This window comes from Salmo trutta, chromosome 32, assembly GCF_901001165.1.
Source record: "Salmo trutta chromosome 32, fSalTru1.1, whole genome shotgun sequence".
Lineage (NCBI taxonomy): Eukaryota > Metazoa > Chordata > Actinopteri > Salmoniformes > Salmonidae > Salmo > Salmo trutta.
The window spans coordinates 31,626,668-31,770,502 of NC_042988.1; the positions used below are offsets into that span (position 1 = coordinate 31,626,668).

The following is a 143,835-nucleotide window of genomic DNA, read 5'->3' on the forward strand; positions in this document are numbered from 1 at the left end:
GGTGCTTATATTTGTCCTATTTCACACATATACAAGTGTGTAATAATACGCGTGTGTGAATTAACCCAGGCAGTTAACCCACTGTTCTTAGGCCTTCACTGGAAATAAGAATTTGTTCTTAACTGATTTGCCTATTTAAATAAAGGTAAAATAAAATGTGTTTTTTGCATATCCAACTCTCCCTGAGACACCCTCGGAGAGTAGGGTCACAGCCAGGGTCTGGCTCCCTGAGACACCCTCGGAGAGTGGGGTCACAGCCAGGGTCTGGCTCCCTAAGACACCCTCGGAGAGTGGGGTCACAGCCAGGATCTGGCTCCCTAAGACACCCTCGGAGAGTGGGGTCACAGCCAGGGTCTGGCTCCCTAAGACACCCTCGGAGAGTGGGGTCACAGCCAGGATCTGGCTCCCTAAGACACCCTCGGAGAGTGGGGTCACAGCCAGGATCTGGCTCCCTGAGACACCCTCGGAGAGTAGGGTCACAGCCAGGGTCTGGCTCCCTGAGACACCCTCGGAGAGTGGGGTCACAGCCAGGGTCTGGCTCCCTGAGACACCCTCGGAGAGTGGGGTCACAGCCAGGGTCTGGCTCCCTAAGACACCCTCGGAGAGTGGGGTCACAGCCAGGGTCTGGCTCCCTGAGACACCCTCGGAGAGTGGGGTCACAGCCAGGATCTGCCATTATCAACAGTGACCCTGGAGCAATTAGGGTTAAGTGCCTTGCTCAAGGGCACATCAGGATTTTCTTGTAGGATCAGGGATTAGGGCTAGCAACAGTTCAATAGTTTCAGTTTCTCTCCCCCCCCTCTCTCCCCCCCCATCAAAGCACCACAAGAGACCCCGAGGCATTTCGTTACAAAATTGTATTTTTATTTACATATCCAGGAATAAACCAATGAGCAAAGAAGTAGAAAGCCAGGGAAGGAAAGAATATGTTGATTAAGAAACATAATAACACTACATGTTGAGATGTGGTTGTGATGATTTAACAGTCACACCACAGACTGACCCAACACACTGGGAAGGAATCATCAGTCCAGTGTCCCTCAGTCAGTCATTTACAATGATACACCATTACAAACTAGCATGTCCTGGGATAAACAACAAAAGCATGCTAAAGAACCAAAACGGGTTTTACAGTCTTCTGAAAACAACAACTGTGGTTCTGGAACAGGGTTGTACACATACACACAACTCTTTCACTCTCTCTTTTTAACATATGGGTCCTGTTCAAAAGGAGCACACGTTTTAAAAACGTTTTGCAACGGAAAACAAAAATTACAGTTTCTTATTGGACAAGAACAACCCATTTTCTTCCATTTGGGGCCTAATGAACAGGACCCAGAGGCCTGACTACAGGAGGGTGTGGCAGCCTCGCTACAGGCCTTCTTTTGAAGAAGAGATAATATTAACAAGAGTATATTAAATCATGAGATCTAGAAATACTAGATGAGACTCATTTGTAAGCTATTGGTCTTGAACGGAGTGACTTTGGGGAGGGGGGGGGGGGTCACCACGATAGAAATATAATTACTAGAATGGACATTCCCATTAAAGTCAATGTTCTGTTATGGGTAGCCCGGCTGCTCAACCCTAGACTGGAGCCTATCGCTCGAGGACTCAACACCTCCAACTCTTTCTGATATCATCATAATGGCAGCACACACCTTGCGCAATAGTGCAAACGCTCACATGAGTCTGATGACAATATTGAATGGTCTTTGACCCTCCTTTGCCACAAAAGCACATGGACACTGTCCCCTTTTTTGATACACTTAACCTATGTTTGTTGCCATAGTTGGTAAGTAACACATACCAAATGGCACCCTATTCCCTTTTGTGGTGCACTACTTTTGACTAGGGTCCATAGGAAGTAGTGCACTATATAGAGAATAGGGTGCCATTTGGGACGCATCCATACTCCCCATTGGACCCCAAGCCTCTGCCTATGCTACACAATGAGGGTGGAAAGTAATAATGATCACCCGGACAATGGAAATACTGATCAACAGAACAAATCTCAGACAGATTATAAATACACTGTAAAATATATACACAGCAACAAAGAAAATAATATGAAAAGGAAAAGCCACAATATTACAGAACTCCTCAAATACAGCCCCTCTGGGCCAGTGCAGATTAAAAGATGTGACAGAGATGCAACATTTCAGACCATCGCAGATAGAAACAATGTATAGATCTGTCATGGTCCTCTTTTCAACATGATAGAGAAACCCGTCTGCTCTACACGATATATTTCTATTTTTTTCTGAAATGTTGTGCTCCTCAAAAAGACCAGTCTGTCCCAACGCAGTTTGCTCCTCCCACCGCAGCCAATCAGAGACAGCCACTCTCTAAACACACCAATCACAAGAGTGCTTCGCTTTGTAAGGTGCATCGTCCAATCAAAACATGGGGCTAGTAGTGTATAACTGCAGGTAAAAACCTTTCCCCTTCTCTCGCACACACACACACACACACTCCCAGCCATCACACCTTCACAGTCCTGCAGACGGCGCCAGAACCCCACCCAGTGGACACACTCCGCCACTACAGTGCATTTCATGCAGGGGAATAGAAAAGAAACAGAAATGTGAACCTATATATCCTGGTGGATGATGACTAGCTTACATGACAGATCATGTCAACAATGTCAATAGCAACACCTTACTGGGGTGAAGTCCTCCCCTGCTAAACTGTCACTCTGAGAGCTGTCTACTGACAGGTGATTTGAAACTAATGGCAGGTAACTGTCAGGTGTGTTTATTCGTCTGTCTGTACGCCTGATATGATTCTCAATGTCTAGTTAGACTGTCTGTATGTCTGTTCGTCAGCTGCAGGCCAAATGCCAAAAACCTCCTTCATCCATGTGTGTGTGTGGGGGGGGGGCTGGTCTCTCTGCCTCGCTCTGTATAGTCTAGGCAGAGGTGACAGTGGTGCCGCTGCCCAGCTTAATGATCATCTGCTGGCAGTCATGGAGGGTGCGCTTGTCCCCCAGCTTCTCCAATGTCCGGGCTGCATCCGCCAGCATGCCCACCCGCTGGCCCGGTGCCGACAGGAAGGAGGGGGGCAGGTAGCGACACGCCAACATCACCGCCTCAGCCTGCTCCCTCTGGCCAGGACGCATCTCACACTCCTCTGTAGAATCACACACACACGCACGCACACACACGCACACACGCACGCACGCACGCACACACACAAACGTGAGTTGTGGGGGACACAGAGAGGGATACTACACAGATAACAACACTCATATCGCATCCGTGTCCCTTTCTGCCTCATTATTAAAGGCTTGAAAAAGGGCACACAAAACCCACAGAACTTCCAACCTTTCTCACACACGCAAACTACAAAAAAACCCTCTCTGCAGTTACCCGTCTTGGCTCCGGGGGTGGCTCTGCGTCTGAGCGAACGGTCCAGGAGCTGATGTGTTCGCGTGGGACTGGCCCCAGCCATCAGCCTGGCGGTTGCCTCATGAAGAAACAACTGAGGGAGAGAGTGAGGAGAGGAGAGAGAAAAGTGTTTGATGAGTGATAAGTCAGAAATCTACCTCTATCTACCTGTGTCCATATACATGTATGTGCCCGTGTCTACATGTGTATGTCTTCCTGCACGTCCTACCCTGCGCATGGCGGGCCTGAAGCTCTGGGCCAGCTTCCTGAGGGAGGAGAGGTCCTGCTGGAAGCCGTGTAGCTCGGCCGGGGAGGCCTGCATGGAGAGACCCCCGGGACTGGAGCTCTGCTGCAGACGCCACACGTTGGTCCGCATCACCAGCAGCAGGTCACACAGCAGCAACTGGACCACCTGGGGAGAGAGACAGACAGAGACAGAGAGAGACAGAGAGACCGAGAGAGAAAGACAGAGAGACAGAGAAGCAAACCTTATGGTGTGCGTATTGAAAGTGACATTAGTTTGAAAGGCAGTAACAGTGTGTCGGGGTGTATTGATGTCTCCTGTCCATTGTGCTGTATGGGGCCCAGCTCTGTCTTGCACTGCAGGAACATTGTGCTGTATGGGGCCCAGCTCTGTCTTGCACTGCAGGAACATTGTGCTGTATGGGGCCCAGCTCTGTCTTGCACTGCAGGAACATTGTGCTGTATGGGGCCCAGCTCTGTCTTGCACTGCAGGAACATTGTGCTGTATGGGGCCCAGCTCTGTCTTGCACTGCAGGAACATTGCACCCAGCTGAGAGACACATGCAATGCAACTACAATGCACCACAGCTCTGGCCATAGCTGCTGTGTGCGTGCGTGCGGGTGTGTGTGAGTGTGTGCGTGTGTGCGTGTGTGTGGGCGCGTGCGTGCGTGCGTGAGTGTGTGAGTGTACCTTGTCTAGGCTGCTGCTGTGACAGTGTGGTCCCAGGTTGAGGCTGTCTCTCAGCAGACCGCTGGCCTTCTCACTGTGGCTCAGACTCAGCTGACAGTTCTCTGGTTTGGTCAGCATGGCTCGCACCGCTCGAAACGTGTTCAAACACGCCCTGGGCAACGGACTCCTGAGGACACATGAAAAACCCTTTCAGAAAGGTGGTGGAGAAGAACTGGGGAAGTGTGTGTGTGTGGGGGGGATGTCTGTATGTCACTCTGGCATGTTCTACTACAGCTTGGTACAGTCTCTCGGCTGTGTGTGTGTGTGTGTGTGTGTGTGTGTGTGTGTGTGTGTGTGTGTATGTGTGTGTGTGTGTACACTCACTCTGCAGTCTGTAGACTACGGGGCAGGTGCTCGGCGGCGAGGTACAGTCCCTCGGCTGTGTGTGTGTGTGTGTGTGTGTGTGTGTGTGTGTGTGTGTGTGTACACACTCACTCTGCAGTCTGGGTTGGGTTATGCCATGGCGGAGATTTTTGTGGGCTATACTCGGCCTTGTCTTCGGACGGTAAGTTGGTGGTTGTAGACATCCCTCTAGTGGTGTGGGGGCTGTGCTTTGGCAAAGTGGGTGGGGTTATATCCTTCCTGTTTGGCCCTGTCCGGGGGTATCATCGGATGGGGCCACAGTGTCTTCTGATCCCTCCTGTCTCAGCCTCCAGTATTTATGCTGCAGTAGTTTATGTGCCGGGGGGCTAGGGTCAGTCTGTTTCATCTGGAGTATTCTCGTCTTATCCGGTGTCCTGTGTGAATTTAAATATGCTCTCTCTAATTCTCTCTTTCTCTCTTTCTTTCTTTCTCTCGGAGGACCTGAGCCCTAGGACCATGCCTCGGGACTACCTGGCATGATGACTCCTTGCTGTCCCCAGTCCACCTGGCCATGCTGCTGCTCCAGTTTCAACTGTTCTGCCTGCGGCTACGGAACCCTGACCTGTTCACCGGACGTGCTTGTTGCACCCTCGACAACTACAATGATTATTATTATTTTACCATGCTGGTCATTTATGAACATTTTAACATCTTGACCATGTTCTGTTATAATATCCACCCGGCACAGCCAGAAGAGGACTGGCCACCCCTCATAGCCTGGTTCCTCTCTAGGTTTCTTCCTAGGTTTTTGGCCTTTCTAGGGAGTTTTTCCTAGGGAGTTTTTCCTAGCCACCGTGCCTCTTTCACATGCATTGCTTGCTGTTTGGGGTTTTAGGCTGGGTTTCTGTACAGCACTTTGAGATTTCAGCTGATATACGAAGGGCTATATAAATAAATTTGATTTGATTTGATTTGTAGGCTACGGGGCAGGTGCTCGGCAGCGAGGTACAGTCCCTCGGCTGTGTGTGTGTGTGTGTGTGTACACTCACTCTGCAGTCTGTAGACTACGGGGCAGGTGCTCGGCGGCGGGGTACAGTCCCTCGGCTGTGTGTGTGTGTGTGTGTGTGTGTGTGTGTGTGTGTGTGTGTGTGTGTGTGTACACTCACTCTGCAGTCTGTAGACTACGGGGCAGGTGCTCGGCGGCGGGGTACAGTCTCTCGGCCGCTGCGTCGTCTCCTTGGAGCCAGTTAATGATCACCACGGCAACCGACGACCACCATTTGGAATGAAGGTCACAGCCTGGAGGTCCCAGATAAGGTTTACAGACACAGACAGACAGATGTCAAATAAAATACACACAGAGACAGGTTATTATTTGGATAGTTCCTATAGCTGATCTAGAGATATCAACTGTAACTCTGTTGATACACAACAGCTTGCTGGGGTTAGGTTTAGGGTAAGGGCAAGGGTTACGTTTTGGTTGAGGCCTAGGGTTAATATTAGGGAAGAGTTTAGTTTTAAATGTAGGTTGAAGGTTAGAGGATAGTTAGTTGACATGATGTTGACAGTTTTAGAACATCAATCTACAAACCATCTATTTGGGACTATCCAGACATGCTGAAACACAGACACTATCCCTTTCTTTATCTCTCTCCGTTTCACACATGATCAAATCCAGCTGGTGATGACGACCTGAGTTTCAATCTGTTCCCCCTCTGGCATGGTCACAACCTGCTAATACTGCAGCTATACTGATAGCCACATCTCTCCAAGGGAGAAGACCTCCTATGCTTAACATTGGGCCAAAACAGCTTTCATCAAATCAGATGGCTGATTCATCACAAAACCATTTGATGTTGCCAATTATTTTAATGATTACTTCATTGGCAAAGTGGGCAAACTTAGGCAGGAAATGCCAACAACGAATAGTGAGCCATCGAACTCATGCATAAAAAAAACAATACTGAAAGAAAAGCATTGTAAGTTTGAATTTTGTAAAGTTAGTGTGGGAGAGGTGGGAAAATGATTGTCATTGATCAATAATGTCAAACCTCTTGGCATTGACAACTTAGATGGTAGGCTGTCATTGTAAATAAGAATTTGTTCTTAACTGACTTGCCTAGTTAAATAAAGGTTAAATAAAAAATACAAATGGAAAGCTACTGAAGATGGTAGCTGACTCTATAGCCACTCCTATCTGTCATATCTTTACTCTGAGCCTAGAGGAAAGTCTTTGTCCTCAGGCCTGGAGGGAAGCCAAAGTCATTCCGCTACCCAAGAGTGGTAAAGCGGCCTTTACTGCTTCTAACAGCAGACCTATCAGCTTCCTGCCAGCACTTAGCAAACTGTTGGAAAAAATTGCGTTTGACCAAATAAACAAATTAACAACAGACTTTCAGCATGCTTATAGAGAATGGCACTCAAAACGTACTCCACTGACACAAATGACTGATGATTGGTTGAAAGAAATATATAAGAAGAAGATTGTGGGAGCTCTACTGTTAGATTTCAGTACAGCCTTCGATATTATTAACCATAACCTGTTGAGAAAATGTATGTGTTATGGCTTTTCACCCTCTGCCATATCATGAATTCAGAGCTACATCTCTAATAGAACTCAGAGTGTTTTCTTTAATGGAAGCTTCTAGAATGTAAAACATGTAAAGTGTGGTGTACCGCAGGGCAGCTCTCTAGGCCCTCTACTCTTTTCTATTTTTACCAATGACCTGCCACTGGCATTAAACAAAGCATGTGTGTCCATGTATGCTGATGATTCAACCATATACGCATCAGAAACCACAGCTAATGAAGTCACTGAAACTTTTAACAGAGTTGCAGTCAATTTTGGAATGGGTGGCCAATAATAAAGTGGTCTCTTAAACTAAGAGCATTGTATTTGGTACAAATCATTACCGAAGTTCTAGACCTCAGCTGAATCTGGTAATGAATGGTGTGGCTGCTGAACAAGTTGAGGAGACTAAATTACTTGGTGTTACCTTAGATTGTAAACTATCAGGGTCAAAACATATAGATTCAATGGTTGTAAAGATGGGGAGACGTCTGTCCGCCAGTCTCTCTTGGCTAAGAGTTTTTATAATAAATATGAATGTGTTGGAAATTCCAAATTGTTTGCATAGTCAACTTAGACACCGCACTGACAGACACACACACTTACCCCACCAGACATGATACCAGGGGTCTTTTAACAGTCCCCAGGTCCAAGACAAATTCTAGGAAACATACAGTATTATACAGAGCCATGAGTGCATGTGTAACAGTGTAGGTTCCACCCACCACTGCGATCTGTATGCTCTAGTCGGCTGGCCCTCGCTACATATTCGTCGCCAGACCCACTGGCTCCAGGTCATCTATAAAAGTCTTTGCTAGGTAAAGCGCCGCCATATCTCAGCTCACTGGCCACGATAACAACACCCACCCGTAGCACGCGCTCCAGCAGGTATATCTCACTGGTCATCCCCAAAGCCAACACCTCATTATGATGTGCAAGTATTTCTACTTGCACATCATAATCTGCTCATCTATCACTCCAGTCTTAATTTGCTTCTATTGTGTTATTGACTGTACGCTTGTTTATTCCATGTGTTACTCTGTGTTGTTGTTTGTGTCGCACTGCTTTGCTTTATCTTGGCCAGGTCGCAGTTGTAAATGAGAACTTGTTCTCAACTGGCCTTTCTGGTTAAATAAAGGTGAAATAAAAAAACGGCTCTCCCCCATGTGACCTACTTGTTGTGTGTATGTACTGACGTATGTGTAACTGATAGATGCGCACGCACGCACACACACACACACACAGTTTAAAATGTAAAGTCTTTTGTCTGTAATGTATTTTTGGTTATATGTCGTACCCCAGTAAGAATAGCTCCTATTGGCGTCGACTAACGGGGATCCTAATAAATCACATTCAATCAAATGCACACTCACACACAGAGACAGCTATGCTGACTGGGTAATCTAACACCATGCCAAGAAAGTCTCCTTTCAAAAGCTCTTCCTTCTCTAGCTACTTCTTCAAGATGATTAGAGGCTTGACAGGACTGGTAGATGGAACGCTGCAAAGGACAACGCCTTTTAACCTCCCATCTCCTCTCAGAGAAAATGAGCGAGAGAGGGAGAGGTGCTGAAACGAGCGAGGCTATCTGAGGGGGCATCTCAATAGTCTAGAGTGGCTTCCTCTCCTTGTCTTTGATTGCACTGATCTGACAACACAGGGATCAGTGGAAGCAATGTCAGAAGATAGCCACGTTACTGAAGATCAGTGTGACTGAAAGAAAGGAGATAAGAGGAAGCCACTTTAGACTACAGATACACTGTCATGTACACCCTAACTGAGAGACACCCAGTATTGTGCCTGAACTGCAGAAGTGAAACTCGGACCACTCATACAGACATATAAATATAAGGCCAGGAGTCATACCAGTGACGGTAGCCATGTTGGATCCGATGGCGAAGGACTGGGTGTTGGCTCCGGCGGCGTCTGATGCACTAGTCAACAGCTGAAGGTACTCCAGAGCATCTGCATACTCCCTAAGGAATACACACACAGCTTAGTTAGTTAAACATATTTAAAAGACTATTAGTTCTCCCTGAGGAATACACACAGCTTAGTTAAACGTATTTAAGACTACTAGTTCTCCCTGAGGAATACACACAGCTTAGTTAAACGTATTTAAGACTATTAGTTCTCCCTGAGGACTACACACAGCTTAGTTAGTTAAACGTATTTAAGACTACTAGTTCTCCCTGAGGAATACACACAGCTTAGTTAGTTAAAAGTATTTAAGACTATTAGTTCTCCCTGAGGAATACACACAGCTTAGTTAGTTAAAAGTATTTAAGACTATTAGTTCTCCCTGAGGAATACACACAGCTTAGTTAAAAGTATTTAAGACTATTAGTTCTCCCTGAGGAATACACACAGCTTAGTTAGTTAAACATATTTAAGACTACTAGTTCTCCCTGAGGAATACACACAGCTTAGTTAAACGTATTTAAGACTATTAGTTCTCCTTGAGGAATACACACAGCTTAGTTAAACGTATTTAAGACTATTAGTTCTCCCTGAGGAATACACACAGCTTAGTTAGTTAAAGGTATTTAAGACTACTAGTTCTCCCTGGGGAATATACACAGCTTAGTTAAACGTATTTAAGACTATTAGTTCTCCCTGAGGAATACACACAGCTTAGTTAGCTAAAAGTATTTAAGACTACTAGTTCTCCCTGGGGAATACACACAGCTTAGTTAAACGTATTTAAGACTATTAGTTCTCCCTGAGGAATACACACAGCTTAGTTAAACGTATTTAAGACTACTAGTTTTCCCTGAGGAATACACACAGCTTAGTTAGTTAAACGTATTTAAGACTACTAGTTCTCCCTGGGGAATACACACAGCTTAGTTAGTTAAAGGTATTTAAGACTACTAGTTCTCCCTGGGGAATACACACAGCTTAGTTAGTTAAACGTATTTAAGACTACTAGTTCTCCCTGGGGAATACACACAGCTTAGTTAGTTAAACGTATTTAAGACTACTAGTTCTCCCTGGGGAATACACACAGTTTAAAGTTGAAGTCGTAAGTTTACATACACTTAGGTTGGAGTCATTAAAACTCGTTTTTCAACCACTCCACAAATTTCTTGTTAACAAACTATAGTTTTGGCAAGTCGGTTAGGACATCTACTTTGTGCATGACACAAGTCATTTTTCCAACAATTGTTTACAGACAGATCAGTTCACTTATAATTCACTGTATCACAATTCCAGTGGGTCAGAAGTTTACATACACTAAGATGACTGTGCCTTTAAACAGCTTGGAAAATTCCAGAAAATGATGTCATGGCTTTTGAACCTTCTGATAGCCTAATTGACATAATTTGAGTCAATTGGAGGTGTACTTGTGGATGTATTTCAAGACCTACCTTCAAACTCAGTGCCTCTTTGCTTGACATCATGGGAAAATCAAAAGAAATCAGCCTCAGAAAACAATTGTAGACCTCCACAAGTCTGGTTCATCCTTGGGAGCAATTTCCAAACACCTGAAGGTGCCACGTTCATCTGTACAAACAATAGTACGCAAGTATAAACACCATGGGACCACGCAGCCTTCATACCGCTCAGGAAGGCGACGCGTTCTGTCTCCTAGAGATGAACGTACTTTGGTGCGAAAAGTGCAAATTAATCCCAGAACAACAGCAAAGGACCTTGTGAAGATGCTGGAGGAAACAGGTACAAAAGTATCTATATCCACAGTAAAACGAGTCCTATATTGACATAACCTGAAAGGCCGCTCAGCAAGGAAGAAGCCACTGCTCCTAAACCACCATAAAAAAATCCAGACTACGGTTTACAACTGCACATGGGGACAAAGATCATACTTTTTGGAGAAATGTCCTCTGGTCTGATGAAACAAAAATAGAACTGTTTGGCCATAATGACCATTGTTATGTTTGGAGGAAAAAGGTGGAGGCTTGCAAGCCAAAGAACACCATCCCAACCGTGAAGCACCGTGGCAGCATCATATTGTGGGGGTGCTTTGCTGCAGGAGGGACTGGTGCACTTCACAAAATAGATGGCATCATGATGGAGGAAAATTATGTGGATATATTGACGCAACATCTCAAGACATCAGTCAGGAAGTTAAAGCTTGGTCGCAAATGGGTCTTTCAAACGGACAATGACCCCAAGCATACTTCCAAAGTTGTGGCAAAATGGCTTAAGGACAACAAATTCAAGGTATTGGAGTGGCCATCACAAAGCCCTGACCTCAATCCTATAGAATATTTGAGGGCAGAACTGAAAAGGCGTGTGCGCGCAAGGAGGCCTACAAACCGCGGCAGGTAGGGGCGGCAGGTAGCCTAGTGGTTAGAGCGTTGGACTATTAACTGAAAGGTTGCACGATCAAATCCCAGAGCTGACAAGATAAAAAAATTGGTCGTTCTGCCCCTGAAATAGGCAGTTAACCCACTGTTTCTAAGAATTTGTTCTTAACTGACTTGCCAAGCTAAATAAAGGTTAAAGAAATTAATAAAAACAGACTCAGTTACACCAGCTCTGTCAGGAGGAATGGGCCAAAATTCACCCAACTTATTGTGGGAAGCTTGTGGAAGGCTACCCGAAACGTTTGACCCAAGTTAAACAATTGAAAGGCAATGCTACCAAATACAATTTGAGTGTATGTAAACTTCTGACCCACTGGGAATGTGATGAAATAAAAGCTGAAATAAATCATTTTCTCTCCTATTATTCTGACATTTCACATTCTTAAAATAAAGTGGTGATCCTAACTGACCTAAGACAGGGAATTTTTACTAGGATTAAATGTCAGGAATTGTGAAAAACTGAGTTTAAATGTATTTCGCTAAGGTGTATGTAAAGTTCCGACTTCAACTGTTGTTAGTTAAAAGTATTTAAAAGACTATTAGTTCTCCCTGAGAACACACACGTAAAAGGCTTGTTCAAAAAGGGATTGTAGACAATTTAAGACAAAATAAGGCCTAAAATATGAATAAATGAAGTCAACATTCTGTATTTTACAACTCAATGTTAGATGGTTCTCCACACCCTGAAAGTAGTCTATGGGTCTTTTTAAATGTTTTTTTACAGCCACTAGAAACTTCAGCTAACTTTAGCCACCACTAGCTAAAATTCTGTGGGATTGATAAGGGCAATTTTTAAGACTTCTGCAGATAACCTGAGAACACTATTTGGCTGTGTGTTGCACCTACCCCTCTCCATCACTGGGGCTCTTCTCCCCCCGGGGCTGGGCCACACAGTACAGAGCCTTCTCCAACAGGTGTTCCCTGAAGGCCTGGGTCACCTGGGCCAGAGGGTCCACTATGGAGACAGACAGAGAGAGAAGAATTAGGGTTAGCATAGTCATGGCAACCAATTTAGACAATGAAAATATGTGTTGCCCATATTGCTTTCATCATAATCAGTTTCCATGACAGGAGTTTCCTTTCATAAAGACACAAGCTGTCCACCTGTAGAGCCTCTCAATGCTCATTCTTCTGAGAGGCTCTGGTCAATAGTAGTACACTAATATACCAGGGAATAAGGTGCCATTTGGGACGCAGACAGTGTGTGGGGTGGTCAAATCAAATCGGATTGGTCACATCCACGTGTTTAGCAGATGTTGTTGCGGGTGTAGTGAAATGCTTGTGCTTCTAGTTCCGACAGTGCAGCAGGTGTGTCTACTGTACTGACCTGTGTTCCCTGCCTGGCTGTAGATGCTATCTTTGGGGGTGCTGCGGACGGCCCAGTCCCCGTCCACAAAGAAGCGGTGGCCCAGAGGGTGACAGAGCCACTGCATGGCCGGGGGGACACTGCCACTGGAGGAGAGACACGCCTGGCGGGCACTGCTCAGGAACACACGCTGGGGATGGAGAGAGACATGGAGAACCAGGAGTGAGTACAGAGGTAGAGACACAGAGACAGACACACACATTATAGCCAGTCAGTCTCTCCATCTCCCCCTATCACAAACACACACACACCACTTGGTAACCTAACTCGGTGACTCACGGAGGAGAAGTGAAGGAGTCTGGGTAGGCTGGCTTTGACTCGTAGGGCTGCGGAAACGTAGACCTCTCCTAGCGTGGCCACGGGGAGGCAGGAGCCTGAACACTCTGCCAGGTTTACAGCACTCAGAGCCATGTGAACCGCAGACAGGTGGCTACCGCCCAGCTTACCTGCACGCACACACCCACACGTTGATTATGGACAGTTTGTTTAGCCAAACACAGAAAACACAGGTTTTTCAGACAAAGACTCCTGAAAACACGTATCCATTCCTCTCAGGTCTACATAAAGTGTGTAGGAGTAGGGAGCTAGTGGATAACTCTGTATTGGACAGTAGTACTGCAGAGGAGAGAATGTACCTACTGTGTGATCTAAATCGAAATCCACTTAGTGTTTGTTTTATTGCCCTCTGTATGAGGATCTGAGACATGTTGGTGATAACCCTGAGGTATTCTGGTTACGGGACGAGAGGCTTAAATTCTGTTTCAGACAGGACATTTGAGATTGCTCAGTTTGTTCATAATGTACTGTTTGCGTAGCGTGGCTAGATGGTAGTCGCGGTTGCGTAGCGTGGCTAGATGGTAGTCGCGGTTGCGTAGCGTGGCTAGATGGTAGCCGCGGTTGCGTAGCGTGGCTAGATGGTAGCCGCGGTTGCGTAGCGTGGCTAGATGGTAGCCGCGGATGCGTAGCGAGGCTAGATGGTAGCTGTACTGGCAACGAGCAATGTTATTTTGTTCTGTAGTGTCTTGTAAGCTCATGTGGGCAGGGTACCGGTAGGTGTATGACACTTAAATCATATCAATCAATTAGCTAGTAACATTGTCTCAGAGTGAGTAGACAAGGTTAGCCCTACCCTTAGCATTTACGCCACAGGCCAAGTTCAGTTTCCACCTACCGGTCATGTGCAGCTGGTGCAGGCGGTGGTAGACCAGGGCAGCGTCGCGGCTGCTCTTGCACGCATCCTCCCGGAGCCCCCTGGCGCGGAGCCCCCCGGCTCTGGCAGCCAACCAGCGACCCACCCCTAGCCGCTGGAGGCAGAGGCGGAGCAGGGCCCACAGGGCAGAACAGGCCAGGTCCAACTGAGAGGTGGGTAAGGGGCGACCCAGGGCCTTGAGGCAGGTCCATAGGTTCTGACTGGCCTGGGCAAAGTCTCCCTATTGAGGGAGGGAGAGGGGGGGGGTGAGAGTGTGGCGGGGATGGGTGTGTGTGTGTGTGTGTGTGTGTGTGTGTGTGTGTGTGTGTGTGTGTGTGTGTTGACTGCATAATTAATTCAAGGTTTATAGAAATATGTCCATCCAATAGAAAATTGTCAGAAAAACAATATTCCAAACCCAATTTCGGTTACATATGTTTCAAAAGGTTTCTGACAATTTACTCTGAGAATTTCGCATGTTTAGAGTGAATGGAATGTCATCACAGGCATAAAGCGGTCACTGCTCAATAGAACTCTGTGGCGCTGCTCCGCGGCGCTAACTTCAAACGTCAACTGACATCGGCGTTTTCTAAATGAAATCCGCTGAATACAAAACTAAAATGGGGCCTAAATATATATTTATTTACAAAGCTAAAAGACTGAATTTCAATATCCACCCTCCACGAAGACAATCTGTTCCTGTTTTCATTGTGTATTTCTGAGTCTTCTCCCTTTAAAAATCGCCTTAGAAACAGCCCCTCAATGTAGATTGATCATAGTTATAGGCAATGAAAGCCAAGGATCTGGAGGTGAAAATGACAAAGGTATCCAATGAATTTTGACTGGTCCAACCAGTGGAGACACCTCACAACACCAAATTTGGAAGAGATACAACCTACAGATGTGCGGTCTAAACGGTCACAGCAAATGAACGTTGTATTTTCGTCAGTGTCAAATGCAAGTTGTTCTCTACAATTGTTCTCTACAATCTAATGATTCATTCTGTGTAATTTATAATGACATAGGGCAAAGTAAACTATGTTTTGATATTCATTTTATTGCAACCTCTTGGATTGCCCCGTTTCTATCTACATTATACAGTGGTTCTTCTTAAAAGTTGCGTTGTACTGCAGGACAGCTTGCGGGATGCGGCAGAATTCTATGGCACGTTATTTAAGTGTCAGCCATTGTTGCCATATATGCTAGTTAGTGCTAGTTTGACCACCAGAGGGCATCTTTGAGAAGCATTTGACTGTTTTTAATATTGGCATTACTAGAGAATTTAAAACCTTTTTTGTAAGAACATAGTACATGGGATTGAATAAGAAATGTATCTTAATTAATTTGATTAATATTATGGTGTTTCTATTCCAAGAAAAACGGTTTCCGTGGCACTGTACAGCGTGACCGGTCGGGAGTAGGCTACTAAGTGATTGCGAGTGAAGAGCAAAATAATCCTAACATTTCCACACCTTAATTGCAGGCTAACCAATACCCAAACAGAGATTCAGTGAAAATAAAAATCTCATTGATTTATCAAGTCCAGTCCCCATGCTTGTCTCAGAGGAGCGCAAAACGGTGCTGAAATAGTTGACCACACGCAGGTAGGCTACTGCTTCAAATCCTATTATAACAATTGGATGACTTTGGGGGTTCCAGTAAGCAACAATTTGTTGCCTTCATTAGTCTACTTTATTCCAATATTTCTGTCATTCAGTGATATTTATTCACATAGTAATTCATTATGGATCCATCCAGATGAGGTTAGAAAACAACGCAGTCTGTTGTCCTGCTGATAGCCCATCAAGGGTGGACGGCTTAAAAGAGCTCCAGCACAGAGAAGAGAAAGGAGTCTTGAATAATTAAACATGACGGTAAAATACTGTTTGACTTGGGGATTATGGTCACGGACAGTGCTATTTGCCGGTGATACGCCGAACACGAAAGCCCAGGAAAATGAACAGGTACAGTAGGCTACAATACTGTAAAGTAGGCCTAATAATGCTAAAAATAATGCTTAAATAAATTGACTGTTGGTCTACTGTATGCTGCACATTTTTACATTGTATTCCATTTCCAGCAAGACTATTCAAGCCATCGACTCACTGATGGTTGAAGATGATGAGCGATCGGCAAAGGCAATCTGGAATTTGCTGGCATCGTCGCACAACATCAACATCGCTCTAATCACAGTCAGAAGACAGTTGAAGAAACTTGAGTGAACTTACGGAAAGGCTCTGTAAGACACTATATATATTTATTTATTTTTTCTTTCTCAGAACATTAACCATGTGTGTTCTCTTGTTTTGTACTGTTCTGTAGTTTCGACCCAATGATTCGTCTGACAAACAAACAACTTTGCATACTGCAGGCCCAGGCATGGATCAAAGCTGGCAAGACATTCAATGACATCAAGTGATATGCTGGACCCTATGTCAGAGAGGTGTTTTTGGGACCACACCATGTCTATTGTCCTGCTAATAGCCCTTGTGAAAAACAAGTGTTGGAAAACATGTTATCTACTATCTAAGGGGCTTTTATATAATTATAATGCAGGGTTAATAGTAACAATAATAATAATCGTCGGATAACAGATGGGCTCTCGGTACTCATTAAGAAGCGGCTTCCATCTTCAATATAATCATTCATTCAGAAGGTTAAACCCTTAGGTTTTAGTCCTGCAGTAGGTTATGGAAACATTGTTTTCAAGTCCTCTGGTGGTTACAGTCCTAACCCTGGAACGTGTTGCACCATTGAAAGAAGCTGGTTTGATGAAAACTATGTCCATTTCATCTGTTCTCTTTGGTCGCAATGTCTTTTTTTTTTGTTAACAGTTACCATTAAAAAAAACTGTTTATCTTTTCCCAACTATTTTGCAATCTATATGGCACAGCTGTAATTTCTTTGGTCCTTAAATGAAACTGGTATATATTTTTATTTATTTATCACAATTTTCTTTAACCAATTTGGTCTTTAATGCAGGTCCGACAGACAAGTTCCTTACTTTCCCCCTTCCACTTCATAAAGGTTCCAATAAAAAAATGTTTTTATCAATTAGTATATTAGAATATTTGAGTTTAACCACAATATAACGATATTTTGGAGATAATTTCCTTTTTAAAAAACTGCAAGTGAGCGGTTGTAATCTGAATAAAGGGAAAAAGGCCATTATTGAACACGGGGTGAGACATTCTTAATAATTTGTAAATAAAGCCAGTTTTGTTATTTAGAATTAGTTATTTGTTTTTAGAGTGAGAGAAACCAAAAGCCCACCGTGCCTATTTTTGGGAAAGTCCACATGTCAAGTGTAATTCCCCCATTTACCCAAGTTCTCTCTTAACTCCAGGCACACTGACAGTTTTTTTGTTGTTGCCTGATGCAGGACTCTAGTGCCAGAGGAGACTCTCAGACTAAAAACGCTTCCATTAATTTACCAAAGGACAGTCAATTTGTGCCACAGTTTAGACTATCGATAGATCAGCGTTCTAACTCCCCCTTGTGATAGTGTGGTGCAATGACAGAATGCCACCATCTAGCACTAACGGTCGCAGCATAAGCTTGTAACTTTTAAAGGAAGAACCACTGTACAGCAGTGAGTGAACACCGTACACCCTATTCCCTACATAGTCCACTACTTTGGAAGGTAGTGCACTATATAGGGAATAGGATGCCATTTTGACGAAATCACATTCTCCATATTCTCACCCGTGCCAGGTCGAGGTCTGCCTGCTTGCGGTGCCTCCAGAACAGCACGGAGGATCCAGAGTGGGGCCTGGTGACTGGCTCTCCATAGACCAACACTCTGACCAGAACCCCAGCCACCAGCACACCATTCAGCAGCCACACCAACAGAGTGGGTAGCACCCAGTCCATCCAGCCCCACGAGTCAGCTAGGAGGAGAACACAGAGAGAGGATGACTTTTGGACACACAACAACACATAATGAGTTTTGGAGACACGCACGCAAACACACGCACAGACAAAGAAGAGATGGACTTACAAGAAAATGCACATGGGAGTATTAGAGCTCACTAGGAGTAAGACACAGATACACACCTCCGCCACCCTCCCTCTTTCCCTCCATACCTGCGTTGTCTAGGCCCAGCATGTTCCTGCCTGTCCCAGGATGCACTATGTGGTTGTTAGCGGTTGTGCTGGAGCCCATCCCTCCACACAGCATGGCAGCCAGGGGATTGAGGGAGAGGAAGAGGAAGGTGAATGTACACAGCGCCATGCGGGAGCGGTCCAGCATGCCAGCACTGCCCGGGGTGGACGAGGATGTGTCCATCAGATTGACCGCCGGCTGGACGGGAGAGGACAGAACACAAGGAGTCAGGGTTAGAATTAGACCTAAAGCAAGAAGCAGAGATGGAACTGGAACTAGAATTGTAATCAGGGAGTTAGAACTAAGAACTATAACTTATTATCATAAGTTTACTTTACATAATTGGAGACACCAATGGTTAGCCATTGAACAAAACAACGGTTTAGCTTCTCTGTTTAAGTTTGTCTCCAGCCTTGTTGCTACAGGATGTATGTTGCTAGAGAATTACCATTTCCTTTCATAGCGTCCTATTCTAGGTAACTATAACAGATAAGTCCAACATCTTACAAGCTCCTTTCTTAAAGTCACGAGAAGCATTAGTTACGGGTAGGGTTGCAATGGGTCGGAAACTTTCCGGGAAATTTCCGGACATTTTCCATGGGAAGTTATGCCCTGGAATTTGGGGAATGTTGCTTAAATTCATCAAAAAAAGTTAGCTTATAACAGTGAACCTTTTTTGTGGTACAGACAAGGCAATTCTAGGTTGTGGCATATTTTGGTTAAACTATCCCCAATTCAATGGAATTCCAACCCTCTGCATGCACAGTGTATTCTTCCATCACATGCGCAGTGCACTCTTCCATCACATGTACAGCTGATTCTCAAGATCTTGCACACTAATGAGATGCTATTGAGCCCACACTACTACACTGTCTGAGCCAAGGACTACATGCTTTCTGGTAAGTTTTGATTACAATACTGGGTGGGGTGAATATATTTTATAAGACATACATGATTTTTTGTTAACTAGTAAATAGTAGCCTACAGCAAAGTGTGTTTAAATAATTTATAACTTGTTAACAATTTATGCTAGTTAGTTTCTGCTACCATGTGGGTTTTAATTGCTTGAGCCTGCTAACTGAGGAGTGTTAATTCACCTGTTTCCATACATGTTTCATTTTAAAACATTTATCTTACAAAGGAGTTGTTTAATCTAACTGCTAAACTATTTATCTGTACATGGAATTGTATTTTTTCTAATCTTTACAGGAAAATGCCACGGGCACTATTTGATGTGTGGAGACATTTCCCTGCAGCTAATGTAGAAGGAAAAGCTGTGTACATTTGCAAATACTGTGCCAAATCATACGTGCAGAATGCAACAAAGATGCAGAATCATCTGGCCAAGTGCATAAAGTTCCCTCAGTGCTCACAACAAGCAACCTCTGACAAAAGTCCCTCTACTTCTATTCGAGGTGAAAATGATGAATCAGACATCTTATCGATAGCAACAGCTCATGGTCCTCCTGGAATCAGAAGTTTTTTTGACTCAATGGAGGAACGTAGTCAGAGAAATGCTGATGATGCAACTGGTTCACCTCTGATGCTCACAGGCAATGTGTACTGGAAGAGATTTCGCCCAGCATACACTCCTTCAACCAGACATGCTTTATCTACTCATTTGCTGGATGCAGAGTTCAAGTGAAGGTCAAGCAATTCATAGAGAAAGCAGACTGTATTGCAATCAACTCTGATGGGTGGTCGAATGTTCGTGGGCAAGGAATAATTAACTACATCATCTCCACCCCTCAACCAGTATTCTACAAGAGCACAGACCCCATGGACAACAGACACACCGGTCTCTTCATTGCAGATAAGCTGAAGACAGTCATCAATGACCTTGGACCACAGAAGGTATTTGCACTGGTGACAGATAATGCTGCGAACATGAAGGCTGCTTGGTCTAAAGTGGAGGAGTCCTACCCTCACATCACACCCATTGGCTGTGCTGCTCATACATTGAATCTGCTCCTCAAGGGCATCCTGTCACTGAACACAATGGATACACTCTACAAGAGAGCCAAGGAAATGGTTAGGTATGTGAAGGGTCATCAAGTTATAGCAGCAATCTACCTTACCAAGCAAAGTGAGAAGAATAAGAGCACCACATTGAAGCTGCCCAGCAACACCTGTTGGGGTGGTGTTGTCATCATGTTTGACAGACTCCTGGAGGGGAAGGAGTCTCTCCAAGAAACAGTCTGCCGATATGGAAAGCCCCATCAAGAGGATCCTCCTGGATGATGTATTTTGGGAGAGTGGTAAGCAGCCTGAAACTTCTGAAACCTATAACAGTAGCTTTTGCACTGATTGAGGAAGACAATGCCATCTTGTCTGATATTCAGACTCTGCTTGCAGATGTATGAGAAGAAATCCGTACTGCCCTGCCAACTTCACTGTTGCTCCAAGCAGAGGAAACTGCAGTTCTGAAATACATCAAAAAGCGTGAAGACTTCTGCCTGAAGCCCATACACGCCGCAGCGTACATGTTGGACCCCAAGTATGCTTGCAAGAGCATCCTGTCTGGTGCAGAGATCAACAAGGCTTATGGTGTCATCACTACCGTGTCTCGCCACCTTGGCCTGGATGAGGTCAAGGTTCTTGGCAGTCTGGTGAAGTACACTTCCAAGCAAGGGCTCTGGGATGGAGATGCAATATGGCAGTCGTGCCAACATATCTCATCAGCTGCCTGGTGGAAGGGACTTTGTGGATCTGAGGCTCTTTCCTGTTGCCTCCATCATCCTCCAAATCCCACCAACATCAGCCGCCTCAGAGCGCAACTGGTGCTTGTTTGGAAACACACACACCAAAGCCTGACCAACACAAGGGTTGAAAAATTGGTGACCATCCAAACAAATTTGAGGCTTTTTGAGCCTGACAACGAGCCATCCTCAACAAGGTTAGAAAGAGACAGTGAAGATGAGGCCTCAGAGTCTGATGTTCAAGAGGTGGATATTGAAGAGTCCAGGGAGAAGACATGGAAGCCTGAGAGGAAGACAACCAAGGCTTTAGTTTCTAGACTATCATTTTACAGATGTATGTTGAAAACATTTTTGGGAGATGCCATGGATCATTGGGAATCATTCAATATTCCCTTTTTGAGTCAACTCGTTTAATTAAAGCTAAATTCGTAACAAAAGTTTTTTTTATTTCTATTGGAAGGATTTAATCATTTGCAATTATGTCTACTTATGATAAGGTAAAAGGTTTATGTTTATGTCTCCATATGATATGGTAAATATACTGCTCAAAAAAATAAAGGGAACACTTAAACAACACAATGTAACTCCAAGTCAATCACACTTCTGTGAAATCAAATTGTCCACTTAGGAAGCAACACTGATTGACAATAAATTTCACATGCTGTTGTGCAAATGGAATAGACAAAAGGTGGAAACTATAGGCAATTAGCAAGACACCCCCAATAAAGGAGTGGTTCTGCAGGTGGTAACCACAGACCACTTCTCAGTTCCTATGCTTCCTGGCTGATGTTTTGGTCACTTTTGAATGCTGGCGGTGCTTTCACTCTAGTGGTAGCATGAGACGGAGTCTACAACCCACACAAGTGGCTCAGGTAGTGCAGCTCATCCAGGATGGCACATCAATGCGAGCTGTGGCAAGAAGGTTTGCTGTGTCTGTCAGCGTAGTGTCCAGAGCATGGAGGCACTACCAGGAGACAGGCCAGTACATCAGGAGACGTGGAGGAGGCCGTAGGAGGGCAACAACCCAGCAGCAGGACCGCTACCTCCGCCTTTGTGCAAGGAGGAGCAGGAGGAGCACTGCCAGAGCCCTGCAAAATGACCTCCAGCAGGCCACAAATGTGCATGTGTCTGCTCAAACGGTCAGAAACAGACTCCATGAGGGTGGTATGAGGGCCCGACGTCCACAGGTGGGGGTTGTGCTTACAGCCCAACACCGTGCAGGACGTTTGGCATTTGCCAGAGAACACCAAGATTGGCAAATTCGCCACTGGCGCCCTGTGCTCTTCACAGATGAAAGAAGGTTCCCACTGAGCACGTGACAGACGTGACAGTCTGGAGACGCTGTGGAGAACGTTCTGCTGCCTGCAACATCCTCCAGCATGACCGGTTTGGCGGTGGGTCAGTCATGGTGTGGGGTGGCATTTCTTTGGGGGGCCGCACAGCCCTCCATGTGCTCGCCAGAGGTAGCCTGACTGCCATTAGGTACCGAGATGAGACCCTCAGACCCCTTGTGAGACCATATGCTGGTGCGGTTGGCCCTGGGTTCCTCCTAATGCAAGACAATGCTAGACCTCATGTGGCTGGAGTGTGTCAGCAGTTCCTGCAAGAGGAAGGCATTGGTGCTATGGACTGGCCCGCCCGTTCCCCAGACCTGAATCCAATTGAGCACATCTGGGACATCATGTCTCGCTCCACCCACCAACGCCACGTTGCACCACAGACTGTCCAGGAGTTGGCGGATGCTTTAGTCCAGGTCTGGGAGGAGATCCCTCAGGAGTCCATCCGCCACCTCATCAGGAGCATGCCCAGGCGTTGTAGGGAGGTCATACAGGCACGTGGAGGCCACACACACTACTGAGCCTCATTTTGACTTTTTTTAAGGACATTACATCAAAGTTGGAACAGCCTGTAGTGTGGTTTTCCACTTTAATTTTGAGTGTGACTCCAAATCCAGACCTCCATGGGTTGATAAATTGGATTTCCATTGATTATTTTTGTGTGATTTTGTTGTCAGCACATTCAACTTTGTAAAGAAAAAAGTATTTAATAAGATTATTTCATTCATTCAGATCTAGGATTTGTTATTTTAGTGGTCCCTTTATTTTTTTGAGCAGGTTATATCCAATGCAAAAAACATCTACATTTATCTACCTATTAATTTGCATATATTTCCATTAATTCCCATATATTCCCATTAACCCCCATGGGAATATTCCCCAAAAGGTTCAACTCTAGTTACGGGTAACATCCAGTATCCTGACTGGCTCCACTCAATGCTTTTCAGTGAGGTTTCACATCTCAGGTTGTGAAACCCACCTTGCTGTCCTCCCCCATGGGGCTGTCGGGTTCTGAGTCGCTGCCACAGTGGGAGTAGGAGGTGGGAGAGCCCACGTCGGATGGCGGAGGGGTGGGTAGCTCGCTCTTTACATCCGTCTGTGGGCCGTCCACTTCCATGGTTACCAGGTCCTTCAGAGACTCTGGAGAGCAAAGAGGAGGGAGAGGAAGGAAGGAGGAGGAGAAGAGAGAGGAAGGGAGGTAGAGAAAGAAAGGATCAACCTCACAATAGTTCAGGCCAACCTCATCACACTGTTATGACAACTATATCTGTATCCATAAAGTGTCTCAGAGTGCTGCTCTAGAATCAGTTTAGCCTTTAAATCATAATGAATACAATTATATGGACAGGGGGAACCTGATCCTAGATCAGCCATCCTACTCTGAGACGCTTTATGAATACGGGCCCAGCTCTTGATTCGAGCACAACCAGCACTAGCTATCAGAAAATGACTGCATTTCACAAAGCACTTCTTTGAGCAATTAAAAGCTTTAGCCATGAAGAATCCTTCTTCTTCATAATGAATAACAATAGGATCACGATAAAGGGAGGATGGAAGAGAGGAAAGGGCAGGCATAGAAGGAGAAGAAGAGCCAGGGCAGGGAGGAGGAGAACCACTCACTGTTCTTCTGGGCAGACATCTTCAGGGCCATGTTCTCTTTTTTCAGTTTCTGGTTGGACTGCTGCAGGTAGCGGATGTAGTCTATCGCCTTCTTCAGAATTGACGACTTGTTGAGCTGCTTAGCAGATGAAAAAGTTAAATACAACAACTTGTTGAGCTGCTTAGCAGATGAAAAAGGTAAATACAACAACTTGTTGAGCTGCTTAGCACATGAAAAAGGTGAATACAACAACTTGTTGAGCTGCTTAGCAGATGAAAAAGGTGAATACAACAACTTGTTGAGCTGCTTAGCACATGAAAAAGGTAAATACAACAACTTGTTGAGCTGCTTAGCAGATGAAAAAGGTGAATACAACAACTTGTTGAGCTGCTTAGCAGATGAAAAAGGTAAATACAACAACTTGTTGAGCTGCTTAGCAGATGAAAAAGGTAAATACAACAACTTGTTGAGCTGCTTAGCAGATGAAAAAGGTAAATACAACAACTTGTTGAGCTGCTTAGCAGATGAAAAAGGTAAATACAACAACTTGTTGAGCTGCTTAGCAGATGAAAAAGGTGAATACAACAACTTGTTGAGCTGCTTAGCAGATGAAAAAGGTAAATACAACAACTTGTTGAGCTGCTTAGCAGATGAAAAAGGTAAATACAACAACTTGTTGAGCTGCTTAGCAGATGAAAAAGGTAAATACAACAACTTGTTGAGCTGCTTAGCAGATGAAAAAGGTGAATACAACAACTTGTTGAGCTGCTTAGCACATGAAAAAGGTGAGTACAACAACTTGTTGAGCTGCTTAGCAGATGAAAAAGGTGAATACAACAACTTGTTGAGCTGCTTAGCAGATGAAAAAGGTAAATACAACAACTTGTTGAGCTGCTTAGCAGATGAAAAAGGTAAATACAACAACTTGTTGAGCTGCTTAGCAGATGAAAAAGGTAAATACAACAACTTGTTGAGCTGCTTAGCAGATGAAAAAGGTGAATACAACAACTTGTTGAGCTGCTTAGCAGATGAAAAAGGTGAATACAACAACTTGTTGAGCTGCTTAGCACATGAAAAAGGTGAGTACAACAAATTGTTGAGCTGCTTAGCAGATGAAAAAGGTGAATACAAACTTAATGCAAGATTTTAAGAGCCTCTGATAAACAGTATGCATTTCAACGCAACCAGTGAGCTTCCCTCGATATAATACGAACACAGCATTAACATCTTGACATTGGAATCCACAAACAAAACAGTGGCCGTGTCCCAATACCCATACTAGCGTACTAAACAGTATGCAAAATAATATATAATGCATAGTATTTTGAAAAAAATGTAATAGTACTCCAAATGAGTCCTCTAATATGCGATTGCGTTGACTCCTGCCATTCGTTCGTTTTGGTACAGCGCGTCAATTTATCTGATTATCAGCTGTTGTCAAACACTCGAGTTGGAAAAGACGAGTGACTTCTACTAGATCAGCCTAAATGAGTATGCAGAATGTAGTACGCTAGTATGGGTATTCGGACACAGACAATTACTTTTCTCGGTCAGATGATTCAGTTCTTGAAAGCTCTACTGTATCTCAATGGGAATCTACTGCTTAAAATGTATGTTGCAAATAATATTTTGTAAATGTATTTTTTTTTTTAAATATACGTATATATTTCCAATATTAATACTTTGGCCTCAGTCCCGGCCACCAGGTCTTTAAGCTCAAGGATCTTGTCGTTGATGGACGAGCGGTAGCGCTTCTCGATGGCGTTGTGGGCGGTGCGCTTCTCGCCCTTGGGGGGCAGGCCCATAGGTTTACTGCTGATTGTGATACGGTTGATGGGCAGCTTGTCAGAGTCCATCATCACTGGCACTGTGGTCAGGAAGGTGCCACCACTCATCAGAGCCTAGATGGAGGAAGAAAGAGGGAGGAGAGAGAAAGAGAGGGAGGGCGGGATGGAGGAAGAAAGAGGGAGGAGAGAAAGGGCGGGATGGAGGAAGGATGAGGGAGGATAGAAAGAGAGGGAGGGATGGAGGAAGAAAGAGGGAGGAGAGAAAGAGAGGGAGGGCGGGATGGAGGAAGAAAGAGGGAGGAGAGAAAGTGAGGGAGGGCGGGATGGAGGAAGGAAGAGGGAGGATAGAAAGAGAGGGAGGGATGGAGGAAGAAAGAGGGAGGAGAGAAAGAGAGGGAGGGCGGGATGGAGGAAGAAAGAGGGAGGAGAGAAAGCGAGGGAGGGCGGGATGGAGGAAGGAAGAGGGAGGATAGAAAGAGAGGGAGGGATGGAGGAAGGAAGAGGGAGGAGAGAAAGAGAGGGAGGGATGGAGGAAGGAAGAGGGAGGAGAGAAAGAGGGAGGCATGGAGGAAGAAAGAGGGAGGAGAGAAAGAGAGGGAGGGCGGGATGGAGGAAGAAAGAGGGAGGAGAGACGTTGTTTCTAAGAAGACAATCACTAAAGTAGCATCTAGATCAGGGGTGTCAAACTCATTTTGCCACGGGGGGGGATTCGGTCTTCAACAACGTCCAGAGGGCCGCAATGAAAATGTGTTAGATACCATTGCCGTCAAAATTTGCAAGAAATTGCTCTCTATCCATTGTTTATGGGAATTTTGCATTAGTGAGCTGGACAGTGAGGAAACTGTATGAATGTAGGTCCAAGATCATTTCTACAGTTTCCATTCAGTTTTAGTCATCATCAAGTATATTGAGTTTGTTTCCCCCTCAAACAACAGGCAGTATGTTTGACACTATGTCCTATATACCACAATACTTTGTAATCTTCTACTACCATAAAAATACTTTTGGACAATTTTTCTTCAGGAAAATGACCCTTTCTAAATGCTGTTACTACTTTATGACATTACAATTCCTATCATCTCGTTTCTACCTGCAGTGAGTGGGTGCTCTAGGATGTGGTTCCTACCTGCAGTGAGTGGGTGCTCTGGGATGTGGTTCCTACCTGCAGTGAGTGGGTGCTCTAGGATGCGGTTCCTACCTGCAGTGAGTGGGTGCTCTAGGATGTGGTTCCTACCTGCAGTGAGTGGGTGCTCTAGGATGTGGTTCCTACCTGCAGTGAGTGGGTGCTCTGGGATGTGGTTCCTACCTGCAGTGAGTGGGTGCTCTGGGATGTGGTTCCTACCTGCAGTGAGTGGGTGCTCTGGGATGTGGTTCCTACCTGCACTGAGTGGGTGCTCTGGGATGTGGTTCCTACCTGCAGTGAGTGGGTGCTCTGGGATGTGGTTCCTACCTGCAGTGAGTGGGTGCTCTGGGATGTGGTTCCTACCTGCAGTGAGTGGGTGCTCTGGGATGTGGTTCCTACCTGCAGTGAGTGGGTGCTCTGGGATATGGTTCCTACCTGCAGTGAGTGGGTGCTCTGGGATGTGGTTCCTACCTGCAGTGAGTGGGTGCTCTGGGATGTGATCCCTACCTGCAGTGAGTGGGTGCTCTGGGATGTGATCCCTACCTGCAGTGAGTGGGTGCTCTGGGATGCGGTTCCTACCTGCAGTGAGTGGGTGCTCTGGGATGCGGTTCCTACCTGCAGTGAGTGGGTGCTCTAGGATGTGGTTCCTACCTGCACTGAGTGGGTGCTCTGGGATGTGGTTCCTACATGCACTGAGTGGGTGCTCTGGGATGTGGTTCCTACCTGCACTGAGTGGGTGCTCTGGGATGTGGTTCCTACCTGCAGTGAGTGGGTGCTCTGGGATGTGGTTCCTACCTGCAGTGAGTGGGTGCTCTGGGATGTGGTTCCTACCTGCAGTGAGTGGGTGCTCTGGGATGTGGTTCCTACCTGCAGTGAGTGGGTGCTCTGGGATATGGTTCCTACCTGCAGTGAGTGGGTGCTCTGGGATGTGGTTCCTACCTGCAGTGAGTGGGTGCTCTGGGATGTGATCCCTACCTGCAGTGAGTGGGTGCTCTGGGATGTGGTTCCTACCTGCAGTGAGTGGGTGCTCTGGGATGTGGTCCCTACCTGCAGTGAGTGGTTGCTCTGGGATGTGGTTCCTACCTGCAGTGAGTGGGTGCTCTGGGATGTGGTTCCTACCTGCAGTGAGTGGGTGCTCTGGGATGTGTTCCTACCTGCAGTGAGTGGGTCCTCTGGGATGTGGTCCCTACCTGCAGTGAGTGGGTGCTCTGGGATGTGGTCCCTACCTGCAGTGAGTGGGTGCTCTGGGATGTGGTCCCTACCTGCAGTGAGTGGGTGCTCTGGGATGTGGTTCCTACCTGCAGTGAGTGGGTGCTCTGGGATGTTGTCCCTACCTGCAGTGAGTGGGTGCTCTGGGATGTGGTCCCTACCTGCAGTGAGTGGGTGCTCTGGGATGTGGTTCCTACCTGCAGTGAGTGGGTGCTCTGGGATGTGGTTCCTACCTGCAGTGAGTGGGTGCTCTGGGATGTGGTTCCTACCTGCAGTGAGTGGGTGCTCTGGGATGTGGTTCCTACCTGCAGTGAGTGGGTCCTCTGGGATGTGGTCCTACCTGCAGTGAGTGGGTGCTCTGGGATGTGGTTCCTACCTGCAGTGAGTGGGTGCTCTGGGATGTGGTCCCTACCTGCAGTGAGTGGGTGCTCTAGGATGTGGTTACTACCTGCAGTGAGTGGGTGCTCTGGGATGTGGTTCCTACCTGCAGTGAATGTGTGCTCTAGGATGTGGTTCCTACCTGCAGTGAGTGGGTGCTCTGGGATGTGGTTCCTACCTGCAGTGAGTGGGTGCTCTGGGATGTGGTTCCTACCTGCAGTGAGTGGGTGCTCTAGGATGTGGTTCCTACCTGCAGTGAGTGGGTGCTCTGGGCTGTGGTGGTGGTTCCTACCTGCAGCGAGTGGGTGCTCTGGGATGTTGATCCTACCTGCAGTGAGTGGGTGCTCTGGGATGTGGTTCCTACCTGCAGTGAGTGGGTGCTCTAGGATGTGGTTCCTACCTGCAGTGAGTGGGTGCTCTGGGCTGTGGTGGTGGTTCCTACCTGCAGTGAGTGGGTCCTCTGGGATGTGGTTCCTACCTGCAGTCAGTGGGTGCTCTAGGATGTGGTTTCTACCTGCAGTGAGTGGGTGCTCTGGGATGTGGTTCCTACCTGCAGTGAATGTGTGCTCTAGGATGTGGTCCCTACCTGCAGTGAGTGGGTGCTCTGGGATGTGGTTCCTACCTGCAGTGAGTGGGTGCTCTGGGATGTGGTTCCTACCTGCAGTGAGTGGGTGCTCTGGGATGTGGTTCCTACCTGCAGTGAGTGGGTGCTCTGGGATGTGGTTCCTACCTGCAGTGAGTGGGTGCTCTGGGATGTGGTTCCTACCTGCAGTGAGTGGGTGCTCTGGGATGTGGTTCCTACCTGCAGTGAGTGGGTGCTCTGTGATGTGGGCCCTACCTGCAGTGAGTGGGTGCTCTGTGATGTGGGCCCTACCTGCAGTGAGTGGGTGCTCTGGGATGTGGTCCCTACCTGCAGTGAGTGGGTGCTCTGGGATGTGGTTCCTACCTGCAGTGAGTGGGTGCTCTGGGATGTGGTTCCTACCTGCAGTGAGTGGGTGCTCTGGGATGTGGTTCCTACCTGCAGTGAGTGGGTCCTCTGGGATGTGGTTCCTACCTGCAGTGAGTGGGTGATCTGGGATGTGGTTCCTACCTGCAGTGAGTGGGTGCTCTGGGATGTGGTCCCTACCTGCAGTGAGTGGGTGCTCTAGGATGTGGTTCCTACCTGCAGTGAGTGGGTGCTCTGGGATGTGGTTCCTACCTGCAGTGAGTGGGTGCTCTGGGATGTGGTTCCTACCTGCAGTGAGTGGGTGCTCTGGGATGTGTTTCCTACCTGCAGTGAATGTGTGCTCTAGGATGTGGTTCCTACCTGCAGAGAGTGGGTGCTCTGGGATGTAGTTCCTACCTGCAGTGAGTGGGTGCTCTGGGATGTGGTTCCTACCTGCAGTGAGTGGGTGCTCTGGGATGTGGTCCCTACCTGCAGTGAGTGGGTGCTCTGGGATGTGGTTCCTACCTGCAGTGAGTGGGTGCTCTGGGATGTGTTCCTACCTGCAGTGAGTGGGTCCTCTGGGATGTGGTTCCTACCTGCAGTGAGTGGGTGCTCTGGGATGTGGTCCCTACCTGCAGTGAGTGGGTGCTCTGGGATGTGGTCCCTACCTGCAGTGAGTGGGTGCTCTGGGATGTGGTTCCTACCTGCAGTGAATGTGTGCTCTAGGATGTGGTTCCTACCTGCAGTGAGTGGGTGCTCTGGTATGTGGTTCCTACCTGCAGTGAGTGGGTGCTCTGGGATGTGGTTCCTACCTGCAGTGAGTGGGTGCTCTAGGATGTGGTTCCTACCTGCAGTGAGTGGGTGCTCTGGGCTGTGGTGGTGGTTCCTACCTGCAGTGAGTGGGTGCTCTGGGCTGTGGTGGTGGTTCCTACCTGCAGTGAGTGGGTGCTCTGGGATGTGGTCCCTACCTGCAGTGAGTGGGTGCTCTGGGATGTGGTCCCTACCTGCAGTGAGTGGGTGCTCTGGGATGTGGTTCCTACCTGCAGTGAGTGGGTGCTCTGGGATGTGGTCCCTACCTGCAGTGAGTGGGTGCTCTGGGATGTGGTTCCTACCTGCAGTGAGTGGGTGCTCTGGGATGTTGCCCCTACCTGCAGTGAGTGGGTGCTCTGGGATGTGGTTCCTACCTGCAGTGAGTGGGTGCTCTGGGATGTGGTTCCTACCTGCAGTGAGTGGGTCCTCTGGGATGTGGTTCCTACCTGCAGTGAGTGGGTCCTCTGGGATGTGGTTCCTACCTGCAGTGAGTGGGTGCTCTGGGATGTGGTTCCTACCTGCAGTGAGTGGGTGCTCTGGGATGTGGTCCCTACCTGCAGTGAGTGGGTGCTCTAGGATGTGGTTCCTACCTGCAGTGAGTGGGTGCTCTGGGATGTGGTTCCTACCTGCAGTGAGTGGGTGCTCTGGGATGTGGTTCCTACCTGCAGTGAGTGGGTGCTCTGGGATGTGTTTCCTACCTGCAATGACTGTGTGCTCTAGGATGTGGTTCCTACCTGCAGTGAGTGGGTGCTCTGGGATGTAGTTCCTACCTGCAGTGAGTGGGTGCTCTGGGATGTGGTTCCTACCTGCAGTGAGTGGGTGCTCTGGGATGTGGTCCCTACCTGCAGTGAGTGGGTGCTCTGGGATGTGGTTCCTACCTGCAGTGAGTGGGTGCTCTGGGATGTGTTCCTACCTGCAGTGAGTGGGTCCTCTGGGATGTGGTTCCTACCTGCAGTGAGTGGGTGCTCTGGGATGTGGTCCCTACCTGCAGTGAGTGGGTGCTCTGGGATGTGGTCCCTACCTGCAGTGAGTGGGTGCTCTGGGATGTGGTTCCTACCTGCAGTGAGTGGGTGCTCTGGGATGTGGTCCCTACCTGCAGTGAGTGGGTGCTCTGGGATGTGGTTCCTACCTGCAGTGAGTGGGTGCTCTGGGATGTGGTTCCTACCTGCAGTGAGTGGGTGCTCTGGGATGTGGTTCCTACCTGCAGTGAGTGGGTGCTCTGGGATGTGGTTCCTACCTGCAGTGAGTGGGTGCTCTGGGATGTGGTTCCTACCTGCAGTGAGTGGGTGCTCTGGGATGTGGTTCCTACCTGCAGTGAGTGGGTCCTCTGGGATGTGGTTCCTACCTGCAGTGAGTGGGTGCTCTGGGATGTGGTTCCTACCTGCAGTGAGTGGGTGCTCTGGGATGTGGACCCTACCTGCAGTGAGTGGGTGCTCTAGGATGTGGTTCCTACCTGCAGTGAGTGGGTGCTCTGGGATGTGGTTCCTACCTGCAGTGAGTGGGTGCTCTGGGATGTGGTTCCTACCTGCAGTGAGTGGGTGCTCTGGGATGTGGTTCCTACCTGCAGTGAATGTGTGCTCTAGGATGTGGTTCCTACCTGCAGTGAGTGGGTGCTCTGGTATGTGGTTCCTACCTGCAGTGAGTGGGTGCTCTGGGATGTGGTTCCTACCTGCAGTGAGTGGGTGCTCTAGGATGTGGTTCCTACCTGCAGTGAGTGGGTGCTCTGGGCTGTGGTGGTGGTTCCCACCTGCAGTGAGTGGGTGCTCTGGGATGTGGTTCCTACCTGCAGTGAGTGGGTGCTCTGGGATGTGGTCCCTACCTGCAGTGAGTGGGTGCTCTGGGATGTGGTTCCTACCTGCAGTGAGTGGGTGCTCTGGGATGTGGTCCCTACCTGCAGTGAGTGGGTGCTCTGGGATGTGGTTCCTACCTGCAGTGAGTGGGTGCTCTGGGATGTGGTCCCTACCTGCAGTGAGTGGGTGCTCTGGGATGTGGTCCCTACCTGCAGTGAGTGGGTGCTCTAGGATGTGGTTCCTACCTGCAGTGAGTGGGTGCTCTGGGATGTGGTTCCTACCTGCAGTGAGTGGGTGCTCTGGGATGTGGTTCCTACCTGCAGTGAATGTGTGCTCTAGGATGTGGTTCCTACCTGCAGTGAGTGGGTGCTCTGGGATGTGGTTCCTACCTGCAGTGAGTGGGTGCTCTGGGATGTGGTTCCTACCTGCAGTGAGTGGGTGCTCTAGGATGTGGTTCCTACCTGCAGTGAGTGGGTGCTCTGGGCTGTGGTGGTGGTTCCTACCTGCAGTGAGTGGGTGCTCTGGGATGTGGTTCCTACCTGCAGTGAGTGGGTGCTCTGGGATGTGGTTCCTACCTGCAGTGAGTGGGTGCTCTAGGATGTGGTTCCTACCTGCAGTGAGTGGGTGCTCTGGGATGTGGTTCCTACCTGCAGTGAGTGGGTGCTCTGGGATGTGGTTCCTACCTGCAGTGAGTGGGTGCTCTAGGATGTGTTCCTACCTGCAGTGAGTGGGTGCTCTAGGATGTGTTCCTACCTGCAGGGAGTGGGTGCTCTAGGATGTGGTTCCTACCTGCAGTGAGTGGGTGCTCTAGGATGTGGTTCCTACCTGCAGTGAGTAGGTGCTCTGGGATGTGGTTCCTACCTGCAGTGAGTGGGTGCTCTAGGATGTGGTTCCTACCTGCAGTGAGTGGGTGCTCTAGGATGTGGTTCCTACCTGCAGTGAGTGGGTGCTCTAGGATGTGGTTCCTACCTGCAGTGAGTGGGTGCTCTAGGATGTGGTTCCTACCTGCAGTGAGTGGGTGCTCTGGGATGTGGTGGTGGCCAGGGAGGTGATGCATGGAGAGGACACAGTAGTGACCATACAGGGGTCACGGTTCAGGGTGGTCAGCAGCAGAGACTCAGCCTTGATAAACTGGGGCTGGAGCAACACCTGAGAGGAGAGGAGGAGCGAGGGAGAGAGAGAGAGAGAGTGATAGAGATGGAGGGTTAGAGGAGCGAGGGAGAGAGAGAGAGTGATAGAGGATTAGACTATAAGGCTGAGGGAGCAGTTCTGTTCCATTGAAAAAAATGACAAATGAAACAAATACTAGTAAAATAATAGGTTTCAATACAAAGAACAAATCATTTTTTTCTGGTGTGGTGATATTCTTTGGGTTAATGAGTCTCATCAAACATAACACACACACACACTCACTCCAGGTGGACAAACTAACTTGTTGAATGTGGTGTGATGGGATGGTCTGAGCTGGGGGGCTTGCTGAGGTGGTCAGGAGGGGGGCCGTGGTGGTCAGAGCCTGGATGGTCATTGGCTGAACACCAGAAGGGGACGACGACTGGCTGACCATGGGCTGGGCGGGGCCTCCTTGATGATTGACAGCTAGAAAAATAATCAGGGTCATGTTCATTAGGCACCAAACGGAAGAAAACTGCCTGAAACAAGGAGGAACTACAGTGAGGGAAAGAAGTATTTGATCCCCTGCTGATTTTGTACGTTTGCCCACTGACAAAGAAATGATCAGTCTATAATTTTAATGGTAGGTTTATTGGAACAGTGAGAGACAGAATAACAACAAAAAAATCCAGAAAAACGCATGTCAAAAATGTTATAAATTGATTTGCATTTTAATGAGGGAAATAAGTATTTGACCCCCTCTCAATCAGAAAGATTTCTGGATCCCAGATGTCTTATATAGGTAACGAGCTGAGATTAGGAGCACACTCTTAAAGGGAGTGCTCCTAATCTCAGTTTGTTACCTGTATAAAAGACACCTGTCCACAGAAGCAATCAATCAGATTCCAAACTCTCCACCATGGCCAAGACCAAAGAGCTCTCCAAGGATGTCAGGGACAAGATTGTAGACCTACACAAGGCTCGAATGGGCTACAAGACCATCGCCAAGCAGCTTGGTGAGAAGGTGACAACAGTTGGTGCAATTATTCGCAAATGGAAGAAACACAAAAGAACTGTCAATCTCCCTCGGCCTGGGGCTCCATGCAAGATCTCACCTCGTGGAGTTGCAATGATCATGAGAACGGTGAGGAATCAGCCCAGAACTACACGGGAGGATCTTGTCAATGATCTCAAGGCAGCTGGGACCATAGTCACCAAGAAAACAATTGGTAACACACTACGCCGTGAAGGACTGAAATCCTGCAGCGCCCGCAAGGTCCCCCTGCTCAAGAAAGCACATATACATGCCCGTCTGAAGTTTGCCAATGAACATCTGAATGATTCTGAGGACAACTGGGTGAAAGTGTTGTGGTCAGATGAGACCAAAATGGAGCTCTTTGGCATCAACTCAACTCGCCGTGTTTGGAGGAGGAGGAGGAATGCTGCCTATGACCCCAAGAACACCATCCCCACCGTCAAACATGGAGGTGGAAACATTATGCTTTGGGGGACCTTGTACCGTCAAATCTTGGGTGAGAACCTCCTTCCCTCAGCCAGGGCATTGAAAATGGGTCGTGGATGGGTATTCCAGCATGACAATGACACAAAACACACGGCCAAGGCAACAAAGGAGTGGCTCAAGAAGAAGCACATTAAGGTCCTGGAGTGGCCTAGCCAGTCTCCAGACCTTAATCCCATAGAAAATCTGTGGAGGGAGCTGAAGGTTCGAGTTGTCAAACGTCAGCCTCGAAACCTTAATGACTTGGAGAAGATCTGCAAAGAGGAGTGGGACAAAATCCCTCCTGAGATGTGTGCAAACCTGGTGGCCAACTACAAGAAACGTCTGACCGCCGTGATTGCCAACAAGGGTTTTGCCACCAAGTACTAAGTCATGTTTTGCAGTGGGGTCAAATACTTATTTCCCTCATTAAAATGCAAATCAATTTATAACATTTTTGACATGCGTTTTTCTGGATTTTTTTGTTGTTATTCTGTCTCTCACTGTTCAAATAAACCTACCATTAAAATTATAGACTGATCATTTCTTTGTCAGTGGGCAAACGTACAAAATCAGCAGGGGATAAAATACTTTTTTCCCTCACTGTACTTAAATATTAGTTTCTCGGTTCAAAATGTCCTGCTAGTATGGACTCAATTGTGTTTGAAATAGTTCAAGCTGTAAAACCAGCTGTAAAACCAAAACACCATATAAACTATCGTCACCATAAGTGTTTGGCGAGGCCAAAGTTCACATACATTTTTTGCGTGGCTTAGTAGTGTATAACCTTTCCCCTCTGGTGAGTGATATCATTATGTGATAATGGCAGAAGCTGGAAGTGTTCACTACGGTACGTTTGGTAGCTATAAAGACACTTAAGTCACTGACCGATAACAGTATGGATTATCATTGTAGGAATGACCTTTGACCTCTAGAAAACATACGATATGATGACTGTAGCAGGCAGTGTGTGTAACATAACAGTATGTTAGGTGGCTGTAAAGACATTGGTCTACACAGAGTCAGTAGGTTTGTAATGCTGGGGCATGGCTGCATGGGGCAGTTCTCTTACTGTAGTTTCATAACACTGTTAAAGGGACAATGTTGCACAGGTATGCGACGCAGGCAAGGTGTGTATATCTGAATGTGGCTCATAGATAGTGTAGACAAAACACCCTCTCTCAGCCTCAGGGACGGTCCTTCACTCTGACCAGCGGGTATTAGATTGGGATTTTGACTGACAGTCAGCGGAGGTTGAGGAACCCACTGACTCTCCTTTGGAAACATGCTGAACTACTACTGTTACTGCACCATAGAACACAACTCTACCTCCTCATAACATAACACCAAGTGGGCTTTCTTCAGGGAGTGAGTGTTTGTGCTTTGTATACCAGTGTCCATTCTCAGTCCCTACCTTTCGCCTTGAGAGAGAGTGTGTGTGAGACAGTAGGAGTGTGAGCATGTGTAAGTTGTTCCTCCAGTCATGCTCTGCTCTCATCCAGCCACAACAGTATGGCCCTGCTCTGCATCATAAATAAGAGTCTTAACGACCATGTGGCTCTTCTACTAGCAACACATGGTGGGGTCCCTCCCTCCCATTATCTGGCAGGACGGGGCTGTGCAGGGAGGGCCATGGGGAAACCCCTACAACCATTAAAATAGCTATGTTTCATCTCCACGTGGAAGGGGTCAGGATTAGGGGAGTGACTCAGTTTTAAGTTTCCTTGCATTCGTTTGCTCCCTTGGCCTTATTTTCTGCTATTGTAGACTCTCATCTATCTACTACCAGCATTTCAACTATTAATACAGAGGAATAGAGACAATCTGTTCCTCACCTTTGTAGCCATTTTGGGTGCTGTAGTTAATCCGGATCTGCTGGGCGTGGGCCTGGGGCTGCTGGGGGGCAGGAGAGGTGAACAGGGCTTGGGGGGCAGCGCTGAACACGGGGCTCTGGCCGGGTACAGTATGGGGGGAGGAGGCTGGGGGAGGAAGCTGGACTGGAACAGGGGCTGGGGGGGAGAGGACCGGCAGGGGCAGGTCCACCTTGGGCTGCCTGAGACTCTGAGCAGCCTGGGCCGATGGAGAGCCCTGCTGGGGAGCTGGCTGCGGCTGCGGCCTGGGTAGTGGTACAGGGGTGGAGGTGGTGACCTGGGCCAGGGGCGACTGCTGGAAGGTGGGGGGGTGGAAGGCCTTGTCTGGGGAGGAGGAACTGCGGATGATGGGGGGCCCCAGGAGAGCATCAAGGTGGGGGCTGCTGCTCAGGATGGAGGAGGATGTGGTGGATGGAGGGGAGGGGATGGAGTGGGGCAGGCTGAGGGCAGGGAGGTCCTGGGTAGGGGTGACCCCTGTGAACTGAGGGGGGTCAAAGAGACCCGCCATGTCCTGGTTGAACTCCACCATGTCCTGGTTGTTGATGAGCTGCAGCATGTCTGAGGAGAGATGGGGATATAGTCAGAGTACTCCATAGATTGAGAGAACCAGAGACAGAGAGAGACAGGGGATACCTTGTTAACCATGACATTGCCACAGAAATCTGGAGAAGAGGGTCAAATAAGGCCAAACTAAAACAAAGTAGTCTAAATTGAAGACTGTGATTAGTTGAATCATTATTAGTTGAATGTGTTAAAGCTAGGCTGGAACAAACAGCTGTACACACACACACACACCAGCAGACCCTTTTGTTCACTCCATACTGCACTCATGTTGAACATCTTAACAGCGTGCCTCCCAATGACCAAACTAGGTTTCTCAGCCTCTGAATGGAGCAGAGATAAAACCCTGTAATCCAATCGGAGCATTTCACGATTGTCAACAAAAGGCTTAAATTAAGACTTGAACCACTGGGTGACTGACTGACAGAGCATTTCTCCCATCTCTCTCTCCACACCACATGGTAATGGGTCACTTAATCTCTGCCCTAACTCAACTAGAAAACACCAAGAACTGGGCTTATAAAGTGTCCCAGAGTAGGTGCTGATCTAAGATCAGTTTTGATCATAATGAATCAGATTATCATGAACACAAAAGATCTGATCCTAGAACAGCACCCATACTCAGATACTTTGTGGATATGGGCCCTGATCTGAGAAGTAGAGCAGGACAGTAAATGGGGTCAGCTCAGTGCAGTCCTGGTCAGTAATGCAGTTATTATGGGGCCACTGCAGCAGAGCAGACTGGCTCTATGCCACTCTAATGGGCTCCAAAAGGGCCACAGCGAGACAGGCAACACAATAGACACTATGATCACAGTCACACCATCCCAGACCTGCAGCTACTTCACTACTATTCACAGCATTATGATGCACACGGTCTGTCAAAAGGACAACAACCCTGAGTAGGTGAGGATGGAGACGCAAGAAGAATTGAGTGTTGATGAAAATCAAGGGTGATGTTTACTATGCTATGCTGCACCCTCCATGTGAACATGGCATGGTAACCCTTTACATTAGAACATGGAACCGAGTAATAGTAACAAGTTAATTACTCACACTGAAAACTTTATTCTCTAACAATAATAATAATACAACAGGCCTTGCTTTAGGGTAATACACTGTATTGCATACTTGTTTCATCAGCTAGAGATGCTCACAATTATTGTCTATGAGAAACCTTCGTTAGTACAGTATAGCTTATTCTTCTGGATTTCCAACAGAAATAGGCTGTAGGCTAGGCTATCCCAAATGAGTTTCAGGCAGCACAGTGAGGAGCCTGTTCCATGGCAAGGAGAAAGACCATTTTGTTTAATCTTAGACCAAATCGTCAAGCTAATAGTCATATGTTATAAGGACTAGGTCCAGTAATAACGGAACACACTTAATGCTTCTGCTCTCTGTCTGCACTGCCACAGCAGTCTAACTAGCCTGGATTTGTAAACCAATGTTTTGTATGAGGTGATCGCTGCCGACCAATCAGAAAGTGCCTCAGACACTTGCAATGCAGACCAGCCCCCAAGATAGAAAGAGAGGAAGCACTGGTGGTTTCAATGAGAAGGGGTTACTATGGGACAATTTAGTGCTGGGTTACTCTCGGTCAATTTTTAGGGTGGGTGCATGGAATCAATGAAGGGTGAGATGCTGCAGCAGAGCACTTGTTGGCAAACAACCAGCCATTGATCATACTGACAAATAACATTAGTTAATAGCACCAACGAATCGAATAGCCACCATTCAATTGAATGCACTGATGCATTAATGTAAGTGTGTTCGATATAATTTAACTAATTTAAATATAAACGATTAACATTTTATTAATAAGACAGCAACATATGATTCATTAATACATAAATATGAATGATATATGGGTGAGATCATGATTCATGTTATAGAACCGACAGGGAATGCTCGACATTAACCTCGTCGTGATGTCAGTAGGACAGGCTGGAGGGGGCGGGGCACTTTGTTCATCACACACAAACAAGCAGGGAAATATCAGCTCGTGTAGTATGCACATTGTTTTAACTTATCAATAACATGCAAAATAGCAGATACAAATGTGTCTAGAGTTAGATCACAACCAAAACGCAAAAACGAGAGCAGCAACAACAGAAAAACAAGCACCGAACTCAGACAGTAGCTAGTTCCATAAGGTTAGCTAGGATTCTCCTCGACCCTGAGAGAAGGAAGCCTTCTACTACCTCATAACGTCACTGTTTGAGTCAAATATAAAACTCGTAAATTTGATTTAAGGTCATAACTAATGTTAGTTAGCTAACATGTCAGCTAACTAAGCTGTACATCATTCAAAATGACTCACTGGGTGCCTATACGTAGTTAATGGTACCGCACTCAGTAACGTTATGTGTACAAGCTGTTTCATGTAATGTTATGTGTTGCTGCTATTGCTGTCACTTGTTTGGCTAGCTAACATTCGCAACAACAATAGCTAACTAGCTATGGATAGTTAGCTAAAACTAGCTAACGCGTTACCAAATTCAAGTTGTCCGTTTTGCTAGCTAGCTTACTAGTAAGCTTAACGTTCTTACCATCAATGTCATTGAGCAGAGCCGTGTCAATATCGCTGGGGTCATTTAGGGATATGGTTGGATCCAGATTATCCAGTGACTGATCGTCAAAAGACAAGTTCATTTTTGCTGTCTCGTTATGGTTAGCTAACTCACTGTGGCTAAAAACTTACGATTTCCACTTAAATCGATGTTTGTGTATCTAGCTACATTTGCAATAATTCCAGTGAGGTAAATTCAAACTCTGTTATTGATCTGTGAAATAGTGCCTTCTTCTGTCTTCATAGTGATGCCCAAGAGGCACACTTCTCACGCTAAACAGTGCTCATTGGGGATCCACATGCTTAGCTAGCTAGTAACAGAGCGCTTAATGAGTGACACTTGTTCTATCCAATCCCCGACCACCTGTGAATTCTGTCTCCCCCTTCATGGTCTCGTAACTGTTTTGACTGGCAACTCCAGGACGAAATACAGTATGTCCATGGTATTTACATTTGTGCATGGCTATTGCAAAGAATAAAAAACAGTGTTCCTTGAAAACTACTATAATGTAGGATGAACACTGTGGGGAAATACATATCCAAAGTTAATAATCTTCTTCATGTGCCAAATACATAAATTGAACGTGGAACTATCATGTCATGTTTTTAATATTTGTTTTGTTTCGTGGTCTGCACTTATATAATGCATTAATAACGTTTTATAATCGAGAAAATTGTATTTTCCTCTGGAAAACAACAGCCTTGGTATGTTTATTATGGGCTTGTCCTTAACAGCCAATCAACGCCAAGCAGGGGTGGGCTAACAACTGTTCACGCTTGTGTGGCCCGTAGTGATGACTCTGCCTGTAGAACCAGAGAAATCGACCAATGGGGAACTCGGAAACCGAGTGGGGTGATCTGACATCACGACTTTGGCTCCCGTGGTTACATCATGTATTTCTCCTGGAGTAGTGGAGGGGAAGGGGGAGCAGGCTAAATATATGGGGGAACATGCGTACAGTGCGGCTTCAAAACTTTTAGGGCAAGACGAGATTAACAGGGTTGATTTAACAAAGCTCATGGAAGTCCCCTTTGGTTGGACAATGACATGTAGCATAAAGTCAAAGCAAACAACATTTTCTTCAAACAATAAATAACAAAAACAAATATTATTCAAACCATGGTAATTAAGCAATTAACACAAAGTAATGGCTCTCTAGAATGACCATTCAATAATCAGCAATAATAACCTTTATCAAATTATCCGATATGTGGATTGTAGTAGGACATGTGAGCTGTGTGTGAGCTCACCAAAACAAAAGCACACACAAAAGGGGCACAACAAAGGTGTGGTACTGGAAAGAAATGGGTCAACGACCGACAGTAGCACAGCTGCAAACTAGTTGTTAAATAGCAAGCAGTGGAGCAGGAACGATATAGTATATAGGGGCCCGGCCTGCTGTCAGCAGGACTGCCTTTGTTGCCTGGGGCGATTGTTGTCCTGACTGACATGATGCTCTTTTGAATCTGGCAACACACCAGGAGATCAGTGTGATGCTCAACAGGCAGCTAAAGGAGCCGTCAGTTATTAGCATAGATGCAATAGAGAGGTCAATGGGTGTGCAATGTATTCAGTCAGGGAGATCCAGGCAGATCTATACTGAACAAAAGTCTAAATGTAAATTGTTGGTCCCATGTTTCATGAGCTGAAAAAATAAAACCCCAGAAAATGTCCATACACACAAAAAGCTTATTTCTCTGAAATTGTGCACAAATTTATTTACGTCCCTGTTAGTGAGCATTTCTCATTTGCCAAGATAATCCATCCACCTGACAGGTGTGGCATATCAAGATTAAACAGCATGATCATTACACAGGTGCAACTTATGCTGGGGATAATAAATGGGCAGTCTAAAATGTGCAGTTTTATCACACAACACAATGCCACAGATATCTCAAGTTTTGAGGGAGCGTGCAATTGGCATGCTGACTGCAGGAATGTCCACCTGAACTGTTGCCAGATAATTTTATGTTAATTTCTCTACCATAAGCCGCCTTAACGTCGTTTTAGAGGATTTGGCAATATGTCCAACTGGCCTCACAACCGCAGACCACGTGTAACCACGCCAGCCCAGGACCTCCACATCCGGCTTCTTCCCCTGCGGGATGGTCTGACAGCTGCTGAAACTGAGTTTGCACAGCTGAAGAATTTCTGAACAAACTGTCAGAAATCGTCTCAGGGAAGCTCATCTGCGTGCTCGTCATTCTCACCAGGGTCTTGACCTGACTGCAGCTCTGCATCGTAACTGACTTCAGTGGGCAAACGCTCACTTCCGATGGCCACTGGCCCGCTGGAGAAGTGCACTCTTCACAGATGAATCCCGGCTGCAACTTTACCGGGCAGATGGCAGACAGCGTGTATGGCGTCGTGTGGGCGAGGGGTTTGCTGATGTCAACGTTGTGAACAGTGCCCCATGGTAACGGTGGGGTTATGGTATGGGCAGGCATAAGCTACAGACAACGAACACAATTGCATTTTAATCAAATGGCAAATTGAATGCACAGAGATACCGTGATGAGATCCTGAGGCCATACATCCGCCACCATCACCTCATGTTTCAGCATGATAATGCACAGCCCCATGTCACAATGATCTGTACACAATTCCTGGAAGCTGAACATGTCCCAGTTCTTCCATGGTCTGCATACTCACCAGACATGTCACCCATTGAGCAGGCTTGGGATGCTCTGGATAGTCGTGTACAACAGCGTGTTCCAGTTCCCGCCAATATCCAGCAACTTCGCACAGCCATTAAAGAGTGGGACAACATTCCACAGGCCACAATCAACAGCCTGATCAACTCTATGCGAAGGAGATGTGTCATGCTGCATGAGGCAAATGATGGTCACACCAGATACTGACTGGTTTTCTGATCCAAGCCCCTACTTTTTTAAGGTATCTCTATTCCCAGTCATGTGAAATCCATTGATTAGGCCTAATTTATTTATTTAAAAATTGACTGATTTCTTTTTGTGAACTGTAACTCAGTAAAATCGTTGAAATTGTTGCATGTTGCATTAATACATCAGGAGTGTCTGCATGGACATCAACAGGAAACAATTCCCTTGGCATGGGAGGGGAGGTATAACTATAAGGGGAAAGGTTCAGGGCAGGGGAAACATGCAGTGCTATGAATAACATGGTGCAAGAAGTGAGTTCGTTGCATCACTCAATGGGCCACTATTCCAGGTTGAACCATGAGCTTGTCTCTGCCTGAATTTACCATGTGTGTTCACTATCAGATTTCATATACTAACTCCATCGCAAGGACAAATGTAACACACAAAGAAAATAACCACAAACAAAATGTTGGTACAGGTCACACGTTGCTAGTGTTTTATTGGTTAATACGTGCATTATCAGGTCACACAATAGAAAGCTGAAACCAAAGTAATGAATTGCAGAACAGCACAGCCATAGAACACCCACATCATCATACAGGAGGGACAAGAGTTCTCCTTACCATTTAGTCTGGACCGGAACATTTCCTAGTCAGGAAAAACAGCTGTTCCTCAACAGAACACCGGAGGACACAATTTCCAGCTCCCCCATGTCCATACTCAGTGAGCAAAACTGGTTGAAAAAAACATTTAAACTAGTTTTGCTGTTGAAATTACATATTTTCAACCAGTTTTGCAGGTAGTGAAGATACACATTGGGTTACAATGTCCAGTAGCTCATTCCTATTGCAAACCCAACAGGTCCACATGTTCCATAGCAACCCAACAGGTCCACATGTTCCATAGCAACCCAACAGGTTCACATGTTCCATAGCAACCCAACAGGTTCACATGTTCCATAGCAACCCAACAGGTTCACATGTTCCATAGCAACCCAACAGGTCCACATGTTCCATAGCAACCCAACAGGTCCACATGTTCCATAGCAACCCAACAGGTTCACATGTTCCATAGCAACCCAACAGGTCCACATGTTCCATAGCAACCCAACAGGTTCACATGTTCCATAGCAACCCAACAGGTCCACATGTTCCATAGCAACCCAACAGGTCCACATGTTCCATAGCAACCCAACAGGTTCACATGTTCCATAGCAACCCAACAGGTTCACACAACCATCTGATCGGAGGACAGCCGTAAAAGAGTAAGCATATACATATAACTCTTTCTGGTTAAAACATAAAAAAATAAGTGACACACACATAGAAATCAACTGTTTAAATGATCAAGTGAGATGTTACATTTTTTCAGTAACAAAGAATCTTAGTACAAACATCTCTATGCTTTGTCCAGTCTTAAGACATAAGAGGAACAGCAGTTGTTGACTGTAAAATGTATGCTACTATTTCATAAGAAGTGGAATTAAAGCAATAGAAGACCAAATAGGACAAGAATGAAACAGAGTTAAAGCTCATTAATAACAGTTTATTCTGTTACACTATTCTAAAACACATTCAAACATTAATGCCCAAGACAAATCATACAAATAATGTACTTGTTTGTAATATCACCCTCTAACATTTATAAATGATTGTTACAAATGATGTTTTATCTGGAAGCAGATGTTTTTAAATAAAATACAGTAAGGTCTTTTCTGACAAATATTACATTTTATTTAAATGAGTATCTCATTTACAGTATAATACACGTAATTTTGCTAAGTATATAAGGATACTTGCAAGTAAACACGTTTCACTTCAATAGGAACTGTCATGGCATTTTGTCGTTATTAATTTGGTGTTAATTGCAGAAGCTTTATAAGCATTCACTTTGAAAAGTACTGGCAAAAGAGTTGAAATGAAGAACGAACCTCTTTTGCCTCAAAGGTCTATAGCCCATGTTTTCCTGACAACAGGAAGAGAATGTTATGCCCTCATCTAACTCCATGACCTACTGTAGGTAAGCAAAGTAAAATAGAATGTTACCAGGTTAAAAGGGGCAGTCCCACTAGCAGAGTCACAGCCCACAGCTACCACCCACTGTAATCCTCAAAAATAAAAGACAGGAAGCTTTACCAAACAATTCAGACCACAGTAAAAATACATAAAACACGGTAAAAATAACGTTTTTGGTCATCCTTCCGAAGCACATCCGAACCTATTTCTGTTCCACACATGAATGAGTAAAGAGAGGAGAGCAGGGGAGCTTCCCCAAAGTAGAAAGGATTTGGGAGGAATTCATTTTCCTGCATGACATTACTGTACATATACAACCAAAAGACCAAACAATACATTAATGAGTTAGCCTTTCGACTTAGCGACACAAAAGCTAATAATTCAGTTTGACTTTTAAACATGTACTGCAGGTAATACTCACATATTTCTGATGTATATACATATATTTATGTAAACATACGTACATTTCTTTTTTTACAATAACTACATGCAATAACTATTTTCTGTGAAGTATGCTACCAATACGCCATCATAAAATTACAATTTGATTTTCAGTGCCATATTTCACCTGCACTTTTCCTTTAATTTCCATATCAGGAAAAAGTGTCAGTTTTTCTATTTACGACTGTCTGTAAAGTGTGCTTTGTAGAGCAGAAAAGGGCTGAAATTTCATAAAGATATAAAATCATATGCAATTAGTTTAAGAAAATGTCTTGTGTCCTATAAAAACAGTTCATCTTATTAACACAAGGATAAACATACTGAAACGTTCAAGGGTCCAAAAGTGCATAAAGCTCATTCAATTGGTCTCATCATAGTAGAAGGGGAAGGAAAACATTGAAGAATAGCCCAATATTAGAAGACACCAGTGGAGGCTGCTGAGGGGAGGACGGCTTATAATAACGGCTGGAAAGAAGCGAATGGCATGGCATTAAATACATGGAAACCATGTGTTTGATGTTGTTGATACCTTTCCACTTATTCCGCTCCAGCCATTTGCACGTTCCCGCCCTTCCCAATTAAGGTGCCACCAACCGCCTCTGATAAACAATTACTAAATGTGTTTGTCATTAAAACCTCTTAGGAAGAACAAACTCAAAATCGCTACACTTACATAGTGTACATGTACTACCAGAGCAGAACGTCACTGCTGCAACTCATACGGCTGTTTTACCATTGTAGCGGTAGTATTAATCACATTCCATTTGTCACATGCGCCGAATACAACAGGTGTAGACCTTACTGTGAAATGCTTTCTTACAGGCCCTTAACCAACAATGCAGTTTAATGAAAAATAAGAGTTAAGAAAAATATTTACTAAATTAACTAAAGTAAAAAATAATAGAGCAACAATAAAATAACAATAACGAGGCTATATACAGGGGGTAACGGTAACGAGTCAATCTATGGTACCGGTACTCCCTGTATAATATCGATCACAAATATTTGGTGGGTGTTACTTAGGTTCTGATTGAAAATACTATTTTGGACCCTTTCCTTCCCCTACAGTATGTACACACCACACAAGATAACATGGAGGGAAGTTGACAACAGCTTTCAAAGAGGAAAGCAAATATAAAAGCTGTGTAACCGATATTTGCTGTGGTGCCATAGGGCTTGAACCTTGACAATGGCTGCTTGCAGCTATATATATTTTTTCCTTCTCCCTTTTGAAATGTGTAAACAGACACAGGTAAGTAATGTTTGCCATTTGGCCCTGCAGAATTATTGTGCCATAATTGAGTAACACTAGCATGGAGTCTGTCAAATAGTAGTCTTTCCTCATGCATTGCCTTTCCCTGTACCAACATTTCACAACTGTAGAATGGGTAATGAAAGGCTTAAGGGAACCTAAAAAGGAACATGAGTAAAACAAAAAGGACATAGTGCAGCGCTAGTACATAGTACAGTACAAACCGTTAAAAGAATAAACGCAGAAATTATTCATAAGCTACATTTATTAAAATAACACAGTACTCCTCTGTTTGTATAGACCACATGCCTCGGTCTGCTTTTTCAGAATAATTTTTTCTGTTAATCTTCACACCTTCAGAGGAACATAGAGACGAGGTTTTGTCATTTTATCCTCATCCTCACAATGTTAGGTTATATCCTCCTTAGGGTAGCTAGCTGCAGATGAGATACAAGACCACAGACATATCCCACACTGACAGACGGATCAAAACCCCAATAGTAATACATGATGCAACGCGGCTGGGCAGGCGGACAGCAAGCATGGTCCTCTGCAGGAGGAGGATTGGTGTTCAGTTCAGTAGCTACACTGCTGCTTGGCAGGAGTGGAGGATAGGGCAAGTGGGCCAGGGAGGGGATACCTAGGTACTGTAGATGCCTCAGAGAGAGAGGTTTCCTGGGGGAGAGTCTACAAGGCAAAGAGGGCATCCTCCGTCCGTTCAGCCTTCTTGCGGGTGCCGCTAGGGGCGCTGAGAGGGGGACCATGCTCATCACCAGGGAGCGATGGTAAGGAATCGAACACCTTCGCTCGATCCTCCAGAAACTTATCAAACTCTAGAGGAAGAGGAGAGAAAACCCCTGTTAACAGCAGGACATATAAAAATGGTGAGTCAGTTGTTGACTTTTTGCGTAGTGATCCTCATTGCTGCACCTTCTGGAGAGGTACAGTACTGCATGTTTTTGCCCCACATCAGCAGTGAAACACCTGATTCAGCCAATCAATGTGTTGCAGATGAGTAGACTGGTTGAATCAGGTGTGATGAGACAAAACCCTGTAGTACTGCTCTCCAGGAGCAGGATTGAGAATAACAGCACAAAGGCTGCTTATAAACGGGCAGCCCAATTCTGATCTGATTGGATTGGTCAAAAGACCAATTAAGTGGCAAAAGCTCAGAATTAGGCTGCCTGTGTAAATGCAGCCTAATATATCAAGTACTAAAGAGCTGATCAGAGAATTGTGACACACAAATTAAGAAACTGAATCTATGCCACATTTAATGAGAGCTTCTACATAAGACATGCACAGTATCAAGTGTTAGTGCCCTGAATCCATCCATACCTTCACTCGTCACCCCTTCCTCACCATCTAAACCATCGCCTTTCTATTCAGAGGAGAAGAAATGGAAATCAGTGAATCCATAACATTTGTGGGCAAGTCTGCCAGGAGGATCACACAACCATTGACTCACCAAGATGCCTTACAGTAAATGGACATTGTTAGGAGACAAAGTCGAAACATTAGTCTTCCCTTAGGTAGTGTATAAGAATGGGTTGCAAAATTATTTCCCAAAATCCCCTTGTTTTCCATAAATCTCGGAGTAGAATTCACAGATTTCCTGCTTATTCCCTCTTGATTCCAGGAATCTTCCAAACCAGGGGATTTTGGGAAAGTTACTGACATGTTACAACCCTACGTACAAGACGACTAGGCTACTTACCTTCCTGACTCTTACAGGACACCATTCACAACTCAGGGAGGTCACTCTCACGCAGTGCTTTTGTACGGACATTGAGGTACTTCAAGAACATGTACTTTCCACCACTGTGATGGACCCATGCTTCCACCATACTTCAATAGATCCATCCACTCGTCCATCCAACCTTTCAGAACCTGTTTACTCTGCTATATCCCTTTAACAACAGGACCTGTGACTACCTTTCACATTCATCAGGGAGAACCACTGTAGCATCACCTGGTGTGATATGATACAGTACCAATGTCATCTTTAGACAGGCAGGTTTTATTCTCCACTCCAATAGATTCTCTAGATTAGCATTATGGTAGCATGTGAGAGATGTACTAAGTCTATCTCATAGGTCACTGTTATATCACTCTCATTATTGGTGGAAAACCATTAGTCAGATAATGAATGGATGGAAGATGGTCAACTAAAGTTCAGAACACCACATGTGATCTACCTGGTTACGTGAAATGGATAGAAATGTGACTAAAGAAAAAGAAACGAGAGAGAAAAGAGAAAGAAGAGAGCGAGAGAAATCAAGGTAAAGAAGTCTCACCACATCAGCACAGAGCCACTCCTCTATGTCATCCATGACAGAGGACTGCGATACGGGGATCTATGGAGCAAAGCCATGGACAAACCCAGCGGACGGCACAAAGCCACACAATAATAAACCCACCGCCACACCCACCCGACAACACAACAGAACAAAGAAACGACAAAAACAAAAGAAAAACAACAAGAATAGATTCACCGGAGGCTCTGAGAGGAAAATGACAAATAACAAAAACAAAGCCATCAAACCAAAACCAAGATCAGAGGAAGAGAACACCAAATACATGGCAGTGGTCCTCAGATAGTCCATATGTGTGCAGGTTCCTTTATCATTGACTCATTGATGTATTATGCATAGGGACAGGATTTCTAGCTGACTACATGACCTGACCAGGAAAAAAAGAAGAAAAAAAAAAGATTTGGGTCCCTGGGCATAGGCAATAACCAGGGCCCAGAGTTTTACCTGGATCAAATCACATGGTCAGGATTCTGGGAAAACTCTGGTCCCAGACCACTTCCCAGGTATTTATTTTGTCCTCGTTAGTTCTAATGAGCAGGCATGGAACTACCAGCTGATTTGATAGCTACAGTTATGTAACGCTGTTAATTAGTCCAGGTCATTAGTCAATTAACAGATCAGCCAGTTAACGTGATTCAATCATTTGTTGGAAGGAGAACCTGCAAAACACAGGGACCACCGAACACTGGGAATGAGGACTAATGTCATAATGACACACACGCACACACAGAGCATGAGCAACGCTAGATGCATGACATCATGCAGTGATAGTGAGATAGGAAAGGAGAAGGTGAGGGTGGATGCCATGGTTTGCGTGTCATGTGGAGGTCAGAGTGACCCAGGGTACAGTACCAGCAATCAGGACTGATAGGAGAGGGGTCAATGGTCATGAAGGCTGCCCTAACATTTGCCCATATGCACAGATCTAGGATCAGTTTACCTTCCTCAGATCCTAACCTGAACCATTAATTAAAACATCCGGGTCACGATGTAACTGAATCCTAGCCGATCTCTTCCGATCACCTTTTAGTTGCTGATCACAAAGATCCAAGAGAAGGAGATACTGAGAAGTTACACAGAAGGACACAGACTAGTGGTGTTGAGAGCAGAAGACTATGATGGAGAAGAGATCATGTTCAAGCTGCCAGGCATCTGATGTCATATCGACAATCTAGTCTTTAGAATCTAGATTCTCTAACAGATCAAATTCCACTGTTGTGTACCGATACGAGATGGACATAAACGTATCATGCTCTTAAAGATTCTATTAGATCTTTTGGGACTTTGACGAGAGATGTTGAAACAAAGAATGAAGAAAGGAAAACAACAACAGGTACTGTTGTGTTGGATGCTTCATACACTAGGTCACTAGCGGTAGATAGAAAACTCACTCAAAGGTAAAACAGAGGGTGAGTTACTGTAAGGGAATTCCCCACAGAGTCACGTGATCTGCATAATGATATGAAAGTCAGATCATACGGACATTTGGCTGTCTAGCTAACTAAACTCCTTTCCAGCAACTTCACAATGTATTGTTTTTAAGCCTTATTCACAGATTCCGGGCGTTGAACATTACGCAAGGACAACTTTGCAAAGTCAACAGGGTTGACATAGCATGGTCAACAAAGTTGACATACAAAAGTATGTGGACATCCCTTCAAATTAGTGGATTCTGCCATTTCAGCCATACCCGTTGCTGACAGGTGTATAAAATCAAGCTCACAGCCATGCAATCTCCAGACAAACATTGGCAGTAGAATGGACTTACTGAAGAGCTCAGTGACTTTCAACGTGGCACCGTCATAGGAGGCCACCTTTCCAACAACTCAGATTGTAAAATTTCTGCCCTGCTAGAGCTACCCCGGGTCAACTGTAAGTGCTGTTATTGTGAAGTGGAAATGTCTAGGAGCAAAAACAGCTCAGCCGTAAAGTGGTAGGCCACACAAGCTCACAGAACGGGACTGCCGAGTTCTGAAGTGCGTAAAAATCATCTGTCCTCGGTTGCAACACTCACTACCAAGTTCCAAACTGCCTCTGGAAGCAACGTCAGCACAATAACTGTTTGTCTGGAGGTTAATGAAATGGATTTCCATGGCCTAGCAGCCGCACACAAGCCTAAGATCACCATGCACAATGCAAAGCATCGGCTGGAGTGGTGTAAAGCTCGCCTCATTGGACTCTGGAAATGCGATCTCTGGAGTGGTGAATCACGCTTCACCATCTGGGTTTGGCAGATGCCAGGAGAACACTACCTGCCTTAAAGCATAGTGCCAACTGTAAAGTTGGCTGGAGGATGAATAATGGTCTGGGGCTGTTTTTCATGGTTCGGGCTAGGACCCTTAGTTCCAGTAAAGGGACATCTTAACACTACAGCATACAATGACATTCTAGACGATTCTGTGCTTCCAACTTTATGGCAACAGTTTTGGGAAGGACCTTTACAGTTTCTGCATGAAAATTGCCCCGTGCACAAAGCAAGGTCCATACAGAAATGTGTTTGTCGAGATCGGTGTAGAAGGAACTTGACTGGCCTGCACAGAGCCCTGACCTAAACCCCATCGAACACATTTGGGATGAATTGAAACGCCAACTGCGGGCCAGGCCTAATCGCACAACATCAGTGCCTGATCTCACTAATGCTCGTGGCTGAATGGAAAGAAAATCCCTGCAGCAATGTTCCAACATCTAGTGGAAAGCATTCCCAGAAGAGTGAAAGCTGTTATAGCAGCAAAAGGGGGACCAAGTCCATAATAATGCCCATGATTTTGGAATGAGATGTTCGACGAGCAGCTGTCGACACACCATGGTCAAGGGTTGACATAGGAGCATAATTGAAATAAATAATAAAGTATGGAACAGTTTTATACCAATCACAACAGCAATAAATGCGTCAGATCATCCACAAGAATTCTAGCTAATAGGTTTAATATGTTAAATGGGTTAATGCACTAGTGTCCAGTGTTAAAACAGGACTACTATGCTAGTTGTCTTTAAATATGTATAGTATATTATCTCCACTGAACAAAAATATAAAACACAACATGTAAATTGTTTGTCCCATGTGTTGGTCCCAAGTTGATTACACGGCATGATCATTACACAGGTGCACCTTGTGCTGGGAACAATAAAAGGCCACTCTAAAATGTGCAGTTTTGTCACACAACACAATGCCACAGATGTCTCAAGTTTTGAGGGATCGTGCAACTGGCATGCTGACTGCAGGAATGTCCACCAGAACTGTTGCCAGAAAATGTAATGTTAATTTCTTTACCATAAGCCGCCTTAATGTTTCTGAGCTGGTCAAGGGTGCACCTCAGCCACGCTCAAGGTCCTAAACGATACCTTAACCGCCATCGATAAGAAACATATGCTCTGATCAGGCCCTACACCCAAACAAGGGCACTGCGTTCATCCACCTCTGGCCTGCTCGCCTCCCTACCTCTGAAGAAGCACAGTTCCCGCTCAGCCCAGTCAAAACTGTTCGCTGCTCTGGCACCCCAATGGTGGAACAAGCTCCCTCACGATGCCAGGACAGCGGAGTCAATCACCACCTTCCGGAGACACCTGAAACCCCACCTCTTTAAGGAATACCTGGGATAGGATAAAGTAATCCTTCTAACCCCCCCCCCCCCCCCCCCCCCCCCTTTAAAAGATTTAGATGCACTATTGTAAAGTGGTTGTTCTACTGGATATTATAGGTGAATGCACCAATTTATAAGTCGCTCTGGATAAGAGCGTCTGCTAAATGACTTAAATGTAAATGTAAATGTAAACAGTACTGTGCAGCCGTATTCATTGACCTGGTCAAGGCATTTGACTCTGTCAATCACCACATGCTCATCGGCAGACTCAACAGCCTTGGTTTCTCAAATTATTGCCTCGTCTGGTTCACCAACTACTTTTCCGACAGAGTTCAGTGTGTCAAATCGGAGGGCCTGCTGTCCGGACCTCTGGCAGTCTCTATGGGGGTGCCACAGGGTTCAATTCTTGGGCCGACTCTCTTCTCTGTATATATCAATGATGTCGCTCTTGCTGCTGGTGAGTCTCTGATCCACCTCTACGCAGACGACACCATTCTGTACACTTCTGGCCCTTCTTTGGACACTGTGTTAACATCCCTCCAGACGTGCTTCAATGCCATACAACTCTCCTTCCGTGGCCTCCAACTGCTCTTAAATACAAGTAAAACTAAATGCATGCTCTTCAACCGATCGCTGCCTGCACCTGCCCGCCCGTCCAGCATCACTACTCTGGACGGTTCTTACTTAGAATATGTGGACAACTACAAATACCTAGGTGTCTGGTTAGACTGTAAACTCTCCTTCCAGACTCACATCAAACATCTCCAATCCAAAGTTAAATCTAGAATTGGCTTCCTATTTCGCAACAAAGCATCCTTCACTCATGCTACCAAACATACCCTCGTAAAACTGACCATCTTACTGATCCTCGACTTTGGCGATGTCATTTACAAAATAGCCTCCAATTTCCTACTCAATAAATTGGATGCAGTCTATCACAGTGCCATCCGTTTTGTAACCAAAGCCCCATATACTACCCACCACTGCGACCTGTACTCTCTCATTGGCCAAGCTTTCCCTTCATACCTTGTCGCCAAACCCACTCGCTCCAGGTCATCTACAAGACCCTGTTAGGTAAAGTCCCCCCTTATCTAAGCTCGCTGGTCACCATAGCAGCACCCACCTGTAGCACGCGCTCCAGCAGGTATATCTCACTGGTCACCCCCAAAGCCAATTCCTCCTTCGGCCGCCTCTTCTTCCAGTTCTCTGCTACAATGACTGGAACGAACTACAAAAATCTCTGAAACTGGAAACACTTATCTCCCTCACTAGCTTTAAGCACCAGCTGTCAGAGCAGCTCACAGATTACTGCACCTGTACATAGTCCATCTATAATTTAGCCCAAACAACTACCTCTTCCCCTACTGTATTTATTTATTTATTTTGTCCTTTGCACCCCATTATCTCTATTTCTACTTTGCACTTTCTTCCACTGCAAATCTACCATTCCAGTGTTTTACTTGCTATATTGTATGTACTTCGCTACCATGGCCTTTTTTTGCCTTTACCTCCCTTATCTCACCTCATTTGCTCACATTGTATATAGACTTATTTTTCTACTGTATGTTTGTTTTACTCCATGTGTAACTCTGTTGTTATATGTGTCGAATTGCTATGCTTTATCTTGGCCAGGTCGCAATTGTAAATGAGAACTTGTTCTCAACTTGCCTACCTGGTTAAATAAAGGTGAAATAAATACAATTTGGCAGTACGTCCAACCGGCCTCACAATCGCAGACCACGTATGGCGTCGTGTGGGCGAGTGGTTTACTGATGTCAACGTTGTGAACAGAGTGCCCCATGGTGGCAGTGGGGTTATGGTATGGGCAGGCATAAACTACGGACAACCAACAGAATTGCATTTTATCTATGGCAATTTGAATGCACAGAAATACTGTGAAGAGATCCTGAGGCCCATGTTTAAAAAAGATATCTGTGACCAACATATGCATATCTGTATTCCCAGTCATGTGAAATTCATGGATTAGGGCCTAATGAATTTATTTCAATTGACTAATTTCCTCATATGAACTGTAACTCAGTAACATCTTTGAAATTGTTGCGTTTATATTTTTGTTCAGTATAGTTCAATAAAATGTATCTATAGACCGTTAGCTTGACAATGCATGTGACAGAGATGATGATACTTCTCGCTACACAGACATATGAACCAGGTCGAATCAGCAATAATGATACTGTTGACAACAAAAATGATGTCAATCATAGAAATAGAATCACTTTTAAAATGGCCGCCGGTCTATCCATTCTAGACCGACTGACTTGAATGGGGATTCCTGTTCCAGTGATTATATTTCTATAATGTCAACAACCATGGCAACTTAACACCTGTTGTGCAGCAGTAAAGTATCTGTACCTCTCCTGGGTTTAGTGTGTGACTGTTAGACATGAACTGTTTGTGACTGATGAAAACCCACACCTGGCCCTGGGGACCAAGCAGACCTTTCACTTCATCCATGAAGGGAGGATGAGAGGACCAGGACCAACAGTAGGAGGGACAGAGTGAAGGGAGTCCACATTTGTAACAGTAGGTAGGTGTGTGTTTGTATTCAGAATATGCATAACAACTCAGATTCACCAGCTCAGAGGTCCTAGGAGTTTTGATTCCTTTCAGAGCACACAAGGACAAATTAAGATTCTAACAGCTTATTTATTCATCATTGTGTGGGTATTGTACAATTGGAGGAGTCGTCTGGCTTTTTCTAACGTGTCTCCATTCTACTGTTGGCGCTAGCTGGTTTAGTAGTGCTGGGATATGGATTGTTAGGGGGATGGATTGATGGATGGGGGATGGTGCCAGCGGTGTAGGGGGGAATATGGATGATGGGGTGATTGGACATAGGGGGAGGACACTGAGGATGGAGTCCTCACCATTCCTTGGGTAATAAGCCAGCTGTCTATGGGCAGCTCCAACTCTGGGTTATCATCCCCTATGACCCTCAGCTGAATCAACAACAGAACAACACCTTACACAAGATAGAAGATAGATAGAGGAAGCCCCAGACCAGAGCAACAGAGCACAGAGAGGAAACAGAGAAATCAAATGCAATGCAACAACCCAGAAAAGATGGGGAGAGGAAAGGATGGGGGGAACAAACGAGAGGAAAAATACAGAATCATTCTAATTAAAAGGTGAACGCATGGGGAAAGGAGGAAGAAAATAAGGATAGTTTGAACTTTGAACCCTCAGCTGATCACTAAGCCCCAGACAGGCAGATACATTCCATCTGAGGCAATCTCAACTGGCACTGGAGGGTGAAGGGTGTGTGTAATCGGTTTGTGTAATTAGTGTGTGTGTGTGTGTGTGTGTGTGTGTGTGTGTGTGTGAGCGAGTTTAGATTTCATAATACTTTATGTCTGGCCTGACAAGTGCCTTGTTAGTACTGACTGACTGTGGTACAAGAAGTGGAATGACAAAATAAATACAAGAGTTTTGATAATTTGAAGGAGAAAAGGTGACATGCAAAAACCGGAATTCAATAGCATGGTTTCCTATGACCTTTGACACCCATAACGTGACAAAATACTGTCTTACAGAGAGCAATGACCGAAACAAGAGGAAAAAACACCAAACACTACTGAGGAATGACAGAATGACCAAGTAATGTTTATAGTTTAAAATGTCTAGATAGAGTATTACATGTAGCTCTTTAGAATACCTAGTTATACTAGACTACAAGCCATGCGGTAGTATGTGCTTGTTACTCCAACAGTGTAGTTCACCATACAGAGCTGGCTAGCCATGGTCTACTACTGTATTCATCTGGTATTACTCCTGGAAAGTCAGAGGATGCGTCCCAAATGGCACCCTATTCCCTATATAGTTCACTACCTTTTGACCAGGGCACTATATAGGGAATAGGGTGCCATTTGTGGTACAGAGAGCTGAGGTCAACTAACATCACACTACAGGCCATCACATGCAGAGAGAGGAGACCATGAGCTGAGAGATTAACCTTAACCATTTTAACAGCACGTCAACCACACTCTACACTTCAATATGGGGGGATGTGAATCTAAACTACATCCTCCAGCATGCTTTGGTGCACTCACCCCTCCAGTGGTGTTCTGTTGCCTGACATCCAGAGCTGAGGCAAGCCCGCCCAGGGCTCGAGGGTCCTCGTACTTCACACTGACAACACACACACACACACACACACACACACACACACACACACACACACACACACACACACACACACACACACACACACACACACACAGAGAACAAGTTAGAGCCTGCCCCACTGCGTGGCAAGGAGATGGTTCTGGAAAGGCTGAGAGTGGCTCTAGAACAGGAGTGCACAACACCACATTCACAACTCTGGTCCTGGGGGACAGCATATTGCAGGCTTTTGTTCCAGCCCAGTTCTAACACACCAGATAGATTTTATTAATCAGGTGTGCCATTGCGGGACTGTGAGCAAAAGCCTGCACACACAGCAGTCCGAGTCCGACAAGATCAAAGCTGCAAATCCATGTTTGGAAGGGGTTCTAGAAGCCAAGGGGAGAGCTAAGCTTGAGGAAGCCATACTTTTTGCGTTGATCTGCCAGAGAGCTGGTCCTGGTCTGAGCAAACATGTCAAAGTCGTCTCCAGGGTTGTGGCCCGACAGAGAGGACAGGGTACCACTGACACTGTCCCCACCCACATCTGAGAGACAGAGGGAAGGGGAGGAGGGAGGGCAGAGAGAGAGAGGCAGAGAGGCTCAGAGAGAGACACACACAGAGAGAGAGGCAGAGGAGAGAAGAGAAAGAAATGAAGAGAGTTGATAGAAGGTGTAAAATGTGGGGAAGAGAGTAAAAGAAAGAGATGATCTAAATGACCACAATGACAGTCATCATCCTGCACCAGTCCTCTAGAATCAATGACAGTCATCATCCTGCACCAGTCCTCTAGAATCAATGACAGTCATCATCCTGCACCAGTCCTCTAGAATCAATGACAGTCACCATCCTGCACCAGTCCTCTAGAATCAATGACAGTCATCATCCTGCACCAGTCCTCTAGAATCAATGACAGTCATCATCCTGCACCAGTCCTCTAGAATCAATGACAGTCACCATCCTGCACCAGTCCTCTAGAATCAATGACAGTCATCATCCTGCACCAGTCCTCTAGAATCAATGACAGTCATCATCCTGCACCAGTAGAATCAATCATCATTCAGAAGCACCTCTCAAACTCCACTCACTGTGTGTGTCCCAAATGGCACCCTATTCCCTAAGGGTCCTGGTCAAAAGTAGTGCACTATATAGGCAATAGGGTGCCATTTCAGATGCAAGCGCTGTAGCGCAAAGGAGCATATTCTCCCATATTCTCCCCCCTTTTCTGTGTCTCAGGCCTCAGCCAGAGCATAGTGCCACGGAGTGCAGCAACATCATTTAGGCTAACAGAGGAGTCATTTACAGAGACTTATAGAGCAGGGCTTATTTCCCATTAGAGCTCTGATTAGAAACCTTCTTACACTCCACTGCCCTTGAGTGAGTGAGTGTGTGAGTGAGTGTGGCTGGGGCTGCATGTATGGGCGGTGTGTTGCTTGCTATGGGCTACGCATCATTACAGTATAGCGCACCTAGCATCTGGTGCATTTGTATATAGTACACAGAGTATCATTTATGTTCCTACTGAACCATTCCCCATCCTTACCCAGGCCGGCGAGCTGAGTGGACAGAGTTGAGGGACCGGAGGTAGGGTCTTGGATCAGGGCCCGGGCAGGGGAGGCTGTAGCCCCAGCCCTGGGGGCGGTCACAGGGGGGATGCTGGACGGGGGTGTGGAGGTGGCCCGGAGGCTGACCACAGCGGGCGAGCCTGGCGTTAGGTCTATCAGGTTGTCCTCCGTGGCTTCACTTAGCATCTGGAAGGAGACAACAGAACACAGTCAACACACACAGCAGTGGCTCCTGTAGAGAAAATGAACAGAGGTAGAAGGATGGATGGAGGTAATGGAGATGTTTACTAGTCCAACACATCACTGTCCTCTACGTTAGACTACGGACATCAGGGGGCTTTACGAGAGAGAGAGAGAGAGAGAGAGAGAGGATTCTAGTTCTCTGGAACAACACCACTATATAAAAGGTTCCATGTGAACATGTCATATGGTCCAATAAGAAGGTCCATACGTTACAGTAGTAAGACATGTTTCAACATTCTCCTCATTGACTCTATTCATCTCAAGACAGAGCTGGGATAGAATGGAGTGCTGCCATACTTGCCTCCATTAGCTGACCACGACACAGAGAAACATAAAACTGCTATACACATGCAGCAAATCAGCCACAAACACTGACAAATCTAAATCATATCGTATTTCAGAAAATACATCGAAAATGGACTGAAACAAATCAGACAATTAAATCAAAGTTATTTGTCACATGCTTCGTACAGTTGGAGAGTAACAGTGAAATGCTTACTTACCATCCCAACAACACAGAATACAATAAAGAATTCTTAAAATAATATAACTAAATTGTAGCACGAGGAATAAATACACAATGAGTAATGATAGCTTGGCTATATACATGGGCTATCAGTACCAATCTGATGGGCAGGTCATTGAGATAGATATGTACATATCGGTAGGAGTAAAGTGACTACACTACAGGATAATAAACAGTAGCAGCAGTGTATGTGATGAGTGTGGACATGTGAAGTGTGTGTGTGGTGACATTGTGCCTGTGTGATGTGTGATGTGTGATGTGTGTGTGTGTGTGTGTGTGTGTGTGTGTGTGTGTGTGTGTGTGTGTGTGTGTGTGTGTGTGTGTGTGGCTGTGTGTGTGTGTGTTGGAGTGTCAGCGTAAAGTAAGTACTGTGGTAATCACAACAAAGTGACAGATAGTAACATGTATATCCACTCCTGTTGAGTTGATCATAGAAGTATAGATCAGTGAGATAACTCACCCCGTTATTCTGCACCGCTCTACCCAACCGGTACCTCTCATACCTGCAACACACCACAAGTCCTCAGTGTTCCATGTAAAGAACACGTAGGCATTGGCATCAATCATACATTTACATTTCTGTCATCTATAAAACAACATGAAAGGAACGCTTTGACTTTTTGAGACCATGGAATGTTTAATAGAAGTGTATGCTCCAGATAGGTCCCCTGAGAACTAAGATGTTTAACTTTGCTCTTGTAGGTCGGACCTGCTGGGAAAATGTGCTCTACATGCAACATCATGTCACAGCAGATATCCTTGTTCACCAGTGGACTTTGTGTAGCTGGAAGCGTAAGAAGTCAAGTAAGCCTAATTGTGTGTGTGTGTGTGTGTGTGTGTGTATTGTCATGCCCATGTATGTGCGTTACCTCTCGTATCGTAGGAAGATGTTGTTGAGGTCGTCGTTGACGTGCAGCAGCTCCTCTGTCACCTCCTCGTTGGAGACCCGGGAGATCAGCTCCACCACCCGCTGCTGCATGGCCCTGCACGTCCTGTTCAGCTCCTACACACACACACACACACACACACACACACACACACACACACACACACACACACACACGGTGAGGACACAGACACAGGGTGAGGACACAGACACAGGGTGAGGACACAGACACAGGGTGAGGACACAGACACAGGGTGAGGACAGGGCAGTCTGTCACTCGGAAGGTGGAAGACTAGAATTCTCTAAAACAGGTCTCTAGCCAGCCAGTAGCCATACATGTCCATCATTAGACTCAGTTGTGTTACTTAGTAAGAGAAATCACAACACCTACCTTTTATTTATTGAATCATAGTTTAACTGTATTACCTAAAGTCACCTCATAAAACAGTGGAAAGGTCACCTGATTCAAATGCCTATCCATCACACCCTCAGTCACTGCCTGATATGGCAACAGCTCAGCCTCCGACCGCAAAGCACTACAGAGGGTAGTGCGAACGGCCCAGAGCATCACTGGGACCAAGCTTCCTGCCATCCAGGACCTCTATACCAGGCGGTGTCAGAGGAAGGCCATGAAAATTGTCAAAGACCCCAACCACCCTAGTCATAGACTGTTCTCTCTGCTACCGCACGGCAAGCGGTACTGGAGCACCAAGTCTAGATCCAAGAGGCTTCTAAACAGCTTCTACCCCCAAGTCATAAGACTCCTGAACATCTAATCATATGGCTACCCAGACTATTTGCATTGCCCCTCCCCCTCATTTACACCTCTGCTACTCTCTGTTGTTATCATCTATGCATAGTCACTCTACCTACATGTACACAGTACCTCAACTAACCAGTGCCCCCGCACATTGACTCTGTACCAGTACCCCCCTATATATAGTCTCACTATCGTTATTTTACTGCTGCTCTTTAATTACTTGTTACTTTCAACAGCATCAACTTCACCAACTCTCACTTAAGCAAGTACAGTAATATTTGTTGCTCCCCTCTCCTCACCCCTAGAGCGGTGGTACTACTCCCCCTAGAGCGGGGGTACTACTCCCCCTAGAGCGGTGGTACTACTCCCCCTAGAGCGGTGGTACTACTCCCCCTAGAGCGGCGGTACTACTCCCCCTAGAGCGGGGGTACTACTCCCCCTAGAGCGGTGGTACTACTCCCCCTAGAGCGGGGGTACTACTCCCCCTAGAGCGGTGGTACTACTCCCCCTAGAGCGGTGGTACTACTCCCCCTAGAGCGGTGGTACTACTCCCCCTAGAGCGGGGGTACTACTCCCCCTAGAGCGGCGGTACTACTCCCCCTAGAGCGGCGGTACTACTCCCCCTAGAGCGGCGGTACTACTCCCCCTAGAGCGGGGGCACTACTCCCCCTAGAGCGGTGGTACTACTCCCCCTAGAGCGGGGGTACTACTCCCCCTAGAGCGGGGGTACTACTCCCCCTAGAGCGGGGGTACTACTCCCCCTAGAGCGGTGGCACTACTCCCCCTAGAGCGGTGGCACTACTCCCCCTAGAGCGGTGGTACTACTCCCCCTAGAGCGGGGGTACTACTCCCCCTAGAGCGGGGGTACTACTCCCCCTAGAGCGGTGGTACTACTCCCCCTAGAGCGGTGGTACTACTCCCCCTAGAGCGGTGGTACTACTCCCCCTAGAGCGTTGGTACTACTCCCCCTAGAGCGTGGGTACTACTCCCCCTAGAGCGGTGGTACTACTCCCCCTAGAGCGGTGGTACTACTCCCCCTAGAGCGGTGGTACTACTCCCCCTAGAGCGGGGGTACTACTCCCCCTAGAGCAGTGGCACTACTCCCCCTAGAGCGGTGGCACTACTCCCCCTAGAGCGGTGGCACTACTCCCCCTAGAGCGGTGGTACTACTCCCCCTAGAGCGGTGGTACTACTCCCCCTAGAGCGGTGGTACTACTCTCCCTAGAGCGGTGGTACTACTCTCCCTAGAGCGGTGGTACTACTCTCCCTAGAGCGGTGGTACTATGGTGGTACTACTCCCCCCTAGAGTGGTGGTACTATGGTGGTACTACTCCCCTAGTGGTGGTACTACTCCCCCTAGAGCGGTGGCACTACTCCCCCTAGAGCGGTGGTACTACTCTCCCTAGAGCGGTGGTACTATGGTGGTACTACTCCCCCCTAGAGTGGTGGTACTATGGTGGTACTACTCCCCTAGTGGTGGTACTACTCCCCCTAGAGTGGTGGCACTACTCCCCCTAGAGCGGTGGCACTACTCCCCCTAGAGCGGTGGCACTACTCCCCCTAGAGCGGTGGTACTACTCCCCCTAGAGCGGTGGTACTACTCTCCCTAGAGCGGTGGTACTACTCTCCCTAGAGCGGTGGTACTACTCCCCCCTAGAGCGGTGGTACTATGGTGGTACTACTCCCTAGTGGTGGCACTACTCCCCCTAGAGCGGTGGCACTACTCCCCCTAGAGCGGTGGCACTACTCCCCCTAGAGCGGTGGCACTACTCCCCCTAGAGCGGTGGTACTACTCCCCCTAGAGCGGTGGTACTACTCCCCCTAGAGCGGTGGTACTACTCCCCCTAGAGCGGTGGTACTACTCTCCCTAGAGCGGTGGTACTACTCCCCCCTAGAGCGGTGGTACTATGGTGGTACTACTCCCTAGTGGTGGCACTACTCCCCCTAGAGCGGTGGCACTACTCCCCCTAGAGCGGTGGCACTACTCCCCCTAGAGCGGTGGCACTACTCCCCCTAGAGCGGTGGCACTACTCCCCCTAGAGCGGTGGCACTACTCCCCCTAGAGCGGTGGTACTACTCTCCCTAGAGCGGTGGTACTACTCCCCCCTAGAGCGGTGGTACTATGGTGGTACTACTCCCTAGTGGTGGCACTACTCCCCCTAGAGTGGTGGCACTACTCCCCCTAGAGCGGTGGCACTACTCCCCCTAGAGCGGTGGCACTACTCCCCCTAGAGCGGTGGTACTACTCCCCCTAGAGCGGTGGTACTACTCCCCCTAGAGCGGTGGTACTACTCCCCCTAGAGCAGTGGTAGCCTAGTGGTTAGAGCGTTGGGCCAGTAACCAAAAGTTTGCTGGATTGTATCCCCAAGCTGACATGGTACAAATCTGTTGTTCTGCTCCTGAACAAGGCAGTTAACCCCCTGTTCCCCGGGTGCGGAAGACGTGGATGTCGATTAAGGCAGCCCCCCCCCGCACCTCTCTGATTCAGAGGTGGGTACAACTTGTACAACTGACTAGGTATCCCCCTTTCCCCTAAAGTGGTGGTACTACTCCCCCTAGAGTCGTGGTACTACTGCCCCTGGAGTGGTGGTATTACTCCCCCTAGAGTGGTGGTACTATGGTGGTACTACTCCCCTTAGAGTGGTGGTACGGTGGTACTACTCCCCCTAGTGGGCTAAATGAGTTCCAACATTTCAGTTGAGCAGCAGGGTGACTACGGCAGGGAAGGTATAAACTTGTATTTAGGGGTAAAAAAAACTTTCAAAAAACTAAACAGATGAAGTGCTATGGGTGAAATCCTTTTTTTTATGTTGCGTGCAGTACACAGCTGTCTCAAATTCTCAATGATGAAAAGCTTCCACAGTTAGGACCAATGATATATTTTTAGTAGGATAAGGCTGAGGGGGCTTCAGAGAAATAGAATTACTAGAATGAACGTCCCCATTCATGTCAAGTGGCGCAGTGGTCTAAGGCACTGCATCGCAGTGCTAGCTGGGCCACTAGAGATTCTGGGTTCGAGTCCAGACTCTGTCGCAGCCGACCGGGAGACCCATGGGGTGGCGCACAATTGGCCCAGCGTCGTCCAGGATTTTTCAAAAATGTTGGTGTGTAATTCTATTTCTATGGAGGATGTAGTATCTGACCTGGAGTTATAGAAATATAATTACTAGAATGGGCATCCCCATTCAAGTCAATGTTCTATAATCGTATTTCTATGCGGGGTGTAGTCCATTTTCTGACCTGAAGGAGTTCCAGGTCCGAGGAGTCCTCCTGTCCAGGCACCATCTCAGTCAGCATCTCTGACATCACTTTGGTGTTTCCCGTCACAATGTCCAGTTCACTGCGCAGCCGGGCGATCTGAGGAGGACACACAGGCGGCAAGGGTCAGAGAGAGAAAGTATTCCCTGATCTGATCAAAGCTACGTGGAGGCACCCTTGCTTATGCCCATCTACACATGTTAGATCAGTGTGTATAAGGTAGTTGTTGTGAAATTGTTAGATTACTTGTTAGATATTACTGCATGGTTGGAACTAGAAGAACAAGCATTTCGCTACACTCGCATTAACATCTGCTAACCATGTGTATGTGACCAATAAAATGTGATAACACCCAGGAGGGGAGGGAGGAAGGAAGGATGTATGTTGACAGTTTTCAAACAGGGCCCAAGATTGTGCATAAAGGCCTACAGGATGCGTCTCAATTCTTTTAATATCCTTTCCTTCATCCTCACTAACCTATTAGAACTTGATAAGTGAAAACAAGTGCCATACAGTATGGTTCTCACATATCATGTCATACCAGTGCAGTTGAAGGAGAGTAGGGGAAGAGAGGAGGAAGGGAAGAGAGGAGAGGAAGGGAAGAGAGGAGAGGGGATGCCACGTAACATTAGTGAGATGCACTCCCGTATTATGCATATCAAGTTCTTTGACGCAACCCTCAGGACAGGAGATACTTGGTTTTTTATTGGGCAACGTCCAGTGAGTTCTTTTCCGTTTTGGGCCTAATGAACATGACCCTGGCAGTAGTTTAACATTAGCCGTCTGAGGCCATCTTTATCCTCACCTGTTCAGGGTTGGCGGTGATGGGGCCCTGTACGTTGGGGATGTGTGGTATCTGTAGGACGGGGGTGTGGGGGGCGGGGGCCGGAGCCGGGGCGGCTGCAGGCTTGGGGAGGGTGGCTGTGGCTGCAGCGTGGGGCTGGATGGGGGCTTTGTACTTTAGTACAGCTGGGTCCACCTCTGGTAGACCCTGTAGAGAGAACACAACATGTAGTTAGTTAGTAGAGCTCTGTAGAGAGAACACAACATGTAGTTAGTTAGCAGAGCTCTGTAGAGAGAACACAACATGTAGTTAGTTAGCAGAGCTCTGTAGAGAGAACACAACATGTAGTTAGTAGAGCTCTGTAGAGAGAACACAACATGTAGTTAGTAGAGCTCTGTAGAGAGAACACAACATGTAGTTAGTTAGCAGAGCTCTGTAAAAAGAACACAACATGTAGTTAGTTAGCAGAGCTCTGTAGAGAGAACACAACATGTAGTTAGTTAGCAGAGCTCTGTAGAGAGAACACAACATGTAGTTAGTTAGCAGAGCTCTGTAGAGAGAACACAACATGTAGTTAGTTAGCAGAGCTCTGTAGAGAGAACACAACATGTAGTTAGTTAGCAGAGCTCTGTAGAGAGAACACAACCTGTAGTTAGTGCGTGTTGGGTCTCGCCCCCTGTGGTGTGCGGATGCGTGTTGGGTCTCGCCCCCTGTGGTGTGCGGATGCGTGTTGGGTCTCGCCCCCTGTGGTGTGCGGATGCGTAGTGGGTCTCGCCCCCTGTGGTGTGCGGATGCGTAGTGGGTCTCGCCCCCTGTGGTGTGCGGATGCGTAGTGGGTCTCGCCCCCTGTGGTGTGCGGATGCGTAGTGGGTCTCGCCCCCTGTGGTGTGCGGATGCGTACTGGGTCTCGCCCCCTGTGGTGTGCGGATGCGTGTTGGGTCTCGCCCCCTGTGGTGTGCGGATGCGTGTTGGGTCTCGCCCCCTGTGGTGTGCGGATGCGTGTTGGGTCTCGCCCCCTGTGGTGTGCGGATGCGTGTTGGGTCTCGCCCCCTGTGGTGTGCGGATGCGTGTTGGGTCTCGCCCCCTGTGGTGTGCGGATGCGTGTTGGGTCTCGCCCCCTGTGGTGTGCGGATGCGTGTTGGGTCTCGCCCCCTGTGGTGTGCGGATGCGTGTTGGGTCTCGCCCCCTGTGGTGTGCGGATGCGTGTTGGGTCTCGCCCCCTGTGGTGTGCGGATGCGTGTTGGGTCTCGCCCCCTGTGGTGTGCGGATGCGTGTTGGGTCTCACCCTCTGTGGTGTGCGGATGCGTGTTGGGTCTCACCCTCTGTGGTGTGCGGATGCGTGTTGGGTCTCACCCTCTGTGGTGTGCGGATGCGTGTTGGGTCTCACCCTCTGTGGTGTGTGGATGCGTGTTGGGTCTCACCCTCTGTGGTGTGTGGATGGGTGACAGAGCATCCAGGTCAGCCATGGGGAACTCGATGCCTTTCCTCTTCAGCTCCTCATAAATATGGACCACCCCCGTCAGGTCAGGACTACTCCTGAAGGCATCCGCCCAGGCCTGGCAACACACAGACAAACACAGAATAAAGGCCTGTCCGGGTCAGGGCTACTCCTGAAGGCATCCGCCCAGGCCTGGCAACACACAGACAAACACAGAATAAAGGCCTGTCCGGGTCAGGACTACTCCTGAAGGCATCCGCCCAGGCCTGGCAACACACAGACAAACACAGAATAAAGGCCTGTCCGGGTCAGGGCTACTCCTGAAGGCATCCGCCCAGGCCTGGCAACACACAGACAAACACAGAATAAAGGCCTGTCCGGGTCAGGGCTACTCCTGAAGGCATCCGCCCAGGCCTGGCAACACACAGACAAACACAGAATAAAGGCCTGTCCGGGTCAGGACTACTCCTGAAGGCATCCGCCCAGGCCTGGCAACACACAGACAAACACAGAATAAAGGCCTGTCCGGGTCAGGGCTACTCCTGAAGGCATCCGCCCAGGGCTGGCAACACACAGACAAACACAGAATAAAGGCCTGTCCAGGTCAGGACTACTCCTGAAGGCATCCGCCCAGGCCTGGCAACACACAGACAAACACAGAATAAGGTCCGGAAGCAATACCGAGCCGTTACATCCTGGTGGACATGTGAGAGGAGTGGATAAATGAAGGCCAAATGGTGAGGGCCCAGGTGTTGTGTTGCTGACTTCAGTCCTGTGTGTGTGTGTGTTCAGTCTCTGGTTACCTGCCTGGAGCCGCTCAGGTACAAGGTGTCCTCTCTCCTCCTCTCACTGTATTTAGAGGGGTTTGTTTGAGGTGTCTGGACTCATTTTGGATGTAGGGTTTTTCCTAACTGCTGCAGCCTGGCCTCTTACAGCTCTCTGTCTAATGCGTGAGAGATGGGAGGTTGGAGCTCCACCTTGCTCTCTGATGGGCTTGGTGAAATGTTCACCATGTTGTTATATCGATCCACTTCTCTCAGATGTAAAAGTACCTAGGGGTTTCTTAGATCAATATAATGTACCTGGATCAGAGCCAGGACTTTGTCCTGTACGATGGTGGGGGGGTTGGTTTTGGGGGAGATGATTTTGACGAGGACACCATCAATGAAGTCCCGGTTAGCCACGAGGACGTGAAACCGGTGGCCACAGTTCTTTACACACGTCTCCAGCACCTAGAAATGGAAAGATAGAGGTAAAACATCAGAAAGAAAGAAAGAAAATATCTAAACAATGTTTCCCATGCCAATAAAGCCCCTTAAATTGAAATTGAGAGAGGAGAAAACATCAGAAAGTAAGAAAGTATGATAGAGAGAGAGAAACTCCCTGTAAGAAGAGAAGTGTGCTCAGATATTGATAAAGAGCTGACTGTCATCTGACACAGAATACAGGAGCTTTGATGCAGCTAAAAAAAAAATCAAGATCCACATAAACAAAATAAAATATGAAGACAGAAAAAACTGAGTTGAGAAATCGCCTGAGGGAGAAGTCACAGTGAGACACAGCAGACAGCTAATTCATGAACGTGTGTTGGTGGCTTTTTGAAGCTCAGGATTGAAGAACAAGTGTAACAGATAATAGCACTGTCCTATTTGCAAACATGCAGACATGTTTGCAAATGTGGTAAGTGTGCTCTAAATGTGAAAGGTCTATTTGTCTGTTTCTCTTCCCAGAGACTAGGTTGTTGTTGAGGGGGAGTTCAGACAATAAGCCTCACTTAGATCTAGGCCTAGCTCTGGAAGGATTCTCTCTCTGTCCCTGCTGGTGTGCTCATCCAGTGTTTTCCAAATGGTGGGTCTTCAGCGCTTTGTGACAACTGTCCACGTATAACGGGCTTTAGAAAATACATCCCATTGATTTGAATGGTCAGGTTCTACCGCTGGGTAGCAGACTGTGGGCTCAAGACATTCCAAAACATCTCCAGATGCACTTGGACACATGATCAGTGATGCAACCTGCATGTTTCAGGCTTTTCAACACCACACACCCTCTATTGTTCATCTGAAAAGATTTAGGTGGGTCAACGTTGGGAAGCCAAGTAGAGCCTGTCTCACCGTCAATCCTAGCATCACCTCCCGGTAGTTCCTGTTCCCACTCAGTCTCTTCTTCAGCGCCCGGATGGCGTCTTTAGGCCTGCAGGAACACAACACATAGAAACTTAGCTAAGCACACATAGATCCTGTTAGCGTTCTGTAAGTCATTCTATGATTAACCAGCTAATCTTAAAATGTAAAGTAAAAGTATGCATGGCATTCTTGGATTAGCATAGGGCTTTGGTCATGCTATCAACTCAACCCCTTGTTTTTATTGACCTAAACCATCTTAGCCGTGGCGTTGTTGATTTTGTATGAAGCCGTGCGCAGGTCTCAGGAGTGGGACGTCACAAGGCAACTAGCAGTAAATATCTTTCCTCCGTGGGGCAATAACCACACATTGATACCTACCTGGCAGTCTAAACACATACACTTCATTAAAGGCCCAGTGCAGTCAAAACTCAGTTTTTTGTATCATATTGTACAACAGCTGTGAAAACGAACACTGTAAAAGTTTGAAATAATGTGATCAGTGTTATTTCCTTATAATTGCTGGTTAAAAATATACATTTACATAGGACCTTCTAAATCAGCAGGTTTTGCATGGATGGAGTTTTGGCTTGCCTGGTGACATCACTAAGTAGTATACAATAATAGACCAATAACAAAGAGAGTTCCAATCCAATAACAGATCGTTTTGAGGTTATATATCCCTCCCATTAAGCCCCTCCCATTAGGCCCTTTCTCAGACCAGCTCCCAGACGGTCCTAGCAAAATTCTAGCTTGAGAAATAGTTTTGCTAAAAAAGCTATAGATTTTTCTCTTTCTTACCATTTTAATTAACAAATATTACTACAGTAATGTACTTAATTTTTACCCATAAATGATTTGACATTGAGATCAAATCAGCGCATTGGGCATTTAGAAGAAGAAAAAATAAATAAATCACCACAGATCTGAGCTTGTAAACTCAGCAAAAAAAATAAACATCCTCTCGTGTCAACTGCATTTTCAGCAAACTTAACATGTGTAAATATTTGTATGAACAGAAGATTCAACAACTGAGACAAACTGAAAAAGTTCCACAGACACGTGACCAACAGAAATGGAATAATGTGTCCCTGAACAAAGTGGGGAGAGGTCAAAGTCAAAAGTAACAGTCAGTATCTGGTGTGGCCACCAGCTGCATTAAGTACTGCAGTTCATCTCCTCCTCATGGACTGCACCATATTTGCCAGTTCTTGCTGTGAGATATTACCCCACTCTTCCACCAAGGCACCTGCAAGTTCCCGGACATTTCTGGGGGGAATGGCCCTAGCCCTTATCCTCTGATCCAACTGGTCCCAGACGTGCTCAATGGGATTGAGATCTGGGCTCTTCGCTGGCCATGGCAGAATACTGACATTCCTGTCTAGCAGGAAATCAGCTATAGTGCTCGTTCTGTGCATGGTGGCATTGTCATGCTGGAGGGTCATGTCAGGATGGGCCTGCAGGAAGGGTACCACATGAGGGAGGAGGATGTCTTCCCTGTAACGCACAGCATTGATTTTGCCTGCAATGACAACAAGCTCAGTCCGATGATGCTGTAACACCGCCCCAGACCATGACGGACCCTCCACCTCCAAATCGATCCCACTCCAGAGTACAGGCCGGTGTAACGCTCATTCCTTCGACGATAAACGCGAATCCGACCATCACCCCTGGTGAGACAAAAACCGCGACTCGTCAGTGAAGAGCACTTTTTACCAGTCCTGTCTGGTCCAGCGATGGTGGGTTTGTGCCCATAGGCGACGTTGTTGCCGGTGATGTCTGGTGAGAACCTGCCTTACAACAGGCCTACAAGCCCTCAGTCCAGCCTCTCAGCCTATTGCGGACAGTCTGAGCACTGATGGAGGGATTGTGTGTTCCTGGTGTAACTCGGGGCAGTTGTTGTTGCCATCCTGTACAGGACAGGTGTGATGTTCGGATGTACCGATCCTGTGCAGGTGCTGCTACACGTGGTCTGCCACTGCGAGGATGATCAGCTGTCCGTCCTGTCTCCCTGTAGTGCCGTCTTAGGCGTCTCACAGTACGGACATTGCAATTTATTGCCCTGGCCACATCTGCAGTCCTCATGCCTCCTTGCAGCATGCCTAAGGCACGTACACGTAGATGAGCAGGGACCCTGGGCATCTTTCTTTTGGTGTTTTTCAGAGTCAGTAGAAAGGCCTCTTTAGTGTCCTACGTTTTCATAACTGTGACCTTAATTGCCTACCGTCTGTAAGCTGTTAGTGTCTTAACAACCGTTCCACAGGTGCATGGTCATTGTTTATGGTTCATTGAACAAGCATGGGAAACCGTGTTTAAACCCTTTACAAAGAAGATCTGTGAAGTTATATGGATTTTTACGAATTATCTTTGAAAGACAGGGTCCTGAAAAAGGGACGTTTTTTTTTGCTGAGTTTATATCCGTCTTTCTGCCTGCCTGCCTGTCTGTCTGTTTGCCCTATAGAAAGATCAAAGCTAATCTTTATAGAGAAAGCTCTCTGTTACAGATGAGGTAATGAGCTTCCATGAACCTCTCTCTGAACTCTGAAGTTTCAGAGGAGAGATGAGTGTGTATATCACTGTCTGTGACAGCCACAGCTGAGTGTATGCAGTGCATAAAACATTAACAGAGTAGTGCTCAGGCAGTAGTCTCACTGACAGTCAGTCTCTCACTGATATGTTCTCTCCCTGACACTAGTGGCTCCTATGGGAGGGAGTTGAGGCCTTCAGACTTCAGACACAGACAGACTATAGAAAGAGAGGAGCTCAGGGAATACTGGTGTGCATGGGTGTTACATTCTCAAAAGTTCCACTTCCAGAAGTTTCAGGTAGGCAGTCTATGTTTATCTGTCTGATAAGTGGCATTAGTCCAGCTAGCTGGCATTTCTTCCACATGCATGTCCTTGTCTGAACCTAAAGAGGATTGCCTGCATGCCATTCAGTTGTCACCATGTCTGACTTCCTACACTACCACAATACACAAAGGCAATAGTAATTTGTTACTTGGTAACCTTCACACTCAAATTACACAACGCTTCAAGTAGGCAGTGGAAGTTGTAATGGAGGCGAGGGACTGATATATCTCAAAAGACATGGGGCATTTTTTCCCCCTGGATTGTACTGAAATGGTGTTCTCCCAGGACTTCAGACAGCTAGCCAGTAGACAGTCATACCGGACCTGTTAACCACTGTGACTGGAACACAAGACACCCCAGTGTTCAGTCAAGCAGAATAGAGTGACTGGGGCTGCGAGTGAGAGTCTCAGTGTGTGTGTGTGTGTGTGTGTGTGTGTGTGTGTGTGTGTGTGTGTGTGTGTGTGTGCACGCCAAAGCCTGAGTGCATGTGGGCATGAGGAATGTGAGAGACGGAAAGGGAGAGAGAGAAAAGATAGAGAAAGGGGAAGCAGAAGAATGATTCGGGGAAGAGGAAAGAATTGTAGGTTTGAATCCCTCCAGTTGTTCCTAAAGGTCACAGCACTCAACCAATTTCAGGAGAGTCAACAACAACTTTTATCTCATTAAGCTCAAAGAAAAGTTAACGCTAATTAGTAAAAAAGGACATTTTCTCATTCCATTCTAACTGCACTGCAGCTTGACCCTGTGCTTGTCTCAACTGCATGTGTGATATGTAGAGAGTTTGAGTGCAGAGCAGAAGACAAATGTCTGTTGTTCACTATAACTAATGGACAATAAAGTTGTATTGTATTTGTGCACATCATTTGTATGTTATTTTTGAGTGTGATAAGAAGTTTGTGTTTGTGCGAGTGACTTGTTCAGTCAATCAGTAAGGCAGCCAGTGAGCCCGTCTTTCAGCCAGTGAGCCCGTCTTTCAGCCAGTGAGCCCGTCTTTCAGGTGAAAGTGTTGAGTATTCTGATGTAGTCTGTAGCTCACCCTTCCTCCGTCTCATTGATGATGTCACAGATCTCCATGTTGAGGGTCCAGTCCTCAGCCTGTAGGCCGCCATCCGTGGCCTTCTCTGGAAAAGACAACAGGAAGTAAACAAGCCTGCTGATTGGACCAAGGAGGACACTAAGTAGTAGGAAGTTTCCCCTAGACGAGCGGTGAGCAACACCTAACCCCATAGGAATAACCGGTACAGCCCAAAACGGATGAATCTCCCCTTTGGGTCTGGTTCCTACCTAGGTTTCTTCCTTCTAGGGAGTTCTTCCTGGTGCTTTCACTTCTGCTTGTCTTGCTCTGTGGGGTCTAGGCTGGGCAGCTTGTGACAACTGCTGATGTAAAATAAATGAGGCCTGATTGATTGACAAGATGGGAGATGTAAAACAGGTTTTATAACAGACCTAGAGTCAGTACTCTGCCAACCCACTGTCCACTAAGCCTTGGGCTATATTTCAGTCTGACTGCGCTGTGACCTGTCCCCTTACCTCAACAAGCCGCACTAATTAGCCTAAACTCCATGGCTTATGTAACATTACTGTGGGCATGAGAAAAAGTTGTGTAACCAAGCACGTAAAAAAGAGATAACAGTAACAGGTTTTCTGTAGTAAGCCAATCTCTCGGTCTTGACGTGTCTCGTTTGATAACTGTAGTGTAGGCCTAGGCATTTTCAGATGTTAAAAATGCATTCTTCCTCCCTTCCTGGACGTAGGTTGATGTCTGATGATCTAACATGCTTGGATAGGTGTGAGCAAGGCTTCCACTGTGGTGATTTCACCAATCACCTCATGTGTGATGCATTTTAACCTATTTAAACAGGATCATGGGTGTTCTCTGCATTGTCTTAGAGAGGAAAGTAATGGAGGGAAACATGTGACAGGATTTGGGCTATTGGCTTTTCAACACAGTCAGTAACATTGAAGTTTTATAATGACATAATTGAGCTGAAGTCTGGAAGTCCACTACCACTGGTGTCGACCAATTACTGTGCTGAATTCATCCCTCCATGAAACAGGATTAAAGAACTGTGTGTCCCACATGGAACACAATTCCCTTTGAGCCCTGGTCGAAAGTAGTGCACTACATAGAGAATGGGGTGTAATTTGGGACGCAGACCTAGTCTCACTCCTGTTCTTGGCTGGCAGAAAATAAGGAAACTGAGCCAGCAAGAGCTAAAGGTATTTAGAGTCAAAACACAGAGTTAGGAGTTAAAATGTTTAAAAGTTAGTCATGATGACTAGACTAGCTCTAGGTTAGCTCATGGCTCAGTCACTCAAAACATTTCCACCTCCAGCCCAGGGGCATGCCCAGGCCAGGGACCTCTCTCTGGGGTTATGTGTCCTGTTCTGGCCTCTACCTCCCCTCTCCTTCCAACCCGTCAGATCACAGTCTACCACTGAGGCCACTGTGTGTGAAGGACTAATGCTTTTGGTGTCTGTTTCTCTCCTTTCAATCACACCCACACACAGTATGAGAACACACACACACACTTTTATTCTTTTTTTTTAACACACCGCCTCTCTAATCTAAATATTACTCAAATAAAGTATTTCCTGTGTACACAGACAGTATTCTGCTTAACAACATGTCAGAACGTGAGAAGCCAAGGTAAACAGCATGACACGGTGTTTAGCTGCTCAGGCCCAGTGTGTGAACAGCAGAGCATTAAGTGTTGTTAAGTCTTAACCACTGCTATCTCCACTGGCACGCCCCACGTAATCTCCTCAAGTGGATTGGAAAGCGGACAGGCAGGGAGGGAGAGAGAGGAAAAGACGGGGAGAAAGACGAAATTAAAAGGGAGAAGGAAAGGACCAGACCTAGTTAGGGCTGTTGTGGTCATGACATTTTGTCCAACGTTGATTGGGAAGCAAATAATTGCCGGTCTCACGGTAATTTACCTTTAATCAACAAACACATTTAGCATCTCCTGGCTTCCTCACATAGCCTACAACTTGAAAGTCACGCGGTGCGTATGTACGCCAGTTAGTCTCTACACCCCTTGTAAAGCGGATGAACGTGCTTCATTTTAAGGCGTTATTTGGCCACTTTAGTTGTGATATAAACCTTAACAAAACATATAGGCCTATGGGCTAGGCTACATGAGGTGTGCGACAATGATTTGAAAAAGTTGCACAAAAAAAGGCATGTGCTGTTTCTTGCCTTACTGCACACAAGCTGGGCATCATTTACAAGTGATTTCACTACACCTGCAATAACATCTGCTAAATATGTGTCTGTGACCAATAACATTTGATTTGAGAAGTGATAATAGATCATTCACAAGTGGTAGGCTAATATTGTCAATGGAAAAGTTTGTGGTCATATGCACAACCTTAAAAACATAGGTGCTGGGCTAATAAAGGATTCTAGTGTAGAACAAGAAGGCCTGCACACCCTTAAAGCTCCCAATTCACCGCTTTATAGACAACGTTTTGATCTGAAACAAATCTTCATCAGGTCAAACACACCGAGTGTCCACATCCCAAAATATCCACATTTCACCTCACATTGTGTACATGACGCATGGTGGATGCAACAAACGTGTATCTCTAATAATTAAATGAGTACTGTGATGGTTCCAGAACATAATATACTCTCTAATAATTAAATGAGTACTGTGATGGTTCCAGAACATAATATACATTTAAAAAATGACCAAGTGGGTAACCTGGAAGGCAAGACAAATCAAAGTGAAGTAACATATTCAGGTAACAAATGGTCTGATATCAAACTCTCGATTCAGACCTCTAGGAGACATGGTGCACAAACGGGGAATCCAAAACAATTCTCTTAATAATACATTATCAGTATCTCCACCCCTCCTAGGAGTCTTAACATGTTCCATGCCAATGCATCTCAAAGAGCTAATGTTGTGACGAGTCTCCATGAAATGCACAGCCACAGGGTTTCTCTAGTCATGGGATCTGATATTACTCCTGTGTTCTGCTATCCTTATTTTCAGAGCTCGTTGTGTTTTTTCCTACATAGCATAGACCACAAATACACTTCATCAGATATATCACGTTTTGTGGAACATGTAATGATGCCCTTAATAGATATAGTAGGCCTTGCCTATAGAAAACTGATGGGATCCTCCTCTTTTTAATATAGGCCATCAAATCTCTTTTCTCACACAATTGCATAGCCTATAGAAATGTTGCGCAACATGAGCTTATGGGCTCACGTGAAATTTTGATTAGATTTTTGATCACATTTGCATTGATGTCAGAGTGATTAGAGGGGCAATAGAGTGCTGAGTACCAGGCAGTTAGCACGTTTGGTAGGCTACTAATGACCATCAGCAGCATCAGCGCTTGGAGAAGGCTAATTACCGTGACTAAACAGTCATGTGGAATTTGACTGCCCTCATGACCACCGGTGTGGCGGTAATATGGTCACCCTAACAGCCCTATACAGTCATCCTTTTTGAGGCCTCTATTCATGAAACAAGACAGACATTACAACCAGAGCTTTGCAAATAGAAGAGAGACTGATTGGGTGCGAGTTCAACCCAGGCTCCACCCCCAGACAGTGTCCCAGTGCCATGGAGTGAAACCAGTACAACCAGTCACGTGGCCACACAGGCGGAAGGCTGTGCCATCCACTGCCAACTCCACAAATCTCTGTTTCAGATCCCTCTTTGCTCACCTTCTGTTCTCTCTCTCTCTCTACCCTCTTCCTTTCTCTATCCCACTATCTTTTCTCTCCCTCTTTTCCCCCTTTGTCTGTCTTCATCCCTCTCACTCTCTCCCTCAATCCACTAATGCATAGCTCTGAGATAGACATTTGAAATTGACTCATTATATGACCCAAACATGTATCCATGGTTACCGAACTATTCCTCTGTCTTTTCAACATCTCGTCATAGAGGGCTTATTACTAGAGAGTGCTCCAACCCATTAGGGACAAATCCATGGGCCTGCTAGCTACACTAACCCTTCCACTAATGGAGATGGCAGGCAGATTGTTCTGTTTCCTCCAGGATGTCTAGCTGCTTTCCCTCTATGATGGTCTCTGTCTCTTCAGCAGCTAAAGGGAAAGAGATGGAGTCAGCATCTAGGCCAACTGTACTCTGAGACAGAGTAGTTTCACTAGTATCAAACCTCAAGCCACACACACACACACCCAACGCAAACAAACACACCATCCACACATCCCAACATAACATGCACACACACTGCAAACATAAACACACACACTCGCTAACACACACACACAACATACACCCAGCCTCTCTCTCTCTCATCCTGTCCACCCCCTGCCTGTCAGGCCACTTAAGGCAATGAGAAAGGACAATTAAGATGCACAAAGCAAACCTCATCAGTAGGGTTGCTGCCTGTTCTGTTGCCCTGTCTCTGAGTGCTCTCCCATTTCCTCTGTGAGAAGTGAACCTGATCCCTTTCCCCTGTCCTGCTGCTGCTGTACTGTGGTGTTGGGTACCACTCTCACCACCAGCACTGTATCCACACGGACAGACAGAAGGCCTTTATGGACAGCACAGTACAGCACAGTACAGTGAGCACTCAACCAGAGAGATAACACACTGGGGCAGATGATTTAAAGCTAGTAGCTCCTAAAGAAATTAAAGATCCACTCTGCTGCTCGCTGGGCACAGTGTGCAGTGACCTGAGCAGACCGCTCTCTGAGCTGACAATGATGGTAGTAGTGACTCAGCCTAGCTGGTGTGGTGGTGTTCAGCGGTGGCCATCTAGGATGACTTGGCACCAAGCTGGCCGGGGAAGCAGGCCAGTGGGCAGGGGGCCACACCCTGGCCTGTAGGCTACACTCACAGCAATGAAAGACCTTTATTCTGCACCTTCTCAGACCAACTTCCTTCTAGCCTGGTCCCAGATTGTGACCATGATGACCAATGGAGTAGATCAGGCAGTACAAATATATCTTCCTTCCTCCAGAGTATACCCATGATATGTTCCCATTCGATATCACACAGATGCATGACTAGGGGCTAATAAACTGTGGCTATTAGCAGCTTCAGACATCGATATCTCACCTTCGGAAAAAGGCCTGACCATGAGAAACTGGACTGAATGCATGGGAAAGTGTTTGTGCAATATGCCTGGGTGACATCCTAGGAGATTCTCTCAGAGACAATGCAGAGAGGACAGCTTACCCCCCACCTTGTCATCTGTCTAGTTGGTTAGGCTAGACAAGATCTCAACTGAGCAGTAAGGATAGAGTACTAAAGACCTTTATAACATAGGATAGTTATGGTTGTAGCTAAGACCTTGAGCAGTAAGGATACAGTACTAAAGACCTTTATAACATAGGATAGTTATGGTTGTAGCTAAGACCTTGAGCAGTAAGGATACAGTACTAAAGACCTTTATAACATAGGATAGTTATGGTTGTAGCTAAGGCCTTGAGCAGTAAGGATACAGTACTAAAGACCTTTATAACATAGGATAGTTATGGTTGTAGCTAAGGCCTTGAGCAGTAAGGATACAGTACTAAAGACCTTTATAACATAGGATAGTTATGGTTGTAGCTAAGGCCTTGAGCAGTAAGGATACAGTACTAAAGACCTTTATAACATAGGATAGTTATGGTTGTAGCTAAGGCCTTGAGCAGTAAGGATACAGTACTAAAGACCTTTATAACATAGGATAGTTATGGTTGTAGCTAAGGCCTTGAGCAGTAAGGATACAGTACTAAAGACCTTTATAACATAGGATAGTTATGGTTGTAGCTAAGACCTTGAGCAGTAAGGATACAGTACTAAAGACCTTTATAACATAGGATAGTTATGGTTGTAGCTAAGACCTTGAGCAGTAAGGATACAGTACTAAAGACCTTTATAACATAGGATAGTTATGGTTGTAGCTAAGGCCTTGAGCAGTAAGGATACAGTACTAAAGACCTTTATAACATAGGATAGTTATGGTTGTAGCTAAGGCCTTGAGCAGTAAGGATACAGTACCAGGGCCTAAAATTAACACCTGCGGGTAGATTAAGTCATTGGTGGGTAAAATGTCTATTTCACCAGCCACGTTGGCGGGTAGTCAGGGCTTCACAGTGCGAGCATTTCACTCGCATTTGTGATAAAAAGTCAATTTCGATCACATTTATAGTAAAATAAATGCTCCAGTAGCTTTTTTCAAAGTATTTCTGTCGTTTTGTTTCATAGCTGGTAAATGAAGTCTATGAACTACGAATCCTATATAGCCTATTCCATCTTGCGCTGGAACACCACCAGGCTGGGTGCATGCGAAGAGCTGAGCGAAAGGTGCATTTTTAGAAGCGCTGCGCACAGGCATAAAAATTGGTCTAATTTACTTGACCCGAAAGTCTACTGAAGTGAGGCTTGTCCATTTACATTGCGTTGTTCACAGGCTAGGTTGTTTTTCTATGTTTGAGTTCCAATTGCAAGGGAAGAGAAACAACGCCTCTCCTAGTCAGACTCAATCACAGGCTCAAACATGACTCTAGTCGCGCTACCACGGTTACCTCCCACCCTTAAATGAGCAGAGGAAAATGTTTGTCTCATCTGTGATAGTTTGGTTTAATGACTCAGGTCACCAAAAAATGAAATTAAACAATATAACACATTATTTCTTACTAATAATACATTTATTGTTTTAGAAACATTAAAGCATGCTCATATGTTTTTTTGTGTGTTTTGTTGGTATAATTTTAGCAGGGGGAAAAAATCTGAGTGGCTGGTAGATTTTTTATTATAAACTGAGTGGTTCGAGCACTGAATGCTGATTGGCTGAAAGCCGTGATTGGCTAAAAGCCTTGGTATATCAGACCGTATACCACGGGTATAACAAAACATTTATTTTTACTGCTCTAATTACATTGGTAAACAGTTTATAATAGCAATAAGGTACCTCGGGTGTTTGTGGTATATTGCCAATAAGGGCAAGGGCTATATCCAGGCACTCCGCGTTGCGTCATGCTTAAGAACAGCCCTTATCCGTGGTATATTGGCCATATACCACACCCCCTCAGGCCTTATTGTTTAAATCTACCTGCCACAGTGGCTGGTGGACCAAAAAGTGAATTGTATGCCCTGTACAGTACTAAGATCTTCATAAAATAGAATAATTATGGTTGTAGCAACGGCCTTGAGCTGTAAGAATACTGTACAAAGACCTTTAACATAGGATATTGATATAGTTGTAGCTAATGTCTTTATAAAACATTTATAGCCTAACTATTCTATCCACTGAGCCCTGGTTAGTATTCTGCCATGTTCCATTGTTCGTGCAATTGCCAATCCAATAGTTTTGCTGTGGATGTAGACGTGCTGTTAGATAATCAGTGACTCTATCAATGAAGGACACAGTCCCTGCCTGAGGGTACATAGGCCCAGTAGTCCTACCTAGCCTCAGCCCAGTCCCATCCAATCATCACAACCACATCATATCTCAGCCCAGTCCCATCCAATCATCACAACCACATCTTATCTCAGCCCAGTCCCATCCAATCATCACAACCACATCATATCTCAGCCCAGTCCCATCCTTCATCACAACCACATCTTATCTCAGCCCAGTCCCATCCAATCATCACAACCACATCTTATCTCAGCCCAGTCCCATCCAATCATCACAACCACATCTTATCTCAGCCCAGTCCCATCCAATCATCACAACCACATCTTATCTCAGCCCAGTTCCATCCAATCATCACAACCACATCTTATCTCAGCCCAGTCCCATCCAATCATCACAACCACATCTTATCTCAGCCCAGTCCCATCCAATCATCACAACCACATCTTATCTCAGCCCAGTCCCATCCAATCATCACAACCACATCTTATCTCAGCCCAGCCACACTCTCCTTCTGGCCAGACTACACTTTATCACAGAGTCTGCACCACCTGGGGTTGGAAACAGTCCATTGTATTACATTTTATATTATTAACCTTTATTTAACCTGGGGAACCCATTGGGACCAGGATCTCATTTCCAATGGTGCCCTGAGAACAACAGTTGAAGCAATGTGAGAAACCATTCAACCAAATTACAGTTACAACATTTCAAATGAATTACATTACATTCAAAAGGGCAGTACTAACAAATATATACGATCAATAACAACAAGAGCCCAAAATTTACAATTTGGGACCAAATAATCAAGTTTTAGAGTGACCTGTAGGTCATTCCAGGACGGAGGGCCATAGTAACTGAAAGCAGTCTTCCCTAACTCAGAGGGGACCCGCGGAACCTCTAGTACTAACCAGGAGACTGAGTCTTATAGTTACTAGATTTCCAATTTAGAAGTGATGTAGTATGGGAGTTTCTGGAGAAGTGCTTTATATATGAGTAATAGCCAATGTTGGGCCCTTCTGGTAGTCAGAGACTCTCAGGCAACTATATAACAGACAATGATGCTTATGGAAATTATCACCAGTGACAAAACACAAGGCTGAGTATATAGCCTCAGAACTTAGAAGTCCACACTTGTTAAACAGCCCTCAAAAGCAGCAAGCCTATAACAACGCTATTTTTTAAATTTAACCTTTAACTTATAATATGGAGGTGCTATAGAAGTTGTCAAATAGCCTAGACCCCCCTCACCTAGAAGTGAAAAACGATTCCTGCTTTACCACATCTAGACCAATCCCAACCGCAGGGATCTCTCAGTTATTATCCTTCTGTTATCTCCCAAAATCCCAGGCCGGGAGCAGGGCCTGGAGAAATGTCCACAGACTGAGCCAGTTACACCTGTTGCAGGGGTAAACCAACTAGGCTAACTGAGCCTTAAGATATTATGACTGTGATTATAAAAGCCTTAGAGCTGTTCGCAAAGCTAACTGTCATGGTTATTAGTACAGTAGATAGAAGATCTATGCACACTACACACACTACAGATCTATGCACACTCTTTGTGGGCTATACTCGGCCTTGTCTTCGGACGGTAAGTTGGTGGTTGTAGATATCCCTCTAGTGGTGTGGGGGCTGTGCTTTGGCAAAGTGGGTGGGGTTATATCCTGCCTGTTTGGCCCTGTCCGGGGGTATCATCGGATGGGGCCACAGTGTCTTCTGATCCCTCCTGTCTCAGCCTCCAGTATTTATGCTGCAGTAGTTTATGTGTCGGGGGGCTAGGGTCAGTCTGTTACATCTGGAGTATTCTCTTGTCTTATTCGGTGTCCTGTGTGAATGTAAATATGCTCTCTCTAATTCTCTCTTTCTTTCTTTCTCTCGGAGGACCTGAGCCCTAGGACCATGCCTCAAGACTACCTGGCATGATGACTCCTTGCTGACCCCAGTCCACCTGGCCATGCTGCTGCTCCAGTTTCAACTGTTCTGCCTGCGGCTACGGACGTGCTTGTTGCACCCTCGACAACTACTATGATTATTATTATTTGACCATGCTGGTCATTTACGAACATTTTAACATCTTGACCATGTTCTGTTATAATATCCACCCGGCACAGCCAGAAGAGGACTGGCCACCCCTCATAGCCTGGTTCCTCTCTAGGTTTCTTCCTAGGTTTTTGGCCTTTCTCAGGAGTTTTTCCTAGGGAGTTTTTCCCAGCCACCGTGCTTCTTTCACATGCATTGCTTGCTGTTTGGGGTTTTAGGCTGGGTTTCTGTACAGCACTTTGAGATTTCAGCTGATGTACGAAGGGCTATATAAATAAATTTGATTTGATTTGATTTGATACACAGTGGACCAAGCCTATCAAATCAGGCATTCCCTATCCATATATTTTGCATGCCCTACTGTATAAGGCCTCAGTATGAACCTAGCTCTGGTCCAGGGCATTATGTGTGGCTTACTGACGCTCACTCGCACGTGAAGCCCTGGACCAGAGCTACTATAAACCATACAGACAGGGTGGAAAATAAAAGCCTGAAGGTAGTAACAGGTAGTACACAAAATGCAACTTCCATTAGGTATTGGGCTAATCAGGAAAACAGAAGAGCTTCTAACATGTTAATTTTCTTATGCCTTTAATGCCCATAAACACTTGTCAGTATTTCAGTCCAAATAAGCACTGTTGAAGCTCCTCGTCCCAATGACAGAGCAGGAAACTGCCCGGAAAAAGCTATGTCTTTGGGAGCTGCAGGAGGGAGGGCACTGGGGGGAAGGGGGAACTTTGAGGGAAGCTACAGGGGGATGTCGACTAGCTTCATCACCATTCATTACAATCCCAACTGACCAAACTACTACCCTAACAACGGAGCCCATGGAAAAGAATTGTGCATGGTTTAGTGGCAGCAGGTAGCCTAGTGGTTAGAACATTGGGCCAGTAACCGAAAGGTTGCTGGATCAAATCCCAAGCTGACAAGGTAAAAATCTGTTCTGCCCCTGAACAAGGCAGTTAACCCACTGTTCCCCGGTAGGCCGTCACTGTAAATAAGAATTTGTTCTTAACTGACTTGCCTAGTTAAATAAAAGTTAAATAAAAATCTAGGTCAGCTGTGTAATCACAGAAAAGCTGGCAACATAGCTGCCTGTGGTTGACAATGCAAATCACTTCTTGTAACAGAAGTGATTTACAATGACTCAGTGTTACTGACAATGAATCATCTTTGAAGGGTGTTTTGCTAATGTGTCATCAGTATTTGTGAGAAAGCTCATTGTGATTTGTCTGCATTTTCAGCATTGGTCAAATGACGTATCTTCCCGTTTATCCCCTTCCATTATCAATGTCATGCCTGTACCACTGAGTGTGTGTACGAGCTTAAAGAATACAGACCAACTGTTCAAATGTGAATTCATTAATTAGTTTAAAAGCACTAGTCAGTATCATAAAAACAGTAATTGGCAAATGAGACCGCACATCGCCATTGATAAACAATTTCAACTGAAAAACTGTTACCCAGCTGTTGTATCATTGCATTTCAAAACAAATGAGAATCCAGTAGAAAACTCCCCCGTGAAATCATTTCGCTTCATTTGGAGCAAATTTGTACTTTTCAGCAAATGTGCCACCCTGATTCCAGTTAGCTTAGCTAACGTTTGCATGGGCTAGCCGCGAACCGATATTTATAAGGTTACTGTAGCTGGTCGATGATGCTACAGCTAGCTAGCTTAGCTCGCTTCTGAATGCCGTACAATAACACATGTAAGTCAACATTCAAACCTTACATTATGGGTTTATAAGAGCTGATTAAACAGCATCTATAGCTGGTAACTTACCTAAGCACTGGCCCACAGGAGTGCTGTACGGATTGCCCAGTAAGAACTCCATCTTTATGACAACAAACAATACCCACAGAATGACAGAAGCTGGAAGAGAGGCGCATTATCTGCAAGTCCCTCCCACTGAGCAACCACATTGGAAGATAAAACTGAGATATCAATCTGTATGGCTGGATTTATTGTCCATCAAAATTAGCAGCTATCCAGGGTATGTTCACCACCAACACTAAAGATAGCTAGCTATCTATGCACAAGATCCAAGCCCTTGCTGGATGTGATCGATTTTAACGTTACTGTTCATGTTATGTATCCAGTCTGTATCACAACCTACAGTGATCGGCAGTCCCAAAGGGCAGCGCACAATTGGCCCAGCGTCGTCCGGGTTTGGCCGGTGTAGGCCGTCATTGTAAATAATAATTTGTTCTTAACTTACTTGCCAAGTTAAATAAAGGTTACATTTAAAAAATATATATTTTAATATTAAAATAAAGTATTGTTGTTTGGGGAAAATACTTTAAACCTTTCCCTACAATCTGTACTATCAAACTATTGTTGTTGTTTGAGTGAATTGATTCTGAATATCCATATCATTTCCAACATACTGCACTCGATGGGATACACTAGCTAGATAAACTGTGGGTTACATGGCATCATTCAGGAAATCCTGACCAATACAGCTCTGATCCTGACTAGAAGAGTTAACATTTATGATCCCCTTGATTCTAATAATTGTAATTTAAGTACATAATATTCACAAATAAATCTCATAGTAATGCTTACACTGGTTCGCATAGTGCATATCGCATATAGCATCTGTATCCTCTGTGAAACGGTTTAAAACGGTTTAGCTATCAACTTTTCCGTGTTCAATGTAGCCTAGTCCTGCTGCCTGGTTGCTAGGCAACAGTATACATCTTTGTGCAGCAGACGTGGGTTTGAAAGGTATGAGGCTGATAACATACATTTTTTTTCAAATTACTTTGTTGTTTGGTTTTCTTGTGGTCTCTCAAAACAGCAGCTTGTGTGAGAGAGCAATCTCATACCTTTTTAATTTAGCAGAAATTAGGTTACTCAGCTCTGGCTTGTTGTGTTGTGTTGCTGCTGAAAAAGTACTAGCTACTATTAGCTAGCTAACGTTAAGTTACTGTACTATAGCTAGGTATATAAACGTTTGTTTACAATATTTATAGCTAGCCACCATAGCTAACGTTAGCGAGTTAACCTAGCATAAATACATTATACACAGTTTGTGTTTATTTGTTATTGCAAAACAGCCACTCAACTCTACAAAGCTACGTACCTGGCAGGATTGTGATGACATTGAGACTCACTGTTTATCAATCAGAAAAACATTTGTTTAACCTACAACCACCGCCAGACAGTGGCACTGAATACAGCATTTGATATTGAGCTGCCCTTCTCTCCACAGTAACAGTACAGGGTAGAGTGTCAGGGGATCCAGAGACATTAGCAGGATGAGCAGGCTATATGATACCGCAGAGCCCAGTTTGGTGGACGAGGAGCTGCTGCAGAAGGCAGTGGAGGAGCAAGGCCCTCAAGACCAGGCTGGGCAGATTGCCAAGGAGGAGGGCATCCAGTATGAAGAAGTCTGCCAATTGCGCCTAGACTACAAAAGTAAGACATTTGACAGATGTTGATGTTCTTCATTCATTTGCATACTTTTTGGTGCAGGCATGTCATGTCCATTGTCCACAGAGACAAGGGCAATAGTTGCAGTGGAAATAGTTTTTATACCTTAATTTGTCCATATTTTTTACATTTTTGTCCATAGACATCCTGAAGATTGATCACCTGTGGCAGTTCACGTCTCTGACCAAGCTACAACTGGACAATAACATCATTGAGAAGATTGAAGGACTGGGGCGCCTCACTAATCTGAAATGGCTAGGTAAGAAAGGTCTCTCACAGACCCTGAATATGTTCCACATACAGTAAATGTTAGACAGATAATGTATATGTTAAACTGTATATAGCTAGATCAAGATGACTATATTGTTTTTCACTAAAAGACAAGCCCTTCACTGATACAAGGCTATTATGGCCTAATTATCAATATTATCTTTCTCTCTATCTCCGCTTCTCCTCTAGATCTGTCCTTCAATAACATTGAGGAGATCGAGGGGTTGGATTCTCTGGTGAAGCTGGAAGACTTGAGTCTCTACAACAACAGAATCTCTGTCATTGAGAACATGGACACACTCCTAAACCTACACGTTCTCTCTATTGGGAACAACTTCCTGGCTCAGTTGGAAAATGTGAGTAACTTTCATACACTACCTACATTTATTGTTTATGTTTCAAATTATGAATGTAAACTCTGAAATTGTATACTGTCGAATATTTGTGACAAAATATGTTATTTTCATGGTATGGGCTGGTATTGCATGTTTGCTGGACACTGTAGGAATTGCAATCAACCATATCCTCTGATTCCCAGGTGATCTACCTTAGAAAGTTCAAGAACCTGCGCACTCTCAACCTAGCTGGAAACCCCATCTGCAAAGAGGACCGCTACAAAATCTTTGTTGCTGCCTACCTTCCAGAGTTGGTTTACTTGGACTTCAGGCTATTGGATGAACAAACAGTGAGTGACGGAATAGGGTGAAATTGCCCCTTGACACTGATATTGGGTCAGTCTTGTAATCCCCCCACTAATAATTAAGGTTAGGATCAGGGAGGGGAAGCTGATCCTAGATCTGTACCTATTAGAAACACATCCCTGGCGCTAGAGCGACAGGCACAGGAGAACCAATGGGCTGACAAGGTTGTACAGTATATATATGTGCTTGTATCCACACCAACATACCATAAGTCTTACAAAACACAAGTCTTACAAAATAAGAGATTTATGCCTAGGCTCAGGGACATTCCTGTCCTGATGAATTAAAGCATTGACGTAAACGAGAGCATTACCAAACGGTTAGTCATGGATTACAAACGTTTCCCCTGGGAATCAGACAGCTGAATAAGCACCATACTAAATGCAGAATCACAAAACTGCTGAACTGCCATACCTTTACACATCCCATCCATATTGTAACCACAGATTTAAAGAAAACAGTTCCAAAGGTCTAGTTTATACATTTTTCTCTGGATATACCATTAGTTTGTATGAATACATGAATACCTTGCTTTTTTCTTACTTTACCAACCATTCGGGCGGGCATTGAACATTAAGTATTTCCTTTTGTAGCGAGAGCAGGCGTTTGGAAAATACCAGTATGCCATTGAGGAGATGCGCCACAATGAGGCCCAGGAGAGAAGGGCGATGGACGCTAGGCAAGAGCAAGAGGACGAGCTGCAGTTGCACAGGGTAACCTACGAAAAACCTACATTCAGAGCAAAGCATACATTCTGCATCCATGTGTGCATTGAGCTTGAAATCATTGGACAACTCTGCCATCTACTGTTGTGTGTGTGTGTGTGTGTGTGTGTGTGTGTGTGTGTGTGTGTGTGTGTGTGTGTGTGTGTGTGTGTGTGTGTGTGTGTGTGTGTGTGTGTGTGTGTGTGTGTGTGTGTGTGTGTGTGTGTGTGTGTGTTTGTCTTCCCTACCTACAGGATGCCTTTGTGGAGCTCTTGAATGGCCCATATCTGTTTGACAGCATGTACGCAGATGATGCAGAGGCAGCAAAGCTGGCCTACCTCCCCGGAGTGTCTCTACTACTAGAGACATATCCTTCTCCAAACTCTGTTCTCACAGTGTCAGTCTATTTGGAGCATGCCTTCTCCCTTCGACAACTGGCCCTTGATTTGATGGATGGCTAAAAGCAGAGGCAGGTGAAATAATAGTAGAATGATATATCTTGTTGTAAGATAGGGATTTCAAGGAGAGAAAAAAAATGGAAAAAAACACAAGTCGATTATTCTACTATTGCATGGAAGGCTCCTTCCTTGACTCTGTTCCTACATACAAGAGCCACCTGGTGGCGCTGTGTGTGCAGGTGTTTGAGATTGGCTTGGCACAGCGCACCCGGAGGGAAGACGAGGTCAAGTCCTTCTTTGACTGTTCCAGAGAAGCTGTGGACGACAACCAGCAGAGAGCAGCACAGATCGCTGCAGACTTTGAGAAAGCCAGGAGACAGGTGCGTCATGGGACTAGCTTTTACGGTCATGTCAAGAAGGGATGCCGCTAATGTCAAAGTGACGTCAAAACGTGCATATCCGAGTAGCGTCGAGGAGAATTTTTGCATTTTTGCTAACAATAATGCTTTTCCTAACCTTAACCTAATTCTCCTAACCTGCTACATTGATTCTCCTAACCTGCTGCGTAAAAACTCCTAACATGCTACGAAGAGTAACTTCTGATATTAGCAGCATTCCATCTAGTCAAAACCGGCTTTCACTTGCACTGACAGGGAAATGGTCACGTTTGTGAGCATCCGGTTCAGTGCAGACTGACAGATCTACAAATCTTAATGAGTAGACCTGTCACGTCCTGACCAGTAAAAGGGGTTATTTGTTATTGTAGTTTGGTCAGGGCGTGGCAGGGGGTGTTTGTTTTGTGTGTTTCGGGGTTTTTGGTTTATGTTCTATGTTATCTGTTTCTATGTGTTTATCTAGTTCTTATATTTCTATGTTGTGTATTTTGGGTTGATCTCTAATTGGAGTCAGCAGAATCTCGTTGCCTCTGATTAGAGATCATATTTAAGTAGGTTTTTTTTCTTCATGGTTTTTGTGGGTAGTTGGTTTTCGTATAGTCCTTGTGTCTTTACGGAACTGTTGGTTGACGTCGATTTATTTTGTTTAAGTGTTCACTTATATAAATAAAAGAAGATGAGCACGATACCCGCTGCGCCTCAGTCCACTTTCTACGACGTACCTGACAGAACTACCCAACAAACCAGGACCAAGCAGCGGGGATTGGAGCACCAAAAAAAAAAAAGGATGGACGTGAGAGGATGGACGTGAGAGGATGAACGACAATTCTGGGAGGACAAACTAAGGGAGCTAGAGGAGACCGAGAGGCATCCCCCCCAAAATTTTCTTTGGGGGGGGCACACGGGGAGTTGGGCAGAGTCAGGATGGAGACCTGAGCCAACTCCCCGTGCTTATTACGGGGAGCGACGGATCAAGAAAGCACCGAGCTATGCGGAAATGCGCACTGTATTGCCCAGACGCATTCAAAGGCCGGTGCGATTGGTAAAAGCTCCTCAGTATGGCCAGGCTAAGTTGAGCACTCAGCCAGGAAGGGTTGTGCAGGCTGTATGCTCCAGACCTCCAGTGCGTCTCCAGGGTCCGGTTTACACTGTGCCTGCTCCTCGCACTAGCCCTGTGGTGCGTTTTACTAGGCTGGCGCCTCCAAAGCCAGCCCCACGCTTCAGGCCTTTAGTGCGCTTGCCCAGTCCAGTACGTCCTGTCCCTCCTCGCACTAGCCCTGTGGTGTGTGTCACTAGTCTGGCGCCTCCTAAGACAGTTCCACGCATCAGGTCACCAGTGCGCCAGCCCAGTCCAGTACGTCCTGTTCCTGCTCCCCGCACTCACCCTCCAGTGCGCCTCCATAACCTGGTACAGCCAGTGCCTGCTGTGAGCACTCTGCCATTAGTACGTCCTGTTCCTGCTCCCCGCACTCACCCTCCAGTGCGCCTCCATAACCCGGTACAGCCAGTGCCTGCTGTGAGCACTCTGCCATTAGTACGTCCTGTTCCTGTTCCCCGCACTCACCCTGTCCGGCGCTGCCAGAGTCGCCCGCCTGTCCGGCGCTGCCATTGTCGCCCGCCTGTCCGGCGCTGCCAGAGTCGCCCGCCTGTCCGGCGCTGCCAGAGTCGCCCGCCTGTCCGGCGCTGCCAGAGTCGCCCGCTGCGAGGGTTCCCGGCCCGGGGTCGGCGGCGAGGGACCCCGCTCTAGAGGCGCCACCAAAGTGGGGTGAGCAAGTGGTGGAGCGGGGTCTGCATCCCGCTCCTGAGCCACTTCCGTTGGGGGGAGTATTGGGAAGGGGGGGGGTGTAGCTCAAGAACCGTCGGTGACGGTGGCCACCCTCCCTTCCCTCCCTTTAAGTTTGGGGTTATTTTTGTGGAGTTTTGTTTGTGAGGTGCATTCGGGGTCTGCACCTTTGGGGGGGGGGTTACTGTCACGTCCTGACCAGTAAAAGGAGTTATTTGTTATTGTAGTTTGGTCAGGGCGTGGCAGGGGGTGTTTGTTTTGTGTGTTTCGGGGTTTTTGGTTTATGTTCTATGTTATCTGTTTTTATGTGTTTATTCTAGTTCTTGTGTTCGTTTTCATCCACTGTACATAAATCTTACAAATCACAAAAAAATTGTGCAAATCACACATAAATGTTGTGTATCTCCACGTGGCCACACACACAGGTGATGTCTGAGATGCAGCAGGCCACAGACACACGTCTCGTGGAGGCCCAGCTGAACCACTGCAGCGAGGAGATTAACCAGCTCTGTGACAGCCTCATGACCCAGGAGCTGCAGCTAGTTGACCAGCTGGAGGTGTGTGTGTGTGTGTGTGTGTGTCTATCTGTGTGTTGTTAAGATCTACATTCTTGGTCGCCCTTAAATCTGAACTGAATAACTTCCAAGAGGTTAGGAGTAGAGGTTTTTACGGATCCACCTGTACTCATACCAGATACCCGATCTGGGACCCGAGTAGGGGTGGATCCAGAATTCTAAATAATGTCACGGGTCTGGGTCGGACCTCATATGATTGTCATGGGTCTCGGGTATGTGTCCTTTTTTGTAATTTTTTTTAAATTACATTTTTTACTTTGACCACTTTTACTCCCCAATTTCGTGATATCCAATTGGTATTTACAGTCTTGTCCCATCGCTGCAACTCTCCTACAGACTCTGGAGAGACAAAGGTCGAGAGCCGTGCGACCTCCAAAACATGACCCTGTCAAGCCGCACTGCTTCTTGACACACTGCTCGCTTAACCCGGAAGCCAGCCACACCAATGTGTCGGAGGAAACACTGTCCAGCTGCGATGCAGTGCCTTAGAGAGCTGTGCCACTCGGGAGGCCTTGGGTCTGTGTCATTCTAACTGACTTGTCTGGAAGGACCCGTACAGAGCCGAACGTGACTGCTGCAGTAGTTGTTGTTGTTGACCAATCGTTAGTCATCAATGCGTCAATAGGCTACAGTCATATAGCCTCTGTGTGTGGCAAAAGTTAGGAGATATGTAATCATTGGGAGATGGCATTAAAATGACTGAATTAAAAGTTTAAGGAGAAGGATAGGCTACAACGACCAAGAGCCAACAGGTAGACTGCTACTTAATATTATGAATGGAGTTGTTGTTAATCAAATCAAATCAAACTTTATTTGTCACGTGCACCGAATACAACAGGTACAGTGAAATGCTTACTTACAGGCTCTAACCAACAATGCAATTTCTAAAATTAAAAAAAATATATATTAAAATGTTTTTTTAAAAGGATGAGAAAGCACATGCACTGCATCCTCAATTACCCTAGCTAGCTAATGTTAGCTAACTTAACTAGCTAGCTTCTCCAGGTTTGATGCAGTCAAAACAGGTACTGTGTAATCATATTGGATGATAAATAACCTAGCTATGGCAGCTATTTGTTTACTATAGTGCGTTTTGGCTTGTTGGTTGTTTGCTGTCTGTCGTCTCTCCCTCCCAGCTCCCTGTGTCACTCCCTCACAGCGCCACCTTTCTCTTCCTCCTCTTGCGCTTTATCAGCTCCGGTTAATAAAGACGCTTAAAAAATGGGTCTCCATATTTAAAGTTCAAAAAATGTATGCATATTGGGTCTGGGTGGGAAAGCCCAAGGTCCATATCAGAACAGGTCCAACTTCTTTTGTAGTTAGGAGGCCCCATAATGCATAAACTGTTATCCTAGGTGACCTCTAGGTGACCTCCCTGAGGCCAAGTGCCAATGGCTATAAATTCAGCCATCGGGAGTTTCAAATGATAGAGACGTCTAATATGCGGCTCACTCTGACCCAAGTGGTCTCGACAACCTTGATTTATGTTGTGACCAGGGGCCCGGAACACTTGGAGAACCAACAGATAAGCAAGAGTATTTATGCTTGCCTGCCCTTGAGGAGGTTGGTAGATTGCTACAAACCTCTCAGAGGAACATGTCTGTCTCTCCATATGCATATGTTTGTCTGTCTGTCTATTAAACCTTTAAATATAGAAGTAATTCGCCTTATCTTTGAGTACAGCATTTTCCACACCTTGAGAAAATCTATTATTCCCGTGTGTGTGTGTGTGTGTGTGTGTGTGTGTGTGTGTGTGTGTGTGTGTGTGTGTGTGTGTGTGTGTGTGTGTGTGTGTGTGTGTGTGTGTGTGTGTGTGTGTGTGCACGGTTGATGTTCACTTGCCTACCTGGTTAAATAAAGGTGAAATAAATAAATAAAAAATTATAGTACACGTGCAACAGTTCATATGGAAGCTCTCATTTATAGAATAATGTTTGGAGTGGTTAATTTATTTATTTTTATTTTCCATTTGATATCAAAACACAGATTTCAATTTGAGATACGTTATTCATATGTCAATAACTATTCTCCTTTTGTCACGTCCTGACCCTTGTAAGATATCATTTTCTATAGTAAAGTAGGTCAGGGCGTGACAGGGAGTGTTTTGGGTGGTTTTCTATATTTTCTATTGCTATGTTCTAGTTTTTCTATTTCTATGTTGTTGTTTTTTGGGTTGATCTCCAATTGGAGGCAGCTAGTCCTCGTTGCCTCTAATTGGAGATCATATTTAAGTTGGGGTTTTTTCTATTGTGTTTGTGGGTAGTTGTTTTTCCATTTTGTTTCTGTTTCGTTCACGTAACCTGACAGAACTGTTGACTGTCGTTTTGTTTCTTTTGTATAAGTGTTCGTTTTCATTAAAATATAATTATGAGCACGCAACACGCTGCACCAGAGATGGATACCTGGTCTAATGAGGATTGGATTGAAAGGAGAAACTGGACTTGGGGCCAGATAATAGACAGGTATCGTAGCCTACCAGGGAAGAACGAGAGGCAGCCCCCAAAAACATTTTTTTGGGGGGCACACGGGTAGTTTGGCGGGGCCAGGGGTGAGAACTGAGCCAACTCCCCGTGCTTTTTGTGGTGAGCCTGTGCCTGCTCCTCGCACTCTCCCTCCAGTGCGCCTCCATAGCCCAGTACGTCCTGTGCCTGCTCCTCACACTCTCCCTCCAGTGCGCCTCCATAGCCCAGTACGTTCTGTGCCTGCTCCTCGCACTCTCCCTCCAGTGCGCCTCCATAGCCCAGTACGGCCGGTGCCTGCTCTTCGCACCTGGTCCTCAGTGCGTCTCTCCAGTCCGGTGAGACCTGTTCCAGCTCCACGAGAAAAGCCTCCAGTGATAATCTATGGTCTGAAGCCTGTAGAGATGATCCATGGCACGAAGCCTGTAGTGATGATCCATGGCCCGGAGCCTGTAGGGATGTTCCATGGCACGAAGCCTCCAGAGGTAATCCATGGCCCAGAGTCTGTAGAGATAATCCATGGCAAGAAGTCTGTAGGGATTATCCATGGTCCGGAGCCTGTAGACATAATCCATGGATCGAAGCCTCCAGTGATGATCCATGGCGCGGAACCTGTAGAGATGATCCATGGCCTGGAGCCTGCAGCAACGGTCCCTAGTCCGGAACCTATAATGACGCTTCCCAGTCCGGAGCCTCCGGCGACGCTCCCCAGTCCGGAACCTCCGGCGACGCTCCTCAGTCCGGAGCCTCCGGCGACGCTCCCCAGCCCGGAGCCTCCGGCGACGCTCCGCAGCCCGGAGCCTCCGGCGGCGGCCCAGAGCCTCCCCGGCGATGATCTACAGTCCGGTTCCTTCCACAACGATCCACGGTCCGGTGTTACAGAAGCAGAGAGATCTGCGGATGGAGCGGTGGTTACGCCCCGAACCGGAGCCACCTCCGCTGCTGGAGGATCTGCTGGATGGTAAGGTTCTGGGTACTGCACTAGAACCGCCATAGACAATTGTCACCCTCCCTACCCTCCCTTTTTGTTTTGTGGTTTCTTTTGTTGTTGTTTTTTAGTTGCATTCGGAGTCTGCACCTTTGGGGGGGGGGGGGTACTGTCACGTCCTGACCCTTGGAAGATGTCATTTTCTATAGTAAAGTAGGTCAGGGCGTGACAGGGGGTGTTTTGGGTGGTTTTCTATGTTTTCTATTTCTATGTTTAAGTTGGCAGCTGGTCCTCGTTGCCTGTAATTGGAGATCATATTTAAGTTGGGGTTTTTTCTATTGTGTTTGTGGGTAGTTGTTTTTCTGTTTTGTTTTCTGTTTCATTCACGTAACCTGACAGAACTGTTGACTCTCGTTTTGTTTCTTTTGTATAAGTGTTCGTTTTCATTCAAATATAATTATGAGCACGCAACACGCTGTGCCTTGGTCCCCTCTATACAACGCATGTTACACCTTTTTTTTTTCTTCCATAGGACATAATCAAAGATTTTGAGAGGAACATTTCAGACATGGTTGCCGGATTCATTGAAGTTGTTCAAGGAATATATCCTTTGCTACCTTAAGTATTTATTTCAATATAACTACAAGTTGCATGTGTATTATAATGGTGTTACAGTGCACTGATGCAGTTATTCAAATCAGGGTCTGTATGTACCAAGCGTCTCAGAGTTAGAGTGCTGATTTAGGATCAGTTTTCCAATTAATAAGATGACATGGATAGGGAGGACCTGATCCTAGCTCAGCACTCCTACTCTGACACGCTTGATATACAGTGTACAGCCTCAGACAAAGTCTCCTTGACACAGACCCACTTTCGCCCAGTGCCGAGACTTAGAGAACCACCATCACGAGAAGCTACTGGAAATCGCTGTGGCAACCCTGGAGCGAGTGGCCAAGAATGAGCTGGAGGAGGATATGCCTGATGATGTCCGAATGGTCAGTGTCAGAAAATACCTGTGTCTACAGCACATCCTATAGGCCATGGTCAAAAGTAGTGTACTATATAGGGAATAGGTGGCTATTTGAGACGCAGCCTAAATAGTGTTTCCCTACTCCTCTCTCAACCCTGTCTCTTATCTCCACAAACATTTTCAAATATTGTCAAAGACTCCAGCAACTCAAGTAATAGACTGTTCTCTCTGCTACCGCACGGCAACTGTACCAGAGTGCCAAGTCTGGGATCAAAGGGCTCCTACCCCCAAGCCATAAGACTGCTAAATAGTTAACTAAATAGCTACCTGGACTATCTGCATTGACCCTTTTTTTGCACTAACTTTTTTTGACTCTATGCACACACACTGGACTCTACCCACATACTCACACATACTTACACTGACACTCCAAAACATACAGTGTATTCAGACCGCTTGACTTTTTCCACATTTTGTTATGTTACGGTCTTATTCTAAAATGGATTCAATTATTTGTTTCCCTCATCAATCTACACACAATACTCCATAATGACAAAGCAAAAACAGGTTTTTATACATTTTTGAAAATGTATAAAAATAAACGGAAATATAACATTTATTCAGTACTTTGTTGAAGCACCTTTGGCAGCGATTACAGCCTCGAGTCTTCTTGGGTTTGACCCTACAAGCTTAGCATGCATGTATTTGGAGAGTTTCTCCCATTCTTCTCTGCAGATCCTCTCAAGCTCTGTCAGGTTGGATGGGGAGCGTCACTGCACAGCTATTTTCAGGTCTTTCCAGAGATGTTTGATCGGGTTCAAGTCCGGGCTATGGCTGGGCCACTCAAGGACATTCAGAGACTTGTCCCGAAGCCACTCCTGCATTGTCTTGGCTGTGTACTTAGGGTCGTTGTCCTGTTGGAAGGTGAGCCTTCTCCCCAGTCTGAGGTCCTTAGCGCACTGGAGCAGGTTTTCATCAAGGATCTCTCTGTACTTTTCTACCAGTCTCTGCCGCTGAAAAACATCCCCACAGCATGATGCTGCCACCACCATGTTTCACCGTAGGGATGGTGCCAGGTTTCCTCCAGACGTGACACTTGGCATTCAGGTCAAAGAGTTCTTGTTTCTCATGGTCTGAGAGTCCTTTAGGTGCCTTTTGGCAAACTCCAAGTGGGCTGTGATGAGCCTTTCACTGAGGAGTGGCTTCCGTCTGGCCTTTCTACCATAAAGGCCTGATTGATGGAGTGCTGCAGAGATGGTTGTCCTTCTGGAAGGTTCTCCCATCTCCACAGAGGAACTCTGGAGCTCTGCCAGAGTGACCATCGGGTTCTTGGTCACCTCCTGACCAAGGCCCTTCTCCCCTGATTGCTCAGTTTGGCCAGGCAGCCAGCTCTAGGAAGAGTCTTGGTGGTTCCAAATTTCTTCCATTTAAGAATGATGGAGGCCGCTATGTTCTTGGGGACCTTCCATGCTGCCAACATTTTTTGGTACGCACCCCAGATCTGTGCCTTGACAAAATCCTGTCTCTGAGCTCTATGGACAATTCCTTCGACCTCAGGGCTTGGTTTTTGCTGTGACATGCACTGTCAACTGTGGGAGCTTATATAGACAGGTGTGTGCCTTTCCAAATAAAGTCCAATCAATTGAATTTACCACAGGTGGACTCCAATCAAGTTGAAGAAACATCTCAAGGATGATCAATGGAAACAGGATGCACCTGAGGTCAATTTCGAGTCTCATATTAAAGAGTCTGAATACTTATGTAAATAGGTATTTCTGTGGGTTTTTTTAAAAATACATTTGCTAAATGTTTGCTTTGTCATTATGGGGTATTATGTGTAGATTGATGAGGATTTTTTATTTACTTAATCCATTTTAGAATAAGGCTGTAACATAACAAAATATGGATAAAGTCAAGGGGTCTGAATACTTTCCGAATGCACTGAACACACTCACTTGCACATAACACTTCCACACAAGCACACATTTGCCACACACACACTTCCACACTCATCATATTGTATTCTGCATTGTTGGGAAGCATTTCACTCTCATTTACGAAGCATGTGACAATTACAATTTGATTTAATATTGTATGTGTACATGCTCATCCATATTGCACTCAAACCCACTGCACACAGTCCAACTGTATTCTGTTCTTACTGCTTTTCCACCCTTTCCTCTCTGACAACATTTCCAGTGTCACTGCTATTGAAACTACAGATCTGCTATCTTAATTTAATCAGTCTGTTGTCACAGAGAATTTACCAGCGCAGGTTTAAAAAGTCTTCTAAAGTTTGTAATTGCCCTAACGAAAAATATGTCAACCCCTACAAAAAATGTATATTAATTATAATCCACATAATAATTAATATTTCCTGTTTCTGCAGGATTATTTTCTTGTTGTGAGAAGCAGAGTCAAATTAAGATTTGTAGCACCTCAGCAACACTTTCCCCAGTGGCACTCAGCAGTATCTTGATCCCACTGGTGCCATGGTGAAGTTTCCCCTAGGTACAGATTTCGGATCAGCTTTCCCTCCCTCAATCCTAACCTTACCCATTATGTTGAGAATGAAAAACTGACCCAAGATCAGTGTCTTGGGGTAATTTCACCCTGCATCATTCTTCTGTGTTACACAGTGTCTGTCTGTCCCCCATGCAGCTGTTTGTAGACAAGGACACAGTGATCAATGCAGTCAGCGCCTCCCACGACACCCACCTGCTGAAGATCGACAACCGTGAGGACGAGCTCATGATGCGCTGCAACAGCTGGATGAGTGCTCTGATGAAATCGGTAGGCAGGGGAATGCATGGAAATAGGATGACATAGATTGTATTTCTATGGGGAATGCGTTGAAATAGGATGACATACATTGTATTTCTATGGGGAAGGCAAGGCATTGCCACAAACACTCAGTATGACAATTTCCAGTTTTCCACCATGAAGAATATTCTAACCTTGGAGTGTTTTCATTTGTTGTTGTTTTGTCTCTTATTCGCCTGTCCATGCAGGTACAAGATGAAGAGGTGAAGCGGAATCGCAAGCGCATCTCAGAGATTCACAACTATATTGACTACGTAAGGGATCATCTGGATGAGATGCAACATGAGCACCATTGATTAAGAAGAGGGGAAAGGAAATATAGCAGAAGAAACCATTCTAACACAGATTCACAAGCCTCAGGCATACAGCAAATGCCCTTATTTTCAAACTTACTTATTTCCATGAACCTGGGTTATATTGAATTGTGTCAAAATGAAGTTCATTATTTTAATGAATCCTCAGAGCTATTTCCCTTGTGTTCATTTCCAGAAACAGGCAGAAATGTTTGTCTATTCCAAACGGTTCATATTTCAACACTCTAGTCTAGGACAACTCTGCCATCTACTGTGTGTGTGTTGTGTTTTGTGTGTGTGCGTGCGTGCGTGAGGGAGAGATACACTGTTCATGCATAACCATCAACACCCAACCAAAACCATTCAACTAAACATGTTCTTATGTTTTGATTATAATCGTTGTATTCTACAATACATTTCAGAACGAATAGAAAGTAGGGCCCACATATATACGTTTTCAACCTTAGTACAAAACTGCAAGAACGCTGATCATTCATATGGATTTTTCTAGTGGAAAGTAACGTACAAATGTGCAAATACATGTCCCAGAATGCATTTCCGAAAACTATCCAATTACGTTTCCGTTCAAAAGAGGAGTGCACATGTCCAGCCAATCAAATAGGGTGATTCTGAGTTGTCTAAAGAAACGTTGAAGTTCTCTTAAAGCCAGTACACGTCCAGAGTGAGCTATCCTAGGGCCTGGGAGGAGTATAGTAAATTGGCAGGCTTCTAGATACTGCTGGTCAGTAGCCCCTCTCCATATTAAAGAGCTTCCTCAGTCTGTGGTTCATGACTGTTGCAGTCGGGGATACGCACGCATTAGCGCTCATCATGCCTGTTCGAGCTGAGTGCTGCAGCAGCACCGCTGCGGCCCGTACATCCTCGGCCTCTCTTATCCCTCCCCCGCCGATCAACACGCACCAGCCCGGGGTAGCTACTTCGCTGCTGTACAGCGGTTCACAGTTTCGAGGGCATCAGAAGAGCAAAGGAAACTCGTATGACGTTGAGGTCGTTTTGCAGGTAAATTCTCTTGCTTTTAAGAAGCTTGGTATGATGGATAGCATGTTTACTAGCTGACCATGTAAGGTTGTCTTGTCACTGCTGCTAACGTTACAGACTGCCAACCACCACTGACAAGCAACCGATTTAGCAAACTAGCCAGGTGAACTAGCTAGTTAGCAAACAAACTAGTTTAACAAGCTTGACAGCAAGCAATCTTTAGTTAGCAGCTAGATGGCCCATTCAAATCGACTGTAAATGTTAGTAAGCCCTCTTGGGCCCCCTAGGGTTGTCGAGAGAGAACAGCCAGCTAACTCTGGCAGTGAGATGAACATTTGTTTATGCAAACATTTGGATACATGAATACTGGCATTCACATGCATTTATGTTAACATATGGCCTAGCTGCTGAATGACATAGGTGGCTAGCATTCAACATTTTCATTGGCGATTGACAGACCGCTGACTATTGAATAGGCCTGCTCATTCATTTGACAAAGCTGCTGAAAATAACTTGTTAATGGCCTGGTTGTCATTATGTGAAGGCACCTGATGGGTTGTTGTTGTACACACACACACACAGACATTGTGACCACTGCACTTGAATACCACTCATTGTGCGATTGTTTGTCGCCTGCAGCATGTGACCATGGAGGACTCTTATCTGTGTGGTTACCTGAAGATCAAAGGCCTAACCGAGGTAAAGTGGAGCAGAACTGGGTCAGATAGTGTACATGCAATGAGTGATGATGTTTTCATGGGTCTTTAAACCCCTTTTGGGAACTTATCAGGGCAGGGGTCAGTGTAAGCCAAGTGCAATGCAGCTCACCAGCCCCAGTTGAAATGTATATTGGTACAACCAACCAATGTGAAACTGGCATGCATTATGACAACATGCTAAACAACAAGCCAGAGCCATCTATTGACCAATTTGCAACACCGGTATGAAGGCCTATCTGTTATGTTGCAAAAGTGTTTTGTCTGAGCACTGTATACCGTATTTGGATGTTTAGTCTTACATGGATGTGTTGACTGACTGCCTGACTGCCTCTAAAACGGTAGACAGTCATAGAACAGGTCTGTGTTAGAGGTCGACTGATTATGATTTGTCAACGCCGATACCGATTAATCGGCTGATTAAAAAATATTTTTCTTTTTTATATTTTTTATAATAATGACAATTACAACAATACTGTATGAACACTTCTTTTATTTTAGCTGAATATAATGCCTCAAATAAATAATGAAACATGTTCAATTTGGTTTAAATAATGCAAAAACAAAGTGTTGGAGATGAAAGTAAAAGTGCAGTATGTGCCATGTAAAAAAGCTACCGTTTAAGTTCCTTGCGCAGAACATATGAAAGCTGGTGGTTCCTTTTAACATGAGTCTTCAATATTCCCAGGTAAGAAGTTTTAGGTTGTAGTTATTATAGAAATTATAGCACTATTTCTCTCTATACCATTTGTATTTCATATACCTTTGACTTTTGGATGTTCTTATAGGCACTTTAGTATTACCAGTGTAACAGTATAGCTTCCGTCCCACTCCTTGCCCCTACCTGGGCTCGAACCAGGAACACATCGACAACAGCCACCCTTGAAGCATCATTGCCCATCGCTCCACAAAAGCCGCGGTCCTTGCAGAGCAAGGGGAACAACTACTTCAAGGTCTCAGCGAGTTACGTCACCGATTGAAACGCTATTAGCGCGCACCCCGCAACTAGCTAGCCATTTCACATCGGTTACACCAGCCTAATCTCGGGAGTTGATAGGCTTGAAGTCATAAACAGCTCAATGCTTGAAGCACAGCGAAGAGATGCTGTCAAACGTACAAAGTGCTGTTTGAATGAATGCTTACGAGCCTGCTGCTGCCTACCACTGCTCAGTCAGACTGCTCTATCAAATCAGACTTAATTATAACATAACACACAGAAATACGAGCCTTAGGTCATTAATATGGTCAAATCCGGAAACTATAATTTCAAAAACAAAAAGTTTATTCTTTCAGTGAAAAACGGAACTGTTCCGTATTTTATCTAATGGGTGGCATCCATAAGTCCATAATGTTATGTCATAATTACGTAAAATTCTGGCAAATTAGTTCGCAACGAGCCAGGTGGCCCAAACTGTTGCATATACCCTGACTCTGCGTGCAATGAACGCAAGAGAAGTGACACAATTTCCCTAGTTTAATATTGCCTGCTAACCTGGATTTCTTAACTAAATATGCAGGTTTAAAAATATATACTTATGTGTATTGATTTTAAGAAAGGCATTGATGTTTATGGTTAGGTACATTCGTGCAACGATTGTGCTATTTTTCGCAAATGCGCTTTCGTTAAGTCATCCCCGTTTGGTGAAGTTGATCTTCACACAGTTCGCAACGAGCCAGGCTGCCCAAACTGCTGCATATAGCCTGACTCTGTTGCACAGAATGTAAGAGAAGTGACAAACATTTTCCCTAGTTTAAAGAAATTCATGTTAGCAGGCAATATTAACTAAATATGCAGGTTTAAAGTATATACATGTGTATTGATTTTAAGAAGGGCATTGATGTTTATACTTAGGTACACATTGGTGCAACGACAATGCTTTTTTCGCAAATGCGCTTGTTAAATCATCACCCGTTTGGCGAAGTAGGCTGTGATTCGATGATAAATTAACAGGCACGGCATAGATTATATGCAACGCAGGACACACTAGATAACTACACATGGTTGATGATATTGAGATTTTTTTTTATAAGATACGTTTAATGCTAGCTAGCACCCTACCCTGGCTCCTTGCTGCACTCGCATAACAGGTAGTCAGCCTGCCACGCAGTCTCCTCGTGGAGTGCAATGTAATCGGCCATGATCGGTGTCCAAAAATGCCGATTACCGATTGTTATGAAAACTTGAAATCGGCCCTAATTAATCGGCCATTCCGATTAATCGGTCAACCTCTAGTCTGTGTGCTGCAGCTCTCTGCCTGCATTGTCTGGTCTACAATTCAGGGTATACAATTGAGGGTGTGTGGTACAAAATGTGATTGCTGTGCACTTTCTCTCACTGGCAACACTAAATATCAGGGCTCTTCCCACTCTCTCCTTGTAAATTACACAGATCCCTTCTCTGGCTCTGTTCACCTCTTTTCCTAGAGAATTAGTTGTGAGTGACTCAAAGGGAGTGCTCAGGGAAATGGTGCACTTTGTTTACTTAACAAGGTGCTACCTACCACTGATCTGGCACCTTGGCATAGTGTTACAGTGAGTTGGGTCGTATTCAATCGGACACACCGCAGCAAATTATTTTGCAGCGGAAAAAGAACACGTTGAGGTTGTCCCTCCCAGTTTTAGTTTTTCTGTTCTTCCATTTGTTGCCTAATGAATATGACCCTGCATTAAAAAGGCATTGCTGTTTGTTATTGATGGCATTCCTGTGTGTGACACTTAATTTGTCACTGCACCAGCATGTGTTCCAGCCAGAAACCCTTCCTAAAGGACCTTTGGTAACCATGACTGTAGAGCCAAGTCAGATTATGGTAATAGTAAGTGGGAGCACAGCTAGATCCATGTATTCAGGTCTATACCCAGAAAATAATTGGTAATATTTACCTACTTTGTTGGACAACTGTTATGTGTGTGACTGTAAGAAAGAATGTTTCACAACCGGCCGTGATTGGGAGTCCCATAGGGCGGCACACAATTTCCCCAGCATCGTTAGGGTTTGGCCGGGGTAGGCCGTCATTGTAAATAAGAATTTGTTCTTAACTGACTTGCCTAGTTAAATAAAAAAATTAAATAAGTGTGCTGTGTATAACTAAAACACTCTTGTTAGTGAAAGTCCTTATGGAGAAGGAAACATGGTCATAGTCTCTAATTCTCTAGGAACCAAAGTAAACAGCAAGGGTCTTACCTGAACTTGTCCAATAAACAAAAAGATTAGCTACGGTGTTCACTGTGTTTCTGATCCTTGCAGGAGTATCCCACTCTCACCACGTTCTGTTTCTGATCCTTGCAGGAGTATCCCACTCTCACCACGTTCTGTTTCTGATCCTTGCAGGAGTATCCCACTCTCACCACGTTCTGTTTCTGATCCTTGCAGGAGTATCCCACTCTCACCACGTTCTGTTTCTGATCCTTGCAGGAGTATCCCACTCTCACCACATTCTTCGCAGGAGAGATCATCAGTAGAAAGAGGCCCTTTTTAACCAGGAAGTGGGACGCAGACGAAGATGTGGACCGCAAGCACTGGGTATTTATTTGAAGCTCTTTCATTTCATATTCCCATTAAAGCGTAGTCATTTGTCTGGTGTTTTCTTTTTAACAAACACTTACTTCTTGGATGCGGCGTAGTACTTCAGTTTTTTTATTGGCTTTGAGGAAAAAGTACAACTAAAACACTTGTTTTGTTTCTTTCCAGGGTAAGTTTCAGGCTTTTTATCAGTATGCAAAGAGCTTCAACTTGGACGACTTTGATTACGAAGAGCTGAAGAACAGTGACTTTGTCTTTATGAGGTGGAAGGTGAGTCCAATATCACCTGACGTTCCATTGATCTCTTTCTCTCTCCCTGTATCTACTTGAACCCTTCCTCTGTCTCTTTTGTCCTTTCTAACATGGCCATCTAGTGACTGTTTGTTGTTCTCTCCCTTACAGGAGCAGTTCCTGGTCCCAGACCACACCATTAAAGACATCAGCGGGGCGTCCTTCGCTGGTTTCTACTATATCTGCTTCCAGAAGTCCACAGCCACCATCGAGGGCTACTACTACCACAGAAGCTCTGAATGGTACATAGTTTGTGTCCCAAATGGTACCCTATGGGCCCTGGTCAAAGTAGTGCACTATATAGGGAATAGGGTGCTATTTGGGATGCAGACACTGAAGTGTCAATATTTTAGATGGCTTGTTCAAATCAGAGATGCTCTGTACAGTTTGGCTCTTTGGGATATTCAGATTGAGTACATATTTTGATAGTTGCTAGTACTAAGCATACTAGGTCATGTTAATACACCTTTAGTAGATAGTTCGATTCTGTACCAGTTGTTTTGCATGCTGATCTGATATGAACATACAGGGATGTGGCTACTGGCTAGCTGCTCATTCTTGGTCCCCTTGTTCTCTTTCAGGTACCAGTCGTTAAACCTCACCCACGTCCAGGAACACAGTATGCCCATCTACGAGTTCCGGTGATACCCGCCCGCTGGCAGAGGGGACTTTGATTGGCACTGCCCTACAGACTCGCTCATGGAGGGGGAGATGAACTGACCAATCATGCCAAGGATGTACCTACCAGTATTCTCTGCCGAAAGGGAGAGAACGATGTTAGGAGGGAGGGATAGACAAAGAACAAGGCCAACAACCGACAGTTTTTCCCAGCCTGCCTTTCTCGACTTTGCATCAGCTGGGATCAACAGCACTTTTTCTTTGGTTGTTTTCTCTTCCCCACTCTTTCTCCATTCAGCTTCCTGTTTTTGAAGCTACTTTTCCTTCTCTTTCCACCATGTTGAAAACGCTTTCCACTTTTCAGTTGGGAATCCCCCCCAGCACCTCTGAAAATGGGTGGGGGGTGCAGCAGTCTAAGATTTAAGTACAAAGTTTGATATTGCATTTTAATTTGTCTCAATGAATTGAGGCCTGATTTGAGATTGACTGAGCTACAGAGTGAGCAAGCAGTCCTGAAAAGATGGATCTCCATAAGGTCTTGAGGTGTGACATCATCAAGGGTGTGCTCAACAGAAGATTGATGGTCAATGATCTGCCATGATGCAAGATCTGACGGCTTAGTCGGATGACGTCTTGGTGAAGGTTGATATTTGAAGGCAGGGCATAATCAGATGTGTGTTGTGGGCTATTGAAACACATAATACCACACTGATGGCTACTTTAAATCTGTCCTCTTTCTGAGATGGTGGAGTCGACATCGTCTGACCTATAGAGGTAGTCCCCATGCCCTAGTTCATATTGGCAGACATATTTCCAGGCTGCTGTTACTGCTGCTTTTTGAAAAGCCTCTCCTACCGTTCCCTGCCTCAACCAAGTGAACTGATAGTGGTTTACGCTTCACTCATTTTTCTATGCAATTTACAAAAATGTCTTATCCGGCGCTTACCTACTTTCCATTTTATTTTCAGAAAAGACTTTTAAAAGGTATTATGATGACGTACGTGAGTGATCACACAGCCACCAGAGTATTTATTGAAAATGAATATTGTTGTTAATTTACATGTGTATAGATATATATAATAAAGAGTTGTTTTTATTCACCAGGCTTTTAAACTGATTTGACACAGCAATTTGAGTGTAATGCTCTGGTGTCTTGAGTTATGTGTGGTGGCTCTGAAGTACTGGTGGGGGAGAGGGTGTAGTGCAGATTGAACTTGGGCTGCATTTAGACAGGCAGCCCAATTCTGATCTGTTTTTCACTAATTGCTCTTTGGACCAATCTGATCTTTTTCAGAACTGATCTGGTCAAAAGACAAATTAGTGAAACATATCAGAATTTGGCTGCCTGTCTAAATGTAGCCAATGGGTTGTCTGTGTGGTGATGCTGGGAAAATGCTAATGCTAGAGCGCTACAAATCAAAGTGTGTGCAGTGGACTAAATGCCATGGGACAGATGAGAGAGTGAGCTAGTATAGAGTTTTAGCTGGAGGAGGAAAAGATAAGGCATAGAAATACAATGATTAGAATGGACACGTAAGTATTTTGTAAGACGTTGATGACCAAACTAGATATGGATTTTGTGTTGGTATTGTGCAGTATACTGCGTTAGGACCTGACTCAACACGTACAGTATTGCTGACAGCCAACGATTTTAATGAGGTCAACCCATTCTGTTCATTTTATTTCTATGTTTCTGATGTATTGAATGTGGCAGGCAGCTAACTGAGCTGTCTCCTCTGCATTCTTCACTTTGCCCCTAATTATACCAACGCACAACCGGTGTGTGTCTCTCCTGTATCATTTTGACGTCTTTTCCATTCACAGAATGAGAAATAGTGGCGTTGTTACAAAACCTTGATGACATGTGAAGAGATGTGTTTTCTGGGAGAGTAAAAAATAAACTGACAAGAACATCTCTCGTCAAAGCTTTTGAAAAACCTTATGCCTTAACTGTAATATGTTTGTACAGAGCAGTGTTTTATAACAACGTTGGAGTTGAGTCATGACTGTGAATTGTTAAAGCATGTTTGTGCGATTTCAGTTGGAGAGATATGCCACGTCAGCCCTCAAAAGACCTTTGAACGCCAGTGAGTCTCCTGGGTCGTGTTCATTAGACACCAAATGGGAGAAAAGACTGAAACGTGAAGGGACTACCTGGACTTGTTTTCAATTTCTGTTAATGTTTCAATATGGTGTGCGCTAATGAATATGACCCTGAATTAGGTGACAACACATGACAGGTGTCAACCAGGAAGTGAAACTACTTAGCCTACCTCATTGGTCAGTTTAATGTTGCTCGAGCCAGCATAAATAACATTACTACACTAAAAAGCTGGTTTGGACATAAAGAATGGCAAATGAATATGATTTTATAGGAATATGCTATTTAAGAATGTCCTCAAAGACATTTGAGAATAAGTATACTTTCAAGATATTGCTCTGTGGAAGTTGTTTCTTTTCACAAATTACATCTGATTTCAAAATGTGTTAGGAGTTGCTGTCTGGACTGCACTATGAACTGACTTGGTTTGCTGTCTGGACTGCACTATGAACTGACTTGTGTTGCTGTCTGGACTGCACTATGAACTGACTTGTGTTGCTGTCTGGGCTGCACTATGAACTGACTTGTGTTGCTGTCTGGACTGCACTATGAACTGACTTGTGTTGCTGTCTGGACTGCACTATGAACTGACTTGTGTTGCTGTCTGGGCTGCACTATGAACTGACTTGTGTTGCTGTCTGGGCTGCTCTATGAACTGACTTGTGTTGCTGTCTGGGCTGCACTATGAACTGACTTGTGTTGCTGTCTGGGCTGCACTATGAACTGACTTGTGTTGCTGTCTGGACTGCACTATGAACTGACTTGGTTTGCTGTCTGGACTGCACTATGAACTGACTTGTGTTGCTGTCTGGGCTGCACTATGAACTGACTTGGTTTGCTGTCTGGACTGCACTATGAACTGACTTGTGTTGCTGTCTGGACTGCACTATGAACTGACTTGTGTTGCTGTCTGGGCTGCACTATGAACTGACTTGTGTTGCTGTCTGGACTGCACTATGAACTGACTTGTGTTGCTGTCTGGGCTGCACTATGAACTGACTTGTGTTGCTGTCTGGGCTGCACTATGAACTGACTTGTGTTGCTGTCTGGGCTGCACTATGAACTGACTTGTGTTGCTGTCTGGGCTGCACTATGAACTGACTTGTGTTGCTGTCTGGACTGCACTATGAACTGACTTGTGTTGCTGTCTGGACTGCACTATGAACTGACTTGTGTTGCTGTCTGGACTGCACTATGAACTGACTTGTGTTGCTGTCTGGGCTGCACTATGAACTGACTTGTGTTGCTGTCTGGACTGCACTATGAACTGACTTGTGTTGCTGTCTGGACTGCACTATGAACTGACTTGTGTTTCCGTGTCCATGCGCCAGCTCCATTCTCCAGGTAACAAAGAGTGTGACACATTATTTCCTTTGTTAATGATCAAGCTACAAGAATGGACAAAAAAGCTAGTCGAAATTGCAAATTGAGCTCTGATAATTGAACTCAACTGACACAACTAACTTAAGTCAATAAATGCATTGGATTGTATGGTACAGGAGGAAGAGTTGGTGTGTTGTTCACTATGGTGGCTGTTTTTACTGGTGGCTGACTGTCTTTGAAATCATGGCACTTCTACATAGAGATATTTTATGAGAAAGTTTATGGATGGAGGAAATTGAAAGAATGAGGTTCCATCAAAATTGCAATAAAACTATTCCCAAGAAACGGTCTTTCTTTTCTTCTGTGGGTGTTTCTGTCATTATGTTTATATTATAGTTTACAATTATTTAGTGATGAATTGGGTGTTTCTGTCATTGTTTATATTATAGTTATGCATTATTTTGTGATGAATTGGGTGTTTGTTTCTAATACTTCTGAGTGATAGTTGAGGACTATAGTCTTAAGTAACTGTCCAGTGTTTCCAGATTTCTATGAAATATGACATAATTACTTACAATAGCTAGGTTTCCATCCAATTGGGGACAGATTTTCATGTTAATATTCTAAAATATGCATAAAACAATGAAAGGCTGTGCGTGATGAGGTACTGCACATAAAAATAACTTTTGCGGTTACATTCCCATGTACCGAATAAAGAATACAATCTTTAATCCTTGAGTCTATGTAACACAAAAAAAACTATCAAAATGTCAACCTACTGCATCTGCCTATGTCAAACTAATATGAGACTCACACGAACACAATGGTGTTCTCCGTTTTGCTCTACAACCCCCACAAGTGTCACGGTCTGAAGGTAACCCATTCAAAGGAATGGAAGTAAAAAGGTAGTTTTGTGCCAACAGAAATAAGTGGTTAAAAAAAGACAGGTTAAATGATTTTCCATCGCATTTTCAACTCTGCTGACGTTTTCTTTCTCACAAAAACTGTTATATAGCAAATGTGCCCACTCTGGCCTTGGCACATGCGCTCTAGCCAATGGCTTGCAGATAGATTGCGGGTCATGAGTTTATTATGGATAAACGCAAGATTATTTGTATTTATCAAACGGCGGCCAAGCATCGATCATCATGTCTCCAGAATAAGACCATCGATTTATTAGAAAGGAGCATCAAACTCATCATCATAACTTATTTCATCTGTATCCTAATAAACTGTATGCTTTCCCGAGTCGTAGTGGGAGGACCACACAATATCATCAAGTGACTCCAGGTTTACTTCGATATGATGGTTATTGTATCAATATTTGCGCATAAAAGGCATTCTCACCACCATTTCTCAAATTATTAATTTTACAGACACAAAAAGATCCCAACTCGTCTACCATATTTTGTTTTGTTGACATTTGGAAAGTTACCTGAAAAGGGTGCTGTTTCCATCAGGCCTGTCGTGACATGTTCTATGTACTTTACTCATATAAAAAGTTTGGATGAAAAACTATTTTATGATTGAAATAGTTCTCTGTCCAAAGAAGGGTAATTAAGTACGTCAAAAAGCAGCTTTTCTGTATTGGAATGGTGTGGTCGTACTCGTACCCCAACAACAGAACTGTGTGCGCATATACCGGTCATTCAAAATATTCATACAAGTAGATTGGCCAGCTCATCATCCTCTAGACCGCTGATTGGCCGGTTCATCCTCCTCAGGAGTATGATGTCATACTCTGAAGAAATAACAAGCATTTTTGAAATGGTCTGTTTGAGGTACAGATTTGGGGTGGGGTTTATGAAGAAAATAATTGCAGTCCTATATCAGATGATTTATGAGTATTAGATATGTACCTGATCATTTCGTACTGAAAAGCCCACTCATATCACCACCACACTCAGTAGGTATATGAAAAGAACCCTAGAATACATCTTAACCACAGAAGGGTCCAGCACAAGTGTTTTATTTCAAATCAATCCCCATAGTCGCTATTCCCCAGGGGAGTCGAACTCATTTTGCCCTGGTCTAAAACGAGGTCTGTAGGGCCACGCTGAAAATTGGTTATATTTCCTTTCCGTCAAAATGTGATACTAGCAAGAGCAGTGATACAAACAAGAGCAGTGACACTAACAAGGGTAGTGTGCAGGTTTCTTATTTTTTCTCAATTGTATATAACTGCCTTTAATTTGCTGGACCCCAGGAAGAGTGGATCCATAAATACAAATACGAATACAAATATACATCATTTTTTGAATTTTCCATGCTCCCTAACTGTCTAGTGATTATTACTGAGCTGGACGTTCAAGAAACTACATGAATGTACAGTAGGTCCATTGACTGTGCACAGTGAATATTAGCGAGCTGGTCAGTCAAGAAACTGTATGAATATAGGTCCATTATCATTTCTACACAGTTTCCATTTGGTTTTAGTCATCAAGTATATTGAAAAAAACTGAAATAACTTATTTACATACAGTACCAGTCAAAAGCTTGGACACACCTCATTCAAGGGTTTTCTTTATTTTTATTTTCAACATTGTAGAATAATAGCGAAGACATTGAAACTATGAAATAACACTTATGGCATCATGTAGTAACCAAAAAAGTGTTAAACAAAACAAAATATACTGCTCAAAAAAATAAAGGGAACACTTAAACAACACATCCTAGATCTGAATGAATGAAATAATCTTATTAAATACTTTTTTCTTTACATAGTTGAATGTGCTGACAACGAAATCACACAAAAATAATCAATGGAAATCCAATTTATCAACCCATGGAGGTCTGGATTTGGAGTCACACTCAAAATTAATGTGGAAAACCACACTACAGGCTGATCCAACTTTGATATAATGTCCTTAAAACAAGTCAAAATGAGGCTCAGTAGTGTGTGTGGCCTCCACGTGCCTGTATGACCTCCCAACAACGCCTGGGCATGCTCCTGATGAGGTGGCGGATGGACTCCTGAGGGATCTCCTCCCAGACCTGGACTAAAGCATCCGCCAACTCCTGGACGGTCTGTGGTGCAACGTGGTGTTGGTGGATGGAGCGAGACATGATGTCCCAGATGTGCTCAATTGGATTCAGGTCTGGGGAACGGGCGGGCCAGTTCATAGCATCAATGCCTTCCTCTTGCAGGAACTGCTGACACACTCCAGCCACATGAGGTCTAGCATTGTCTTGCATTAGGAGGAACCCAGGGCCAACCGCACCAGCATATGGTCTCACAAGGGGTCTGAGGATCTCATCTCGGTACCTAATGGCAGTCAGGCTACCTCTGGCGAGCACATGGAGGACTGTGCGGCCCCCCCAAAGAAATGCCACCCCACACCATGACTGACCCACCGCCAAACCGGTCATGCTGGAGGATGTTGCAGGCAGCAGAACGTTTTCCACGGCGTCTCCAGACTCTGTCACGTCTGTCACATGTGCTCAGTGTGAACCTGCTTTCATCTGTGAAGAGCACAGGGCGCCAGTGGCGAATTTGCCAATCTTGGTGTTCTCTGGCAAATGCCAAACGTCCTGCACGGTGTTGGGCTGTAAGCACAACCCCCACCTGTGGACGTCGGGCCCTCATACCACCCTCATGGAGTCTGTTTCTGACCGTTTGAGCAGACACATGCACATTTGTGGCCTGCTGGAGGTCATTTTGCAGGGCTCTGGCAGTGCTCCTCCTGCTCCTCCTTGCACAAAGGCGGAGGTAGCGGTCCTGCTGCTGGGTTGTTGCCGTCCTACGGCCTCCTCCACATCTCCTGATGTACTGGCCTGTCTCCTGGTAGCGCCTCCATGCTCTGGACACTACGCTGACAGACACAGCAAACCTTCTTGCCACAGCTCGCATTGATGTGCCATCCTGGATGAGCTGCACTACCTGAGCCACTTGTGTGGGTTGTAGACTCCGTCTCATGCTACCACTAGAGTGAAAGCACCGCTAGCATTCAAAAGTGACCAAAACATCAGCCAGGAAGCATAGGAACTGAGAAGTGGTCTGTGGTCACCACCTGCAGAACTACTCCTTTATTGGGGGTGTCTTGCTAATTGCCTATAATTTCCACCTGTTGTCTATTCCATTTGCACAACAGCATGTGAAATGTATTGTCAATCAGTGTTGCTTCCTAAGTGGACAGTTTGAGTTCACAGAAGTGTGATTGACTTGGAGTTACATTGTGTTGTTTAAGTGTTCCCTTTATTTTTTTGAGCAGTGTATAAAGCAAACCAGACAGCACCATTTTCTTGTTTTTATTTATTTATGGATAGCCAGGGGCACGCTCCAACACTATAAACGAAGCATGTGTTTAGTGAGTCCGCCAGATTAGAGGCAGTAGGGATGACCAGGGATGTTCTCTTGATAAGTGTGTGAATTAGAAAACATTTCTGTCCTGCTAACCATTCGAAATGTAACGAGTACTTTTGGATGTCAGGGAAAATGTATGGAGTAAAATGTACATCATCGTCTTTAGGAATGTAGTGAAGTAAAAGTAAAAGTTGTCAAAAATATAAATAATAAAGTACAGATAGCCCAAAAAAACACTTAAGTAGTATTTTTACTTAAGTTCTTTACACCACTGCCAATGTTTTAATCGAATCCCACCGCACCTTCTCCGCTATGCAATCTGGTTTCAGAGCTGGTCATGGGTGCACTTCAGCCACGCTCAAGGTCCTAAACGATATCGTAACTGCTATCGATAAGAAACAATACTGTGCTGCCGTATTCATTGACCTGGCCAAGGCTTTCGACTCTGTCAATCACCACATCCTCATCGGCAGACTCAATAGCCTTGGTTTCTCAAATGATTGCCTCGCCTGGTTCACCAACTACTTCTCTGATAGAGTTCAATGTGTCAAATCAGATGGCCTGTTGTCCTTGCCTCTGGTAGTCTCTAGGGGTGCCACAGGGTTCAATTCTTGGGCCAACTCTTTTCTCTGTATACATCAATGATGTCGCTCTTGCTGCTGGTGAGTCTCTGATCCACTGCTACGCAGACGACACCATTCTGTATACTTCTGGCCCTTCTTTGGACACTGTGTTAACAACCCTCCAGACGAGCTTCAATGCCATACAACTCTCCTTCCGTGGCCTCCAACTGCTCTTAAAACTAGTAAAACTAAATGCATGCTCTTCAACCGATCGCTGCCTGCACCTGCCCGCCCGTCCAGCATCACTACTCTGGACGGTTCTGACTTAGAATATGTGGACAACTATAAATACCTAGGTGTCTGGTTAGACTGTAAGCTCTCCTTCCAGACTCACATCAAACATCTCCAATCCAAAGTTAAATCTAGAATTGGCTTCCTATTTCGCAACAAAGCATCCTTCACTCATGCTGCCAAACATACCCTCGTAAAACTGACCATCCTACCGATCCTCGACTTCGGCGATGTCATTTACAAAATAGCCTCCAACACCCTACTCAATAAACTGGATGCAGTCTATCACAGTGCCATCCGTTTTGTCACCAAAGCCCCATATACTACCCACCACTGTGACCTGTAAGCTCTCGTTGGCTGGCCCTCACTTCATACTCGTCGCCAAACCCACTGGCTCCAGGTCATCTACAAGACCCTGCTAGGTAAAGTCCCCCCTTATCTCAGCTCACTGGTCACCATAGCAGCACCCACCTGTAGCACGCGCTCCAGCAGGTATATCTCTCTGGTCACTCCCAAAGCCAATTCCTCCTTTGGCCGTCTCTCCTTCCAGTTCTCTGCTGCCAATGACTGGAACGAACTACAAAAATCTCTGAAACTGGAAACACTTATCTCCCTCACTAGCTTTAAGTACCAGCTGTCAGAGCAGCTCACAGATCACTGCACCTGTACATAGTCCATCTATAATTTAGCCCAAACAACTACCACTTCCCCTACTGTGTATTTATTTATTTTGCTCCTTTGCACCCCATTATTTCTATTTCTACTTTGCACTTTCTTCCACTACAAATCTACCATTCCAGTGTTTTATTTGCTATATTGTATTTACTTTGCCACCATGGCCTTTTTTGCCTTTACCTCCCTTATCTCACCTCATTTGCTCACATTGTATATAGACTTATTTTTCTACTGTATTATTGATTGTATGTTTGTTTTACTCCATGTGTAACTCTGTGTTGTTGTAGGTGTCGAACTGCTTTGCTTTATCTTGGCCAGGTCGCAATTGTAAATGAGAACTTGTTCTCAACTTGCCTACCTGGTTAAATAAAGGTAAAATAAGAATAAATAAAAAAAATAGAGGGGATTATTTATTTGTACAACAATTTGAAAACGCTAAAAGTTATCCTTTATATTTTCTTACAGGGCTACAGAAATTAAGCCAGTTGGCCTAATGTGGCATATTGTACATCGTTTCTTTAATAATGTTTGAATTGAAAAGAAATGTGGAAAGAGAGAGTAATTTCGTATTATTTGGAAGTCGTTATCTTAACCAAATACACATATGCAAAGTGCTTTAATTTATAATTATATTTAAATTGTATACAATGCATTGGGAAAATATTCAGACCCCTTCCCCACAATTTTTTACGTTATTCTTAAAATGATTTTTTTTTTAAAGCTCAGCAATCTACGCACAATGCCTCATAATGACAAAGCGAAAATAAGTTTATAAAAAATAATAATAATTTTTTTAAAAAAGACCTTAAATCTATAAGTTTTCAGACCCTTTGCTATGAGACTTGAAATTGAGCTCAGGTGCATCCTGTTTCCATTGATCATCCTTGAGACGATTCTACAACTTGCCAAGAGTCCACCTGCGGTAAATTCAATTGATTGGACATGATTTGGAAAGGCACACACCTGTCAGAGCAAAACCAAGCCATGAGGTTGAAGGAACTGTCCATAGAGCTCCGAGACAGGATTGTGTCGAGGCACAGATCTGGGGAAGGGTACCAAAAACATTCTGCAGCATTGAAGGTCCCCAAGAACGCAGTGGCCTCCATCATTCTTAAACGGGAGAAGTTAGGAACCACCAAGACTCTTCCTAGAGCTTTGGTGCCCAAAATGAGCAAGGGCAGGTCAGGGAGGTGACCAGGAACCCAATGGTCACTCTGACAGAGCTCTAGAGTTCCTTTGTGGAGATGGGAGAACCTTCCAGAAGGACAACCATCTCTGCAGCACTCCACCAATCAGACCTTTACGGTAGAGTGACCAGACGGAAGCCACTCCTCAGTAAAAGACATATGATAGCCCGCTTGGAGTTTGCCAAAAGGCACCTAAAAACTCAGACCATGAGAAACAAGACTCTCTGGACTGATGAAACCAAGATTAAACTCTTTGGCAAAGTACTGAGTAAAGGGTCTGAATACTCATGTAAATGTCATGTTTCAGTTTCTTACTTTTAATAAATTAGCAAAAATGTCTTCAAACTTGTTTTTGCTTTGTCATTATGGGAAATTGTGTGTAGATTGAGGGTGGAAAAAATATGAATACATTTTAGAATAAGGCTGTAATGTAACAAAATCTGGAAAAAGTCAAGGGGTCTGAATACTTTCCGAAGGCACTGTATCAACACGTTGCTGCAATCCATATCACTTTAATTTACAATGTCGTAATTATTAATAAAAAGTTGGTCTTCACTAACTATATTTTCACAGAAGAGTAGCCTCGATGTAGGTGTAATTTGGCTAAGTAATTGTCAGCAATTAAACGTGTTGTCATGTCCTGACCAGTAATAGGGGTTATTTGGTATTGTAGTTTGGTCAGGACGTGGCAGGGGGTGTTTGTTTTATGTGGTTCGGGCTATGTATTTAGGTAGAGGGGTGTTTGGTTTATGTGGTCCGGGGTTTGTTAGTCTATGTTCTATGTTAGTGTATTTCTATGTTCTGTCTAGTCTATTGTAGTTCTATTTTTAGTTAATTGGGGTTGGACCTTCAATTGGAGGCAGTTGGTTATTGTTGCCTCTGATTGAAGGTCCTATAATTAGGAGTTTGTTTGTCATGGGATTTTGTGGGAGATTGTTTCTTGTTTTGCGTTATGCCTGACGAGACTGTCAGGTTCGTTTGTTTTTGTATACGTTGTATGTGTTTTTCCTTCTTCACCAATAAAAAGAAGATGAGTATACATTTTCCCGCTGCGTTTTGGTCTACACCCTACGACACCTGTGACACGTGTTAAATAAATCCTCATAATTGACAGACTACATTTCCAGTCAAATACTTTTGTTTCAGATGTCATATCAGACTCTTCGATTAATCTTCTTCCTTTTTTGATATCATTGTTCCTGTTTGGGAGTAATGAACACAGACAATTACCATTTCCCATGCCATTTCCGCTGTTTAGTATTAAGCCGGCTTGACACCATAACAACGTCAGATCAGCTGGTCTGGTAGTTTATTCCCCTGTTCTTTTCTTTGCAGCCATGATTATTCTAGTTCTGAGCTCTGGTTATTTTAGTTCTGAGCTCAGTGTAATCTCCCGCTGGTACCGTGTTGAGAAATCCAGCGGTAACCGGTAAATGTGCGTTAAAGTCTGCCTCTTCGTTGCAATGCACCCAATGCATCTCACATAAGTCAAATGAAGAACTGAATTAAATCCAAAAAAACGCAGATCAAATGGTATAATAACCAATCGGAGAAGGGATGCTCTGACTAGCCAGCTTTGAGACCATGCTGGTTGATGATATACACTACAGTGTACATGACCAAAAGTATGTGAATACCTGCTCTTGGAATAGCTCATTCCAAAATCATGGGCTTTAATATGGATTTGGTCTCCCCTTTGCTACTACAACAGCCTCCACTCTTCTGCGAAGGCTTTCCACTAGATGTTGCAACATTGCTGCAGGGACTTGCTTCCATTCAGCCACACGGGCATTAGTGAGGTCGGGCACTGATGTTGGGCGATTAGGCCCGCAATCTGCCTTCCAATTCATCCCAAAGGTGTTAGATGGAGTTGAGGTCAGGGCTCTGTGCAGGCCAGTCAAGTTCTTCCACACTAATCTCAAAAAAAAAAATCTGTATGAACCGCGCTTTGAGGGGCATTGTCATACTGAAACAGGAAACGGCCTTTCCCAAACTGTTGCCACAAAGTTGGAAGCATAGAATCATCTAGAATGTCATTGTATGCTGTAGCGTTAATATGTCCCTTCACTGGAACTAAGGGGCCTAGCCCAAACCATGAAAAACAGCCCCAGACCATTATTCCTCCTCCACCAAACTTTACAGTTGGCACTATGCATTTACTTGGGCAGGTAGCGTTTCCTGGCATCCGCCAAACCCAGATTCATACGTCGGACTGCCAGATGGTGAAGCGTGATTCATCACTCTAGAGAACGCATTTCCACTGCTCCAGAGTCCAATGGCGGCACACTTTACACCCCTCATGGGGATCTTAGGCTTGTGTGCGGCTGCTCGGCCATGGAAACCCATTTCATTAACCTCCCGAGAAACAGTTATTGTGCTGACGTTGCTTCCAGAGGCAGTTTGGAACTCGGTAGCAAGTGTTGCAACCTGAGGACAGACGATGTTTCTGCGCTATGCGCTTCAGCACTCGGCGGTCCTGTTCTGTGAGCTTGTGTGGCCTACCACTTCGCGGCTGAGCTGTTGTTGCTCCTAGACGTTTCCACTTCACATTAGCAGCACTTACAGTTGACCGCGGCAGCTCTAGCAGGGCAGAAATTTGATGAACTGACTTGTTGGAAAGGTGGTCACTGAGCTCTTCAGTAAGGCCATTCTACTGCCAATGTTTGTCTATGGAGATTGCATTGCTGTGTGCTCGATTTTTTTACACTTGTCAGCAACGGGTGTGTCTAAAATAGCCGAATCAACTAATTTAAAGGGGTGTCCACATACTTTTGTATACATAGTGTATTTCAGAATGTCGCCTGTTAGATTAGAGGCCCATTGCAGTCCAAATTCTGTTTTCCCTGCGTTTTATATAATTTTGTACAATAGCTAATAAAACTAACATTGCCAAAGTGTAAAAAATGTATCTGCATTATTTCACCATAGTTACTGGTTGAATATACAATCTACAGTTTATTAGGTACACCCATCTAGTACTGTGAACTATCTAGTACACAGGATGTTTTTGTGTGACCCTCTCGTCTTCTTCTCTGGCTAGGCTAGGTTTTCTAACTTAATAAACCAACTAGCATAGGTGTGACCTGAGTATGATCAAGTTGGGGCCTATAAATAGATGAGTGGCATTAATATACTAGGCAGCAAGTGAGAAATAATGTCTCTGTCCTAAATGGCACCCTTTTCCCTACATACTACACTACTTTTGACCAGGGCCTGTACTGTATTATGTACTGTATGGACCCACCCATAGTTTTATTTCTGTGACAGAAAGACAGCAGGGCAGCATACTATACTAAGGTGCTCCACGGTTACCATAGACAATAAAGTGGTTAAACTGGTTTAGCTTTCTAGACTCTTGACTTGTGTGTGTGTGTGTGTGTGTGTGTGTGTGTGTGTGTGTGTGTGTGTGTGTGTGTGTGTGTGTGTGTGTGTGTGTGTGTGTGTGTGTGTGTGTGTGTGTGTGTGTACTCCAGACACAGAGGTGAGAATGCATTGTTTAAATGGTCAACATATTGAGTCAAAGAAATTTCTAGAACAGCCTGTCTAAAAATGACAGCTACATACACAATCCAAACGTTGTAGTGTGTCTCAAAGACTAGACGTAACATATTCAATGTAAATCTGAGACGCTCAAAATTAGTATGAAACAGTGCATTCGAAAAGTATTGAGACCCCTTGACTTTTTCCACATTTTGTTACATTACAGCCTCATTCTAAAATGGAATACATCAATCTACACACATTACCCCATAATGACAAAGCATAAACAGGTTTTTAGAAATGTTTGCAAATTTATTCAAAATAAAAAACAGAAATACGTACATTATTTCCATAAGTATTCAGACCCTTTGCTATGAGACTCGAAATTGAGCTAAGGAGCATACTGTTTACATTGATCATCCTGTAGATGTTTCTACAACTTGATTGGAGTCCATCTGTGGTAAATTCAATTGATTGGACATGATTTGGAAAGGCACACACCTGTCTATATAAGGTCTCACAGTTGACGGTGCATGTCAGAGCAAAAACCAAGCCATGTGGTCAAAGGAATTGTCCAGAGAGCTCTGAGACAGGATTGTGTCGAGGCACAGATCTAGGGAAGGGTACCAAAAAATGACTGCAGCGTTGAAGGTCCCTAAGAACACAGTGGCCTCCATCATTCTTAAGTGGAAGAAGTTTGGAACCACCAAGACTCTTCCTAGCGCTGACCACCTGGCCAAACTGAGCAATCGGGGGAGAAGGTCCTTGGTCAGGGAGGTGACCAAGAACCCAGTGATCACTCTGACAGAGCTCCAGAGTTCCTCTATGGGGATGGGAAAACCTTCTAGAAGGACAACCATCTCTGCAGCACTCCACCAATCAGGCCTTTTTGGAAGAGCGGCCAGACGGAAGCCACTCCTCAGCAAAAGGCACATGACAGCCCGCTTGGAGTTTGCCTAAAGGTACCTAAAGACTCTCAGATCATGAGAAACAAGATTCTCTGGTCTGATGAAACCAAGATTAAACTCTTTGGCCTGAATGCCAAGTGTCACATCTGGATGAAACCTGGCACCATCCCTACAGTGAAGCACGGTGGTGGCACCATCATGCTGTTGTAATGTTTTTCAGCGACAGGGACTGGGAGACTCGTCAGGATCGAGGGAAAGTTGAACAGGTTTTCCTTGATGAAAACCTGCTCCAGAGCGCTCAGGACCTCAGACTGGGGCGAAGGTTCACCTTCCAACAGGACAACGACCATAAGCACACAGCCAAGGCAACGTAGGGGTAGCTTCGGGACAAGTCTCTAAATGTCCTTGAGTGGCCCAGCCAGAGTCCAGACTTGAACCCGATCTAACATCTCTAGAGAGACCTGAAAATAGCTGTGCAGTGACGCTCCCCATCCAACCTGTCAGAGCTTGAGAGGATCTGCAGAGAAGAATGGGAAAAACTTCCCAAATTCAGGTGTGCCAAGCTTGTAGCGTCATACCCAAGAAGACTTGAGGCTGTAATTGCTGCCAAAGATGCTTCAACAAAGTTCTGAGTAAAGGGTCTGAATAGTTATGTAAATGTAACATTTTTGTTTTTATTTGTAATACATTTGCAAAAATTTCTAAAAACCTGTTTTTGCTTTGTCATTATGGGGTATTGTGTGTAGATTGTTGAGGGGGGAAAACAATGTCATCCATTTTAGAATAAGGCCCTAATGTAACAAAATGTGGAATAGTCAAGGGGTCTGAATACGAATGCACTGTAGCTAATTTTGAACTGTGGTTTCTTTGACTCCTTTCCGGGCAGCAGGAAGCCTAGCGGTTAGAGCGTTATGCCAGTAACCAAAAGGTCGCTGATTTGAATCCCCGAACTGACAAGGTGAAAAATCTGTCAATGTTCCCTTGAGCAAGGCACTTAAACCTAATTGCTCCAGGGTCGCTGTTGATAATGGCTGACCCTGGCTATGACCCCACTCTCCGAGCGTGTCTCAGGAAGAGTTGGGATATGCAGAAAACACATTTCCTATTCACACATACATATAATACACACTTGTACATGTGTGAAACAGGACAAATAAGCACCCACCAAAGTATGATTATTCATTCTGCTGAAATCAGTCCTCCATAATGATTTTACCAATCTTGTCTTTTTAGACCAACGCAGCTGATGAAGGAGAAGAGATGAGGAGAAGAAGCCTCTTTGGACGATTGAAATACCTTACAGGCCACAGACATCAGTCAACGTCTAGTTTTGATTTACATTTGGTTGAGTTGTCAACTAAGGCAAATTCAACATGAAATAAACATTTAAAAAATCCCCATGTCATTGGATTTAGGAGAACAACTGTAAACAATGTAAAAACGACTTTTGTTGGCAAGGAAATGTATTGTATGTATTCATATTATGCATAATGCCATCACAAAATCAGATATTCAAACAGGGCCACTTAGGTGTGAGCGGGTGAATTATTATTTTTATATTTTCTTTTTCTGGGTTCATCTCCAACAGCCTGTATAGGTCCGAAATGATGCACCCTATGATGTGGTGGGGTCAAGGACCCCAACAAACCGTATAACTATTATTAGTCTATTATGGATGTTGTGTGGCTTGTCTGCCACCAGGTGGCATGTTTTGTTCTGTCTTGCACTAAAAAAGGAAAAACGCCAATAAAATACATGAAAACATGATTATTGTTAGCTGACGTATTCTTTGAGGTGTCTTTACTGTGAGAAAAACACATATATTCCACACCTGTTTTGCTGTTGTTTGTTTTACTGATTAACGGTAAGGAGAGCTGATCCGAGAACAGACTCTTTGGATCAACATCTCTCATGTGTTTTATCTTATGTGAAATACAAGACCATTGTGAATTTATTGAGAGGTTGGACTTTTCCACTGATAAATTATACTGCTTGTACTGCCTTTCTCTCTCCTTCCACAGACACCAGGCTCTGTACTCATGATGACAAGAAAGTCTCAATACCCCAATGATTCTAATTACCCAAAGTGCCAAATAGGTCCAGTGGAGAGCTTTACAGCTGTATGAGTGAGGAAGGTATTTGGTCACAGGAGGCTGTTGACTGGAGGACAGCTCATAATAATGGCTAGAATGGAGTAAATGGAATGGTATCAATCAAATGGAAACAATGTGTTTGATGTGTTTAATACCACTCCATTTAATATTTTCCAGCCATTACTATGAGCCCGTCCTCCCCAATTAAGGTGCTACCAGCCGCCTGTGTATTTGGTGTACAGCAGAAACGGACTGACCATAGGGCAGTTCAGACAAAAGCCAGATGGGCTAGTCCATATTTAGCTCAGTGTGTCTGTCTAAATTCGTTTTTTTGTGCAGAACGATCATTATTGGGCTAATAATGGTTGCCTCAAGCAAAAAAATTGGTTTTTCTAGGAAAAAATGTTGACGATGCATTAGCAATGCACAGGACGATTTATGGTCCTAGTTCGTCCCTGAGAAGAGACAAAAGAGAAGGGAGCCAGTAGGGAGCCAGACTGATAAATGTGGGGACAAATTCCCCCACGCAGATCCATTGGGGGATAGCAATGTCTCCTCTATAGGAAGGGACATATACAATACTGTTATATTTGTGAATTTCCCAAGTCCTTGTTTCTCTTCCTGGTAGTGCACCTGACCTAACCATCTCCGCCGTTGAGCCGTGTGACTGTGTCTGTTCAAAATGGCGCCCTATTCCCTATATAGGGGACTACTGTTGACCAGGGCCCATATGGTAGAGCACTATGTAGGAAAAAGTGTGCCGTTTGGAACGCAGCCCCAGTGTGGGGTCATAGACACATTTTGTATTTATTTATTTATTTATTTCACCTTTATTTAACCAGGTAGGCAAGTTGAGAACAAGTTCTCATTTACAACTGCGACCTGGCCAAAATAAAGCAAAGCAGTTCGACAAATATAACAACACAGAGTTACACATGGAGTAAAACAAACATACAGTCAATAATACAGTAGAAAATAAGTCTATATACAATGTGAGCAAATGAGGTGAGATAAGGGAGGTAAAGGCAATAAATAGGCCATGGTGGCGAAGTAAATACAATATAGCAATCAAAACACTGGAATGGTAGATTTGACAGTAGATGAGTTTGCAAAGTAGAAATACTGGGGTGCAAAGGAGCAAAATAAATGAATAAATAAATAAATACAGTAGGGGAAGAGGTAGTTGTCTGGGCTATTTATAGATGGGCTATGTACAGGTGCAGTGATCTGTGAGCTGCTCTGACAGCTGGTGCTTAAAGCTAGTGAGGGAGATAAGTGTTTCCAGATGCAGAGATTTTTGTAGTTCGTTCCAGTTATTGGCAGCAGAGAACTGGAAGGAGAGGCAGCCAAAGGAGGAATTGGCTTTGGGGGTGACAAGTGAGATATACCTGCTGGAACGCGTGCTACGGGTGGGTGCAGCTATGGTGACCAGCGAGCAGAGATGAGGCGGGACTTTACCTAGCAGGGTCTTGTAGATGACCTGGAGCCAGTGGGTTTGGCGACGAGTATGAAGCGAGGGCCAGCCAACGAGAGTGTACAGGTTGCAGTGGTGGGTAGTATATGGGGCTTTGGTGACAAAATGGATGGCACTGTGATAGACTGCATCCAATTTGTTGAATAGGGTGTTGGAGGCTATTTTGTAAATGACATCGCCGAAGTCGAGGATTCGTAAGATGGTCAGTTTTACGAGAGTATGTTTGGCAGCATGAGTGAAGGATGCTTTGTTGCGAAATAGGAAGCCAATTCTAGATTTAACTTTGGATTGGAGATGTTTTATGGGAGTCTGGAAGGAGAGTTTACAGTCTTACCAGACACCTAAGTATTTGTAGTTGTCCACATATTCTAAGTCAGAACCGCCCAGAGTAGTGATGCTGGACGGGCGGGCAGATGCAGGCAGCGATCGGTTGAATAGCATGCATTTAGTTTTACTTGTATTTAAGAGCAGTTGGAGGCCATGGAAAGAGAGTTGTATGGCATTGAAGCTCGTCTGGAGGGTTGTTAACACAGTGTCCAAAGAAGGGCCAGAAGTATACAGAATGGTGTCGTCTGCGTAGAGGTGGATCAGAGACTCACCAGCAGCAAGAGCGACATCATTGATATATACAGAGAAGAGAGTCGGCCCGAGAATTGAACCCTGTAGCACCCCCATAGAGACTGCCAGAGGCCCGGACAACAGGCCCTAAGATTTGACACACTGAACTCTGTCGGAGAAGTAGTTGGTGAACCAGACGAGGCAGTCATTTGAGAAACCAAGACTGTTGAGTCTGCCAATGAGGATGTGGTGATTGACAGAGTCAAAAGCCTTGGCCAGGTCAATGAATACGGCTGCACAGTACTGTTTCTTATCGATGGCGTTTAGGACTTGGAGCGTGGCTGAGGTGCACCCATGACCAGCTCTGAAACCAGATTGCATAGCGGAGAAGGTACGGTGGGATTCGAAATGGTCGGTGAACTGTTTGTTAACTTGGCTTTCGAAGACCTTAGAAAGGCAGGGTAGGATAGATATAGGTCTGTAGCAGTTTAGGTCAAGAGTGTCCCCCCCTTTGAAGAGGGGGATGACCGCAGCTGCTTTCCAATCTTTGGGAATCTCAGACGACATGAAAGAGAGGTTGAACATGCTAGTAATAGGGGTTGCAACAATTTCGGCAGATCATTTTAGAAATAAAGGGTCCAGATTGTCTAGCCTGGCTGATTTGTGGGGTCCAGATTTTGGAGCTCTTTCAGAACATCAGCTGACTGGATTTGGGAGAAGGAGAAATGGGGAAGGCTTGGGCGAGTTGCTGTGGGCGGTGCAGTGCTGTTGACCGGGGTAGGGGTGGCCAGGAAAGCATGGCCAGCCATAGTAAAATGCTTATTGAAATTCTCAATTATAGTGGATTTATCGGTGGTGACAGAGTTTCCTATCCTCAGTGCAGTGGGCAGCTGGGAGGAGGTGCTCTTATTCTCCATGGACTTTACAATATTCCAGAACTCTTTTGAGTTTGTGTTGCAGGAAGCAAATTTCTGCTTGAAAAAGCTACCCTTGGCTTTTCTAACTGCCTGTGTATATTGGTTTCTAACTTCCCTAAAAAGTAGCATTTCACGGGGGCTGTTCGATGCTAATGCAGAACGCTACAGGATGTTTTCGTGTTGGTTAAGGGCAGTCAGGTCTGGAGAGAACCAAGGGCTATATCTGTTCCTGGTTCTAAATTTCTTGAATGGGGCATGATGGTGAGGAAGGCATTTAAAAAAATAAATAACCAGGCATCCTCTACTGACGGGATGAGGTCGATATCCTTCCAGGATACCCGGGCCAGGTTGATTAGAAAGGCCTGCTCGCTGAAGTGTTTCTGGGAGCGTTTGGTAGTGATGAGTGGAGGTTGTTTGACCGCTGACCCATTACGGATGCAGGCAATGAGGCAGTGATCGCTGAGATCTTGATTGAAAACAGCAGAGGTGTATTTAGATGGCAAGTTGGTTAGGATGATATCTATGAGGGTGCCCGTGTTTACGGCATTGGGGTTGTACCTTGTAGGTTCATTGATAATTTGTGTGAGATTGAGGGCATCAAGCTTAGATTGTAGGATGGCCGGGGTGTTAAGTATGTCACAGTTTAGATCACCTAGCAGCACGAGCTCTGAAGATAGATGGGGGGCAATCAGTTCACATATGGTATCCAGAGCACAGCTGGGGGCAGAGAGTGGTCTATAGCAGGCGGCAACGGTGAGAGACTTGTTTTTAGAGAGGTGGATTTTTAAAAGTAGAAGTTCAAATTGTTTGGGTGCAGACCTGGATAGTAGGACAGAACTCTGCAGGCTATCTCTGCAGTAGATTGCAACACCGCCCCCTTTGGCCGTTCTATCTTGTCTGAAAATGTTGTAGTTAGGGATGGAGATTTCAGAGTTATTGGTGGTCTTCCTAAACCAGGATTCAGACACGGCTAAGACATCCGGGTTGGCAGAGTGTGCTAAAGCAGTGAATAAAACAAACTTAGGGAGGAGGCTTCTAATGTTAACATGCATGAAACCAAGGCTTTTACGATTACAGAAGTCATCAAAAGAGAGCGCCTGGGGAATAGGAGTGGAGCTAGGCACTGCAGGGCCTGGATTCACCTCTACATCACCAGAGGAACAGAGGAGGAGTAGGATAAGGGTACGGCTAAAGCCATGAGAATTGGACGTCTAGGACGTCCGGAACAGAGAGTAAAAGGCGCAGGTTTCTGAGGGCGATAAAATAGCTTCAAGGTATAATGTACAGACAAAGGTATGGTAGGATGTGAATACAGAGGAGGTAAACCTAGGCATTGAGTGATGATGAAAGAGATATTGTCTCTATTGTCTCATTGAAACCAGGTGATGTCATCGCATGTGTGGGTGGTGGAACTGAAGGGTTGGATAAGGTATAATGAGCAGGGCTAGAGGCTCTACAGTGAAATAAGCCAATAAACAATATCCAGAACAGCAATGGACAAGGCATATTGACATTAAGGAGAGGCATGCTTAGCCGAGTGATCATAAGGGTCCAGTGAGTAGTGAGGTTGGTTGGGGTCACGGCGATTCAGACAGCTAGCCGAGCCATGGGTAGCAAGCTAGCAGAAGATGGAGGTCTGTTTTTAGCCACCCCGTGTGTTTCCGTCGGTAGATTAGTAGGTTCCGTGTGGTAGAGGGGACCAATCCAATTGTCAAAATATTTATAGTTATAGTGGCCCAAGAAGATTGTTCGACAGACCTGTTCAGATAGAAGCCGATATGCTCAAGAGAGCTAACGTTTAGCGGGCGGGCGTTCAGGTTACGTTGCGATGGAGGGGCCAGTTGAATAACTCCCTCGGGCAGAAAACGTCGGAATTCCAGTCGTGAAGGCCCGGTGGGGCTCCGCATCGGCAGTAAAACGGGTCCGGATAGGTGATTGTAGCCCAGGAGATAAAGATTGTTAGGAAGAAAAAACAGGCCAATGGAGAGCTCCTTGCTGACAGACTAGGGTTCATGACCTTTGTGTTTCCTTGCCCAAAAAAGTCTAAAGTCTGCAGTAATGTTCTTCTTTCATGTTGTTTTATTATTCAGTCTGCAGAAATGTCCTTCTTTGTGTTGTTTTATTGTTCTGTCTGCATAAATGTCCTTCTTTCGTGTTGTTTTATTATTCAGTTTGCAGATAAACTTAATGATGGTGTTGGAGTCATGCTTGGCTACTCAGTCGTGGGTGAACAGTCGTGGGGACTAAGCACGCACCCCTGAGGGGCCCCATTGTTGAGGATCAGTGTGGCAGATGTGTTGTTGCCTGCCCTTACCACCTGGGGGCGGCCAGTCAGGAAGTCCAGAATCCAGTTGCAGAGGGAGGTGTTTAGTCCTAGGGTCCTTAGCTTAGTGATGAGCTTTGTGGACTCTATGGTGTTGAACGCTGAGCTGTAGTCAATGAACAACATTCTCACATAGGTGTTCCTTTTGTCCAGATGGGCAAGAGAAGTGTGGCATGCGATTGAGATTGCGTCATCTGTGGATCTGTTGGGGCAGTATTCGAATTGGAGTGAGTCTAGGGTTTCCGGGACGATGGTGTTGATGTGAGTCATGACCAGCCTTTCAAAGCACTTCATGGCTACCAACGTGAGTGCTACGGGTCGGTAGTCATTTAGGCAGGTTACCTTTGCTTTCTTGGTCTGCTTGAAACATATAGGTATTACAGACTGGGTCAGGGAGAGGTTGAAAATGTCAGTGAAGACAGGGAAGTCCTTCTTTCATGTTGTTTTATTGTTCAGTCGGCAGAAATGTCCTTCCTGACCACATTCACATATTATGAGTAACTCTGTATAGTTTTGGCAACACACATTAGTATGTTCCCTCTGGCACTGGTTGCAAATATTGCGGCTATCAATCCCACTTAACTCTGCTGTCACCTGTCAATGTGACAGTGTCACAACGTCCACAGAAGGTGGCGCCACTCCTCGGTCGGGCGGTGCTCGGCGTTCGTCGTCGCCGGCCTACTAGCTGCCACCGATCTGTGTTTCAGTGTCTGTTAGTTATGTCTGTTTTTTGATTGCACCTGTTTCGTGTTTGTCATTAGTGGTTGGGTATTTAGTCTGTCTGTGTTTAGTTAGGATTCGTGCGGGATTGTTCTTTGTTACGTGTGGTGTTGTATTGTTTGGGTTACGACTTATTATAGGCAGTAGGGTTGCCGGGCTGCGCCCCGTCTGCCCTTTTGAGCGGAGCTTCTTTTAGTCTTTTTGACTGTTATGCTCCCAGCCGTATATGGATTTTGCCCTTGGATTTATTAAATCAAGTTTGTTCCAACGGACCTCAGTCTCCTGCGCTTGACTCACCCTAAAACAGTTCTACCCGCTCGTGACAGACAGGCCATCAGATTGTTAAACAGCCACCACTAGCACAGAGAGGCGGCTGCCCTCCTACAGACTTGATATCATTGACCACTTTAATAAATGGAACACGTCACTTTAATAATGCCACTTTAAGAATGTTTACATATCTCGCATTACTCATCTCATATGTATATACTGTATACTACACTATATATTCTTTACTATCTAGTGCATCTTAGTCGCTCTGTCACTGCTCATCCATATATTTTATACTTATATATTCTCATCCCATTCCATTACTAGATTGTGTGTATTAGGTTTTGTTGTGGAATTTGTTAGATATTAGGTTTTGTAGTGGAATTGTTAGATATTACCTGTTAGATACTGCTGCACTTTCAGATCTAGAAGCATAAGCATTTCGCTACACTCGCAACAACATCTGCTAACCATGTGTATGTGACCAATAAAATTTGATTTGATGTGTCTGCTAGAAAAAGGTGCAATTAAAGTGGCAGTCCAGTCTCCTTTTCACCTCATTTAACGACCGGTTTAACTCAACAAAGGGCACATCTCAATAGGTGGTTTAGGTACAGTAAGTCATGACATCGCACAAGTGGGGGGGCTTTCCTCTTTTGTTCTCTATTTGTTCCTGTATTGTTCCTCAAGCAAGGTGGGGAGGCCGATGACATCACGACTTCCCAACAAACCAACTGCTTGAATGCTGTCCTACTTGAAGTTTGCAGATTTGTCTATAAAACACTATTTTGCTCCCCAATTTTTTTTTTTACCTTTAGTGTGTGTACATTACTGTATTTATACTTAGGATATCGCTTTTCAACAGGAAAAGTTCCAAAATCACTGGAGGACAAACTGGAGGAAAAATCAAGCCAAAAAAGCAACTTTATTACTGACAGAATTACGTTTACTTGAGGCCATACAATGTGACTGACTGAGGCACCTGTAATTTCATGACATCAAAAATATGCTACGTTAATGTTTTGAAAAAAGATAGAGCTGTCCTAACAGCCTGATCTCACCTCAGAATATCCCTAGTGTACTTGACACACTGCATTATACAAGAAATACACACCTTTCCTTTCTGGTCATCATGGAATTCCATGTTGTCATCATAATAATTTTAAAAACAATACCTCTGACTGCTCTGCCAGAAACCTTAGTAACACATTGTGGAAGTGAGGTTGTTGTGATCCTTAGAGCCAGAGCCAAAAGAAGAGATGTCTTCCTCGTTGGTCAGGATGATGAAAAGACTATCACAAAGAAGGAAGGATGGGATGGCTTGGGGGAAGGAGGGGTGGGGAGTGGGGTTTGGAGGGAGAGGATGAATCAGCCTCGTTAACTTGAATGTTATGGTCTGAAAATAAGGAATTACCAGTTTGATGATACTTCCTAGTGAATGCCTGACAGTTCTCTATGGGGAAGAAGGCAATGTGGAAGAGGATGAATCATTCTCATTACCTATAATTTAATGGTCTGAAAATAAGTTTCCAGTGTGAAGCTACTTCCTTGAATGCCTACGTCCTCAAAAAACTGTTCAACTTTTCCTGTTGAAAAGCGATATCCCAAGTATAGTAAATACAGTAAAGTATAGTTAGTGCTTTTTAGACACAACTGCGAACTTCAAGTAAGATGCATTCAAGGAGTTAGTCTGATGGGAATCCGGATGTCGTCGGCCTCCCGCCTTGCTTGAGGAACAATAGATGAACAATAGAGAACAAAAGAGGAAAGGCCCAACCCCCCTTTCCCCGTTAGGCACGGCTGCATGGCGCACCTGTGGGCTTGGGGGTTGCCGGTGAACCGGGTCTTCTCGGTCTCCAACATTAAGCTGCTTGGGTCTCGCCAACCACTCTGCGCCCCGGCGCAGGTTTAATGTCTCTCCTCCCGTTGCTTCGGCGACGGCGGTGGCGGAGCACCCGGATGCTTTTCGTTCAACCTCAAACCTTTTTGCTCCATGAACTGTGGCCTTTTGCTCCATGAACTGTGGCGAAGGGTGGGCGGGGTAAAGGAGGGCAACCTCCCCAACCCCGCCTAGCCACTAGCCTCTGCGTAAAATAAAAAAACAAAAGAGTACAACTCTTAGCAGTGGATCACTTAGCTCGTGCGTCGATGAAGAAGGCAGCTAGATGCGAGAACTATTGTGAATTGCAGGACACATTGATCAGACACTTTGAACGCACCTTGCGGCCCCAGGGTCCTCTGAGGGCCGCTTTGCCATCAATTGGAACCCCCGGATTTCCGCAACTGAGGTAGTCGCAGGCCGCCACTGTACGGCCTTTGTCCCCTTAAGTGCAGACCAAGACGGCTTGGTGGGAGTGTTGAGAGGGGGCCTCGGCTCTCTCTCCTCTCCCCCATGCGCCCTTCCTTTCCCTTCCCGCCTCGGCGGGAGGCGCCCACGTTCCCCACATGGTCGGGCGCAGCTGCCGGTGGACTCTGTCTCAAAAAAGGAGTGGCCCACCCCCCACTTGTACTATGCAGAGGTGACACCACAGGTTCAGAAGTGGTGTGGCAAAATTTATATTTTCTTTTCTGAGGGCTTGAGTTTTTCCTGATCTCATGTTTCATTTATTTAACTAGGCAAGTCAGTTAAGATTATTTCCCTCATTAAAATGCAAATCAATTTATAACATTTTTGGCATGCGTTTTTCTGGATTTTGTTGTTGTTATTCTGTCTCTCACTGTTCAAATAAACCTACCATTAAAATTGTAGACTGATAATTTCTTTGTCAGTGGGCAAACGTACAAAATCAGCAAGGGATCAAATACTTTTCCCCCTCACTGTACATAATGAGAGACCTAAGACAACATAGCAAGGTAGCAACACATGACAACACAGCATGGTAGCAACACAACATGACAACAACATGGTAGAAACACAACATGACAACAACATGGTAGCAACACAACATGGTAGCAGCACAAAACATGGTACAAACATTACTGGGCACAGACAACAGCACAAAGGGCAAGAAGGTAGAGACAACAACACATCACGCAAAGCAGTCACAAATGTCAGTAAGAGTGTTCATGATTGAGTCTTTGAATGAAGAGATTGAGATAAAACTGTCCAGTTTGAGTGTTTGTTGCAGCTCGTTCCAGTCGCTAGCTGCAGCGAACTGAAAAGGTGAGCGACCCAGGGATGTGTGTGCTTTGGGAACCTTTAACAGAATGTGACTAGCAGAATGGGTGTTGTATGTGGAGGATGAGGGCTGCAGTAGATATCTCAGATAGGGGGGAGTGAGGCCTAAGAGGGTTTTATAAATAAGCATCAGCCAGTGGGTCTTGCGACGGGTATACAGAGGACCAGTTTACAGAGGAGTATAGAGTGCAGTGATGTGTCCTATAAGGAGCATGGCCTCATGACCTGGTCAGGTAAAACTCTGGGTCCTATTCATAGGCTATGACAAAATATTATTACCTGTGATATTATAGGGCTGGGGGTTTTCTTGTCGGGTCATGTGAATTGGAAACACTCCTGGCCTAAGTTGGATCAGACCATTTCAAATGACCACAAACTTTGTTATTATTCATTCTGAAAATATATTTTTTAAAAGCCAGAGACAACAACTTCAATGGACAACATACTCTGTAGTTTAGTGAACTACTATAGCAGGGCTGAGCGTTATGCAAAGAATGGTTACAATGTCTTTAAATATGAATTTCACTCTATACACACAATGTTAAGCAGTGAACTTAGAACAATAAAAAAGACAGACAGGTTTCAATGTAAACTGAACAAAAATATATAAATGCAACATGCAACAATTTCAAAGATTTTACTGAGTTGCAGTTCATTTAAGGCAATCAGTAAATTGAAATACATTTGTTAGGCCCTAATGTATGGATTTCACATGACTGGGAATACGGATATGCATCTGTTGGTCATAAATCAGAAAACTAGTCAGTGTCTGGTGTGACCACCATTTGCCTCATGCAGCGTGACACATCTCCTTCGCATAGAGTTGATCAGAATGTTGAATGTGGCTTGTGGAATGTTGTCCCACTCAATTTCAATGGCTGTGCGAAGTTCCTGGATATTGGGGGGAACTGGAACTTACTGATACATCAATCCAGAGCATCTCAAACGGCTCAATGGGTGGTGACATGTCTGGTGAGTATGCAGGCCATGAAAGAACTTGGGAATTTTCAGCTTTGTTTCAGAACATTCAATTTGGCAATAGCTCTTGTGGAAATTCCTGCAGTCAGCAGGCCGATTTCACGCTCCTTCAACTTGAGACATCTGTGACATTGTGTTGTGTGACAAAAGCACACATTTTAGAGTGGCTTTTTATTGTCCCCAGCACAAGGTGCACCTGTGTAATGATCATGCTGTTTAATCAGCTTCTTGATATGCCACACTTGTCAGGTGGATGGATTATCTTTGCAAAGGATAAATGCTCACTAACAGGGATCTAAACTCATTTGTGCACAATTTGAGAGAAATAAGCTTTTTGTTCATATGGAAAATTTCTGGGATCTTTTATTTCAGCTCATGAAACATTGGACCAACACTTTACATGTTGAGTTTATAGTTTAGTTCAGTGTAGCTGTTATTGGCAGAGAGTTCTGGAACTCTTTCTTATTGGTCTATTAATTACATTTACCACCTGGTAGGCCAAAACTCCATCCCACCAAAAAAGGCTGAAATAGATGGTTGCGGTGGCGCGAGCCTGTAATTCAAGTCACTGGGAGGCTGAGGTTGGTTTAAGTACATTGAGATGTGGGTCGAGGTTACATTAGAGTTTAGAATGTTGAGATGTGGGTAGAGGTTATGTTGAAATTTAGACTAGTATTGTATCAAAGTATGTATTGTAGGTATGCCGTGAATGGCCTCACACGATTGGTGAAAGGAAGGTGAGCACATCGCTAAGTGCGCTATTTGAGCTAATCAATTAGATAAACAAGAAGCAGGTAACCGATGTGGGTAGAGATTATGTTAGAGTTTAGACTGTTGAGATGTGGGAAGAAGTTACGTTAGAATTTATACTTGTATCATATCAAATCATTTAATATAGATAGGCCATGAATGGCCTCACATACCAGTACAGTAGGTGGCAGTATATGCACCTAAAAGTTGGATGCGATCCGCCAACCAGATCAAGAAGAAAAGGCTGAAATTTCAGGCCTTTCAAACACCTCTTACACTAAAAAGGCATTATCATAATTTTCACAGTATTATTCCTAACTCATAGTGTGGAAATCCCTGGGACTTTGAGACTGACATTTGCACCACAAACATTTGTGAACAATCACCAGCTGTGGAAATAAAATAATATGCCAACATTACTTGGCCTCGCGTAGCCTCAGCATATCGTTTAATCTTAATCCTGTGCCAAATATATTTACTCAGTGAGTCTAAATTATTAACGTTAGCTAGCTGGGCTACTACAGCTAACGTTAGTAGTTTTGTTAGCTAGCTATAAAATTGATCCTTCTAGTTAGATTTAGAGGACAACTAAACTGCATACCTTGTTTTCCATAAATGTGTGTTCTCTCTCTCACGGGGCAAGCAATCAGGAGAGGGTTGTCACTAGTAACCACAGTCAAAGTGCAAAATTGTCTATCTTAAAAAATCATGATAAATTAAGACAAAAAAGCAATTTTAAGTTAAGGTTAGGAATAAGGTTAGCAGTGTGGTTAGGGTCAGGTTTTAATCAGATTTTAAGAAGAGCAATTGTAGAAATAGGTTTAGCCATAATTATGACGTTGGGGCTGAAGGTAACTAGTGACGACCAGAGAGGATTTTGAATGAAGAAAGAAACCAAGTGCAGAGTTCAGAGTTAAAGGGAAAGGGGATATCTAATCAGTTGCACAGCTGAATCAAATATTTTTATAACTAATGGATTCAACCAAAATGTGTCTTCCGCATTTAACCCAACCGCTCTGATAAACCCAACTGCTCTGATTAACCCAACCGCTCTGATAAACCCAACCGCTCTGATTAACCCAACCGCTCTGATAAACCCAACCGCTCTGATAAACCCAACCGCTCTGATTAACCCAACCTCTCTGATAAACCCAACCGCTCTGATAAACCCAACCGCTCTGATAAACCCAACCGCTCTGATTAACCCAACCGCTCTGATAAACCCAACCGCTCTGATAAACCCAACCGCTCTGATTAACCCAACCGCTCTGATTAACCCAACCGCTCTGATTAACCCAACCGCTCTGATTAACCCAACCTCTCTGATTAACCCAAACGCTCTGATTAACCCAACCGCTCTGATTAACCCAACCGCTCTGATAAACCCAACCGCTCTGATTAACCCAACCGCTCTGATAAACCCAACCGCTCTGATTAACCCAACCGCTCTGATAAACCCAACCGCTCTGATTAACCCAACCGCTCTGATAAACCCAACCGCTCTGATTAACCCAACCGCTCTGATAAACCCAACCGCTCTGATTAACCCAACCGCTCTGATTAACCCAACCGCTCTGATTAACCCAACCGCTCTGATTAACCCAACCTCTCTGATTAACCCAACCGCTCTGATTAGCCCAACCGCTCTGATTAACCCAACCGCTCTGATTAACTCAATCGTTCTGATTAACCCAACCTCTCTGATTAACCCAAGCGCTCTGATTAAGCCAACCGCTCTGATTAACTCAACCGCTCTGATTAACCCAACCGCTCTGATTAACCCAACCGCTCTGATGAACCCAACCGCTCTGATTAACCCAACCGCTCTGATTAACCCAACCGCTCTGATTAACCCAACCTCTCTGATTAACCCAACCGCTCTGATTAACCCAACCGCTCTGATTAACCCAACCGCTCTGATAAACCCAACCGCTCTGATTAACCCAACCGCTCTGATAAACCCAACCGCTCTGATTAACCCAACCGCTCTGATTAACCCAACCGCTCTGATAAACCCAACCGCTCTGATTAACCCAACCGCTCTGATTAACCCAACCGCTCTGATTAACCCAACCGCTCTGATTAACCCAACCGCTCTGATAAACCCAACCGTTCTGATTAACCCAACCGCTCTGATTAACCCAACTGCTCTGATAAACCCAACCGCTCTGATTAACCCAACCGCTCTGAATCAGAGAGGTACAGGGGGCTAACTTAATGGAAGTTAAACAATGATGTGCTGGTTGTTGAGAGACGTGGTTGATTCTGTAGGCTTTAGCTAGGAGACCAATAACGTGAAATCAACAACATTTCACCATGTCATTGGATTCAGGTTAAAAGTTGACTCTGCAAATCCAATCAGTTTTACACGTTGATTCAACATTATCACATTTAATTTTTGTTGTTGAAATGTGGAAACAATGTTCAAGCAGTTTTTGCCCAGAGGGCAGTCTCAACCTGCCCTGCTGCCATTAACGCCATAAATTGTCCATCTTTCACTTAAACAATGGGAATGAACCAGAATGATCCGTTTTAGGCTACACCTACTGGAATTCCTCACAGTTTGTTTTCAGTAAAAAACCTTTAGAGCAGGCTCAACTTGCCTAACTGCTCAGGTCACTTTCCCCAGGCAATAGGGCAACCTTTAGTCCCTGCTACAACTAAGTTCAGCCACCTCTGCCATAGAAATATAATGAATAGAGCGGGCTTGCAACCTCTAACCTTGGCACCTTGACTGGTAAAGTCATGGGTGCACACGCAATGATGCCAGTGCCTGGTACTGTGATGCAATAATTTCCATGGTAATGTAGAATGTTCATTCAAATTATGTTAACTGATGTGACTCGTGGAATATAATGTATTTTTCTAATGTCAGTTGAGTTTAATCAACAAATCACAGTACATATTGATGGGTACACGTTCTGCTTTTACTTCCTGCTTTGCTCCAATGGCAGCGTTTCCCAAACTCCGTCCTCACAACCCCAAGGAGTGGAAATGTTGGTTTTTGCCCTAACATCACACAGCTGATTCAAATTACCAAAGCTTGATGATTAGTTGATTATTTGAATCAGCTGTGTAGTGCTAGGGCAAAAAAACAAAACGTGCACCTCTTGTAGTACCGAGGACCGAGTTTGAGAAAGGTACATTCGCAATTATGCCATCATTTTATTAATTCTCTTTATATGGCCTCTGCTTTATGAATACGGGCCATTCCTGGCTCCCCTCCCCTACTGGCGGCAGGTAGCCTAGTGGTTACGCCTTGAACCCACCTACTGTGTTATTGCACAAAACGGTACCCAGCACAGTGGAGGCTGCTGAGTGGAGAACGGCTTATAATAACGGCTGGAATGGAGTGTTATGATCCGTCCTCCCCTCAGCAGCCTCCACTGACATAGCATCATCTGGATATGTGTTAAACAAAAGTTCAACGTTCACCTTCTGCTACCATTTCTGTCAGGCCGTCTTCACATACAGTCTGATGCATACATTCGATAAATCCAACGTATGCACCTCACGGAACTCACTGCAGCGTTCCAGGGGAAATGAATGTACCTCTGGTGTACCAAATTGCAAAGATGCTGTCGGTGTGATCGAGACATTAGAGCATCGGGCCAGTAACCGAAAGATCGCTAGTTTGAGTTGCTGAGCCAAATAGGTGAAAAATCTATCAATCTGTCCTTGAGCAAAGCACGTAACCCTAATTGCTCCAGTGTTGCCATCAATAATAGCTGATCCCCCGCTGTGACCCCATTCTCTGTAGGATATGCAAAAAAAACATTTCCATTTCACACCAGGTTAATAAGGAATGGGCACAACATGAATCAGTGTAATCCCTGGGATCTGAGTCCAAAGGTTAACCCAGTATAGGCAGGGAAGAAATGAGCTTCCAAAAACAGGCAGTTAAAGGCAGAACTGTTTTTCTTCTGTGCTTATTTTATATGGCTGTTGTAGCTGTTGTGTTTCACTGAATAGAGAAGAGGTGGGCCTGTCTACTATAATAAAATGACTACTAATTTATCACAAGTAATAAAATGACATGTCATCAAAGCTCAGTAAAAGCAATAAATGCAATATCTCCAGAGAGATGCTGAGTGTGCCTGCAGGCTGCAGGTAGGCATATACGTGTTGCAACCAATGTTCACTCAAAAATGTCAAATTTCAGGTCTGCTGAGTGCAAACTTCAACACTGTGAAAATGCAACTTCCAGTGTTCCTGTGAACACTGAGGCTGTATCCACTTTAAGATCAGTTTTAACAATCGCCAAGTAGGCTACTGTGGCTATTTGATTATAATGTAGGCCTATCATCAAAAACAATGGAGAAAATGCATCCCATAACATTTTAACATGGAAATAGCTGTTCTATCATTCAGCCTACAGTAGCAGCCAATGTGTGGTGTTCAATGTAGGCCTACATTCTGAGACTTTTGAAAAAAAACATGCAGAGCTTGACATCAACCTGTTTATCCATTTGTCCTTCAGACAAGGTGACTGAAAATGTTATTGTTGTTCGATGCAAGAAACCACTTTACAAAATAAAATGCATTATTATACCCATACCATTATTACAGAAAATCAGACAAATTACCTGGCTATCAGCGGAGCCTTGTCTGGCAGCGAAACAGATAATTTAGCCTCATTTACTGCCTTTAAAAAAAACATAGCTTATATGGCTGACTTGTTTAAACAAATGTGGTTTCTACTGACAATTGAGATGTACAAACTATGGCATAAGGGGATGACGAGCGGATAAGAGGCAATCCGTAATTTCGATTAAGACATTAATGAGCGAGCTAAGACGGACATAGTCAATATAACTATTTGTTCAGCACTTTTGAAATGTACAGAGGCAGAATTCAGAACATGGACTGTTCTTACAGTATTCTCCCTGTACACCAAGTTAGATCCGTAGGATAAATAAAGGGGGCATATAAGCAGACAATGAAAGCTCTTGAAAGCACTCCACCTCCACTCCCGAGGTGGAAATGCGATATCCTAGAAATGAGACGGCTCGTTTGGAGAACTCACATTTCTCCGCCTTGACGTATAGGTTATGCTCCAGCAGCCGCCCAAGCACTTTACGCACCAGGGACACATGCTCGGCGCGTGTGGCGGAGCAAATCAGGATGTCATCGATGTACACCACCACACCCTGCCCGAGCATGTCCCGAAGGACCTCGTCCACAAAGGATTGGAAGACAGCGGGAGCGTTCTTTAACCCACACGGCATGACGAGGTACTCATAATGGCCCGATGTGGTACTAAATGCGGTTTTCCACTCGTCTCCATCTCGGATACGCACCAGGTTATATGCGCTCCTGAGATCTAATTTCGTGAAGAAGCGCGCCCCGTGAAATGACTCCACTGCCGTAGCAATGAGAGGTAGCGGGTAACTGAAACCCACTGTGATAGCATTTAGACCTCTATAGTCAATGCACGGGCGCAGACCTCCCTCCTTCTTCTTCACGAAAAAAAAACTTGAGGAGACGGGGGACTTAGATGGCCGAATGTATCCCTGTCTCAAGGACTCAGTGACGTATGTATCCATAGCCACTGTCTCCTCCTGAGACAGAGGATACACGTGACTCCTAGGAAGAACCGCGTCGGCCTGGAGGTTTATCGCACAATCCCCTCGTCGATGGGGTGGTAATAGAGTCGCCTTCGTCTTACTGAAGGCGATAGCCAAATCGGCATACTCTGAGGGAATGTGCACGGTGGAGACTTGGTCTGGACTCTCCACCGTAGTCGCACCGATAGAAACTCCTATGCACCTACCTGAGCACTCCCTCGACCACCCCGAAAGAGCCATCTGTCTCCACGAAATCTGAGGGTTGTGCGTGGCTAGCCAGGGGATTCCCAGTACCACCGGAAACGCTGGGGAGTCAATAAGGAACAGGCTGATACGCTCCTCATGACCCCCCCACGTCTGCATAACCAGTGGCACTGTGACCTCCCCTACTTGGCCTGACCCTAGCGGTCGACTATCTAGGGCGTGCACGGGGAAGGGGTGGTCCAGCTGAACCAGGGGAATCCCTAACCTCTTCGCTAACCCACAGTCCATAAAACTCCCAGCTGCACCTGAATCGACTAGTGCCTTATACTGGAAGTGAGGGGAAAAATCTGGAAAACAAACCGAGGTGTACATGTGATCGACAGGGGGCTTTGGGTGTGGCTGGTGCGGACTCACCTGGGGGTTCGAAGTAGTGCTCTGCCTGCCCTCCGAACTCCCGGGGGGACCACTCCAGCACCGGTCCACAGTGTGTCCTCTGCGTCCACATCGGGTGCAGGAGAGACCCCCCCCCTCCGGTCCTCCTCGACGCAGCCCCCCCTATCTCCATGGGCTGTGGAGCGGGGGGACTGGGAGGCGGAACGAACAGGCCCCGACTGGAACGTCCCCGGGAAGCCAGCAGGTTGTCCAGTCTAATGGACAAGTCCACCAGTTGGTCTAGGGTGGAGGCGTTGTCCCTACAGGCCAGCTCCCGGCGGACGTCCTCGCGAAGGCTACACCTATAGTGGTCTATCAAGGCCCGCTCGTTCCACCCCGATCCAGCGGCGAGAGTCCGGAATTCCAGGGCGAAATCCTGAGCGCTCCTCGTCTCCTGTCTCAAATGGAATAACCGCTCACCCGCCGCCCTGCCCTCCGAGGGGATGATCGAAAACCGCTTCCGGGTGAACTCAGGGTAGTCGCCCCGAGCCGAGTCTGGGCCATCCCAGACCGCATTGGCCCATTCTAGGGCTCGACCCGTGAGACAGGAGACGAGGACGCTCACCCTCTCTTCGTCGGAGGGGGGGGGGGGGCGGACGGTCGCCAGGTATAGTTCCAATTGGAGCAAGAACCCCTTGCACCCAGCGGCCGTCCCATCGAACTCCCGGGGAGGAGTAATCCGGATACCACCGGCGCCCGCTTCAGGGGGTGTGTGTAGGGGCGCAGGGTGAGGGACCGGAGCTGGTCCAGCTGGGGAAGCACCTCTCTCCCAGTTCTCCAACCGGGCCAACACCTGGTCCATGGCCGAGCCTAGGCGGTGGAGGAGGCTGGCGTGTTGAGAGACCTGCTCAGCCATGGACGGCGCTTCTGCTCCTGCTGACTCCATTGAGGTGCGGGATTCTGTCACGATTGTCTAGGACCAGTGGAGATGTGGAATCAGGAGCAGGAGACAGAGGGCCGGAGCAACTGAGTTTTAATAATAAATAAAAAATGCAACAGCCGTAGGGCACAGGGCGCGTGGCGAAGTCCGCCAGGAGAAAACACTTTTCCCAAAACAAATAAGCGCACTGGAAAACAAACAATATAATGTATACTAATCGGATATAATTACAACTGTCCTGAGTGAACAAATAAACAATCCCGCACGAGAACCCCAACTGAAAATACACACTAAATAACCCCCCACTAATGACAAACACAAAACAGGTGCGGGATAGACAGACAAAACCAAAAGACACAGAAACAACGATCGGTGGCAGCTAATAGGCCGGCGACGACGACCGGCGAGCGCCGCCCGACCGAGGAGGGGCGCCACCTTCGTTAGATACTGTGACATTGCCACACTTGCAGTTAGCCGCCACTGATTCCTTCCAAACCACTCATTGTTGAATTTGCGATTTCCAACTTGTGTCATGTTTATGAGCACGATACGTTTTATCTATACTTTGAAAAGGATTTACCAGTAGATTGTCAAGTTTATTCATGATGATGACTTCTAGCTTACTAGCTACGATTTTGAAGGTATGATGTTGACATGATCAGTCCAATCAAAGCTACTGTAGATATAACGTGATTTGATGTAATTTTATCTGTGGCCAATGACCTTGAACCTTCTTGAACGGGCACTTCTAATGTAACTCTATGGCAGCACCCAAGGTGCTTGAATTTTCGAGCTCTCCCTGTTGAATTTGCGGTGACGTAGTGTCCCCATGAGTGACAGAACACTGAGCCAATCACGGCGCAACTAGAGAACATTACCAACCCCTACACTCCGTATTTTCCGCAGGCTATCCCACCACCACATAAAGCACTGAGCTAGGCTGAAATGCCTGCATTTTGGAGCTGCCTTACTCAAGAAAGCAAAAAAGAGACCATGTTTGTATGCAGCTTTATTAACTCAATTATTATTTCATATTGTTTGAAAACTGTTATGTGACACGTATTAATGCCAAAATAACATGCAAAACAAGCAACAACAAAAACACATATATATATATATATACATATATATATATATATATATATATATTTTTTTTTTTTTTTTAGCTCAACAGATGGGGCTCGAAACAGGGTCTTCCCCACCTGCCCTGAATGATGGGTCGCCACTGAAACAGTGTTGCCAACAAATTTTCAGGGAAGTTGCTAGAGGGAGGTCGATTTGTTCCTAAATGAAGTTGTGATGTCATTGCGTGATGACGTCATTACGAAATAACGTAAAACTACTTCATTACGTAGAATACACAATAACGTTACACAAATTGACTGGCCATCTCGGCAAAAAATATCCTTTGACATTTGTTAGTTTAGATTTGTTTGTTTATTATCATATATTTGTATTTGTAAAAGTAATAGAAACACAACACATTTTATATGATCACATTTTTATTTTTAAACACAAAACATTGAATTATTGAACAATTACACATTATTGAACAATTACATATTATTTATTTTCTTTTTAACTAGTAAACCTACACATTCTGAACATTATAGTTTTAAGCAGTGTATTGGTAGTTAGTTAACATGCTACCTAACTGATCAACAATTACAGGTACAGGCTAATAACAAGGTATATACAGTGAGGGAAAAAAGTATTTGATCCCCTGATGATTTTGTACGTTTGCCCACTGACAAAGAAATGATCAGTCTATAATTTTAATGATAGGTTTATTTGAACAGTGAGAGACAGAATGACAACAAAAAAATCCAGAAAAACGCATGTCCAAAATGTTATAAATTGATTTGCATTTTAATGAGGGAAATAAGTATTTGACCCCCTCTCAATCAGAAAGATTTCTGGCTCCCAGGTGTCTTTTATAAAGGTAACGAGCTGAGATTAGGAGCACACTCTTAAAGGGAGTGCTCCTAATCTCAGCTTGTTAACTGTATAAAAGACACCTGTCCACAGAAAAAAATAAATCAATCAGATTCCAAACTCTCCACCATGGCCAAGACCAAAGAGGTCTCCAAGGATGTCAGGGACAAGATTGTAGACCTACACAAAGCTGGAATGGGCTACAAGACCATCGCCAAGCAGCTTGGTGAGGTGACAACAGTTGGTGCGATTATTCACAAATGGAAGAAACACAAAAGAACTGTCAATCTCCCTCGGCCTGGGGCTCCATGCAAGATCTCACCTCGTGGAGTTGCAATGATCATGAGAACGGTGAGGAATCAGCCCAGAACTACACGGGAGGATCTTGTCAATGATCTCAAGGCAGCTGGGACCATAGTCACCAAGAAAACAATTGGTAACACACTACGCTGTGAAGGACTGAAATCCTGCAGCGCCCGCAAGGTCCCCCTGCTCAAGAAAGCACATATACATGCCCGTCTGAAGTTTGCCAATGAACATCTGAATGATTCAGAGGACAACTTGGTGAAAGTGTTGTGATCAGATGAGACCAAAATGGAGCTCTTTGGCATCAACTCAACTCGCCGTGTTTGGAGGAGGAAGAATGCTGCCTATAACCCCAAGAACACCATCCCCACCGTCAAACATGGAGGTGGAAACATTATGCTTTGGGGGTGTTTTTCTGCTAAGGGGACAGGACAACTTCACCGCATCAAAGGGACGATGGACGAGGCCATGTACCATCAAATCTTGGGTGAGAACCTCCTTCCCTCAGCCAGGGCATTGAAAATGGGTCGTGGATGGGTATTCCAGCATGACAATGACCCAAAACACACGGCAACAAAGGAGTGGCTCAAGAAGCACATTAAGGTCCTGGAGTGGCCTAGCCAGTCTCCAGACCTTAATCCCATAGAAAATCTGTGGAGGGAGCTGAAGGTTTGAGTTGCCAAACGTCCGCCTCGAAACCTTAATGACTTGAAGAAGATCTGCAAAGAGGAGTGGGACAAAATCCCTCCTGAGATGTGTGCAAACCTGGTGGCCAACTACAAGAAACATCTGACCTCTGTGAATGCCAACAAGGGTTTTGCCACCAAGTACTAAGTCATGTTTTGCAGAGGGGTCAAATACTTATTTCCCTCATTAAAATGCAAATCATTATATAACATTTTTGACATGCGTTTTTCTAGATTATTTTGTTGTTATTCTGTCTCTCACTGTTCAAATTAACCTACCATTAAAATTATAGACTGATCATTTCTTTGTCAGTGGGCAAACGTACAAAATCAGCAGGGGATCAAATACTTTTTTCCCTCACTGTATGCTGTCTTATTGAACAAGCAACTTAACTCAAATAATGATGTATGCGCTTGGCATCTCTCTCCAGCTCTCTCCGGGTTGTTGTGCTGCTTGGCTGGCTAGCTGCTCAATGGTTTCTTCCAGATATTGCCACTGTTTTCGCACACACTGCAGTACACACTGCCACCATCAGCTGTGTGTCTCCGCCAGTTACAGAAAGTCCAGTCCTTGCATATGTACTGTAAATATGATGAATCATAGATTGGCAAGGAAATCCTCTTCATCTTCACTGTCCAACTGCATTGTCACGGAGCTGGAACCAGCAGTAGAGGATGGAGTGGCCTTAAAGCTGTATGCTGCTGTGGTGCCAAACTGCTGCAGAACTTCACTTGGTAGTTTATGCTGGTAACAAGTATCACCAGCCAGCTTCAGTCCATGCCGCACCAGGAGTATAGAGTTGAGAGTGTGCAGTGACATGCTATTTCTTAACTTGACCACACTCATTTGGCTGAAGATCCGTTCAACCTACGCATTTGAGGGTGGCAAGGAGAGGGCAGCGAGTGGAGCTTTGCACAGTTCTTCAAATGGATTTGACCCGGAAGAGTCCGTGTAGTTATTGACGTCACTCCAAGACTCGACTGTATTTTCGGTTGAGTCCCACCTAAACAGATGGATGTTTCTCCACTGGGAAACAATTTTATCAATTGTTTGGGGCTTGTATCCCAGTAGCTCAGCTAATTTAATAATTTCAGTGGTGCCTTTATTGTGCTTTAGCGTTTCCTTAACACTGAACAAGGCCATGTTTCGCAAGGCTTCAAGGTTGTCTGGGAGCCTTGCTTGCAGCTCCTTGCTTAAAGCAACAATGTAGTTGATGCACTGTCTCCGAATTACCTTTTTGTCCTCCGGCGCAAGACTGAGTTGGTACACCGTGCTCTCGAAAAGGTACCGAAGGTATGGTGATGGACTGAGATGTCAATCAATGGCATCCTTCCGGACATCAATTTTTGCCATAGGGTTGACTACTCTGCTGCAAATTGATGTTAAGAGGTGTACCAGATTGTCCAAAAGCTTGACAGGATCTGTTTTCTCACCCTCAAATGACTTCACTGCAACTTGTACGTCAGACAGGATTGATTTCAAGAATGTCAGGTAGACATAGTTGGTCTTGTCCATGTACATGGCATGGAGCACATCCGCCATGTAGCAACGCTCACTGGCCTTGGTCAACTCAAAGTGGAGTTTCAGTTCTTCCCACTGGCTCAATATACGAGTTACCGCAGGCTCAATCGATAGCCAACGTGTGGCACACACTTTGGTGATCTGCAGGGGTTTCTGGCCACAATTAATGGTGGCATACACGGCTTTGTACGCCTCACGCCGTTTTAGGGAAATCGAAAACCAGTTGTAGTTTCCCTGATTAAGCACTCAACACTCCTAGGGATGGTTTCTTTGGATGCTGCGCAGACAGCCAATTGTAAAGACTGGCACACACAGTGGATTAGTACCAAATTGGGCAATGCACATTCTTCCTTTAAAATCATGTGCATCCCGTTGTGCACCCCAGTCATCACGGACGCATTATCAGTGCCAATACCCTGAAGATTTTCTTTTTTAAGGTTACACTTCTCAAGAAACACAACTACCGCCTTTGCTATTGATCTGGCATCGCCCCCCTCCAATTCAACCAGCCCGGGAAATGTGGACACAACGGTTCTTGTTTTAGCACTGAAATACCGAATCACCACACACAGGTATTTCGAGACACTGACATCAGTGGACTCATCCAAAAGGAGACTGAAATTTTCATCCCCCACATCTGATGTTACCCTTTTGAGAAAATAAGGAGCCAGTACTCCCCTAATAATTTCTGTGCACTTGGTGCGGTGCATTTGGAAGCTTGTTGCTGCCACAGAATCTGAAAAGGCAGCTTTGCAAGCCATACCCAAATGATCGCATGCTGGCAGCGAACAATGCTCTGCAGTGGCCATTGCCATAGTATCGTCTGAGATTCCCAAAGATTGGAAAGCTGCCGCGGTCATCCCCCTCTTCAAAGGGGGTGACACTCTAGACCCAAACTACTACAGACCTATATCTATCGTCTTCGAAAGCCAAGTTAACAAACAGATTACCGACCATTTCGAATCCCACCGTACCTTCTCCGCTATGCAATCTTGTTTCAGAGCTGGTCATGGGTGCACCTCAGCCACGCTCAAGGTCCTAAACGACATCATAACCGCCATCGATAAGAGACATTACTGTGCAGCCGTATTCATCGACCTGGCCAAGGCTTTCGACTCTGTCAATCACCACATTCTTATTGGCAGACTCGACAGCCTTGGTTTCTCAAATGATTGCCTCGCCTGGTTTACCAACTACTTCTCTGATAGAGTTCAGTGTGTCAAATCGGAGGGCCTGTTGTCCGGACCTCTGGCAGTCTCTATGGGTGTGCCACAGGGTTCAATTCTCGGGCCGACTCTCTTCTCTGTATACATCAATGATGTTGCTCTTGCTCGTGGTGATTCTCTGATCCACCTCTACGCAGACGACACCATTCTGTATACTTCTGGCCTCTCTTTGGACACTGTGTTAACTAACCTCCAGACGAGCTTCAATGCCATACAACTCTCCTTCCGTGGCCTC

At 45.3% G+C, this 143,835-nt stretch overlaps 4 protein-coding genes, 1 long non-coding RNA gene and 1 pseudogene across 16 annotated transcripts; 3 read left to right on the plus strand and 3 right to left on the minus strand.

The window, feature by feature from the left end:
- Positions 1–842: 842 nt before the first annotated feature.
- On the minus strand, positions 843–2,251 carry LOC115171702 (uncharacterized). Its single transcript, XR_003871234.1, has 2 exons — positions 1,240–2,251; positions 843–1,196 (listed from the first exon to the last, which is right to left on the minus strand). It is a non-coding gene; the product is annotated as an uncharacterized LOC115171702 (long non-coding RNA).
- Positions 2,252–2,256: 5 nt separating this feature from the next.
- LOC115171701 (sterol regulatory element-binding protein 1) lies at positions 2,257–39,802 on the minus strand. Of its 5 annotated transcripts, none has more exons than XM_029728751.1 (19): positions 39,473–39,802; positions 36,327–36,920; positions 33,316–33,479; positions 32,889–33,032; positions 25,544–25,762; positions 23,882–24,923; positions 23,241–23,401; positions 18,207–18,423; positions 17,826–18,010; positions 14,103–14,361; positions 13,211–13,377; positions 12,893–13,061; positions 12,412–12,520; positions 9,101–9,210; positions 5,832–5,964; positions 4,324–4,489; positions 3,619–3,801; positions 3,372–3,483; positions 2,257–3,132 (listed from the first exon to the last, which is right to left on the minus strand). In XM_029728751.1, exons 1-19 carry the CDS (start codon positions 39,573–39,575, stop codon positions 2,912–2,914), a joined length of 4,458 nt encoding a protein of 1,485 aa, XP_029584611.1. In that variant the 5' UTR covers positions 39,576–39,802; the 3' UTR covers positions 2,257–2,911. The 5 variants fall into 5 exon arrangements, with proteins under 5 accessions (XP_029584611.1, XP_029584613.1, XP_029584612.1 ...); XM_029728753.1 differs by having other exon boundaries at positions 23,882–23,996; positions 39,473–39,800; XM_029728752.1 differs by having other exon boundaries at positions 23,882–23,999; positions 39,473–39,800.
- A 6,214-nt stretch (positions 39,803–46,016) lies between these two features.
- LOC115171703 (TOM1-like protein 2) lies at positions 46,017–82,789 on the minus strand. Of its 6 annotated transcripts, XM_029728758.1 has the most exons (17): positions 82,655–82,750; positions 71,776–71,868; positions 71,528–71,612; positions 67,631–67,709; positions 66,602–66,751; positions 65,503–65,637; positions 64,103–64,288; positions 63,280–63,396; positions 59,263–59,396; positions 58,854–58,896; positions 57,603–57,810; positions 56,489–56,660; positions 56,008–56,086; positions 54,826–54,897; positions 48,339–48,398; positions 47,380–47,422; positions 46,017–46,874 (listed from the first exon to the last, which is right to left on the minus strand). In XM_029728758.1, the coding sequence occupies exons 3-17, from the start codon at positions 71,563–71,565 to the stop codon at positions 46,729–46,731; spliced, it is 1,662 nt and encodes a 553-aa protein (XP_029584618.1). In that variant the 5' UTR covers positions 71,566–71,612; positions 71,776–71,868; positions 82,655–82,750; the 3' UTR covers positions 46,017–46,728. The 6 variants fall into 6 exon arrangements, with proteins under 6 accessions (XP_029584618.1, XP_029584616.1, XP_029584617.1 ...); XM_029728756.1 differs by lacking the exon at positions 71,776–71,868 and having other exon boundaries at positions 82,655–82,789; XM_029728757.1 differs by lacking the exon at positions 71,776–71,868 and having other exon boundaries at positions 56,489–56,606; positions 82,655–82,788.
- On the plus strand, positions 70,306–96,778 carry drc3 (dynein regulatory complex subunit 3). 3 transcript variants are annotated; one of them, XM_029728763.1, is made up of 14 exons: positions 70,306–70,464; positions 71,558–71,697; positions 84,087–84,292; positions 84,450–84,566; positions 84,767–84,933; positions 85,116–85,262; positions 85,872–85,991; positions 86,237–86,349; positions 86,586–86,760; positions 88,984–89,115; positions 93,053–93,123; positions 93,392–93,515; positions 96,152–96,283; positions 96,502–96,778. In XM_029728763.1, exons 3-14 carry the CDS (start codon positions 84,133–84,135, stop codon positions 96,607–96,609), a joined length of 1,566 nt encoding a protein of 521 aa, XP_029584623.1. In that variant the 5' UTR covers positions 70,306–70,464; positions 71,558–71,697; positions 84,087–84,132; the 3' UTR covers positions 96,610–96,778. The 3 variants fall into 3 exon arrangements, with proteins under 3 accessions (XP_029584623.1, XP_029584624.1, XP_029584625.1); XM_029728764.1 differs by lacking the exons at positions 70,306–70,464; positions 71,558–71,697 and adding an exon at positions 83,481–83,599; XM_029728765.1 differs by lacking the exons at positions 70,306–70,464; positions 71,558–71,697 and adding an exon at positions 83,797–83,816.
- Positions 96,779–97,209: 431 nt separating this feature from the next.
- gid4 (GID complex subunit 4 homolog) lies at positions 97,210–106,515 on the plus strand. The gene is made up of 6 exons (XM_029728766.1): positions 97,210–97,626; positions 98,245–98,304; positions 101,734–101,841; positions 102,010–102,111; positions 102,244–102,374; positions 102,714–106,515. The coding sequence occupies exons 1-6, from the start codon at positions 97,396–97,398 to the stop codon at positions 102,775–102,777; spliced, it is 696 nt and encodes a 231-aa protein (XP_029584626.1). The 5' UTR covers positions 97,210–97,395; the 3' UTR covers positions 102,778–106,515.
- A 21,534-nt stretch (positions 106,516–128,049) lies between these two features.
- LOC115172004 (uncharacterized) lies at positions 128,050–128,201 on the plus strand (annotated as a pseudogene).
- Positions 128,202–143,835: the final 15,634 nt, after the last annotated feature.

Excerpts from the sequence above, each read along its gene's own strand:
- LOC115171701 (XM_029728751.1), bottom strand. The coding sequence starts at position 39,575 with ATGAACTTGTCTTTTGACGATCAGTCACTGGATAATCTGGATCCAACC. Across the intron at positions 9,211-12,411 it reads AGCCCCAGTGATGGAGAGGG|GGAGTATGCAGATGCTCTGG; the intron begins GTAGGTGCAACA and ends TGTATTCCTTAG. Across the intron at positions 3,484-3,618 it reads TCAGGCCCGCCATGCGCAGG|TTGTTTCTTCATGAGGCAAC; the intron begins GTAGGACGTGCA and ends TCTCTCCCTCAG.
- LOC115171703 (XM_029728756.1), bottom strand. The coding sequence starts at position 82,706 with ATGGAGTTCTTACTGGGCAATCCGTACAGCACTCCTGTGGGCCAGTGC. Across the intron at positions 64,289-65,502 it reads CCATCCACACACCACAGAGG|GGTCTACCAGAGGTGGACCC; the intron begins GTGAGACCCAAC and ends TTCTCTCTACAG. Across the intron at positions 56,087-56,488 it reads CTGGCAGATCAACGCAAAAA|TGTGAAGTACGAGGACCCTC; the intron begins GTATGGCTTCCT and ends GTGTGTTGTCAG.
- drc3 (XM_029728763.1), top strand. The coding sequence starts at position 84,133 with ATGAGCAGGCTATATGATACCGCAGAGCCCAGTTTGGTGGACGAGGAG. Across the intron at positions 84,934-85,115 it reads TCCTGGCTCAGTTGGAAAAT|GTGATCTACCTTAGAAAGTT; the intron begins GTGAGTAACTTT and ends TCTGATTCCCAG. Across the intron at positions 93,516-96,151 it reads TGCCTGATGATGTCCGAATG|CTGTTTGTAGACAAGGACAC; the intron begins GTCAGTGTCAGA and ends TCCCCCATGCAG.
- gid4 (XM_029728766.1), top strand. The coding sequence starts at position 97,396 with ATGACTGTTGCAGTCGGGGATACGCACGCATTAGCGCTCATCATGCCT. Across the intron at positions 98,305-101,733 it reads AGATCAAAGGCCTAACCGAG|GAGTATCCCACTCTCACCAC; the intron begins GTAAAGTGGAGC and ends TGATCCTTGCAG. Across the intron at positions 101,842-102,009 it reads ATGTGGACCGCAAGCACTGG|GGTAAGTTTCAGGCTTTTTA; the intron begins GTATTTATTTGA and ends GTTTCTTTCCAG.